Here is a 121,896-nt window from a genome sequence, read left to right as displayed (position 1 = left end):
CCACAACCTTTTTCCTCACCCCAGGAAGGAGCAGAGCTGCAATTCTCAGAGCAATGGAATGTCTTGCTTTCAGCTAAGTGCCGCAGGCCTTTCGGAGGCATGTCTCTTAGCACGTCAACAGGAACCTTCACGCATCGTTTCATATTTGTCCAAGAAAAGAAAGGCAGCAAGGTGAGAAGGTAGGAATGAAAACTTGATTTTACACAGTCTTTGCTTTTAGGAGGAAGAAAGGATGTTCCTCGATTTTGCAAAACCAACAACAAAGGCTCAGCTTGAGGGCATCCCAGGGAAGGGGAATGAGAAATAAGCTGAAACTTTTCTCTGTCCTGACCTTCCAGATTTTTGTTTTATTCTATGATGTTTTTGAGAGGAAACAGTCATTGAGAAAATATGAGAGCATTAGGACAATCCTTTCAACGTACTGAAGCTGAGGGAGTGAGGGAGGCCAATACTTCTTTTACAGTATTGACAAGACAATCACTACTGATGACAAAACTGTTTGAACTGGTAGCAGCAGTATTTTTTCAACATAAGGATCAAGCTCTAGCTTAATTCAAAATCCCATTATTGCAAAACTGTGAGCTAAGGCTTGTGACTCAATCGTCACAACTACTCAGGAATAAATTTACATAAATTACAGGGTAGGCTGTTCAGGATTCTTTTTAATAGGCATAAGCATGCTATGAGTCGAGTTCCTTAAGTGCAAAATTACAGTTCATTTGTGTCACACGAATGTTAGAACACGAGATCTAGCACTGAGGCTCCTCCACTTTTAAGAAAACAGAAAGCAAAAAAAGTATCATTCAGTATTTACTTTGTATCTGGGCTTCTCTGCTTTTTGTGGTTGTCTCTCATACCCATACTACCTAATGACATACACCTGAAGGCTTTTTGTTAAAAAGAAACCATTGCATTTCTTCACAGTTACAAGGTGACAATAAGACAGCTGATAGAAAGCATGGTCAGGCTTTTCTGGGGGACGGACTTCAGTTTTCGTAGGCTTCAAGGTAAATCCTGAACAGAATTTTCCGCACAATTTTGCTGTTCTGCCATTCCAAATGTTAGAAAATCCCCAAACAGAAGCAGCAGTACTTAAGAATTTCCCATTAATGGGAAAAACAATCCCTCCTGTACACCCCCAAAATAATTCCACACCACATTAATGGCCAAATACAGAAAAAAAATGCACTTATAGGCAAATGACAGCAATTGCAGAATTTTTCTCAAAGAAAACAAAAACATTCTTCTGTGTACAGAACTGAAACTGCAGAGTCAATGTTTAAAGTGGATTTTACACCCCTGAAAATAGGGGATTATTCTGAGGCAGTTTGGTTTACTGGCTGTAAGAGCTAGCCATTTCATACATGGGTGCCACATCCCTTGTCCACATTCTAAAATAGATATTCTCACTGGATGACACATAGGAAAAGGACAGCCCTTTTTCAGACTGCTACTGCTTGCACACTGATGAGCTCCAACAATTTCAGAATAGCAAACAGCCAATTATTTAACAATATAAATATTGATTACTAAAGTTTTAATCATAAGTATAAAATCTCTATGTAAAACCGCACGCTAAAGCCTCTCTGTACAAAGGCCAGGAAAAAAGGTTATTTTTTCTTATAACAAAGTGCTATGGCAGAACTGACTGATTTTTGTGAACATTTCTGAAGAAATGCAGATTGCTTGGCTCAGAGTGTTTCCCTACAGAGAATCTAAATTGTTCTCAGAAGATTACAAAGCGGTTAGTTTCAGGCTGCTCAATGAAAGAAAAAAATCTCTTGAGTTACAGCTATGCAACCAAACAAGTAGGAATGTTTTAATTTTCTACAAACCATCCTAGTTTTCACTGTTACTTCAAACGTTCCCACCTCCATGTAGCCTACACCAAGCACCATCAGACAGCACCCGTGCTACAGCTCCAGCAGTGTAAGAAGCTGGTGCCCCATCTGTGGAACCAGCCATTTGGACATTTCTGCTCCATTAGGCTTTAACTAATCTCATTTTCTATCACATGGGTTGGGAGCTAAAGGCCAGATATCTTCTCAGATGAGAGCCCCAACAGCTTGTTAACTGACTCCAGCTGTGAAGCAGCACTTGTCTATGGCCTCCTAGGAAGCCCTGATTTAAATATACTAATCCTGTCCTCTTTTTCCTCTGGCAGAGGCATGGGACGGAGTGAAAGGGGAACTTATAAGGCAAGAGTCCAAGAGGTGCTTAACTCCGACACGAGCTTTAAAATACCTCTTCCTCTATATTGTAAGGCTACCATGTCAGATTGTTCCCAGACATCCTTTTTTACACCTAGACACATTCAAGTAGAAAGAAGAGAACTTTTCCATTTATTTGGGATTTCCAGGTCTCAGACAGTCCAGAAGAGCAGTATCTGACCACCCGACGTACCTGGAAGCCCAGAGTGAGCACTCAGACCAACAAGGTGTTCAGTGTATCCCTGTAGACTAGCACATCCAAAATGTGTTGGCTTTGCAGCAGACACGCTGCAGCCTGTGTTCCAGACACGAGGAGGGCAGGGCAGAGTAAAAAGAGAGCTGTCCGACTTCTGGACCCTGCACAACAAACGACCACTGTAACAACGCCTGCACAGCCTGGACACACGTGCCCATGCTACATGTAGACACACCCACACTGTCATATGAAATAGGAGAGCCTTATGTACAAAGTTACGGCTGGGGAAAGATAGTGACACCAGGAACGTTCCTAAATACGCCTCTGTATGTTCCAGGTCAAGCTCCGATATTCTGCATTAATACATGGTAAGTATGGCATTCACTTTACACCTTACATTTTCCCATACAAAAATCGGGTGTTCCTATTTGTATGGCAAAGACAGTATTTTTGAACTGGTCCACAACACCAAAGTGCATCAAAATCAGATTTTAAGCATTTGTTCAGCAGCTGCTAAATGAAAAAGGAAGTTTTCTGTAGCTGGTGGAAATCGCTTTTGTTTCAGGGCCTCAGAGTTAAGGGTTGGTTTTTCATTGCCATCAGAAACTTCAGTGAGGGAAGCTAAAGTAGCCAAGATTTCTTTTGTCTTCAGAGAAATATCCTTGAAGAACAAAGAAACAAGCAACCATGAATATGGCATTAGGTATTATATGGTTTTAACACGTATTAAAACAAAACAAACAAAACAATAAGAAACAAAAAGAAAATGGGAAGTAAATGGTTAATTTTGAACAAAAACCCCATACGTTTTATGGCAAGTTAGCAACAGCTCTTCAGTCTACTCTTGGGCAATGCTGAAGAAAGTTGCATCTGACTGAACACAGCTACTCCACAGGCCTCTCTCACTGGCTAAACTGAGCTTTTCTGACTAAGCTGTTTGTTGTGAAACACGTAATGATCTATTTGATGGAAGAGGAAGTGAAAAAAGCATCGTCCTTAAAAACATAAATAGATCAGTCTTTTATAGTGGAGAATCCATATCTCAGTGGGACTTTTTCCAAAGGTACTGACAGTACTATTGACAAAGGATCGAGCAAAATGCATGCTCTGTAGAAAACAATTGGGAAATCAATTTTAGCAGAATTCTTCTATTCAATGCAAATTCTGAAGTCTCTTCAGCAATGTGGTTACCCAAGAGATAATACAAATCAAATAGGTCACCCTTAGAACCATATGAAGAATAAAAATGCTCATTTGTAAAAAGGTAGAGAGTATAATACATCGACTCGGCTCCAGTGATAATCTTCTTCCTGCTCCCCCCACCCACGTGAGATTTTAGCTGATAGAAGTAATTCAGAGAGATTTAAAAGTAAAAATAAAAATTAAATTCACCTTAATGACTTGGCTGTCTGATTTATCTGGATCTTCTGCAGACTGAACAATTAGTTGTCCGATTTCTTTGTGAAGTTTTCCCATTGTCATTGCCTCTGAGTAAGAAAAAAACGTAGATTCATGTAAAATGACCATTCCCACGTTATCTAGAAATGCATATGAATAGCAAGCCAAAACAAAGCATCCTCTCTATGACTGCCATTTGGTATCTGTCAGTAACCTGACAGAGCAGCAGCCGTGCTGTCACAGGCCGGTGATCTACCTCTAAAGCAGCCCTAAGCAGATACCAAGGAACAGCAAGAAGACAAGCACATAAAAGCTTTTCTTTTACGCAGTCTCCAAGTATTTCATGCAATGTTCTTCTAAAGATTCCTGTGGTATCTCTGCATCCAGTAACCCTCAGCTGAATGTCTCCCCCACCTAACTGTTGAACATGAATGTTCTGAAATCTCAACAGTGCATTTGTTGGAAGTGGAATTATGTCTCTCCCAATTCCAAGTTTCACCAGTCTTTCCAGGTCTCAGTAAAACAGGAAGACAGAAGCTTCCATATTGCCTTTTCAGAACCAGGATGGAAAAAGGACCAAGATTGTCTGACCTGCAGCAAGGTTCAGCAGTTACTGCCAACTCTGAAATAAACAGCCCCCAGATCCGAAACATGAAAAGCAACCAACCTTTTACAAGAGGGGAAATGGTGATCTCACTGTCTGCCAAATTCACATACACATCGTAGAGGTCCGGTCGGCTGTTCACTTCAGAATCTGTAAATCCAGCAATGTAACCTGGAAAGCAGAATTTTGAGAGGATTATCAGACAAGAGTAAAATCTTCATAAAGACAAAAGCAAGATACTGTGGAGAATCACATTCCTGAAGTCTGTTCAAAGAGTGTCTGACTCATTGGATCCAAAAGGTTGCTCTCTTGTTACTGTTAGTCATTCAATTAACATTTCCAACAGAACTCTTTACTTCTGAGGAGCTTAAAAATCAACTTCCAAAATTGCCTTGAACGTAAAGTCTACAGGTGATTAGGAGCCAGAGACTACACTGGCAGCAGTCAGAATAGAAATTTAGAACTTTAGAGTTAGGAAATGAAAAAAAAAAAAGAAAAAAGGGGAAAAAAAAAAAAAAAGAAAATCCTAAAAATGAAGTACCAGCTGTGTGTAAAAGTCTGGAAACAAACAGCTTATCTAAAGTGAGTTGCTTCTGTATAACACCAATGTTTTTATTCTCTCTGATCAAGACATCAAAAAAGTTCCAAAGTTTCTTTACACCTGCAGTTAGACTGATGAGGATCCACCCAGAAACACCAGATTAAATAGTTATCTTCTAACATATTTATTATTGGCTTTTTCTAAACAAAATTATGTGGTTTGACTTGGCACAATAGCATTAATAGCAAAATAACCACTTGTGCCACAAAGAGCACTGGTGGAAGACATTCGAACAATTAAAAATGAAATTACATTTTGATTGTGTTTTGATTAATAAATCATCACTACCTGTGCAGGCTTTTAAGGCTTCCACTTCCTCTTCATTTAGATGTACGTACGAATGAAGAATTGACCAGTCTTGTCGATGCCACACTAAAGCAGGCAAAGTCCTAGGGAAATGCAACCAGTACTTTACACACAGCAGACTCTTATCTGCGCTAATTCAAGTTTCACAATATTAAATGCAATTTATAAGGAAGAATTAATAATGATTAGGTCTCACTCAGCATGTGTACCCACAAACTACAGAGATTTTTGCTATTAGTGCAGGAATTTATCACTCATGCTACAGTTAATTTCTCTCAGTTGATGTAGCACAACAGCTAAACTCAAAAGAGGGACTTAACAGGATTTCAGTAACAATAGTATATATTTTTTTTTTCAACAAAATATGAGCACTTGGACTTTTGGGAGTAGGTAAGGAAGGTGGGATTGACAAAGTCATGCTCTACCTGGTAAATTCCTGGATGGCTTCTATTCTAGGATGATATACCACAATTCTCTTCTTTAACATCAGTGCTGTATATAAGATAACTGTTTCCATTCCAAACTGAGATACTATATCTAAAAAAAGAGGGGAAAATTATTTTATAGAAAATAAACATGCTGATATTTTTTTTTGAAGAAGAAGCTTAACAGCAACACAGATTAAATGCTATTTACTTGAAGAATACATGAAAAATTGATTATAATTTCCATAGTACAAAAGAAATCAGAACGGAGACTTCTGGTACTAACCTTTAATGGACCCAGCAAGGTAAGCCTTCCGAGCATCAAAGTCTTTGCTGAGGAAAGATCCATTTTCTTCACTTTGGCAGACCCCCTTTGTAAGGACTGCAATGTAACTCTCCATCATTTTAACTGGACTCCCATGCTTCAAGTAGATTCTGTGTGAAAAGAAAGAGTCTGTTTTTTTTTTATTGTAACCAGAACCAGCAGGCACATGAAAAAAAAAATAAAAGGTATCACAAATAGAATCTCTTTGGCAAGCACTCTTATTTTGGACTCCTGGTTGAGGTTTTAAATACTAAAATGGGAGTCTTCAGACATGCACACAAAAACTTGTCTTTTAGAATGAACACCTAACCTGTATTTTTATTTGAGCATCTTATTTTACAAAGGAATGAATGTTTACTGTAACAAAAGCATTATAACACAAAGGTGTAAGCAGGTGCCCAGACTAAGAATTCTTTGCAGACTTGGAAGGTATCTGCTTTACAAAAAACTACTACAGAAACTCCTGTTAATACACACAGACCATGGGAATAGTTTTTCACTTATTATTCAAGTACCATTAGGCATCCTTCTGTACTGTTTGCTAAATGATGAAAGAAACATATGCCTTTAACACTCACTAAAAACAATCAAAAAACATACTTTTAGCTATCTTCTAGACAGCAGAGAGAGATCACAGCCTATTTTACAGGTTACCATACTTTAGGAAGCACTCAGCTCTCAACTATCTGCTTTCCATTTTAGCCAGATACAAAGTTACGTCATATTTGAAACTCGTTTGCCATTTTTGATTGAGGAATCCATCCTGGACTTGAAAAGAAGCATTAGCTTATAAATCAATACCAAAGTGATACACAGCTAGTCTAAATATTTCTGGTATCAGAACCAACCTCTTCCCAAACATTTCTACCTTTTAAAGACAGTTTCAAAGAAAATGAGCATGTTTGTGTGTATGGTCAGAAGCCTCTGTTGGTAAAACACACTGGGCACACAGCATTCTTCCAACACATGAGCTCATGATAACAAGTTCAAATCAATCACAAATCTAGGGTTTATACAATCTGATTCAGTATGTAGGGCTGAATTTCCAACAGATTGTTAGACAAAATGCAAACACAACACAATGACATTTAATCTTTTGCCTTGGTAAGATCAGAATGTGTACACAGCACCCAAAGAAGGCTTTTATACAGACCTACAGAGTATCCTAGAGAAGGCTGCGTATTTCTCCGGGTTGAAGTCTTTGGCTGTCAGAACAATGGAGAAGTGGGTCACCTGGGCAAGACACACACAGAAAAACACAGCTTCTTTACTAACCCCATAAGGACAGTGCTTGTTACATTACTGAACTTACTGCAGCACCCAGACCAGATGCTTCAATACAAAGAAAGTGAGTTGCAGCAGGTCTGAGTTACTAACTGCAGAAAAATTCTGGCTAATGGATTTCTGATGCAACTCACTTCCATTGAGTCAGATCTAGTATGTATTGTCCTTCGCTTAATGCAGTATATACACGTTGCTTTCCTTTAATGTCATGAGATCACTTTAAAGGAGAGAAAATCATTTTTCTTCCCCACAGTGGGTAACCAACTTCCAGAATTTATTGTCAAAGGAGGCTGTACAGGCAGACAGCATCAACATGTTCAGAGAGAAACTGGAAACAATTCAAGGACAACAGGCACACAAACAGAAATATTCTTTAACTTCCTGAATTAAATGATGGCTGGGACAGTGTGAGGCTAACAGTCTGCAGACTATGACCAAGCTCACGTGTCTTCCTTAAATAGCATCTCCTACTGTCGCTGAGACAGAACTGGACACATTTTTTTTACACCTTAAAGATTCAAAGGAGATACGATCTTGGAGCAAGGAAAGGCAAGCAATATTCTTTTGTGGGTACGCAAAATTACCACATAATTCTACTGCTTAACAATGCAATAAAATACAAAAAAATGTATGAACAGAACAGACAACTTAATGAGCGTTATAACAGGGCAGGAAAGTAAAAGGTAAAAACGTATATGTGGTCTTTCAGTCATCAATGCAGTGGAAATGAAAGTGCCTCTGCAATTCAACTCTTTGGAAAAAAAACATTTGCTTCCATATGAAGAAGATTTGAACCATATGAAAGGCCCTTTGTAAAGCTTTTTTGATCAGAAAAAGAAAGTGAACTTGAAATGCAAAATAAGTAGACATAATGGTGTGAAATAGGGTCTCCATTTTAATACTCATTACCCAGTTTGGATTCTGTGTATCTCAATGCCTTTCCCGCAAACATAACTGATAGACATCATGGTGAAAACTAAAACACTGGAATCTGTTAGGCATCTGGGTAGAAGTTACACATGTATTCTCAAATCCCTTCCCTTTATCACGGCACATAATGGCAAAATGCCATTTAAAGCCAAACAAATGCCAGAGGATGCTCCCCAAAAGTCTTCCTTAGGCTCTGCTGGAAAGGAAAGGGGCCAGGTCCTACCTTTTTCAAGACCGGCGATTCTTGAACTTCCACAGTTGTGATGTAGAACCACGACCTTTTGTACTGGCCGAACACGAAGGTATGAAGCAGTTTGTTCTCGTCCGTGAGGCAGCTTTTCCGCAGCAACAGATCCCGCAGCTCCGCTGTCACGGACGGATAGCACCAGACCCACAGCACATCGCCACTCGTGTCTTTCTCTGTGGTGGAAAGATGTTCACCGTGAGCATGCCGAACAGCAGCAAGGGAATAAATGGAGTGGTAAATCAGGCCGGTTTTGCTGCAATCTGATTCCAATTCCACCTCACACTGACCAGCCCAAACGCTGCATGGCACCACTTGTGCTGCAGTTGTGTTTTTTTTTGGTAAATGTTAATAAATCCCCGCTCCTCCTGAGGTCGGGAGAGCAGGAAGGCACGACACACGACATATTCGCGAGGTTTCTTGGTTTTCGCCTCAAATCTCCTCCCCCAATCCCTCTCCCCCCGCGGCCCCGGCCCTCACCGATCAGCCCCACGGCCAGCAGCAGCTGCGCCTCCGGCTCGGCCATCTTCCGGCCCCAGCGCCCTTCCGCCCGCCGCCTCCACCCCACGCTCCGCCCCGGCAGAGCCTGAGGGGCTCCGGGGGCTGCGGGGGGTTCCTGGCCCGGCACGGCTCGGTTCGGTGCCACATAGCCCGGCACGGCTCGGCCCGGGGGTACCGAGGGCGCTGAGGGCAGCGGGGGCCGCTCCGCCGCGCCCCGCCGGCCGCCATTTGCTGCGTGTGCGCCCCTCAGGGGCCTCTGCCCCGGCACCCGCTTCCCGGCCTCGTTTCCAGCGGCTGCTGGCAAAAATTAGCCCTGGCCGTTGCCATGTTCGGTTCCTTAAATATATTTCTTTTCTTTTCCGTGTCTTTGTAAGGCACAGGATGTAGTTTATGCTGAACGCGATGCAAAACGAGGCTGCGTTGCCCACAGACTCACCTTTAGAAATTGCACCCAACACCTACTGCTGAGCAGAGCACAAAACGGCCTCACAAGTTACCGAGCTAAATAAAATAAATAAAAGCTTGCTTCTGCCTAGAGACAGACTGATTAGGGCAGGGCATTTTCATAAAGCGTTAACAGCTGTCCCTGAATAACCCTGAGTAACTTCATTTGGGAACAGAACCATCTTGTTTCATAGTTTGGATTAACAAATAAACCTGAATGCTGTATATGGAGGCCACAAATATCACTAAAAGTGCAGAGCAGCAACAGATTAGGAAGAATAGTTTGCCAAACTTCTGACATGCCTGGGATAACTCCAGGAGTGTCAGAAGCTGCTGAAGAAAATGTGTAGGCCTGGCAGAGGCCAGGTCTGTCAGGAATCATGCCTGGCTACAGTGAGCGCTTCAGGGGGTTAATAATGGCACAAAGTTAACGTATGTGTGTTTAAAAAGGCATGAGAAGTCAGATGGTAAGGCCTTCTGATGTCAAACTGTCTGAGTGAAGCCTTGAGGGCCTTCAGGAACTTTGGAGAGATTTAAAAAAGTGCAATGGGTTTCTGAATAACAAATACTGCGATTAAATAGAAATAATCAAATGGTAGCCCACTGCTAGGGTGCAGGCTCTCTGCGGAGCAGGCTGTGAAGCCTTAGGGTAAGCAGCAGCTGCGGTGGCACAGGCACTGGTGGCCTTCAGCTGCCAGGAGGCTGCCACTCGACCTAGGCGGTGCCTGACACCCATCTGACAGACCGATATATTAATTTAATGAATGCAAGAGAGGGACTTTCTGGGTGTCTGTTTAGCAATAAACCATACTTGCAGGCCAACATGAGAAGTAAAATTTTAAACATAGTGCATAATGGTTATGAAGCTTGCAGCGGCTGCTGTTGGGTTGGTATCAGTGACCTCTGCAGAGGTGCGTGCTTCCGGAGACTAAAAAGCACAGCATGCTCAATGCCTTAAACTAATCCATGAACATCAACTAATCTAAAATATCCCGTTAGTCATAGATTTGATTATTGCTGTCCTATTTGTTACACACATTGTGGGACTTTTGGGTGCAATTTGTGTATTTTTGTGCTACTTCCAAGTCAAAAGAGAGCTTTTCAGCGGGGAAATACACAGGTAGCCTAGAAAACTCACCCTAACAACAAGCATTTATTACAGAATAACCAAGGCTGGCAGGCACCCCCACAACCCACCCAGCCCCTTTTAACTACGCCGCTCCCCACCCCCGTGCGCGCTCCCGCCCGCTTGCGCGGCCCCGCGCGCCTCTCCCCTCCCCTCCCCGCCCCTCCCCTTCCGGCGCCGCGTGCCGCCCGCCCGAGCCCGGAGCGCGCCGCCGCCCTGTGAGGAGAGGCCGCCGCCATCATGCCGGTGTACTTCCAGCGGCCCGAGAACGCCCTGAAGCGGGCGAACGGTCAGTGCCGGCCCCCCCCCGCTCCCTCTAGGATCCCCCTCAGCTCCCTTGGGGTCGCGGCCGGGTCTCGCTGTCCCCGCCGGGCCCCGCTCTGCCCCCGTTTGGCGGCGCTGAGGGGAGGCGGCGGGGCCCGGCCGCATGGCGCCGGGTGAGGCCTCGGTGTGGAGTGGGGCCCGGCCGGGCGGGTGCCCCCCCCCACTCCTCCTCCAGCAGCCGGGCGGGCCCCGTGAGGAGCCGGGGGGCAGCGGGGGGGCTCCGGGAAGCCGAGGCCGGGCTCCTGAAGCCGCCTGGCCTGGGCCCTGTGGGGCCGGCCCAGTCCTGGCCCGGCTTTTCCGTGCTCGGGAGGCGCCTCCGGCCCCGGGGAGTGGAGGGAAGGGGAGGGCAAGGAGGCCCCGAGTGCGCCGCCGGGATGAGGGGAGCTGTGGGGACGGCGCTGCCGCCTGCCTCGTGCCTCGGCCCTGCACAAAGCCGGGCTGAGCGTGCTTATCGGCTGGCGCCTTTCCGCCTAAATACATGGCTCGCGCGGTTTTTTTATATAGCGTCCTATTCTGAGCGCTTAGGAGAAGCATTTCGGCTTGTCGTTGGTACGGGGCTGCTTGCAGGCTGCACGCCTAGACAGCCAAAAATTACAGAGGTTGTATGGTAAGATGTAGGGTAGTCTAGGGATTACACGTGATTCAGTGACTATCTTAAAAACCATTCAATATAGAATATTACATCTCAAGATTCCTAGAATTCATTGTATAACCATTCCTACAAACATCAAAGATAAAAATATAAAAAAGGCATATCACATGCAGTGCTTCCAAAAATAAAGTTGTGCTTTCGCAGTCCTTTTACTATAAAAAATGCGTATACAATAGTACGCAACCATCCGTTCAACTAAAGAATTCCTGGGCAGGGAAGGTTCCTGCTTGCTGAGGAAGTCACAGCGTTGGAGTGGCTTTAAATTGCCCTTTAAATCTGCTGTTACATTTCTGATTTCCTGGTACTGAAGAGCAGTGTTAAATTCACATCTTTTGTGCTGCTGCACATCTGTTAAACCTGAATGAATTGAAGGAGTGGGCTTCAAGGAGTGGAAGTGAAGGAAATGTTTTCCAGACAAGCGCTGATGATCCCACGCCGCAGTAGACTGAATGGAAAACACGGCAAGCTGGGTCAAGTCTCTGTGGCCTGCAGGGGCTCAGCCTTGTTGCTGATTTAGATACCTTTTTGCATTTAAAATGGTATAAAGTAAAAATGAGAAAAAATGTCATTGACAGCTATTCCAGGGTTAATGCTCTTACAATTCTGTTACAATTCTTTGGTTCCATAGCCTACGCATCCCTGTGCCTTACGGAAGGAGACACAGTGCTGTGTTTGACTCTTCAGGTTCCCTTTGTGCGTGCTTTTACTACAGTGTCTGTTAAATTAGCCGTAATTATTTGATGTTCTGGCAAGAACTTGCTTGGCCAGAGTTAATTAAAAGTTTCAGCCCAGTATGAATTAATGTTGTGCTTTGTCCAGTTAGTTATCGACCACTGCGAGCTGCGGTGCTTGGAAGGGCCTGGCATTGTTGCAAGATTCAACTTGCCTTTCAGGTTCATTTTCATAAATAAAACCCGGTAAAGCTCAGCAGTAATTGCCTCAAAAGCAGCACTGAGATAGAATAGCAATTTACATCATAGGATGGAGGATAGCTTTATTAAAACTCCCTTGGCGAGTTTAAAACAGTGCCAAATGCTGTCACGTTGCAGGCTTATTTATCTTTATATGTGACTGTATTTTTTCTTTAAAGGAACTTGCTCATCTTACGCAAGCTCATTATTTACTTAAAGTAGGCCCCGAACACTTGATAGTGTGGTCCTTAAATTACATTACTGCTGTTTTCAAAATGCAGCATTTAGCCATGTTTAACTTCAGTTCTGACATTCTAAAATTTAAAACATTTGTTACAGTTTTTTTTATTATTTTTGTGGAGTATGACGAGGACAGTACAAAAAGCTCCTTGTGGTCTTTGAAGTTCATCTGTGTGCCTGAGCACCTTCAGCAGGCTCCGACTTTCTCCTATCCTGCCGCTGTTTCTTGAGGAATGCAGGCACTTCCAAAATACTTTGTAGAAAGTGCGAACTCCATTCCTCGTTAAGAATAAGCTTACCTTTCTTTTTAGTTGTACGCAACTTTATTTCCTCCCCCCTTCCACCTCCCTCCCTCCTCTCTCTCTATCTGTAACCTGTTTGTTTCCCATTCTCAGCATTCTTCTGTCTTGCTTTTTGTGGCGAATGCCTTTAATGTAGGCGTTCAGCGTGTGTGTTGGTAGGTGGCTGTGCTGCTTCACGACGTGATGTGCTTGTGGGTGGTTTGCTCTATTTTGTACGGAGCAGAACATGCGGTGTGTCACACAATCACAGAGCGGCTTGGGTTGGTGGGGACCTCAAAGCCCACCCAGTTCCACCCCCCTGCCATGACAGGGACCCCTGCCCCCAGTCCAGGCTGCCCAAAGCCCCATCCAGCCTGGCCTTGCACACCTCCAGGGCTGGGGCAGCCGCAGCTTCTTGGGGCAGCCTGTTCAGTGCCTCACTGCCCCCATAGACAGGAGCTGCTGTGATGCTGACAGATCCTGTTGGATCTGTACTGCGAGGCTCGTGGTGGGTGTTTGTTGTCCTTCATGATGAAACTGGCTTTAAAACTGGATGCACGTATTTTATTAATATGTATGAAGTGCCTAGTCATGCCTTGATGGATGGAGAGACACCTCTGCCACCCCAAAACTTGTATGCTGATGGAGAGGTCTGTGTTTGTTTGGCAGTTACACTGTTGAAAAACTGCCCCTGCAGTTGCATCTGCCAACTTTTTGGTATAGCTAGGTAAATCAAACCATCAATGGAATTTGATTAGAGCTGATGAAATTCTAAAAGGTTGCAGTATTAATCATAATAGCATGTATCTCCTAGTTTGCGACTCCTCTGCTAATTAGATTTTACTTTCAGAATTCCTTGAGGTTGGCAAAAAGCAGCCTGCCCTTGATGTTCTCTATGATGTTATGAAAAGTAAGAAACACCGAACATGGCAGAAAATCCACGAGCCGATTATGCTGAAGTACCTGGAACTCTGTGTGGATCTCCGCAAGAGTCATCTGGCAAAGGAAGGGCTGTACCAGTACAAGAACATCTGCCAGCAGGTAGGGCTTCTGAATCCTTTCTTTGTTGTTTGTAGCAAGCCTGGTTTGTGTCAGCTGATGTGATCTAAATGTAACTGATCAGGCTTGACTCAGAATTAATCTGCTCTTTAGATGTTCCTGTTTTTTTTAGCGTTTACATCATTAGTATTTGCTGCCTGTCCAGGGGGGAGATAACTTCACATGTTCTGCCTTTGGCGTAGGTGAACATCAAATCTTTGGAAGATGTTGTTCGAGCCTATTTAAAGTTAGCTGAAGAAAAAACGGAAGCAGCTAAGGAAGAATCCCAGCAGATGGTACTGGACATAGAAGACTTAGATAACATTCAAACTCCAGAGAGGTAGGAGGCCTGGCTTTACACTGTAAGCACTTGACAGCAAAGTATCCTTATTTTTGTGTTTATAGAGCACTGACTGTATGATTTCTAGATTTTTGATGAATGTTCTGAGTGTATATATATGAATATATATATATATATATATATACACGCACACATAAAGACAACAAGACTACATTTTGACATTCTTCAATTGAGACTTTATGTGGTTTTTGTGAGTAGTACACCTGAACAGCAATTTCCCAACTTAGTTATTAAACTATAGCTTTTGTGTTGATTTACGAGGTGCATGGTGCAGTTAAATGACTAATATCATGCTGTCAGATTATCTAAATTTTCAACCCATGTTTTTATTTTTATGCACTTACTTTCCGTGTATTTTAATGGCATTATGGAAGTGGGTTTTTTTAAATGCCTTGATGTCAGCAGAAGAGATGATGTTGGAATTTGCAAACAGATAGGGAACTTCCTGAAGTAATTGGGAACGAAAAAATAAATAGAAGTGGAAGCTGACTAAGGGAGTAAAGGAGAAGATTCACTGTAATGACAAGTCAAGTACCTGTGTAAAGAAAACGCAGACTGGATGTTTTACTGGCAAGGGTACGTAATAGGTGTTACGTGGATACAAAGTGCTTTCTGGTGGAGCACGCAGGAGACTTGTAATCTAAAAACACAGCTGGAAATGACCATGGGTATGAGGGATATAACGGAAGAGAAGAACTAAATGTGTAATTTCAGTGTTACATGCTGTGCTAAAGGAACGTTACGAGGGTGAGACATATTTCTATCTGGGTGCTGGAAGAAGGCAGAAGAGTCAAGCTACTGGAGAAGACCTAGAGCCGAGGAACAGGTTTGCTTCACACAAAACAGAAAATCTGAGAGGGGAAATTAGCAAAAAAGAGGTGAAGGAAAAAATCAGAGAAATGCATCTACCAAAGAAGAGAGAGGGAGAAGGTGATGAAGCAAGCCAGGTGTCAGTGTCCGAGGAATACTGATGATGATGCAGGAAGGAACTGAGGGGAGAACACGAGGTAATTGAGCAGTCTCTTCCTAGCTTTCGCTGTATGAGTGGGGGCATCTCTTTCAGGAGGCCAGATCCAGAAGTGGATAAAATGAATACCTCTAAGTAGAAGAATAGGCAGCAGAAGAAGGGGAATGTGAATTTATGTGTTCAAGCGTAAGAATAATAAAAATGCGGTAGAACAGGAGTTGCAGTTTGAATTCATCTGATGGAAGATATTCAGGAAACTGAGAAATAAAGATGATGGCTTGAAAATGGAATACTAAGGATGTCCTAGTGGTAGCAATAGGAATAGGAAGGGTCACCTCATTGCACAAAATGCTTGCATCTGTAGTAAAGGACATAAAATGAGCAGTAAAGAGAAGAAAAAGGAGATGCATTTCTGAGAGTTGGGTGACAACTTTCTGCAGAAATCAGCATCTATAATGGTATTGGTGATTTTATTATTGAAAGCTGCTCATTATCAGTTGGGAAACAAACACTATCAATGGTATTAGGCCTGTTTAATTCTCTCACATGGTAACCTTCAAACTTCTTCATCACATTGTGCGTCTGCAGACAAAAGGAAATGTTACTTTATACTTGCTTAGGTAGTTGATGAGGTAGTAGCAGTAAAGGTGTAACAAATTTGTTCTGTGTGTCATAATTAATTGGATAGAAAATGAGAATTTAGGAATAATGGAAAAAAGGATCAGTCAGTATATGGGCTTTAGTTTCTTTGTCGACCTTCAGTTAGCAGACAGCTTAAGCAATAGTGCCACGTTGGATGAGCCATTCTCTGGCTTTTGGTTTCTTTTGCCTCTGCAAGAAGTCAGCGTTCTGTTGTCAGAACAGTTTGTGGTAGAATTTCCTAATGTGCTTCAGGCAAAGTGAGGCTAGCTCATACTGTGTATTTATGTTCTTCAGATGCATCTGTTAATTTTAGGGAGAGGTCACATGAACACTGCTACTACAGCTGGGTATGTGGTGATACTTTTGGATGAGAAATGGCAAGGTGGGGTAATATCATGAGTTTGGGAGAGGATAATTGTCCATATCTTTAAAAAAAAAAAAAAAAAAAAAAAGATGCATAGGTAATAAATTAAGAACTCCTATAAGTCAAATCAAATTGAACTTTGCAGAAGTTAAGAGAAACAATAAAAGAATGTTTAGCCATAAGTGGAGAATTCTAGGAAAAAGGGTGGTGGAAGTCTGATAGGTTGAGGTTGGCCATCCTGGGTGTGGTCTAAGTACCAAAGCAACACTTTACTGCTGCTTTTTTTCAAGCATATGGATGGTGGAGTCAATGAAACGTTTTTTAGGGGCTTGGAAATTGCTTAGCCTAAGACAGATGGAAAAGTCAGTTTCATTGTGTTGGATGACAGCATAATTTCCATTGCGGAGTTCTAAAAGTATCAGCTGGTACTTCAGGTACTAAAGCTCTGCAGATAGCCATCTGAGCAGGCAGTGTGGTTTCTCATCATTCACAGGTAGGCCTGAGGAGCAGCCTGAACAGCTGCTGATCTGCTGTTATCTTGCCTTGATCATTATAACATTCAGGTCGTTAGTGTGTGTTCTGAAGAAGTAGTACGTGGGGTTAAAAACACAAAAACAACTCGGCACAGGCCTGCTGAAGGGTGAATGACGTTGGGTAACTTCAGAATCTTTTTTTGGTGGTTACATTTTTTAAATTGAAGAAATGCCAGAGGTGTAACGAGGAGAAAAGCAAAGCTGTTGATACTGTACCGGATGGGGGTGTTCTTCTTCAAGTTGGAAGGTGACAGAGGCATTGCCCAGGGAGAGACAGACTACATGTTATAGTGTGAGGAGGTGGAAATCGAGAGTTAGGGTGAAGTCTTTCAATTAAAGTCTTGGAAAGTAACTAGAAAAGTCAGTCCTGTTTACTGATGGTACAAAGCTGAAAGAAATTAACGTTGTAGGTAGTGGTGAGGAATGGAGTTAGACAAGTCAAATAAAATTCACAGGGACTTGGAGTGGAAGGCTGTGGATTTGCACGTTAACAGCAAGGCTCATTGGTTGCAAAAACTGAAAAGGTTAAAGTTCTGTCCTCAGTAGTTGTTCCAGGATGGCAGTGCAATCAGTGACATTTGACCACAAAAAAAGCAATTGCAAACTAACATTTCTTAGGCACTATGCTCTGGTGAAGACCAAAATTTTTTTAAAAGTAATAATTGAGAAGGATCTGAAGAGACTATTGAATCTTTCCTTTTACACTGAGTCATAATAAATTATAAAATATTCCTTAAATATGCTTCTCTCATCTGTCCTTCAGTAACAGGAAATCCTTAGCTTTCCTTATAATTCCACATTATTTTCAGTGCCTGAAACATTCCTTGTTACAGAGGAATCCCACTGACAGTTAGACACTGAAACTGACTGCTCTTTTCTAGTATTCTGTATTCTAGCTTTTAGTGTCAAAGCATTGATTAGAAAAATAGTATGCTTGTGTTGGCTGGAGAGATCTTTGGTTGAGAGAAATTGCAGGATACTTTTAAAAATAATAAAATATACTTGGTTATGTATGCTGAGATACTTCTGTGAGTATCCTTGACGAAATGTGTTGGTTGGTAAATTCAGACTCAAGTTTTGCTATAATGCTCCTGGGTTGTATCCTTTATTGATGTCCGGTTTGCTTGCTGACAAAATTAAAGACAGAAAAAGGTGAACTGATTCGAGGTTACAAGTAAAAGTAGAGGAAGAGAACGTATCGAGCTTGTTTGTTTCTCTGTGTGACACTGTAAGAGTCGTCAGTGGCGAAAATGCAATTCATAAGGCACACATTTCTCCTGTGTCAAGTATCAACAAGAAGTGAGCTCTTTCTGGCAGCATTGCCGGTGACTAAAAAGGAAGTGTCAGCAAGTAGCAAAGTATCTGAGGAGCCACTGGGGTCAGACAGAAGTAACAGTGTGCTGCTCCCTGATAGAATGGGGAAGGTGAAGATCCTAGAGCTAGTTTTCTTGTGTGAAGGGCACACAACCTACAGAAGTCTTTACCCATGGGACTTGTACATATCAGTGATATGTGCAGGGGCCAAGATTGGAAACTTAAGATCAAGAAAAGATAGATAAATCCTTTAAAGGAAAACTTTGAGAGATCAATTTGAAACTAAAGTATAGCTAATTCAGCAGCACGTAGCTGTTTGGATTCCTACAGTCTTGTCTTAGATCTTGATAAGAAAAATCAATGAGAACTGTGGGGAATAAACCACTTCTTTTTCTCCTTCTCTTCCCTTCTCTTCCGTTCCCAACTGTAGTGTTCTTTTGAGTGCTGTAAGTGGAGAAGACACTCAGGACCGTACTGACCGACTGCTTCTGACACCATGGGTTAAATTTCTGTGGGAGTCGTATCGGCAATGTTTGGATCTTCTCCGAAACAATTCTAGAGTGGAACGTTTGTACCATGATATTGCACAGCAAGGTGAGTTGAAAAGATGGAAACTTAAAGCATAACGAGACTCAGGACTTCTGTGTTAGGTACTGCAAAACTAGAAAATGAGAGGTTATTCCTATTTGGCTATTGCATTAGAGTTGAAAATACGTTGATCTCTTATGCATATGTATGCACACACACACATTTCTTAAAATTACAGAGTTTCCTCATAGAGCTTTCCGTACATCCGTACACTAATCTTTTCTTGCAACAGAATATGCAAGGAAAAGGTTATTTTTTCCTGAACGTACGGAGAACATGACCACAACTGGTGCTGTGTCCTTTTTTTTTTTTTTTTTAATTTGCTGATGAAAGTTAGTCACGTCTTTACTTCTTTGTTAATCTATAATGGCAAATGTATCCTATGTCAATAAACTTGAAGCAGTGTACACAAAAAGGTACTATAAAATTATGATCTGCTATCAATTTGGACAAAGAAGTAACCTAGTAAAATATTACTCAGAAGTTAATAGGAAAAGGGCTTTTCTGATTCTTTCTGGCATTATTCTGAAAAAAAAAATATTCTAAGAATGAGTACTTGTGCACTCATCTTTTTTGCTTAAGGGAGAATGAGAAGTGGAAAAATACGTTCCATCTTTGTGTAACTTGAGGCTCTGTATTTTTTGAAAAAAAGCGGCTAGGTTTTTACCTCTAGGCCCAAATTGTGAAAATACATTAGGAAAAATGACGATCAGGTGTGTTCGAGGTGCCTTAGTGTGTATTTAAGTCTGCAACACTGTCTAAAGCTCCTATTTTGACTGATCTTGGTAGAGATACTTCAGGATTTTCAGTGGCAATGGCCCAACACAATCAGGTTTTTGAAAGGAGCTGTAGGATCAAAGACAATTGTTTCCTGTTATCTTCAGCCTTTTGAAAGCTTCATTTAACTTTACCATACTAGATGGCTTGAGATTTTTTTCCCACATTTTATGAAGGCGAAGCTTTAATTCATGCTCTTCTCAGAATTGTATTTGCACATAGTTCAAAATAAAATCTAGAATCACTGCTTAAATCAGAATGTTCTCATTTGATTCAAAGCATTCCCTCTGCTCCTTAAGCTTAATTGCATAGAAACAGCTTAATTTTTTGAGGTCAAGCTGGTAGTGCTCTGCATTGTAACTTATTATGCGTGACTGATTAGATCTTGTTTGCTGTGTCTTTGGACTGTAAATGAAGATTCTTTAAACGCATCGATTTACATATTTGAATCCCATTTAGGACTACAATGAAATCACCATTAGCAAACATTCTTAATTTGTGTTTTTGCAGCTTTTAAGTTCTGCCTGCAGTACACGCGTAAAGCAGAGTTCCGTAAGCTCTGCGATAACCTGAGAATGCATCTGGGGCAGATCCAGCGTCATCATAACCAAAGCACAGCAATCAACCTCAACAACCCTGACAGCCAGTCCATGCACCTGGAGACCAGGCTTGTGCAGCTTGACAGCGCCATTAGCATGGAGCTGTGGCAGGTATGCAGCAGGCCTCCTCTAATCACACGGTAGCCTCCAACCTTTCCAGAATCTCTTCCACGCAGGTCATGTTTCATGGTGTATGCTCCAAGGTAAAAGCAGGAGAATAATTGAAGAATAAAGTTTTTAGTGTCTTGAATGCAGTGTTATTATTTTTGTGTTGGATACTTCATCTGATGTTTCTGGAACTGCTGTTTCTGCATAGTGCTTCAAACCAAGCTTGTGCTTGTAGTTAGTGGTGAAGTGGTTGGAGTTGCTTTGAGTTGGGGAAGGGAGAAGTTGACTGATGTCTTCATCTCTTATATGTTGTGTTCTTGTGGACTAGATCACTGGGAAGTGGTTGGCAAGTATCAACAGCCTGTTGGTGGGTTGGGGTCCCAGCACTTCCAACTGAAGTACATCAGTGTCTAGTCAGTGAGGGCACTTTGAGAGTAAATATTTCAGAAACGTGCTATGCTTTTTGGATCTTTCTAATGTCAAATTATATAAGGTGTTTCCAAGATACATTTTTTTTTGAGGGAAGCTGTAACATTTTTGATCACAGATGTAATTTGTATGAAAAAAGTAAAAAGGGTAAATAGTAGAATTGGTAGAATGATAAAAAATATTTTTTTCTTGGTTTGTAGATTGAAAATCTGGAAAAAAAAAAAGTAACCTTTAATTTCTAATTTGTAGCAGATAAGAGTTAATGGGTTTGCAGTATGTCCAAATAATTTCTTTATTGTGAAAGAAGTCTTTAATTACATGTAGCTGGCAGAACTGGAGATAACTTAACTTAAATACAGGTAGTCTTTGTGGAATCACAAAATGACTTCAATTGGAAGGGACCTCGAAGAGCACCCAGTTCCAACCCTTGTGATAACACCCACTGGATCAGGTTGTCCAGGGCCCCCCCACCTTGGCCTTGAACACCTCTAGGGATGGAGCATCCACAATGTATGATTTATTGGTCATAATTTTATGGTCATTAGTGAAATTTCATTTTTTCCCCTTTTTTGCAGGAATGCAGAAACTTCCTAAAAGTAGTGTGTTTGTTTTTTAGGAAGCTTTCAAAGCAGTGGAGGATATTCATGGGCTGTTTGCCTTGTCTAAGAAACCACCCAAACCACAGCTGATGGCAAATTACTATCACAAAGTTTCAACTGTCTTTTGGAAATCAGGAAATGCTCTTTTTCATGCATCCACACTTCACCGACTGTATCACTTATCGAGAGAAATGCGAAAGAATCTCACGCAAGAGGAGATGCAGAGGTGGGCAAATATGTTTAATATGATTTTAGGTCGTTTCCAACCTTGTAGGTTCAAAAATAAGCTAAATTGTACCCCAAAAGAAGCAGATAAAGTGTATGGCTATGAGCAGCTTTGCCTGAAGTGGCCAGTACTAATGGCACCCCAAAAAATAGAGGAAGAAGGAAAGCTACAGTGTAAGTAATGTGAACATCAGGATCACCTTATTTAAGCTTCCTTCTTTGTTACTGACAAAGAATCTAAGCAAATTTAATAAGTATCTTGTTTTTCTTTCAGTTTCTGTTCTGAGTGGTGATGCCTATACCAGTAATAGGGAATTCTTGGGAAGTAAACTTTTCCTTAATATCTGCAAGTGTGTGTAGCCAAATGACCTTTAATTTTTTTGGTGATAAATTCTGGTATCTGGCAAGGGTTTTGAAGCATGCAGAATCACTGGCTGCATTAAACTCTGAAACTCATTTACAGGTATTTATAGAATCAGTCTGGTGGAAATAAATACTGTAGGGAATTCTTTCATTCCTGTTCATCTAGTACTAAGGTCAACATTTAAATAATGTTAACTTGCATTGTACCATCAGAAGGCACCTCTAGCAATAATTTCTTAAAAAGCAATGCAAACAAAATGACTTGTACGGATTTGGAGTAAAGTAAGTTTGGAAAGGTGCTGCTTTCTACTGTTTTCATTATTTTATACTGTCGATATTTTACAGAGACAGCTCAAATTTATTTTGCCTTTATGTATATATACGTATATATACACATGTATAAGTAATGAAAACGTTATCAAAATCTTTCCTGTGATTACTGAAGAACACTGTGTACTGTATTTACTGCACAGTTGCCATCTTTTCTGTAATTGCTGTTTATTTTCCTGTTCTGCATTATGAATGCTAGGCATTCCTACTCTTGAATTGGCATGTATATGAAAATGAAGTAAGTAGTATTGTCTTGCAGTTCATCTTTTGTGGTTATACTTCGTCAACAGGATGTCCACTCGAGTCCTTTTGGCCACTCTGTCAATTCCTATAACTCCTGAGAGAACTGATATTGCCCGCCTGCTGGATATGGATGGTATCATTGTTGAAAAACAGCGGCGTCTGGCCACCCTGTTAGGTCTTCAGGCCCCGCCGACACGTGGCAGTCTTATTAATGATATGGTAGGTGGTGGTGTTTGCATCAGATCAGATCTCTTAAACTCAGTCATCTTTTTAGGCTTCTTTTTTCTTCTAGAAGCACTGCGCCTAGTTAAGGGATGGCAGTTTCAAAATTAAAACGGCTTTGTGGTTAATGGTTAACTGTAGCTTACGTTATAGCATGTTATAGTTAAAAATTGAGGTTCACAGGAAGGACTATTTGGAAATGGTGATAATGAGAGGCCTGAATCCTTGTGTGCAGTACAGAGCAGTGTTTCGTGTTGTCCTGTATGTCACCCAAGAAACAAATGTTGTCTTTCTGAAACTCTGAGGGGTCTGAAAAGTCTTGTAAACCATAACTTTTTTTTTTTTTTTTTCCCCTACCTCGGAGGAGAGGCCTATTTATTTATTAAATGTAGTTCCAATAAGCTCGGGGCAGATAAATAGTGGAGCATAAGGACTTAGCTTATTATGAAAACATCCTTTTGTTTCATTAGAAGAGAGGCCAGATCTATCTGTCTTCAGACCCTTCTGGGTATTCACGAACAAATTAGGCATTCAGTCATAGATCTGTTCAGAGGATGCTTGAATTTCTTGCAGTCATTTGCATACATACCTAAAACTTACATTCAAGGTTCATTTTACTGTTTATGTTGATTTTTCTTCTGGAACTTCTCTAGTTTGCTTTAAAAATACAATTTAAAATGTTAGTTATTTACTTATAAACTGAATCATACGGTTTTTAGTTTGGATGTGGGCCTACATCTGTGTAGTGGGACTGTAGGACTCTTAATATGTTGAGGGTGGCACTCAACTCTTAATAATCACTTTTCTATTATGTTTTATCTAGTTTCCCATTGTTAAATACGGTTCACTGGTATAGTGTACAATTAGTCACTATAATTAGAAATATTTTAATTAAAAAGTCCATGACCTGTATTAAGAGGTACGTGTGGTGCCTATTCAACTTCTGAAATACAAAATTCTTAAAGAATAACTATTTGTTAATACTGCATTTATTTTGAGATATTTATGTGTGTTTTTTTTGGTTGATGGTAGGTGAGGTTCAACGTAGTGCAGTATGTTGTTCCCGAAGTGAAGGAACTTTATAATTGGCTTGAAGTTGACTTTCACCCACTCAAGTTATGTAGCCGTGTCAGCAAGGTAAGTTTTGTAGTAACAGTAAATAGTAACTGTTCTTGACTAACAGTCTGTTACTTAAATACCAAATTATGGTAAATATCAGCTCTCTTTTTCTGTTGCCAGAATTTTCAGTAGGAGGCTTTGTTAGGTCAAATTCCATTAAAATTGTACGTGTATAGTAGCTGGCATATGTAGCACACTAGCTTATTGAAGTAGCATAAAAATTCATTCAGACCTCTAGGGTGCTCTGTAAGGGCACAGAATTTTAGAAAATATATCTGAAGGTCTTGAGTGTGGAAATGCTACTGAGGTAAATGTTACTTAAATATAAAGGAATGAGAAAACTGTGTGAAGATGCAGGTTGTGCATACCAGTGGCTTGTGTAAGAAGTGGAAAAAATATACCATAGGCTTACCATCTGAACTATAAAAACTGTACTATAGTTTTTGCTACCTAAATTTAGTATATTGGGAATTACGAGATCTTGTTGACTGTGTTAATGTAAATTCTGCAATTAATGAAGCACTTCACGTTCTTTTTCTTTGATAGTGGGAACAAAGATACTTGAGGTGCTAAAAAGAACTTGAAGGTAAATTAGCAGTGTGGTTAATGTTGCCAGTACTGTCAGTCACCTTCATACAAAAAGTGCTAGCTATCATAAAAGTGTTCTGATAAAAAGATTGACTTTGGTAAAACAACCTAGTATCTGGACACAAATGCTGCCATTACATGAGCTGTAGAATGGGAGTATTTAAGGCTTAGTACTTTAATGTTAAAGTTTTAAGTGTTGGTGCAGATTAAGTAACTTTTTAGGATTTTGGTAGGTTCTCAACTGGGTGAAAGACCAAGCTGAAAAGGAACCTGAACTGCAGCTGTATGTTCCTCACCTGCAAAACAATACCATTCTTCGCCTTCTGCAACAGGTATGAATCAGGAAAATGTGCGTTCCTAAGTGTGCGCAAGTTAGAAAATGCTTTGGAAGAACACTAAACTGGAAACTTCCACGCTGAACTAAATTGCTTCTGTCAACTAGAAGACCATTAATATTTCTAAATGCTTTTTCCAGTATGTAACCCATATCTTCAGGTTTGTACATCATTTAGGTACAGCCAAAGTAACTGTACGCAATAGTGGTTGAATACAGTGATGCAGTTTTTTGCCTAGATTTTCTTCGTGACAGATCTATGAAGTTTTATTTAAGGTAATTCATCATGTCTTAAAACGTTTTGCAATAAGGTTTGGGTGTGGAATAAGTTTTTTTTGGTCTGTGTTCTATGAAATGCACATTTCATTGACCTGCTTTCTTTATAAGTGATGAGCAGTGTTATTTCTGGTGTGCTAAAGAAATCTTTAAAGGCTAATTAGCAGCATAGCTGTGTGTAGCTACTGCTGCCAGTCTCCTTTATACAAAGAAACCATGTGGGAATGGCTTTTAATCTTAGGTTACATTTGAATACAGTACTGAAAGAAAATCCTAATGTTTCTTTTCATATATAGGTGGCCCAGATTTATCAAAGCATTGAATTTTCTCGTCTGGCTACCCTGGTTCCTTTTGTTGATGCTTTCCAGCTGGAACGGTGTATTGTCGATGCAGCCAGACACTGTGATTTGCAGGTAAGTGCTGTCAAAGTGCTTCTGTGAAGTGGTGTGTGGATTCATGGGTATTATGTTGAATGACAACTAGCTGGTAGACATCAAACACAAGGAAGATAGTGACTTTTAAAAAATAAAACATGGAAATTAAGCAGAATTTTATTCAGTGCTATTTTTCTTCTACTAATTTGGCATTTCCCTTAGTTTGAGAAATGTTTTTTAATTTAATTTCTGCTTTGTTGACCTCCATTGGTCAAAGGCGGAGCAACAACAGAAAGCATTTACAAGCAATAAATAATACAGTCATATTTTTCACACCTTGTTTGTTTTTTTTTTTTTGCAAAGGTTCGCCTCGACCATACTACCCGGACACTGAGTTTTGGCTCGGATTTGAATTACTGTACCAGAGAAGATGCTCCACTGGGCCCTCAGCTACAAAGCATGCCTTCTGAGCAAATTAGAAATCAATTGACTGCGATGTCCTCAGCTCTGGCTAAGGCTCTTGCAGTCATTAAGCCTCCTCACTTGCTGGTAAGTAATCCTAAATCTTCTGAAAACATTGACGAATGCTGACATTCCCCCAAGTGTGTTGTGTGATGTTTACCAGTTGCCCTTATGCAGCCTTTTATTAGTTTTGGCTTGTCTGATCTGCTGCTAATTCCAGTAATCTGCTTTCTGTGCAATTGTTACTGGTGTCCCCTCTCTTCAGAACAAATACTTTCTCCTTGAGGTGTTAATATAGACAAATGCAGCATAGCATTAATACATGTGTTAATGACCAGATATCCTTCTGCATCTGTTGCATAACTGTTCTAATTAAAGTTTTCTGCTGTAGTAAGATAAATTGGTTTTGAAGTTGTGAGATCATACTTGAATATTACACCAAGAAGTTGCTTGGTTTGCTTTTCTGTGACATAGGAAAGGCACTGAGCTCTCTAATGATTAATTTAATGGGACGCTGCAAGGATCTGAGTAGATGGGTTGGTGCTTTGGTATATTTGCTTATTTTCAGAAGTGTGCTGCTTCCTTTTCAGAGCACTGTGATAATGATCTCTGATACAGTTTGTATTAAATGGAGCTCATTATCGACATTGTGCATTAGGTAGAAATGTAAGCCAAGAACTTGACACTTTTTAATAGCTTATTTTCATGAGTGTGCTCTCTCGCATTAGATGTCTCCCCCTTTTTTTTTTTTTGACATTTTTTCTTCTAGAAGTGCTTTTATGCTTCTGAAGAGCAAAGAATGATTCCTAAATGCACCCAGCTAGTTAGTATTTGGTCATAACTAAAATAATGTCAAAATGTACACCAGAGGCATGAATTTAAATTGCTGGTTTTGCATCTCAAGTTTAGAATATACCATGCAATAACTTAGCCATAGCTGGGTCTACAGAGCTAAGGCTTGTTTAAAATTTTGCATGCGTTTTTTGAAAATCCAGAGCCTGCTGCCTGTTTTCTTCCTGGAGAAATTGGTGTTTTAAAGAACCTGTAATGTGACTTCATAGTGGAATCTAAAAACATGAACCAAAGATCCCACAGCTGAAGAACTGACTTGTCTTTCTCTCACTGGGGCTGTTGGACTCAAGGTCGGACTCACTGATGAGCTCACGTTTCAGGTCCTACAGAGCCCTGTAGGAGCGAGGTGTAAGTCACGCTGGGATTGCCAGCGTGCTTTGGTTGTGGCAAGTTTAAACCTTCACTTCCCTTTAAAGAGCAGGGGTAATTTATTTCCTTTGCTGCATGCTTATGAAAGAAAGATTGTTCAGCAAATATAGAGAACAATTTTTCCTTATTGGAAAAAAGGCTGACAGCAAGATGTCCATATAGGATGCTCTATCCAAGTGGAAACAGTAAGTTATATTGCTAAAATAAAAGCACACAGAATAGGACTGTATCAAGACACCAAATATTAGCTTGCTTGTGTTAGCTTGAATGTACGTCAGCTGTTTGTAGTGTTTAAGATCAGAATATTTCACGTAGGTTTTCCCCTAAAAAGAGTTTTATTCATATGAATTATTGGTTTAAATAAAATACGAATAAAGCATATTTTATCTTTAATAGATAGAAATGACAGGTAGTCTTTTACCTGACATGTCAGTGAGATTAGCTGAATAAGACATAAACTTGATAATGTGCTTGATAGTGCTAGTATAATTACTAGTATTTAATATTGATCTATGTGATTGGAGATCCTTTAGAACAAATGGATGTCTGTGTTGTTCAGTATTCAGATAAAAACTTGAATTTTCAAGTGGATAAAAACTCCTACATTTTTGTCAAATTTATCACAATTTGCTAAGTCATTAATTTCATCTGAGGCTTTTTATTTTAGCGTGTCTGGCACCCTCATTTATCTTTAAGTGCTTGCAGATCTGCAACAAAGTAGGGATGTTGCAGTGTTTTTGTTTAATGCCCTGGAAGGGGCAGATTACTAAAAATACCTCTGAGCTAACTCACATTTCACGACCAGCACGACTGAGTGCTTGCTGTGAGCTAATTATGCTGCAGTGTTTGGTGCTTGGTGGAGTGGTTAAAATGGGCAGCACCCTCCGTTAGCAGTTAGACCTCGCCAAGTGCAGAGTAGGAATCTCTACAAAAAGCATACAGGCAACTCTGGAGCAGAATTGTGGAGCGGTCAGAAGGACACTTAAAGAATGGTCTATATGCAGTCAGGTGCTTTTCATAACTTAATTAAAATGGATTTACAATCCAATGCTTATGCCTAAATTTCTTACTTATCAATGTAGCATCTCATAGATAGCGCTTTGTTTCAATTAGGATATTTTTCTCTTATGCTAGTATGTTTAAAACAAAACCAAAACACGTTAAAAACAAAGGAGGTTATGGTGGTTAATGATCTGAAGAGTCTCTTCCAACTAAAATGATTCCCAGAATCTATGAAATAAACTACATGCAATGCTCTATATTACATATGTAGAGAGAAACAAGATGGGTCGTCCCCCCCTTTCAGGTATAGAGTCTTACCTACCACTAGCATATATGAGTGCAGTATTTCTGAACAAAGAGTGAAAATACCACACCTAAAATAGGTACTGTGCAGGACATTGCCTGATACAGACAGCTTTTGACTCCGTTTGCACATGGTTTTGTTGAGTTGACACTACCTTGTTTGCCATGTGGGTGAATGATTAGATCTGCCATTACAGTTGCATATCAATTGAGTTGGCAAGGTTGGGGAATAAAATTAATTTTGAGATTTCTTTGAGAAGCATTTGCTATGCTTTCTGCCTTTTTAAAGAGATGCTACATTCATCATTGTCTTATTCATAATTTAAATTCAGCAAGAGAAGGAGGAACAGCATCAGCTGGCAGTCACTGCCTTCTTAAAGAATTCGAGGAAGGAGCATCAGCGAATTCTTGCACGTCGTCAAACTATAGAGGAAAGAAAAGAGCGTCTTGAGAGTTTAAACATTCAGCGCGAAAAAGAAGAATTGGAACAGCGTGAAGCAGAATTACAGAAAGTCCGGAAAGCTGAGGAAGAGAGACTGCGCCAGGAGGCAAAGGAGAGAGAAAAGGAACGTATCCTGCAAGAACATGAACAAATCAAAAAGAAGACTGTTCGGGAGCGCTTGGAGCAGATTAAGAAGACTGAACTGGGAGCCAAAGCATTTAAAGATATTGATATTGAGGTAGGCAACTTGTTATGGAAGTATTGAGTAATTTTGTATTTATTTTTTTTTTGCTAGGCTGATTGAATTTCATATTTTTTACCAGTTTAATACTGTAATTGGTCTTACAAACAGTCACCAAGAATTAAGAATGCCAGTTTGGCACTTAAATGTTTAAGTTGCTGAGCAATTTAAATTGAGCCTTAATACTGAATTTGGATGGGATCTATTTTACCTGGAGGAATGAAATCCAGCTGGTTTTATACCTCCCTCCCTCTTCCTCTCTGTGTTGTTGTAACAGTGTCTGATAGATGAAAGAGACCTTCAGATCCCATTTTATTGTGCCTGGATTTTGTCTCAATTAAAAATCAGGATACGAATGCTTTATAGAGCTTTAAAAATGAAATAAAAGTTACCCAGAAGAGAGGAAAAGAGATTGAGAATGCTTCTGATGCAATCTTTTTCAAACTTACGGGGAGAAGTGCAGAGGCTTAAATAAATAGCTAAACCTGCATTTGTGACAAAAAATGTTGGTTTTATTTTGTATTAATAACTTTACTTGGCTGTAGGATCTTGAAGAATTGGATCCTGACTTCATTATGGCTAAACAAGTTGAACAGCTGGAGAAAGAAAAGAAGGAACTCCAGGAACGTCTGAAGAATCAGGAGAAAAAGGTATGAACTACACAGAATCACAGAATTTCTAGATTGGAAGAGACCTCAAGATCATCGAGTCCAACCTCTAACCTAACACAAACAGTCCCCACTAAACCATATTCCTAAGCTAGGGTACAAAGGGTACAAAGCTGTGTATGCAACATTTTAGTTAGTGGTTGTGAACTTGAGTTTGTATTGTATGTATGAACATTTTGAATACCATTTTTAAAATGTATGAAGCTAAAAAGTAAGTGCATTGCAAACCAGCTGAGTTTCTAGGATCAATGCACAAACTTACTGTACTTCGTGGAGTTGATTTGAAATTGGACCCTTAAGCTGTGTGAGAACTGGGTCATATTTGGGAAAACTTGTAATTGGAAAGTCTTCAGAAAAGATGAAATGCCAGGAGAAGTTGAGTCCATTAGAGGAGCTAAATTAATTGTATTACTCCTTACTGAAGCAGAAGAAAATCCCTTGATAGAGTCCTAGCTTGCAGAAGAGGATCTGCCTGTAACTTGTATAATTCTAAGTGTGAGGAGTGTCCTGCCAGAGTAAATAAAAATGCACAACCTGTGTGAGGTGAAACTAACCCAGGGCTTCCAGATGTTTTCAAGAATGAACCAGAGGTTATGTGACACTGTTAGTAATTCCGTACATGGGAAACTGACTTGATGCGAGGAAGTTGTGAGTGTGATGCCAGTTAATTCTTCCTGAGAGGGAGCTGAAAATTGGTGATGCTGAAAGACTACTGGGAGGCGTATGGTTAGACATACCTGCTTCTACTGCATCCTTTCCTAGGAATGTGCTTAGTTGCCTGTGCTCGAGCCAAGTGTTAAATGCAGCTTTGAGCTGGTCCAGTGTGGTTATGTAACAAAGATTTATTGGAGAACTTTCCAGATACTGTTCTTTTTAGGAGATGTTGATGGTTGTGTTGCACGTTTCTTTGCATTATGACATTCTAAAGGTATGTTATCTTTATTCAGATTGACTATTTTGAACGAGCAAAGCGCTTAGAAGAAATTCCTTTAATAAAGACTGCCTATGAGGAACAGAGAGTACGTGATATGGAGCTGTGGGAGCAGCAGGAAGAGGAAAGGGTAAGAATTTTTATTCATGTGATAAAATCTGTTAGCTGTGAATGAAAAATAGAAGTTTGGCACTGTCTTTTTCCTGGCTCAACCCAAGAGAAGAAGGGAAAAGTTGGTATGAAAAATTAAGAGTTAGCTTTCCCATTTTATTGTGACAGTGGGCAGCAGCCTCCTTTGGGTTGGGTCTAAAAGATAATTTGAGTAGTGACTGAGGTAGACCGAATGCAAATATCTGAAGTAAAATCTTACTACGTAACTTTTTCTTATCTATTTTAGATCACCACTTTGCAGTTGGAGCGTGAGAAAGCCCTTGAGCATAAGAACAGACTCTCGAGGATGTTGGAGGATAGAGATTTATTTGAAGCCAGGCTCAAAGCCTCACGACGAACAGTTTATGAGGTACGTGGCAAATGGTATTGTAATCAAATGTTGCTGTAAAGCAAGGAGCTCAGCTTATGACTCAGTGATTCTTCATGAAAATCACAAACAAATTAGAATCTACAATGGCTCAGAATTATAAAATAACTTAATGCTTTGACTAAAATATCTGTTCTTGCACCCATTCCTAGGTATTACAACTAAAAATTTACGGCAACTTCTGAAACAGCTTATGTGGAAAAGGAGTACCTAAAAGATAGCCTTCGTTTCTTGCTCTGCTTTTCAAAAAGTCTGCATTTTCTGAGAGTGGTAGCTTTGATTATTTTGTTATGTTGCAGTAAGAACTGGTTGGAAAAAAGAAATCTGTGTATAAGTAACTGCATGTGATTCTCTGCTATAGGTATAGGTAACTTACTGAGGTCAGTAACCAGGTCATGTATTTACTTCCCTTAAATGCAAATACAGGACTGAAGTTGTACATACTCTGTCTTATAAGTAGGAGTACATTCCCTTATACCAAATTTGCTGCAGAAGAAGCTTAACATGGTAAACAGAAATACATAGCAGTTAGTTTATTTTTCTCTACAACTTTATTTAACAATTTGTATAATTGTCCACCTCTTAAACATTACAGTTCTTGTGGTTTCAAGTGTGTTTTTTGTATTTCAGGATAAACTCAAACAGTTCCAGGAAAGGCTAGCAGAAGAGAGGCGTAATCGTTTGGAGGAACGCAAGAAACAACGTAAAGAAGAAAGACGCATCACTTATTACAGAGAAAAGGAGGAAGAAGAGCAAAGATTACGAGAAGAACAGCTGCTTAAAGGTATGATTTGAGGATATTATTTTCTTTTCTGATTTCCCTGTTTCCACAGTATTGGAGGAAGTCTTCTAATCTTCAGTCAGTGGTAAAGGCTCTGTTAGTTGCTGTTACTTTACCTTTGCATTTTACCTGAATGCATGCTTGTACAGCACAGAGGTAAAGGTAGAGCTTCAGAGGGGAAAGGAAAAATGAAAGCAAATGAGTGCTTCCTGCCCTCACATTCCCTCAAACATGAAGAAAGGAGGAGATAAAGTAAAAGGGAGGCTAATGGAAAATCAAGTTTTTGATTTTACTCATTTAACTTGTGTTCTGACGCCTTTTATGAACACATCTGAAAGAGCAGAAGAGGAATATTGGTGGCAGATCAAGAATTCAAGACTTGTAAACAACTCATGCAAATTGCTTTGTGAACTGTTTTCTCTGGTAGACGATTTCAAAGCTTTCAGAAGAGGTGATAAGTAACCTGAGGTAAATTTCTGTCCTGCTTATAACTTGGATTGCAACGAAGATTTTTTCAGTGCGTATTCATGATCACCCAATATTTAAAAATGAGGAAATAAATCCATGGGTCCTGCATATCAAACTTAAGATCATAGTAGCTGACTTTTTCTTTGCCCTCTTCTAAAAAAGAAGACTATACTTGATGTAGTTACTGATACTTTAGGTGGCACGTTTGTGGTCCGTACATCTAAGTAACATGTGGATATTGGAATGTTTTTCTTCATATCCTAGCTAGTAGCTGTTGTTCAACGTGTCAGGGTCATGAATGTATTAAGGGTTCTTTTCCTATTGTGTTGGAATTAGGATACTTCCAGAAAAGATTATATGGTTAAACACGTCTTGTGTAATGCTTATTGGATTTTTATTTTTTATTTTTAAAAGGAAATGAGTCAAATGGAAGGGATTGTTTTTTGTAACCTGTCTTTGGATATAGCAAAGTAACGTAATTTGTAATGCATTCTTCTTATTTTTCCAACTCTGCAGAGCGTGAGGAGAAGGAACGCATAGAGCGGGAGAAACGTGAGCAGGAACAGCGTGAATACCAAGAGCGTGTCAAAAAACTGGAAGAACTAGAGAAGAAGAAACGTCAAAGAGAAATGGAGATAGAAGAAAGAGAGCGTCGTCGAGAAGAAGAACGAAGAGGTCTGGATGACCCATTTTCGAGAAAGGTAGGTAAATACTTGCAGGTGTGTTTTGACTCCTTTTTCTGTGGATTATTTGGAAAAAGTTGGAAATGCTAAAATAAGAGGTTAACAAAAATAGGTTGTGACACAAGCGACTAATAGTTAAATTATCAGTGTTCGTTTCAGCTCCTTACTGGGATCTGTAATAAAGTAAAGCAAAGAAACTACCAAATCACCAGGTTGTTCAAAAACTAAATAAAGAATAAAGACCTGATGAATGAATAAAGAATTATGCAATAAAATTAAAAAAAAAAAAAGTTACTTCCCTTTTAGAAGTATAAGTATTGGGGAATGTCATTATCTCAATCCAATGGGAGACAAAGATAAAGTTATTTTGCAGATAAAATCTTTAATGATTTTAGAAATGGAACTGTACTGCAAGCCTTCTAAACTCCCACTTTTTTGATCCTTATCAATAAGAGAGCCAGCTTTAAATTTCACCCACCATAGCCATTGTCCGTGTTCAATGAATGCCTCATTGAGTAACGTTGTGAAAACAAGCAGTCAGAGCTTGTAGAAATTGTTTTGATGATTGTTTACCCGATGGGCTGTATTGTCACTGGTATTTTTCCACAGAAGAGGTATTCTTAGCCATGGGCACTTGACTATATGGAAGAGCTGACTCAAGTTCTGAGAAAGATATCTGTACCACTTGAAAAATGCCACTTGCAGTTTTGGAATTCTTTGTTCTCCCGTGTTTGTTGGGATCATTTACACAAGAAGATAATCAAAACATTTAGATACATGCTCAGAGTAGTGGATGTGAGATCTTGCCTTAATTCTGTTTTTCCCCGTGTTGAAGCATAAACTTCATCAAATTAAAACATTTTACGAAGAGCAGTTGCAAACTGGAATACATTGTTTTAAATGTGTGATTATTTGAAATGTTAGTTTGTGTGGTTTACCTAGCTTGCTGCTTAGAGTGGAATTTAGGAATAAATATCTCCATAAGAAGTAATTTAAATTCTCTTAAATCAGTGATGGGCAGAGGTGTGCTCTACCTTTAATAAATAAATAAAATTATTGCTCTGCCTTGTATCTAAGCATTTGCGTGAAAGCCTTGAGGCCCCATGTTCAGTGCTATATAAAGCCAGAATAAAACGGTCTCTGCTGCATATTGCTTACAGTTTATTCAGTCACATTTTCTGATGTGATTAGAAAGCACAAAACAAAAATTAAAAAAAAAAAATCATTTCTACTGCTGTAACTCAGCAGGAAAGTGAAATTGTTACATCTTTGTGTCATCAGCTCGTAGCTATGGCTCACTGAAGCTGTCATTCGTAGGTCTGTTCATAAACTTTTCAGTGTATTAACTTTACACACATCCTACCCTGTTAGTAAAATGTGTGGCACAAAGGGATCATGTTTTTAAACAGCCATAAACAACATAGTTGGTTAAGACCATACTGCAGTTGCTCAACCTGCTGATAGTTTAGTATTCCCTACAGCGTAACAGCTGAGTTTTTAATGGCACGGCATGCTCTGAACGGTGTAACATATATGCTGAAAATCTTTATTCTAAAGTATATAAGATGATATTCCTAATTTTCTTTGATATATACAGGAATCTCGTTGGGGTGATAGAGGAGAGTCTGAAAGCTCCTGGAGAAGAGGTGGTGAGACAGAATCTGAATGGCGACGAGCTCCAGTGGAAAGGTAATTAGTGGGCTCCTTTTGTTGGTACTACTAACGCTGCACTAGCTGAATGCCTTTACATTTCTGCAAGTTACCCTCTGATTGCTTTGTAAGAATGTTGAAATGGGAGATTTTATCTTGGAACTGATTCAGATAACATTCCTCTTTTGCTTAGGTTAGATATCTGGAGGCTGGCTGAAGGCCTTCTGCACCTGATAAACTTGCTTACTTGTTTTCTTTTTTAATTTAAAATGTGGCGTCCCACTCAGATATTGGTGTCAGTTGTACAAGTACAGATCAGGGTAGGATAACGAACAGGTACAGAGCTCCTGGATGATGGAACTGTTTGAGATTTTTCCATTTAGAAAGCTGATGAAAATATTTTAAGAAAGGTAAAAGTCAAAATTCAGTGTCTTGAAAACCATTCAAGTCCCAGAATGGCTCACAGAGCAAAAAAAGTGCCATAAACTGAAACTAAGTCCTGAAAGACTGTGTTGAACAGAGAAGGAAGGTTTTCTGAAGAAAGAATATTCTGAAAGTACTTTGCACCTTTTTTTTAGGTGTTTGTTCACATCCATGCTTTTTAGGTGTTTTAGATATATTTAGTGATAATGAAGACTGTTTATATGGTTTTAGAAGAAAGAGTCTTTAAAATTTGTTCATCATTCTGCTCCGCAAGAGGATGAATTGTGCGTGAACTATTTCTGATGATGCACAGCTAATTGTTTTTAAAAGCCTGTGCAGATGAAAATACCACTGCTCTGATTGGCAGTATGTTTTATTGCTTAATTAGCCTTACAGATTAGATATTTATAAATGTCTAACCTTAAGTTCTGGTGCAGCAGTTTCAATCCATTGCAGCTTACCCTGAGTGCAGTGGAAGGAAACCAATTTACTGTTTCCCTCTCCAGTAATTTATTTTAACGTATTGGAAGAGTATGATCTTTTGATAACCAAGATAGTGTTTCATGCTTTCTTTAAAAGCTGTGCTGCCCTTCTTGGTAGCAGTTCCCTTTTTCTCCAATCACAAAATCAAAAATGGGATGAAACTCTAAGGTGAAGCATTTAACTACTTGCATAAGGGTTTAATGCATCTGTTTATATGCTTCAGTGTGATACGTTTTTTTCACAACAGAACGATGCTGGTGACACGTTCATTTTCCAATCATATATTCAGGTTTTTCTGAAGAAGTGTTATCTTTATTAGTACTTAGCTTCCACCTAAATTGAGCTGAGTGGCTGCTGAGGAGGAAGAATTAGGCATACTATGGGTTTCCTTTTGCCTTTTACTAAAATACTGAAAAGAATTTAAATCATCTCTATGGAATTTTAAGTAAAATGGAACGTTTCTCAGTTATTTCCTTTTTCCCAGCTTAGAAAGCTAACAAAAATAAATGGCAATACTCAGGCATAACTGCAGGTGTAATTCTGCATTCTTTAGAAGCCCCTCAAAGAACTTCAGTTGGAGTTTAGCCCTAAAAGGAAAACGTGTTGGATACAAACATAGGACAAACCTAGCTGTAATTGAATAAAGTAATTCCAAAATATATTTATATATCAAGTGATGAAGGCAGAGGCATAGAGGACAGGGAATGAGATTTAATCTGCAGCTAAAAGTTGTCTGCAAAATGAGCACAGAGGTCCTGGCAGTCGAGCAGCCAGCTGCCCTCTGCAGCCACCTCCAGAGCGCTGCATTCCAGGTGATGGGTGTGTTTCAGTGCTCTTGGTCTTTTCCAAACCATGACTCTGGTTACAAGCAAAACCAGATGACAGAAATAGAGAAGAGGTCAGCAAGGACTGGCTGTCTCAGACAACTAGCGGCTGTGTTGTGATATATGACGCTGTCTGTCTCTGGGACAGCACTGGCTTCTTCACAACTAGACTGGAAGTAGTGACTTTGATCTGTCAGTGTACAAGAACGGTAGGTAGCTGTAAGAAGCAAGAGAGGGAAATAAAATTACTGGTCTTGCTGTGGTAGATACAAAGTTTTGTAAGGGAGAGAAGAAAGTCATTGCCAATATAAAAATATTCCTAATGTTGTAGTTGGGAAAGATGATGTTAACGTTTCCTATGTAGGAGTTAAAGTACTATGTAGGAGTTAACTAAAATCTGGTTGTTTTAGCAAAAAAAGTCACAGTAGGGTGGTGCCTCGTTTTTTCTCTAGATCGCAGAAAATCCTTGCAGTGCTCTGAGGAACTGGGCATTTGCTGAAACAATGAACTGGCAGCTAATGCAGATGTAATGTACATGGAGCTAACGGAGGCACTGCGAGGGGCAGGGCAGTGCTGCTGGCTGCCAGACCACAGCACAACTCCTTGAGTTACTTCTTGTCTAGAAGCACGTAAGCATTTGCTGATAGTGGTATTAAGCCAAAGTACATAGAGAAGAAGAGCTGACCTCATGGCTCTGCTGTTTGTGGCTGACTTAAGAGAAGCAACAACAACAAGAAGTTAGGAACCTGTACCAGCGGTAGGCACTCTGGTGTGAACTTTCCCAGTTCACACCAGAAATTTCTGTCTAATTTGGAAAAGCTGTCGGCATGCCCCCAGCTCAGGAAGATCTCTGCGTATAGCACTTCCGCAGGCTGCTGGAACACAGCGTATATGGTGGAAACTAGATTGCATTGCTACCAGTGCCATTCCGTTACGTTCTTTATATTAATGCATCCCTGGTTGTTGTTTCTCTGAGATGTCTCCGATGGAGTATCGTGCAGGCAGGTTTCACACGTTCTGTGTTTTGCTTATCCGACGCTGTTTGGCTCAGTTTCAGTAAACTTTGCAAGTGGGAGTTGTGAAAGTTCCAAGCAGGAAAGGATGGAAGCTGAAATAGGAACTCTAAAATTGTCACATGAGGGGAAAAATCTAAAAACAGAGGAGTCATTCCACTGGCAAATGATAGTTCAAAAATGAGATTATCAAAGAATCCTGGAATGGTTTGGGTTGGAAGGGACCTCAAAGCCCACCCAGTTCCATCCCCTGCTGTGGCAGGGACACCTCCCACAGCCCAGGCTGCCCAAAGCCCCATGCAGCCTGGCCTTGGGCACCTCCAGGGATGGGGCAGCTTGTGCCAGTGCCTCACCAGCCTCTGAGGGAAAATTAGTAATAGTTTAAAAGTCATAGGATTTAAAAATTGTTTTTTATTTTAAATTAAAACCCTGAAACAGAACCTAGGTATGAATGAATTAAATATTTGTTCATAGGAACTTTATAAACATTTCTCTACATATCTGTTACTTCAAAATAATCCGCAGATTTTTTAGAGGAGGAAATTATCCAATATGAGTCTAAATGGAAATTAATACTTTCTTGTTTTTATCTCACAGCTCAATAATAGTTGTATCCTCCTTTATTCTTCCAAAACTTAAAACCGTCTTCTAGATGTCACTTTCTACTTGCTTATCCCTTGTGTTTTTGTAGAGATTGGCGTCGAGGAGAAGCGAGAGATGATGACAGACCTTTCCGACGGGGGGACGACCTGCCCCGGCGGGGGGATGACTTGCCCCGACGAGGGGATGATCTGCCCCGGCGAGGAGCTGCAGAAGAGAAGGACCGTCCTTCGGTGGAGCCGAGCGAGGACAGGCCGCCTCGGCGCGAGGGGGATGAAGAGAGGCCACCTCGGCGCGAAGGGGACGAGGACAGGCCGCCCCGGCGCGGTTTGGATGAGGACAGGCCACCTAGGCGTGCTCTGGATGATGACAGACCGCCCCGACGCGCTTTGGATGATGATAGAGGCAGCTGGCGAGCCGCAGATGATGACAGGGGTCCCAGGCGCGGGATGGACGACGACCGGCCTCCCCGGCGTGCTCTGGATGACGACCGGCCGCCCAGGCGTGGGCTGGACGACGACAGGCCGCCGCGACGCGCTCTGGATGATGACCGGCCGCCCCGGCGTGGCCTGGATGACGACAGAGGCAGCTGGCGTGCCGCGGACGACGACAGAGGACCCAGGCGCGGGCTGGATGATGACCGGCCACCCCGGAGGGCGCTGGATGATGACCGGCCACCCAGGCGTGGGCTGGACGACGACAGGGGCAGCTGGAGGGCTGCGGATGATGACCGGGGTCCCAGGCGCGGGCTAGATGATGACCGGGGTCCCCGGCGTGGGCTGGATGATGACAGGGGGCCGTGGCGCAGCACAGATGATGACAGGCTCTCCAGGAGAGATGATGACCGGGGGCCGTGGCGCAGCAGCGAGGATTCCAGACCAGGTCCCTGGAGGCCATTTGGGAAACCAGGTAAAATAGCCTCATAAGATAATCTTTCTGCCAAAGCACGCGCTAAGCCAGCCGATAGCGGGGGTGCCAGAGGGGAAACGTCTCTGAAAACATCTGTAGTAATTGCACTAATATGAATGCTCCTTCACTTGGTGTAATCAATCCTTTTCGTTCGGCTGAATTAAGCAAACAAACAAAGCACACACAGCAAAATGCAGCAGTGTTTATTGCTCACCTCAAAGATAACTTAAGGTCACATAGTAATGCTGGTATTTACCGTATGCAGAAACAAAACACACAAGTTTAATGCTTTGATGGGAGAGAAACATCACTAGGTGGGCACGCCTTGGTCTCTTTCCCTACCCTGGCTGAAAATAACCTGCTAGGAAGGGTTTTGATGCATCATTCCAGTGGGTCTGGGTTTGATAAGGTTGTTATTTTTTAGTGTACAAAACTATTCCAGTTCCTACCATTCCTTTATTTTTTGCTTTTGTGTATACTTTTTTTGAAAATCCCTCTCTGAGCAGCAGTTCTGACTAGCTGACCTTCTGAGGCCCCTTCATTACCCTGCTGTCCTGTTCTTGGATGATTTACTTCTAGTCCGAAGTCTTGCGGGTGGTGACTGTGACACCTCCTTCCTGATTCTGTTCAGAACTGTTGATGATGGTTGAATGTGATTTTTTGACTGATTTCCTGGTTCTTTTTAATCAGACTTAAATATTTACAGCTGCCACATCAACTCTCTAAAGCAGGCATTAATTCTGTAATTCAAGCTAGTAGCAAAATTAGCATAAGTTGTGATATTTGCACTCCAGTAGCTTTCTCCTTCTTCCCATTTTTTTAAAGAAGGCTGTGTAATAAAGTACTCCCATTCATGAGTAACTGAACAGTAGTTCAGGGTGCACTGTGTAGGTACGTAGCGAATGACAGTCATTTTAAAGGAGTGCTTTAAAAAGCAGTAAGTTCTTACAGATTGTTTGCCTAAAATCATCTCAGCTGTGCATTTTGAGGAAGCAGCCTGCAGTCCGAACCACCCCATTTCCTTCTTCCTCTACTTGCTTTGCACAGGACCTTTGAGGGGATGGCATTTCTCAGCCAGAAAACAGAGGGTGTGTTCAGCTCTGTGTTAAACTTGACACAGGCAGTCCTGGTGTGAGGTATTTGTTGGTGTCTTTAAATAAAGCAGTTTCTACGCTGCTTTGTCAGCGCTTCCTACTCAGAAGTGCGTGCTTCTGACAAGCATCTTGAGTAGGATGCTCAGGTGATCAAAACTTGATCAGCAGTTTCTGTGTGGGAAGTAAACAATTCTTTGCCTATGGTCAGGGACCAGAAGTCGGTCACTCACAATTCCTCTGACTTGCCTACAGGGGGATGGAGAGAGCGCGAAAAGGCGCGTGAGGACAGCTGGGGGCCTCCCCGAGACTCCAGGCCCCCCGGAGACCGCGAGTGGGACAGAGACAAGGACCGCGATGAAAACGAGAAGGACCGTGAATTCGACAGAGAGAGGGATTTTGATCGAGATGATCGTTTCAGGCGTCCCAGGTTTGACTCCTTTGTTTAAACACTTGTTGAATGATTTTCTTTTTTATAAAAAAAAAAAAAAAAAAAAAAAGCCTTTCTGTTTAAGAAATAATGGGGTATCATGTAATGAGAGGAGCAGTGGCTAGGTTGTATGAAATGAAGTGCTTTAAGGCAATAAATGGATAGTGGCATTCTGGGGTCTTTTGGTTCTTAAGATGCTAACAGTTTACAGGATGAATCCCAGATGCGTCACTGCTTTCAAATATTTTTCCCCCTGTACATTAAGACAATTTCATGCTAGGCTCCAGAAAAAGAGAAAAGATTTTGGAAGTCAGTATATTAAATAGAGACCCGCAGGCCTGAAAATGCGTTGTGATTTATTATCGCTTCTTTCTGCAGCAAAGGTAAAATGTTAATGGTTAGTCATATGTTTTGAATGGCAACAGGGATGACGCTGGTTGGAGAAGAGGACCAGCTGAGGAGAACTCTAGCTGGAGGGATTCAAGTCGTCGTGAAGAATGGGACAGAGGTGGCCGTGACATGCGAGATCGCCGTGCTGATGACAGAGATCTACCCCCCAGAAGAGGACCACCACTCAGATCTGACCGTGAAGAACGTACGTTCGCTTTATCATTCTAAAGGCTCACATTTATTACAGGTCCTTCACGTTACTCTGGCAGTGCTAGGACGTGGGAAAATAGGAGTAAGTTTTATTTTCAGCCACTTAAACTCTCTTTACATAAAAAGGTAATGGAAAGAAGCTTTAGTTTGTTGAGAACTTTTCTGTGAATCTTAACGTTTCTTACTTCCTGCTCTCTGCTATCATAGTAGCAGTTTGCATCTGCAGTAGAAGGATAAGAGTGTCTGAAGTTTGCAGTTAGCAGAGCAGCGTTATGTTAGGGGTGAATTAAATCCTTGTAGTTTAACTGTCAAGATAGATGTCCCAGAAAACATTCCTGGCTCCTTTCTCAAAACTGAGGAAAATATTTGCAAATAAGGCCTTATGGGTTTCACACCATTAATGATATTTATTTTTTATGAATAACCTATTTTAATTATGTACATTAACCAGGTTTAATTATATATGTTCATTTATACTTTGCTGCTGCCTGGAAGAAAAAAAAGAGTAACAGCAAAGACATTTAGCCTGATAAACCACATCTTCCAGTGCTGGACTTGTCCCGTTCAGAAGCTCGTTTGGTTTCCGCCCTGAGTGTTGGTGCTCCCCGGACACAGGCACTGTCGTGCAGCCGATCTCAGAGAGCAAACTGGAGCACAACATGTACGGGGCTGCCAGCTGGCGGAAGGGCTGAGGGCTCTCAGGGAGAAGATACTTCATTTAAAAAATATATCAAGAACTGTTTCATTGTTGGAATGTCTGGTTTGGTATTTGACAGCTTTGTTCGTACGTAGCTGGGTTAGAATTTTGAAACTCCTTTTGGTGGAAGTGAAGAATTCTTCATGTAGTGAAGAACGCTGAAGGCCATTGTCAGTGGGGTTGTGTAATCAATCCAGTGTCGTATCTACCTCTGGTTTCAGTAGGCAGAACAGCAAGGTGCTGTCTTCGGAGACACCTACAGATTTCCACAACTGTTTTCAGTCAGGAATTTTCTGTTTGCAGGTTTCAGTCATTTCTAAGGAGATGCTTTTGTGCTTTTAATTCTGATAATATAAGGATGTATTTTTTACATGATAAAACCACATCCATCAATAGAACATTCTTATTGCAGTTAGTGTTTTAAAGATGACACTTCGGTTGCTCACAGCAATCCTGAATCGGGAAAGAGGCTTGAGTAGTTCTGGGCCGTTACTTCACTATAAAATTAAGCTGTGCATTTGGCTGTCATCTTCATATTAGCTCTTGGCAAGATTGAGAATCAGTAAATCAGACTGTCAGTGTGAGGCTTGTTTGTTTAAACTCTTGGAGGCTGCTGGTTGAATGTGACAAAGGTTGTTTTATTGTCTCTTGTACTTGCAGCAAGCTCATGGCGGCGTGCTGATGATAGGAGAGAAGAACGTGGAGAAGAACGTGAACCAGTTCGGCGATCAGCTCCTGCTCCTGCTGCTGCTCCAGCTGCTGCTTCCCCAGCAGCATCAAAAGATCGAGAAAGAGATGGGGAGAAGGAGAAGGGCTCCTGGAAAACAGAAAAGGAGCGTGAGCCTGTTCGTCGTACTAAAAATGAGACAGACGAAGAAGGGTGGACCACTGTACGACGTTAAGTGGATATCAAAACAGTTTAACCAATGTTTTAGCTTTGATTTGATTGAATCCACAGATTATATTTGTGCTTATAAACATTCTGAATTGGAATTCTTTAACAAATGTTTTGAGGTAACATGAAAGCATGAGCTTGAATTACTTACTCATATAGATTGATCATGCACAAAACTCACAGCAGAAGGTTGGAAATTGAATGCCAGTTTTTGAAATTTCAAATGATGCTTATTTCATGGATCATTTGTTGCTAAAATAAAAAGAAGCAAGCCCAACAGCTGTCTTGAGTACTGCTTCTATCTTGCACCAAAACAAGCTGACCTTTTTATTTTTAGTCTTTCTTAATTCGGAATGGGGTATTGTCATCACCAAACATGCATATGAAACCACCTCTGTTCACACAGTGCAATTACTGAAAAAGCAGAGCTAGATCAATTGCCATAATTAGAAAAAAAAACAAGGGGGGGGGGGAAGTACAACCCCCCTCTTCTTACAATAGGGATCTTTGAGGGCAGGCAGTGTGAGAGTCACATTTTATTACCTAAATTCAGTATGTTCAAATTGGAATTAAATACAACAAACATGAGCATTAGCTACACTGGGATATTTTCTGTAGATTTACTTGAATACATTACATGAAGCCACGTTGCAGTCATTGTTCCAGTACCATATACTGCTGCAGTGTACAACCACAGAACTTAAAGCTTCTACGATTTAAGTGTTTTGGTAAGCATATTGCGATGTATTTTCTGTTGCCAATAGCACAACTGCTTTTCCATTACTGGATAACTCATGCCTTTCAAGGATTTATAAATATTGTCATATTTAAAATGTGTGGTTTTGGAGAAGTTGTTGAATTTTTCCCCAATTCTTTGTCTTCAGGGTAAATTCTTTCCCTTTCAAAAGAAGTGATTTGTAGTAATGGCTGTGTTGACTTCAATTTTGGGATGCAGATCAACAGTTACTATCTGGTCATACTGAAGCCAGCACAGAACTTGCTGCTGTGTGTTTCTTCGATGATAAATAAACAACTTATGGAATTAGCTTCTACAGTGTCTTGACTTTTTAGTAACTTCCCACATTGTATTTTAATGCCAAACAGCAGTTTAACTTTTTTTTTTTGTATCTGGTTTGTATATGGTTTTGTATGGTCTGAAGGAGAAAGTGAGAGGACCTGGGCTAGTTAAACCTTATTTAATTGTAGTATGTGTGAACAAAAGTTATAATGTTTCTCTTCTTATCCTTTTCCCACCCTTTTCAGACTTTCCAGCTCCCATTTACTGCTCAGGACAAACTTATTCTCATTGTCACCTAGTCTGAGGGCCAGCTGCTTGTGCTGCCAGGATTCCTTCAGAGCTGTGATGTTTTCTAAACTTTTTTGTGTGCTGCATGCAGTTAAGGGGTCCCAGGGCTGCTGTTGAGCTACCTGTTGCTGTACTTGCACTGGGACAAGAATTGCAGTGACAGCTGTTAAAAGGGACTCCAGGAGGGACCACCCTCTTGCAGTGAGGTCAGATTGCATTAGGCAGAACCATGTTTGGCCAGGCCTGGAAAGCTCCCAGGATGGAGCCTGCACAACCTTTCAGGGCAACCTCTTCACAGGGCATGACTGTTCTCACAGTGAAAAAGCTTTTTTTTTTTTTGTCCAGCTTCTGCCTGATGCCTCTCACCTTCCTCTCCTACACTGCAGTGAAAAGCCTGATGGGAAAACTGCCTAATGGGTACTGGCAGGCCCCTGGAAAGGTTCCCCAAAACTTTCCAGTCTCCAGCCTGCCCCAGCCCCTCGTGCTGTTGTTGCCCTCAGCTGCATGTGCTCCAGTTTGGCCTCATCTTCCTTGTGTGCACACCAACTGGAGGCAGCAGTCACGCTGAGGAGTGCTGAGTAGGGGGGCGCAGCTCTCAGCCTGCCAGCAGAGCCCAAGGCTGGAACACCCCAGCATCACATGGGAGTGATGAAAACCTTGCTAGGCCAGCCCAAACAACATCCTCTGCACTTCCCCTTGTCCACAAAACCAGATGTTTTATTGCAGAAAGCAGCCAAGTTGGGCATTGGGTTAAGTCCTTGCTGACTCCTAGTCACTTCATCCTTCACGTGCCCCAAAAGCAGCTCTGAGATTACTTCAGGAGTTTTCCAACGAACTGAAGCCACGTCACCTGGCCAACAGCATCTCTGATGGTCCCTTTGGCCTTTTTTGAACACGAATGCAATGTTTGCCTCCAGTCATCAGAGTTAAAAAGAGTGGTTCCACCTCCAGTTGTATGTTTGTAATTGTATCCCAACAGCCATATTTTGCATGGGCATGAATGTCATCAATGGCCACTGCACCAGAGAAATTTCCAGGATCTGTGTTCTTAACCTCCTTGAGCATGTAAGAATTCTAGGTATGTGCTGGCAAGACTGGGCAGCTCAAGAGATCTCCAGGATGTGAGCTACACAGCCATGTCTGTGCATTTATTTCACTGCTTGATCATTTCAGAACACCAACTGCTGTGGCAGAAGTTTGCCAGGACTGGCCCAGCCCTAACCAAAAGGCTCTGCACAGTTACCACTCCTGCTCTTCACAAGTCAAAGCATTTAGTTGCAGCAGGATGGGGATTCTGCAAGCCGTTCCACTTCTTGCTAATCCAGTCCCTTGCTGCAATTTCAGCTTTGTTGGTTTTCCACCATTGGCCCAGAGGACAATTCACTGGGTTTTCTGCCTCTGCACTTGCAGATTTAGCACCCTGCTCTTCAGAAAAATAATTCGACAATTATTTTTCTCCTCGTGACTGTTAGCAGACTACCTCAGGATGTATTCATCTATGTATTGGGTGGGCCAAGCTGGCACACCTAAGGGAAGTGAATGCATTTCACAGCCATCAGAGCTTGGTCCTGTGGCACAGAAGCACCCTGAGGCACTGGGCAGCAGCAAGCCAGAGACACCCCCTGCCAAACAGGGCTTTCAGTAAAGCTGTGCGCTCACCTGGCTGCAGCTGAACTGAACCATCTGCACACCTGAAGGCAGCACTGCCTTACAACCAGCCTGCTTTTTGCCAAGGCTCACAGCAGCTGAGGGCCATTATGGGCTGCCTGGTGCTCTGCTCTTTCCTCTCACCACAGTATGACCATGGAAAAGGTGCCATTGCTTACAGAATTTGGAATATTTCCCTGGATAAGAATTTGGGTTGAGCCAACAGACATAACTCTGACATGCAGATGCCTCTAGGGTAAGAGACAGCACCAGGATTTTCTTAGACCTCTTTGATGGAGCCTAAAGTAGCTTCCAACCCAGGCTGCTTTTAGAGTAAGCTGTATGCTGTTCCTAGGATTTAAGTTACTAACCTAAGTTGTTTTCAGTAACTTAAGGAATCAAAATAAAGCTATATGTAAGCAGTATCTTCTGTAATTAAGAGTGACAACAAACAGGCATGTTTTTGCTCATTGTGCTGCAGTGTGCTGGGGAAATGGCTCCAGAAATTTACTTAAGAAACAACTCTTGAGAATTTCAATCTAGGACAGGGGCTTGTAAAGCTTTAAAGGGCAACTCAACCCAAAGAATGGGCTCCTGCTGGACAACCACGTCATTTCAGGACCTTGCTCTCAGGTTTTTGCTCTGAGTGCTGTGACCTCCCCACTGGAGCACGCTGCCTTTCCCCTCCCAGCCCAGCTGGTCTTCCCAAGCGCCTGTTCTGCTGCCTTACCTGCTGGGGCCTGGATCCCACACCCAGCGCCACGCAGCCTGCCACAGGCAGCTCCTGGCCCTTCCACAACGGGCCCGCCCGGGGAGCACGAGGAGACTCGGAGTCGTAGGCAGCAGAAGCCACTGGCACAAGGGCAGCTTTCTTCTGACACAGGTCGAGGGAAGGAGCAGGTGCTGCACGAGGCCAGCGCCACCATCCGAGGCAGGGTGAGGTTCTGGTGTCTTGGCAAACTCCCAGGCACTGCAATGGGTCAGTCCCTATGGGGTAGCTTAACCTATAGAGCAGGGGAGGCAGGGGGGTGTTGCAGACAGACCTCCCACACAGCCCCCTCAGAAAACACCTGAGAGCGCTTTTCTTAGGTCTTTCTTGCTTTTATGTCCGTAAACAGTCAACTGGATTAAAATGCATATACTCATCTTCAAAGTTTCCACAAGAAGCTAACAGAAATACAAAACAGAATTCTTCCCATAGCGTTACACTTGAGCTCATTTCCAATCTGTGGTGGATACAGATTAAACATATGTGGAACAGACATCACAAAATCAAACATACCTAAATTCTACCAGCTTACAGGAGCCTGTAGTGCAAGCCCCCCCCCCCCGAACGAGCGGCGGTGCGCAGCTGAGACCTCGCGCAACGGGAAGGCAGCTGCCCTACAGCGAGCTGTCGCCACAGTGAAGTGTTATTTAATGCAAGTCCCTTTGCAGCCGATAATTAGCCCTACTGCTATCTTTGGAGCCATCCGATGAAGATTTAAGAGACCACTTCCATAGCGAGCCCTTTCCTCCCTGCTCACAGCTGTGCCAGTGATGTCTCTCGGGCCCCTCCCCAGCCCCTCCTGCTTCCCCCTCCCCAGTGCCCGTCCTCCCACCCTGCTGAGCAGCTTTCCAAGAGGAATTCACACAAACACCCGAGCTCCCCTTTCTGCCAGGACCCGTCGCCTTCCTCAGCTTCCAGGTGATTCCCTAGGTAAGGCCAACCACAGCGTGACCCCTCCGTGCTGTGAACGCACACATCTGCTCCAGAGGACCCCAAGCCAACTACAAGCCGTGCTGCTCCTCCTCCTGCCTCCGACTCGCACTAAACGCAGTCGTCACATTCCCAAGCAAGCCCTTTGCTTCCTCCTCCTCCTCCTCTCAGACCCTCCCTAAAGCTGCACGCTGCCCACGGTCACGGGTGGCCGCGGGCCAGTGCCCCCACCAGCAGGGCGCTGGGATGGAGGGGAGGAGGCGCTGCCTGCCGCACCGGGAACCGAGCAGGGGTTCGCTGGCAACTTCCCTCCCGGCTGTAGGATGGGTGTAGGAAACAGCTCAGCTGCTTAAAGACTCGACAAGCCGGGGGCTGGATCCTGACGAAGCCCAGCGCTGCCGACGGGCACCCTGCAGGAGCAGCAGCCGGGCACAGGGGGGCAAGGAGGGGGCCGGCGGCCGCTTCCCCACCCGGGGCGATGCGGGCAGCAAGGGGGGGACCCCACAGCGGGCGGAGGAGCAAAACCGGGCCGCCCCCTCCTCAGATCCACCAGGGGACCCTCTTTTCTCCCCGACCACCCGCAGCGGCTCCCACGGAGCCCAAGCGGGGCGCCCACCCCGCGCTGCAGCCGCCCGGCGCCCCGCAGCCTAGCGGCCCTTCCTGCCCAGCGCCGCCCGGGCGTGCCGCAGCTGCTTGGCCGCCTGCATTTTGGACAGCGGGCAGTACTTGATGGTGTGGGCATTGTCCCCGCTGGCCCCGCACAGGGGGCAGGTGTAGCGCCGCAGCACCGGGCACAGGACGCGGCCGTCGGGTCCCTTGAGGATGTGCGTGGTGTAGAGGGCCACCGCCTCCTTGTTGTTCCTGCAGAAGACGCACACCTGCAGCTCGGGCTTCAGCAGCCTCCCGGCCGCCCTCGGGTGTGCCGGCAGCCGCCCCGCAGCCACCACCACGCCGCCCCAGGCTCGGGGCGAGCCGGCCCCGGCCCCCTCCGGCCCGGGGCACTCCAGCAGCACCGCGGCGGGGCCGCCGCGGCCCGGGAAGGGGCTGAGGTCGGCGAAGCGCTCCTCCAGCAGCCCCTCGCCGTGGTGGTGGTGGTGGTGGCCGCACAGCTCCAGGTCGTGCAGGTCCAGCGCGCCCTCGAAGTACGGCCCCGCCGCCTCTTCCTCCTCCTCCTCTTCCTCCTCCTCCTCCTCGGCCGGCGCCGCCGCCACCACCACGGCGGGGGGCTCGGCAGCGAAGCCCTTGCCGGGCCGCACGGCTTTGGTGATGAGCGTGGCCAGCCCCAGGTAGTCGTTCCACGAGTTGAACACGTTCCCGCAGGCGCTGTGGCTCCGGCCGCCGTAGCGGGAACCCGGCAGGCGCTCCACGGCCGGGAGGTGCCGGTGCTGCTCCAGCGCGCCGCCGGGGAACGCCTCCATGGGGCACGGGGGGCGCCGCCGCCCGCCCCCGCGGCCCCAGCCCCGCCGCAGCTCCGCACCCGCCGCCGCCGCCTCCTCCTCTGGGAGCGCGCGGCCGCGCGACGCCCTTTAAATAGGGGCGGCGGGGGCGGGAGGGGGCGCGCGCCGCTCTCCCATTGGCCGCCGGGCTGAGCCCCCTCCCGCTCATTGGCTGAGGGGGCGGCGTGGGGGGGGTGGGTGAGGGGAGGGGGGCGCGCAGGTGGCGCGGCACGTGCGCGCGGAGGGGGGCGGGGCCGCGCGTGGCAGGGGTCGGACCCCCCCGGTGGGGTGGGGGCGGGTCTGTGCCGGGCACCTGCGGCAGTGGGCGGTGGTGTTATGGCCCCAAAAACTGCTATTAGTGTCCCAAAAACTACTGCTACTGCCCCAAAAGCAGTTATTAGTACCCAAAAACTTACTCTTAGTACCCAAAAATTACTGTTGGTACTGCAAAAACTACTGTTAGTACCCCAAACAATTACTGTTAGTACCCAAAAGGCTACTATTAGTGTTCAAAAATACTATTAGAGCCCAGAAAGCTGCTGTTAGTACCCAAAAAGCACTTATTAGTACCCCAAAACCAACTGTTTGTACACAAAAACTACTGTTGGTACCCAAAAAAACTATTATTAGTACCCCAAAACTACTGTTGGTACCTCAAAAACTACTGCTAGTACCCAAAAAACAGTTGTTAGTTACTGAAACTTACTGTTAGTACCTAAAAAGCTATTGTTAATATCAAAAAATAATATTAGAACCCAGAAAATTACTGTTAGTACCCAAAAATCAATAGTTAGTACCCACAAAATTACCATTAGTATCCAAAAACAACTGTAAGTACCCAAAAAGCTATTGTTAGTACCCAAAATTACCGCTAGTATCTAAAAACACCTGCTAGTACCCAAAAAACTTCTGTTAATACCCAAAAAGCTATTGCTAGTATCCCCAGACTACTGTCAGTACCCCAAAATGAATTGTCAGTGTCCCCAAAATTACTGCTAGTACCCCAAAACCTGACAAAGATTTGGGATGTGCTCAGGAGAGGCTTGAGGACGCCTCCCGTGCGTGAGGCCGGGTTCAGCCCTGAAACCACGGGGCTGAGGCCTCGTGCCCGGATAGCCCAAAGTGTCCCGTCCTTGTGCTTCCCCACGGGATGTAGGGGGTAAAGGCACGGCTGTAATTAAAAACCCGGTTAATTGCCAGCCGTGGTGAGGTGAGGGCACCGTGCTGCCACCGCCCATGGCAGCGAGAGAGCCGCCGCATGCGAGGAGGCCGCGGCCTGCTCCTTGGCGTCCTTCAAAGGCGGCTTGGGTTTGCCCAAACTTTTCTTTCCAACCCCTGTGGACACTGAAGTGGCGGCCATTTAACGTGGGAGATGTCCACAAGCTGCCCCGGGAGGCTGGGGAGGTCCCAAAAACGCCTTTAATGATGAGATGCCCTGTGCTGCTGGTGCTCCCAGGCTGGCGCTACCAGCGATCCCGTCTGAGGCTTTTGGCTTAGCAGCTGATGCTTTTGTTTGGAAAGCCGAAGTTTGTAGCACAGAGCTGTCCTTCTGGTCGGGAGATTGAAAGCAGCTGGTGGGACTAACGCGAGCGAGCTAGGTTTTAATGAGATACAAACACGAGTCAGGAAAGCAAAGCTTCAGCCCCGGGCCTCGGAGGCTCCAGCTGTGGGGTGGGAGCACCCCCAGGCCGAACGCCGTGGGCATTCAGGGTGAGGGGCGCAGGGATGGTGCTGGAGGGGCTGGGGGGCTCCGGGGGGCCACCAAGGCTTGCCCTTGTGTGAGGTTTCAGGGGGAAATGTGATGAATCCACTCCAGCCCTTTTTACTGGCAAAGCCTGGTGGGTTAGGGAAGTAAAAGCCAACCCTGAAAGACAGCTTGGGCTCCGGGACTCTTGCTCTGAAGACGTGCTCGTGCTTTTGCTGTGTGGAAATGGTTGCAAACCTCCAGCGTGCCAGCCCCATACAAATGGGCACCTGATGGGTTCTGGAGCAGGGTGCCAAACGTCTCCGTGAGGCAGGCCACAGCCCTGCTTTGGAGGCACGAATGGCAACATCCATCATCTCCATAGATTTTGGAGTTGCACGACAGTCCTCAGGCAACTGCAGCAAATGTTTACACAGGCAAACCGAGCTGGTGGGGGGTGTCGTGTATTTTTAGCTGACTTTTAATTCGATTCAGTCATCGAAAACCCAGAGCAATGCACAGAGCGGCGGTAGCCAGCTCTCTAAGAAATGCTGCTCCACCTCTTTGCACGCAACTGGAAAGAGCCAAGGGAAACTAATAAGGTGCTTCCAAGAATACATCATTGCCAGGTGAAGGGTCACCAGCAATTGGAAAAGAAATTAAGGAATCACGTTTTCATTTGTATTGTTATCTCTGTAGGAGTGTCAAATGTGTGAAGGAGAAGCCCAAATTTGGGATGCCTGTGCAGTAGATACGTGCAGTGTGATCCTGCCTTTGGTTGTGCCATCATGTACTCTTTTCTCATGCTATTGCTGCCATATATTTTGAGCTCTGACTTTCCTGGATATTCAGCCACAGCAAAAGTGTTCGTGGTTGTAAAGCTGGAGGAGGCAGCTGTAGGTCCCCAGGGTAGCAGAATTAGGTGGTGGCTCCCAGGTCTCAGCACTCACCAAATCCCCCAAGCACTGCCGTTGTGTCTGTTCTGGGCTCACATGAGGAGCTGGGCTGCAAGAGCTGCATCTGTCATCTCAGACCAGCCTCACGAACATACAAGAATGAACAATCCTGAACAACCACACACCACGACAAGTGCCACCAGCTGAAGGACCTGGAGGAGAACCCCAAAGACCTGGCTCGTCGCCTGGGGACTACACCAGCTGGGAGCTGAGCAGGGTGGCGAACCCAAGCGGTATGCAGAAAATTACACAGACACAAAAAATACGGCTCTGACTGACTGACTTTGGAGTGCTTGGCTTTCCAGCAAAATGGCATCCTTTTCCCTGCTTCAAGCAGATCATTTTACAGCAGCTTCTGCCTCCTGTACGGCTGAACCTGAACCGTCAGCAGACGGCTGCGGTTGCAGCAGCAGGTGTGCAGAGCTCACGCTTCTCACCCTTGTCTTCAGTAATTCTTCAATACATAAAAACGGGCTTTTGGATGAGCTGAGAGGCAGGAAGAGAGCTGAGGTTTTTGCCATTTTGGGTTCCTCAGGCTCTGCAGAATCTGGCTCTTCCTGGTACTCCCAGCTCTTAGCCCCAACAGCAAATAAGAGGAGAACAAACTTGCTCATGTTTTGGGGGCTGCCAGTGCAGAGTGGGGAGAAACTGATTTTCCTCTCCCTACAGTTTGCCAGATGAAGCTGAATTTGTTTTCAGGGGGCAAAATGTTTCTGGACTCAGACCATTTTGTATCCTCAAATTGAAAGCACCGCTGAAAGTGTTGGAAACATTCGCTCTTTGTAAAAACATCAATCCATTGCAAGACTGTTTTTACAATCGAAAATGCATCCACTTGGATTACAGTGGCTGATAAACACTAGAAGCTATCAGCTCTTCTGTTCTCTCTTTCAAATGCGATGAATTTAAAGAATGTAAAAGTCCCAGACCACTAGCCAGGGTTTTGACTTGTCCATTCAAACTGCTGCAGAACACAAACACAGGCCAAGAATCAAATGTTTATCAGCAGAAGCATATTTTTCCTGGGGATACAGTAACTCACATTCCCGTCTCATGGAGAAGAATGTCAAAGGAGCATGGAAAATTATGGATCCTGTTTATTAGAAAATCAAATGGTTTATGAAAACTGAAAGGTCTTTTTTTTTTTTTTTTTTTTCAATTTCTACATTTTATGAAAACATTGGGGCAGTGTAATAAATGCTGTAAGCATTCAGGTTTCTAAAGGCAGAACGAGGTTTCCCTCTTACAGCAAATCAAGTTCCCCTCTGTAAAGATCCTGCAAACTTGACACAGCACAGCAAACTTGTTCGTTTTACGGTTCTATAGTGAATTGAATTGAATGCTACATTATTGGACTTTACTGTTGGGTATTTCTGCTAGATGTATTAGATCACCAAAAGATAGAGCTGCATCACTTTGTTACGTGCTGTAACTGCGGCTCTGTTCATTGCTGTCTCTGGGGCGAGGGCTCCATTCCTTGTCTCCGGCAGGGAGATGCTCAGACTGCTGCATGCACCGAGGTCTGTTGTGCTCAGAGGAGATGCCCACAACCACACGCTGCTGTACGTGACATGCTCGGGAGAGAAAGCTGGTGCCAAACTCAGCCAGAAACAAGCAGGTCTGCTTGGGTGCCTGGTGCCTCCACTGGAGCTGGTCGTGGCTGCGGGTTGTTATCAGCCCCTCTGCCAGTCTGCCCCGACAGTGGTACATTGGTGGTGCCTGCTGCTGGAGCCTCCTGGAGAGCCTTGATTTTCATGATTTTCTACACTGCTTCCACCACGTGCGCGCCTGCACTTTGTTGTGTCCCGTGCAAGGTAATGGAAATCGGAGGCTGGACGAAGGCAGATAGGAAACAGCAGAGGCTTTCAGTTTTGGAAAAGTCTTTAAATTCATTGAGAAGAGTATTTCAAATAAAACTTTGGCTAGACACCCTACATTCCTTTGTGTATTCCTGCTCTCCAAAAATTACTGCTCCAAGATATGCTTGATAGGGCTTGACACTTGCACGAGGATTTATTGCTCTGAGTTTCTGAATTGGTTCTGAACCTGAATTAGCAAATGTTGGTGTATATTTCTAATAGTGACAAGGATTCCAGCAGAATTCCTGAGGTCTGCCTGGCTGATTAAATCCAGCGAAGGCTCCCGCTAAGCTCCTAGCCAGAGCCAGCCAGAGCCCGGGCTTTAGGATCACCACAGATTCATTCGTGAAGCCTTTTTTATTGTGTGAAATGTTACCAAGCAGAAGACGTATATACTAGCTGTTCCATATAAGTGTCATATACACACATAATACAGTCGATAAATTCCTGATATATTAATTTCACATGGTGAGGATAATAGGATTTCTTCTGACAACTTGATTAAATTTGTAAGAAAAGTCCTAGTGAAAAAAAGTTATTGCATTTTTGTCAGGCTGATAAGTATGATTTAACTGCAAGAGAAAGGCAACCAAAAAATCAGGCTTGCATTTGGAAGCTCCCACTCTTGTCTTCTGTTTTGTTATTTCGCAAAAAGAGTAAACACAGAGTTTCCCATCATTTTGTTTGCCTGGTGGTGCTTGTTTGCTTAATCTGAGATTGAAATTGTCTTTATCGTGAAGAGCAGTGATGGGCAAGAAAATAGTGAAATCTCTAAAGAATGCTGAAGTTGAGAAAACAATTTTTAATCAGTCCAAATGTTTTAAAATTCTGATATCTTTGGGATATTTTTGTCAGTAAACTTCAAGATCTAAGATTTTGGGGGAAGGGAGCCTTCAGCAAAGGCTCAGCAGCCTGAGATTTTTGGCAGATGTGGCAGGGGTGCATCCCTCGCCCCATGGTGCCCATGCAGCCGGCCAGAGCAGGAGCACAGGAGCTGTCATCCACCTCTCACTGCTCTCCTCGACCCAGCTGCAGGGCTGAGTTGTCTTCTCCTGGCCCATGTGCTGGCCCCACTGCCTCTGACACCACTGGTGCCTCTGCCACAGAGGGAGAAGCTTCAGCAGTGTGTGCTCCTGCACACACAGCTCTGTGCACAGCCATGGATCAGGGGACTGCAGTTTGCATTTAGGCATTTCACATCCCCCGGGAGCCTGCACTGAGTTTCCAAACTCCTGTGCTCCTGTGCTCTCACAAATCCAGAGCCTGACCCTGAGAGCACAACGTCCTTCCCGTTTTCAGCAAGAACTGTTTTGTTCAAGCCTTTGGGTGCTTTTGAGTTTTTTTCTTCCTGAAGGGATAAACTACTAATTATACATGGAAATTGTACCTCAAAGATCCATCTTAATAATATAATTGTAGTAGCAAAGCAACTGGTATGATTATGTGCATCATTGCACTTTTCAGCCATTAACCAGCTTTTCTTGGTTAATGAAGTTAGTAAAACCTAGAATGTGCTGCGCTGGAATATATCCAGTGGAATCTCATTATCACCTACAAGCCTTTGTAATTGGGGTGATAATGTGTAAAACGTTATATTGCTGATAAACGAGACACGATTAAGGGAGGGCAGAGTTCTGCTCTCAGGCACACGTGACGGATCCTGGGGTGCTGCTGTGTGTTTGTGGAGTGCCTGCAGCCCCGTGTCCACCTCGGTGGTCGCATTTCGAGGCAGATGAGGTGCACTTGGAGCAAGTCCAGCAGCGAGACTAATGAGAGCTGTGACCTCTCAGGAAAGGTGCAAAGGATCGGTGCCGCCGAGGCAGGAGGAGGCTGCAGCGAGGCATGATAATGGTCTTAAATGCCTTCAAAGAAGGGAATAATCTGTTCTCCATGATCCTGTTGGACAGGACACAGAGGAATGGGCTGGAAGCACAGTGGAGGCAGTTTACGGTGGTTATTAGGGAAACCCAGAAAGGATAATTAAGAACTGGTTTAGATTCCTTGGACTGGGATGCGTCAAAGGAGCGTTCAGCATTTGCAGGAGCCAGGAGGAGGTGAGGGAGTTGTGTTCAGCGAGGACCAATCTCAACATTATCCTCTCCCTGTAAACACTGGTAGTCTTTAGCCAAGTCATCCCTTAACCTTCTGTCTTCGTAAGCTAAACAGATTTTGCTGCTGGATCTGGGACTGTAGTGGCTGTTCTCCCATCCTTATATTCCTTTCTGAACTCTCCAGCAGAAGTGACACCAGGAATGCCAGGGGCAGGGGATGTCTGCTTTGTTTTGCTGTGGTAGTGTGCTCAAATATCGTGTATGACTGAGTAGGAACATAAAAATAGGTTCAGACCAAGAGTTCATCTGGCTCGTAATCTTGTTTCTGACAGTAACTTGTAGTAGGTGGATACTGAAGGGTGATATTTCCCTGCCTAGCCCCCTCCTTATCTTTTGCCAGCTTTTAAAAATAAAGGTGCAATCTGAAATTCCATGCGAAGCCTTTGGCATTTATATGTTTCTGCTGTCTAAATGGTGCCTTACGCCTGCAGCTTTCCAGCATTTGTGTCGTGTGCTGCCCAAGGATTTAAACTGCGAACCAGAAGATCTGTATCTCTGGTAAGGTTCTGGGAAGGGATATTTTTAACTCACAGCAGGGCCCCAAGAAGGCAGGGTGAGAGCTGCAGCCCTGTGCTCTGGGGAAGGGGCTCAGCTGCAAGGCAAGGAGCTGGCCGAGGTTGCCACACACCCCAAAACGGCAGCAGGAGCGAACATGGGGCCCTGCCAGGTGCTGCCAGAGCTTGGGCTGTTAATACAGCATCCTTAACACTGGCTCTGCTTCTGTGATGGTCAAATTGCTGGCAGTACCATCAGCAATGCCCACACCAAAACCCTGCCTCCAGCATGTGGAGCTGGGTGGCTCAATGTGGCTGCTCCGAGGCTGATGTTGCTGGTCCCATGGCAGTGACAAACCCTGTCCCTTGGTTATCACTCCCTGGTGCTGTGTCACCTGCAGCTTTGTTAGAGCATGATCTCACGTTGTCTTCCAGTAAAGATGTCACAGCTCTGAGCTCAGAACAGATCACCACAGAGCCTCCGGGAAGCTACAGAGGGATGGTTCCTTGTTTACACTTGTATTTTGAGGTTTGTCAACTGGTTTGGGGGTTACTTGGGGTATGCTGGGTTAGTTTTGCACTGCTCTAGTTTCTCAGTCAATGAAGCATATTAGTTTCAGTGCCTTCATTACATTGAGGTTAACACACATCAATGCACTTCATCATCTTGCAGTTAAAGGACACTGAGCTAGTTCAGTAGGGCGAACTTTCTGTAAACACATGCCAGAGTTTATGCACTGCTGTCTTACTGCAGCTGTTGGGCTGCTGGGAGGATGAGTGGGTGGGTGTTTTAGACCATTCCAGTAGCAGACCAACTAAAATAAGATAGCACTGCATGTCACAGATTTTTTTAATTATTATTCTTAATGGAACTTCCATGGAAAAAGCAAGATTTTCAAAAGTAGAGTCAGTGCTAGTAGGATAAATGGATATGTTTAAGTTTCAAGCCAGTGCTGGCATCCTGATAGCCAAAAACATGCTTGCAATGTGGCATGGTGGGCAAGGCTGGTGGTGAGGAAACTTTTAACTGCTACCGAAAGAGGTGAGGAAAACCTTTGCTTTAAGGACCTGAGAGCAAAAACAGAGCAAGGGGAGGACAGTAAAAAAGTAGAGATAAAAAGGAGAAAAACCACACAAATGTAAATGCAGATTTCCAGAATGTCCTTGGACACTGATCCTTTCAAAGGCCAAGTTCATGAAATTTTGATCCCACTGAAATTAATGGGGAAATTCCTGCTAACTTTATTCTTATTTATCCATTTATTTTTATCATATTATTAAGGTAATTGGGACATGAAGAGCCATACTGACAAAGTATTTAACTTTTTTGTCTCATTATATAGGTAAAAAGAGCAAAGGATCAAAATCAGTCATAATTTCTGACTGCTAAAGAAGGGTAAGAGCCGTGTGCTCTGGTCCTGTGTTTTTTTTTTTTTTTTTTTTTTTTTTCTTAGTATAAGGAAAGGAGGGAGGGAAAAACCCAGGGTGGGGTCCCTCTCTTGGCATTTAACTGTGTAATTTTTTTTTCTTTTAATTTTTTATATATTTTGTATAAATATCCTTTTTTTTTTTTTTCCCCCCAACAATTTGTCAGTTTTGGGCACCTAAAATTTTGTATGTAAGAGCAGGAAAGCAAAAATACTTGTCCACAAGTATGTTTAATTGTGTGAAGATTCCTCTACCATGCAGATTTCTGGTGGGGGTCACCATTATTTTCTTGTCAGCTTTGTCTTGGTACCAAATGATTATAGCTTTTGAGATTAATATGAATGCTCTTCCCGTTAGAAAAAAAAAAAAAAAGAGAGAGAGAGAGAAAATGTGAATAAACACCATTGTTTCCTAAACTAATAAACAACTTTCCTCTAAATTTAACACCCAAATGTTATAAAAATTGAAGCTGAATGCTACTGAAAGCCGATATTGTTGAAATGATCTTGTGCAAGGTTATAAAATAGCAATGAGTGGCACAGAGATTTGGTTGGATTTGTCTTTAAGTTTACGATGCTCCTGAGAGCCAGGTACATATTACATGTGTATCAGAACCTAACTGTATCCCTTTGAAAACAATATACTTGTAAGCTTTTACTGAAATTGAAGGGTTTCACACATGTGGTACTCATCAGCATTCGAACAACAGTTTTAAAATCTTATGGTTAGTTCAAAATGTTTCTTAGTGTTGTTCCAGCAACCATAGCTGTCAGAACTGTAAAGCTGGAGTGTCTCAGCCTTCCTGAGATGAACCAATTCAAAACTCTCCTTTTAACATTTCTGATATTGTTCAGGAAATGTGAAAAAAATTTTAAATGACACAGTTTTTTTTACTGAGACTTGCCAGGTTGTAATGAGCTCTAGAGATGTGCTGTTTGTCATGAAAACATCACAACATACACTCACCAGCTCAGAGCCCAGATGGTTTTATTTAGGTAGTCACTTCGATGGTGGCCATTGTCATTGTGGTGTGGAGGAATGGTAGCGAAATGGCAAGCCTGAAAGAGAGGGAATGGGAATGAAAGAGGTTTCATTCATCTGGAAATGAAAAGAGAAGTGAAACCCCTTTTAGGACAGATTTGCTTCTTGTTAGTGGAGTTTTATCACCTACCAGGAACCTTTCTTTTTTCTGTTATCAGCGTGGATGGCTGACAAAGTAGCTGTGTTGTTACTTTCAGCAGTGTCACAAAGCATCACAACACTGGCATGCCAACACGTTCAATGTGCTTTCAAACATAATAATATACGAGGATCCAAGTTTCAATGGAATGAAACAAATAGGAATTTAGTGAATTGCTCTTAAATTCTATCCTGTGGCCAGGACTCTTGTGAATGTAGTTACAGAGTCTTTGACTTACATTCAGCCAGCTTAGCTAGCAAGATCCAAGGACAGCTACTAATGTTTTAATATCTGGAGGATCTGTATAAAGTCCAGAATTGAACTATATAGTCTGTGCAGGATTGTGTAGGTGGTGGTTGTTTTCCTCTGCAGCCGAATCTTTGGACATTTATTAAATGCTGCCTGAAATGTCATCTGAGGGCAGGCTTTGTACCTCTTGCTTGCTAGCAGTGGTGCCCTGCTGCAGATAGCTGCATCTACTTGAATGAGATTGTATGCTTCATAAAATATTCTTCATGGTGAGAGAAGATATTGTGTGCTGGGTGTTTATGGGATGTTTAATACAGTTATTCTTATATTACTGACTTTTATGTCTTCGCAAACAGCTACAATATCTTCTCGATGGGCTTCTGTTGTTTTCCTTCACGGCTTGCTGACACGCTGAGAAGAGATCAGACACATTTTTATGTTATTGTAACAAAAAGAGTTCCATGGAAATGACAGTGGGTGCTCCGTGGAAGCCCCCCAGGAGGTCAGAAACCATCCCACAGATGAAGGAAGGCAGCGCAGGCGGGACCCGCTCCTAGGCCACTGCTGCGGCCCAGCGTCCCCTCGCTGTCTGGTGGTGGCCATCTCGTGCCAACCTGCGGTGGGATGTCTTTAGGCAAACGTCCCGCAAACTGTGTGTGACATTAAGCCATGGCAGCTGTAGAACGCTCACAGGGAGGCCTCCTGTGTGTGTTATGCATGGCTGGACGTGTGGCTGTGGTGCAGTAGGAAAGCTGGCATGGCTGCAGCCTCCGCCTTTGCTCCTTGTAGTGCCAAAACACGATGGCTTTCATCCATCGGCTGAAGGCAGGGGTTCTACCCCAGTGATGAAGGCAGGCAAATTTGGGGAAAAAAAAGCACTCAGCAGTGTTTTACCTACTGCTGTCTGAGGTGCGCCCCTCCACCAGCGTGAGGGAAAGAGATAAAAAACAACAAACTCTTCACCACCCTGCAGCCACCATTTCCTCCTCAGCCTGATTGCTTTATTGGTTTTACTGATTTCTACTTAGTTATTTGCTTTCTCTTCTTGTTTATTTGTGACTTTCTCCTGGCAACAGTGGAGAGAAAATGTTATTTCATTGTTTCTTTCAGAGGCAAATCTGATAACGGCGACACAAACTGTCAGGAGAATTGGTGGGCCAGAGGAATACCTGCCACTACTCATTTGGCTGAAGAGGAAGAGCTTGCAAGCTCCCTGGTGCTGTCAGGGACTGTGGAAATCCCTGTGGCCATGGGGGCTGCTTCTTTGGGTGGTTCAGCATTTGTAAGTGCAACTGCAGCGCCCTGTGGCATATGTTTGTAAGGTGTGAAGAAAAATAGAGAAAAGACACTTGTGTCAGTATCCAAAGCATCTCAGACCCTTTAGTACTGTTTGTCCTTGTGCCTAAAGGGTCCAATAAAAGCAAACATTTGCAAAAGGTCCAGTAGGAATCCCGTAGGAGGGAGGAATTAAAACCTGGTCTTGTCTGCCCGACCTGGGGCGAGTCCCTGGAGCACGTCCCTGGAGCACCAGGCATTTCCTACACATAAATCGCTTGGGCTCTGGGTGAGCACAAAATGCTTATTGCCATCCAGCCCACACTGTGTCTGTAGCAGCTGCTGTACTTGCTGGCTCTGCCTGCCTGATGTTTTCCAGGCAGGCTGCTGTTGGGCTGGATGGCAGAGTGCAGGGAAACAATGGCACTACATTTGCTGCAGGTGCTGCAGGGAGACCCAAAAGACCTTTGTGATCCAGCTATTACATGCAGGCTTTTAAAGCTGGCACAGCAGGGCTTTCTCCATTTTAGTCTTTACATTTCACAAGCATTACTGCGACATTCATCCCACTAATACCTGAACCTATTGCATCCTCCTGTGAGAAAGGACATTTTCTATCTCCTTTTTATGGTAGCGGACTCCTAAGAAAGAAAATGGTTACAGAATTTGTCCACAGTCACCTACTAGGGCTGTGAAAGAGCCGAGAATAGGTTTGTTTCCCCATCTGGGCTTTAATAACACAAAAAATATCCTTCCACTATAGTGAAGCAAGTCACAGTGGGCAGCGGCTTTTGTGACTCCGTGCATTAGCGCTGCAGCTCACAGACTGCCCTCATTAAGCGGTCACATGCTGCAGACCGAATGCCAGGCCAACCTGCCAGCCTCTGCTTGCGGGCTGGAGAGGCAAATGTTGGCACTGAAGAGCTCAGCTTTCATTAGGCACCGTCTGAAATCAGCTAATCTTTTTTGACTGAGCATAGAAGCAGCGATACTGTAGGCAGAGGGGTTTGGTGCTTGGGGTACGCCTGGGGGTACATCAGAGACTGTCCCAGCTCAAAGCAGAAAGCTCCCACTGGCTCTGCTTTTGGGAAACTATTTCAGCAAAGCCAAGAGAGAGCTGAAGCTGTTGAGCACACAGCTACTGACAGCTGGTAAATAACAATCCAATTTGGAAACAGCAAATGAACAGATTACATTTAACCTTTGGTATCTTCAGGGAACTTTGCAGTCCCCAGGTAGCAGGAGTTCAGGTGTCAGCTGCCAAAGCTGGGAGGTTATAGTAAGTGATGAGCTGCTCTGGAAAAATGTCTTCTCACATTAGTAAATTCCTTTCAGTAGCAAGTGAGCAGTGTGTATTTCCTCTCTCTGGTTCCCCGAGCACGTCTTCGCGATGTGGCTTGTTTTCTTCTGACTCCCTTTTCAAGACCAGCTGTGTGGACCTGCCTTTTCACTGCTTTGGGAACCATGCCCATGGCTGTGTCTGTATATTTCCTCATGCCAGCAACTGTCTTTCCGCTTGGTTTATCAGCAGCACCTAGCTCCGTGGGGCCTCCTCCCTGCTCAGGAGTTGTCACCAGCGGAGTGACAAGCAGCGATAGCAATCTCTGCCACTGTCGAATAGTTGCAAGGAGGCTGCTTCCCATCGGCCCAGGAGTTCTCCACAGCCCTTGTGTCCACCTGTGATCACAGGATACATGACAGAGGGCCAGCATCGTCTCAGTATCTCAAGTCTGCCATCATCTGCACAGCAGCAATAACGGAACGGTGCTCATTAACATCGGGTCATTTACAGTCAGATTCAGGCCTCACTGCAATGAAGGGTGTTTGTATAGAAGCTTCACTGCTTCCCAGCACGTTGCTAGAGATAATCTTGGTCACTGCCTGCTCTCTCACAGCACTGGGTCAGGATGTGTAGCCCGGGGTCCTGCCTGTTTGTTGGTGTGCCTGGAGAGGGTGAAGGAGGATGGGCAGAGAGGGCTGGGGCAGCACAGACGTGTGCAGTGCCATGGATGCAGGACCGATATGTCACTAGGATCCTAATTAACTTTGGGGTGCAGAGGAAAATAACTCAAGTGTGAAAGGAACATGTCTTAAAATGAGCATTTTGCTAAATGGATTTTCTCCTCTGGTTCACTGTTCCAGTGCAGGCTTTCAGCCTCCCCAGAGTAGCTCATTGTTCACTCATTTTTTCCCTCTATTAATAAACATGCACAAGCACTTAAATGGAATAATGTGCCTTGTGAAAAGATAAAAAAAAAATAAAAAAGCAACACAACATCTTGATGTCCCAATGGGGAGAAAAAGCTGCGTAGAGAAAAACAGTGCCATTCTGGCAGATTTTTGTTTACTGAAATAAATTGCTTGCTTACATTTAGCTCTTTGGGCTTTGCTGTGCGGGGCAAGGGAAATTTAACTGCTCCTCTTGTTTAAGGTACATACTGTCATTTTTCCAGAGACCTTTCTTTTCTTTCCTTTATTTATTTATTTATTTATTTTCCCTCTCCTTTCCACCCGTCATTATCTTTTATATCTGAGTCAAATCCAGTATTAATTTTCTGGGGTTGTGTTTGAACTGAGGTTCTACCAGTATTTAGCAGGGGAGCTGGGTCAGGATCAGACTTGCAACATGCATCGTGAACAGGGAAAGATAAAATCATGTTGGAACAGATTGCAGTTTGGAATTAAAACAACAGGGAACGTGACATTGTGAAAAATGATTATTTCTGAGGTGGATGTGACTTGGGGGTTCCCTCCCCTTTTCTCTTCTCCCCCCATCACTCCTTGGACATTGCATGTTTGCTGGGATTTTTCCATCATGCTGGAAGAAATCTCACCTTATCTCTGAGATTCCCTCATGCTGGGGAGTCATTGCAGGAGGCTTTCACCTGGGCAGACAGCAGGGCTCAGAGGAATCATCTCAGAGCTCCGGGGTGGAGGTCATATTTTGTACTAATACTGGATTATGGTAACGATGCTGCTTTTGAGGATTTTTTCCTGTTAAGCTGTGCTCTGTTTCCAGGTGTGTGCATGTGTCTGTCTGTCCTTCCTTGGCACCAGGCAGAGGCACTGAGGTCCTGGCTGCCTCACCAGGCTGCTCCCATGGGTGCTGCAGGGTGGAGGGCACACGTGGCTTCTCTTCTCCCCCTAGAGACTCCACACTGTCCTCCACCCCACAGCCCTCACTGATGGGGGTCTCCCATGCCAAGAAAGGTTGCCCCCTCCTCTTCCTTCCCATCGGCAGCTCTTTTACCTGTCTTGTCCTGTTTCCTCCTGCTGCCTTCCCAGGGATGTGCTCAGGAGGCTTTGGCCATCAGGGTGAGCAGGCTCACCCTCTTTTCTGGGCTCCCCTTGCAAGGGGGGAAGCAAAGGGTGTTTAGACAAGCCCAGCGCATTAACCAGCCATGCTGCCCCACATAGCAGGAACGAAAGTGGGACAGTCTGCTCACTGCTAATTTTACACAGGCCCAGGGGGATTTTTTTCCTTTTTCCAGGAAGGGTGTTATCATTAGTTTCTGTCCTAAAGGGCCTAAAATTAGTGCTTGTGAGAAGCAAGCCACTACTGGAGGCTTCATCCCAGCCAGCCCAGGCCTGGCGAGAGCTGGTCTCCAGTGCTGCCTCTCTGTATCCTCTGCCACAAGAGCATTTGGGCACCCTCCAGGCAGGGAACAGGGGATCCATCGGTGGTTCCCAGTTCTTCTGGGGCTCCTGGCTCACCCACTGCAATGCTCCATCTGCTGGGTGAGCTCCAGGGAAGTCCCAGTGTGCCCAGTGCACCCAGCACCTGTCCCCACCCCAAGATACGTTACCACCAATATCTGTGCCTTCAAGGGTCCATCCTGCAAGGGACTGAGCACTCGAGGCCAAGCAATGCAGCCTTTAGTCAATGGGCTCATTCACACGCTTAAACACTTCGTTAAGTGGTTTGTTTAATTAGGCCAGACCACGCTGCTCCTTGTGGGATCGAGTGCAAAGCAAGGCGCGCTGGATGAGACCTAACATTTTGAAGCAAAAAGCTAAAAATGAAGCAGCCCCCAGCTCGGCAAATAATTAAGCACATGGGTAATTACTGATTTCACTCCATTCACCAGTTGTGTTGATTTCAGGGGGGGCATGTGCTGCTGCTAGCTGTGTGAGCATATGCAAGGTCGGGCCCCCGGGTTAAAAGAGCGCAGAGGCTGGGGAGCCAGATATTTGCACTGCAGCCAGCACATGGGGTCTGGGGGCCTGTCACACGTCCCTGGGTGGTTCAGTAAGAATAATAATGCCATATTTAAGTACTACTGACTTTTAGCGATGCTAAGCACTAGCCTTCCCAATGGCCTGGGCTTTCTGCATCAAGCAACGAGCTATCACGAGCCTCATCATTAATGGGGCAAAGGAAAGAGCTTACAGTATCTGGACAAGAAAACCTGTAGCCTCTTGTCCACCTGGGCTATTCTTTTCCTAAATGTCAACGTTAAAATGCTGTCTAGGATACTGTAGCCCCTAATCCAGAAGGAACAAAGAGAAAACGGAGCTGCAGCAGGTTTGGTCTCAACAAGTTGGAGAGAAACACTTTTGCTGCTATTCTTTTGTCTGTTTGCTTTTCCCTGGGTATGTTTTGTTCTGTTCTGATTTTTTTTTCCCTTTTAAAAACAGACAGAGCCCTTATCTGCTAGCAAAGGCTTAATTCCCGATATCTTTTTGTTCCCCTGCAGATGATTTGACAGTGATGTTTACAGAACCCGCGATTTAGAAAAAACAAAAAGGGAGCAGAGAATGGAAAGGCAATGAAGTGAGCTCACCCAGGAGAGCCTCCTGCCACTGCACGAAGCAGCTGTTAATGATGCCTTTGATAATGTGCCATGCTGACGGGGCCGGTACATGATTTCTTTTCTGTACCCAGACGGCAGTGGTTTTAAGCTGATTGTGTGTGCCCTCGGGGGGGTTGCGATACCATGTTTTCAAACACAGCCACCACGAAGCACCTTGTGTCACAAACAAGGCTCATTAGCATAGCTCAGCAATTAAAACCCAGCTCGGTCTGCTGTCCTGAGATAAAGAACTCCCAATTTACGGCCCGGTTGACTTTCGCTGGAGATGAATTGGCTGACAGCTTGGAGTGGTGACGTTTTGTCTCACGAGTACAGCTGTTCGCAAGGGTGATCTCTCAGAATGTGACTTTTCCACAGCCTAACCCAGGGTATTAGCACTCACTAATTACAGGGGAAAGCCAGGGGCGATGCTTTCCTGAGAGTGGGAACATGGCAGGCCCCAAACAGCTGGGGAGTGCGAGCGCTTCTCTGCCTCCGAAAACAACAACCCTGCTGGAGGAGAGCTCCCCATCTGGCAAGCCCTTCTAATTCGTATAATACATGCAAATGGTTTTTATCTTATTTATTTTTGACTACTCTTTAATGGAGTTTAGAAGGAGCTGGATGCATGCAGCAAGACGTGTGAGCCTTCTCTTCGGAACAAATGTGTGTTGTAGCATTTGATTAGTGATATTGTGTTACAGGAGCTGTTCCCATCTCAGTCTGTTTTCAATTTCGTGTATGTTGTTTTTAGGAAAGAAATTTTCTTGTGTTTACTTCTCAGCCCAGGGACTTTTTGATGTTTGATTTTGGTTCTTTTGGGTTGCGCTTACATAGGATTTTTTTTTTCCTTTTTAAACACTGTTCATCTTTGTACAATATTATGTTTGCCACTCATACAAACAATGAATAAAGAGGATTGATTCCTAGAGCATCTTTAACGTAGTGAATCTTCATGTAAGAGAGATGATCGAACGTGCTCTCCAGGACCCATCAGAAGGAAACAAGGAGGAAGAGTCACTGGTGAAGCAGTGGGAAATCCAGCAATCCAGGAGCTCAGGGAAGAAAAAGCACAGCACCTGCCAGAGATCGGGTCCTCAGGTGGGAATTTGGGTTGTCTTCTGTTTAGACAAATGCAGTAGCAAATCCGAACTGAAGGCTTGCCATCAGCATCTACAACCACAGATCTATGGGGACTGCTTACATTCATGATGGTCAAAAGTACAAGAGAATTGCACCTTATAGATCTTTTAGGGTTTGGTCTGCTAGTAATAACAGCATTGGATTGCCACAGGGGTGGCCTGGGTGACTGTGTGAGTGTTTGGGTACAAGTGAGCTTGGATGTATGTCCCACAGCTTGTCCCAGCAGACTGTGGTTGGGATTGGGGACTTCTAAAATCTTTACAAGGCATTTTTTGACATGTGTACCACCTGCATGGCAGTTGTGCTGCTTGCAGGGGTGAGGGCCAAAAATGTCTCTCCAGCTGGCTGCTGTTCATCTCGGAAAAGGAACTCTTTTTATCTACATTTTTTTTTTTCTTGCTGTGAATGTCTGCAGAAAACTTCATTTCTTATTAAAAATGACTTTTCATTGAGCTTGTGAATCTCTGTAGAGCTAATTTAAGCCCATTAACAATAGACTTGCTTTACTTAATTACCCTTTGCATAATCATTTTAGGATTCCCAGGTGTCCTTGGGCCACAGGTTGAAGACTATCTGCACGTTAAAGGACAAGGTGTCTAAAGGTGGTGGTTAGGAATATGGAGCACAATTTCTGAGTTAAGGAGGACCTCCTGTTGTTTTTGTTGTTGTAGTTATGATGTAATCCTTCTCATTTACCCCAACTTGTAACTCTTCAGGGAAAATATCACTGTGGTTTTCCCACCCAGGAGCAGGGAAGCCTTGGTGAAAGGAGGGAGAAAAAAGATGGGAAATAAGAGAAGATGCCGGTATTTTTTGTGATTCTCGTGCTGGCAGTTTGGCCAAGCCTTAGGATTATTAATTCATTTGTGTGATTAGCAGTGACTGTTTCTTACAGCTTCTTAGTGACTTATTTGTGCCATTTAGGGGGAGGCATTTAGTGATGTTAAAATTATTTTGGGTAAATCTGTGAGAAAGAAGTAGAGGTACAGTGCTAAGCATGCACACAGGTCTACAGAGAGCCCAGACCTCCTGAAGGAATTCTTGGTGTGGAAATCTGTGGTGTGTGCTTGCTGTGCTACCAGCGTGGGCCTAGGGGCACCACGCCACGTACAGGAGGCGAGATCAGTTGCACTCTGCCAGCCTCCTGGAGCTGTGAGGGGTGGGCTGAGGCCAGGCAGGGTCAGGATCAAACCCATCTGACCCTAAACCTCAGCAACCAAACCTTGAGAGGAGGGAAGGATGCTCTCTGCAGTTCCCAGCTCTCTGTACTGCTTCTCGTGGGTCCTTAACGTCTCAGCAAACAGCCACAGCAAGAATTTCTCTCCCACAGAACTTGCAAAGCACAAAAGAAGTGAGGAAAATCTCAGTGCTTGTTTTGCCAAGGGAAATGTGGGTAACCTCAAATCAGGTGGGGGAAGATATTTGTCATCGCAAGGCAGAGGAGGGGAACAGTGTTTTTCTCACAGGGAATCCAGGTAGTGTTTGTTGATGTTCCTTCATGCTGCAGAGCAGGCAATGCCTGGCAGAAATGTTTCAGGAAATAGCAAAAAGCAAAATGGAGACAAGCAAGGCAAGTATTCTCAGCAGATTCTATTGGAATGTGCATTTTTCTTCATTATTTTCTCACTGAAGCGTGATGATATCCGATAGAGCATTATGGATGGGGAGAAGGAAGAGTTAGCAGAGCCTGAAAACAACAAGCTACTGCTCTGGCTAAGGAAGCAAAATGGAAACTCTGGCTGTGGCAGCAGTGAAACCCTAGGAGGGAGAACTGGGCTTAAACCTGGATGAGTGGAGCTTGCGGAAAGACTCTTTCTGGGTCAAACATATAAAATCTTTCACTTTACAGCCTTTCTTCACCTTAATTATGTAGAAAATGAGCATTCGGATGGACACAGCTCCCACCCACCTGCTATCATTTGTGGTGGTTTTCATCCATGGGTTTTCCTAGGCTTTGTAAGAGGAGGAGGGCTAGGAACCAGCCTCGTGTAGTACATCTTGTGGACACCTGGCAGGAGCTGGAGACGGGCCTGTCAGCCCACACACCAGATGGAAATATTTAATTTTTTACTCAAGCCAGTTTTGTGAAGAGGTCTAGACCATTTCTATGGGGTGGGTGCAGTAAGACAAAAATTACTCTTTCTGGTGGTTTTGCTTTACAGAAAACACAGAGAGTGATAGAGAGAGATTTTGGGATCCCCCACATGAACATGGCCATGAAAAGGTAGGCACCAGCGGGGTGTCGTGTGAAGGGAAGGGAGCTTAGTGCAGTGTGACAGCCCATGGATATTAACAACAGTCCTGAATTTCATATTCCTTTGGAATGAGAAGATCAAAGAGCTGTGATTCGGAAACAGCTAGCAGCCTGTCACGGGTCATTAGGAGTGAACAACAACTCTGTTTCCAGGTGAAAATGGCTTTTGTGCTGATTTGGTATGTGGTTTTAGGGTGGGAATCCCCACATGCCCAAGGATTAGGCGCACAATGCACAAGTCCTTTGTGAGTCTGACTAAACCCAAACTCTGCTGCCTGGTGGGATTTGGCACTCTGGGTTACATTCCCCAACAGGGAATGAGTAGAAATGTGTTCTTGGGATGACACAGGCTGGATGGGGATGGCTGAAGAAGTTGGCATCTCCAGCTCCGAGGTGGGTGCTTAGTTTGGGATCACATCTGCTTGAGTCTCTTCCAATTTCTACATGTATATGCAGTCACTTTTTGAACCTGTACACACTCTTAGTGTTCACATCCATGGGATTATAAATGTGCTGAAATCTGTTACAGACACCAACTTGGAATGCCAGGCTTTCTGGGAGATTTCTGTGCTTAAGATACCTCTGGCAGGATGCTAAAAAGTGCTTACTACAAAGTCTGAGCTCTGCTTTTATTAGATCTGCAGGTGCTGATATGGCCATTTAATGGGAGCAAAAATAACTTAAGCAAAAGGTGTCCTTTTACCAACCATCACTACGTCTTAGGTGATGCTCTTATTCTATAAATAGATGTCATTTTGCCCTAGGAATAGTCTGGTATTTCATAAACATTTTTTCTTTATCAACACCTACTATCTATTCTGTAGTACTAATCTTTGGAAAGCTCAAACTTTTATATCAGCTTTCAAATGCCCATAAGAACATCGCATTTGGTGTAAGGTCCAGTTATGATTTTTTTTAATGGATATTTTTTGGTTTCATTTTGACTTTTTTTTTTTTTTTCCCCTCCATTGGCTTGCACTGGTACAGAAAATAACCACTGAATTGCATTTGGCTTCCCCTGCTTCCTTTCTCTGCGAGATGAGGTTACAACGACCTCATCTACCTAAATCAATAATCTGCACCCAAATCTAATAAAGATCTAGCAGGGCCTGTAAAATAGCATGCAGCCCAGATGGAAAGGGAGGTCCTAATGTCCAATCCATTCATTAGCTATTTATCAACCATTAATGATGAGAGTAGGAGTGGTGTGGGGGGAAAGGGGCGCAAAAGCAAGACAGCAGAGAACCTGCCTGAACATGAGGAGGAGAAAAAGACTTTAAAGCAGCATGACTCTGGCTGGGGAGAGGAAGGTACCTAAAAAGGGGAAATATCATGGGCATTTGCTTGCAGAACCCCATATTTTCCTATACAAAAGCTGAGTGTTTCTTCGAGCTGCTGTATGAGAGAACACAATGAAAAGCTAAAATACCTTTGGCTTCCCACCAGCTGACCCTGCATCCCTTTACAGATCTGAAAGCATTAAACTAAAAGGCAGGATTTCCTGAAACTGGATATTAGATCCTTTTTTTTTTTTTTTTTTTCTTTTTTTCCCTGTAAGAGAAGAATTGCTCATCTCATCACAGACCAATGCTATTTCCAATTATTTTATTTAAGGCCAAGACTTCTCTTTTACTTGAAGAAAATAACTGTATGAACTGGCCATCTAGGATTTGTTGTTGTTTTTTTCCACCAAATTGCTGAAGCACGGAATTAGCCAGGCAGCTAGAGTGAGTGGAGAAAAATAATTTTTCATCACTGTTTTTTGAGCAGAAACTGGCTCTCTGACAAAACAGTACTTTTTCATACTGTCAACAACATGTTATTTTGTATTTGAAAACTAAAGTCACTCTTATTTTTTATTTTTTTTCTTTTCCTTTAAATGGCAACAGTGTTTCAGTGGTTAAGAATTTTTATACAGGTGTGAAACTTTCACACTTTTTTTGGGGAGGAGTGTTAAAATTTGTTGGAGATGGGATTTTTTTTTTTTTTTTTTTTTTTTCCCCCAAAGCTGGAGCAGTAGAACAAAAGGAATTCAGCATCTCTCGAGTCTGTGGTATGCATAAATACAGCAACGTTCCATGAAACAATATTTCAGATTCCAGCAATGCAGAACATAGTAACAATTCCAAAGAAAACAGGAAGCAGAAATAATTAGCTGAACACGAGGAAGAATCCCAAACATTGCTAAGATACCAAATGCTTTATGAAATGGTAGCCAAAAACCTGTCTCTAAGTCTTCATTGAATGTTCTTTGGATCTTGCTCTGCAGATGAAAAGTCAAAACCAGTTGTCGGAAGTTTGTATTCTCTGTAATGAATGCTGACTTCAACTTCATCAATTAAATAGTTGCAATCAGGTTTTCCTGTGCTGTGGAAAAAACTATTCCCTGCTCCATACATCTCATCTGGGTAGTGGACACCAACGGGAGCCTGGCTGCACCAGGGCAGGTTTGCAGGACAGGGGTTTTGGGGGCCAAGTTTTTTCCCCTTTCACATCTCCAGCTCATGCTCTGCTGTGTGTGCAGGGAAGGTGTGAGCAGTGCTGGCCCGTGCTGTGAATGGAGGCAGCTGTGCAGCATTTTTCGAATTGGTGTGAGGAATCTGCTGCAACCTCTGCCAGTTCACTCTTGCTGTTTAAAACCTGAGCCATATTTTCTATTTGAAGTCCTCCGGCCGTAGCTCCCAGCCCTGGGTTCTTGTTAAGCCTTTCTCTGCTAGATTAAAGAGACCTTTATGACTGGTATTTTCTCTCCATGGAGGTGCTTAATACCCCGTAATCAAGTCACCCTTGGTCTTCTCTTTGATAAGCTAAACAAATCCTGCCCGTCCAATTTCTCACTGGAAGCAGCTCCTCCTCACCAGCCTTTCAATCACTTTGGTGGTGGTTTTCTTCACAGGCTCAAATTTTTCAATCTCTTCTGAGACAAAGCTGTTCCCACAGATGTGCATGGGCTCTCTGCATCAGTCCCATGAAGTAAAACCAAAACTGCTGCCCCACAGCACGTGCTGAGCTGCCCGAGGTGCTATGAGAGGCACTGGGTTCCTGCATGGAGCTGCCAGGCTGTAGGCATCACCTGCATTCCTCGTCCCTCACTGTATTGCTGTAATAAAAGCACTTTTTTCAATGTGCCTGGCTTACCAGATGAATGGTTTAACTGTAACATTTCCTGTCCTTTTCCAGGGCAGCAAACTGTCCTGACCAGCCATTAGGTTTCATTCCTGCTCCTCTGATTTCTTTTCCTGTTGTGTTTCCTTATGTTTGTCTCCCCCAGTGCCAGTCCTGGGTTTAGATTCTCTAGAAAGAAGCTCGTGAAGAAGGGATGCTTCTGGTCACACTCCTGGGAGGGCCATGGAGCAACTTTTAGGGAGAGACTTCAGGAAGGGAGAGATCTCCACGAGCATGGCTGGATATGGTATGGCAGAGAAGGACGTTGGATGCTTGGCAGAGTCCCACAACACATCCACCTTTCCTCTGTATTAGTTAAACTCTCTTGAAGATCTACTTGCAGAAGTTCTCCTGGTGGTGCTTGGTGAAGAAGGAGCCCATGGTGTGCCCTGCAAATCCTGCACCTGTGTCCTGGCGAAACACGTCTTCTTTTTTTCACTTAGTGAAGCTCACCCTGCTGGTGGTTGCTCTGTACCCAGCAGGGTTTGCACTCCTCATAGAAAAAGTTTGGGATGAAATACATTCATTTCCTTCCATGAATGCGTTCGTGTTTGCATGATAATTTTTCTTCAGCTGTCTTTTTCCATCAGGTCTGCATTTTTTTTTTCTTTTCCCAGGGCAGTAAATCAACAGGCTGTGATTAAAGATTTAAGAAGCTCCATCATTTGCCAGTCCAAAATTTAATTTACTGAAACATCTCTAACTAGCAGGCAGCTGAGTCACGTTTTGTATTTCTCTTCTCCTGTATGGAGAGGGACAGAAGACCAGGGACAGCATGTTTAAAGGCTTCCAGCGCTGCTGAGTTTATATAGCAGCCAAAGACGTTGTAGTTGTTCCCCCTCCCTCTTTCAGAGGAAGATCCTTTTCACTACACAGCTCTAGACCTGTACTTTTCCATTCACTAGTTGCTACTGTTGTTCTCCTTTTGTTTCCCAAAAGGAAAAAAAAAAAAAAGAAGAAGAAAAAAACAGATGGCTTTGGTGTTGTTTACCCTAGGAAACATTTTGAGCATTCAGTAATAAAACTGGAGGAAATCCTTCACTTCCTTTATGCCTCCTAGCAAGTAACCACATCAATATGAAGTGAGGATGTTTTTGGGTACTGACCCAGTGTCACCGATGGAAACACAGCCATAAATACTTTCAAGATGCAGTCTTGAATCAGGCTGGTAGATGAAGAAAAGCCACTTCTGTTTTGGAAAGGAATTCTTTCCTCCTGCAACCACTTTCTAAATTGCATTGACATTTAGCAATTAACATACAAAAGCTTTTGTATCCGCAGGATCATTTTTCATGTCAATAAACACATTCCTTTGCTTTTTGGTGCAATGTTTAATAATTCTCATTTCCTATAGTGGAAAAGAGCCCTTGTACTTTATTTGTATTACACAAATTACATGGAAGAAACAAAGCCATATCTGATCGTGGTTATTAAATTAAGAACATTTGCATAAATCCCCCCTTTTTTCCGTAATCTTGTTTGCTGTCAGTAAACAGCGCGCTATCTAGGTTTAGCAAAGCATTTGGTTTCTAGCCAGGCTTTTGCTTTCCCCCTGTCCTTTTTGAAGCTCTCTTGGCAGGCAAGGTCTGCTTCTCCTAAGCTACCTGTCACCACACAAGGCGGCTTCCAGCTCAGACAACGATCAGTTGTTGTTCCCAGTTCAGGGGCTGAGCTGTCAGTAAGTTGCTCTGGGATTCGGGACCTGTCGCTGTTCCAGCTGGGGCTGGGGGCTGGCAGCTCCTGCTGGGGGCTCTTCTTACACTGCAGAGCCAAGCAGAAAGTCCTCTGCTCAGTGTCTCCATGCAGGGAGCGTGAGGGGACAGCCACGGGGTGGGACGGCAGCTTAGCACTGTCCAAATGGGATAATGATGGGCTTGTCTCCGTGGGGGCCCCTTGTTTCCAACTGCTGTGGTTAGGACTGAAGAGAGGAGGGTAGAGAAAACAAATGAGGAATGAACTATAACTTTTTATTTTTGCCTGGAAGGGGGTGTGTGTGTTGAGAGAAATGATCTTCAAGGATGTGGAGGCCTGGTCTTACAGAGCTGCAGATAAGTTGATGAAATACCCCTGAAATTTGCATGCCTGGTGTATGACTTGTTCCCTACACACTCCGTGACTCCTCCTAAGTCTTTTCACACAACAAGCAGCCTGTGGTGGCACGGTGCAGTTTAAGCAGTGAGCATTGGTGCCTGCTCACCCTTCTGCCTGGAACCTGTGGGTGCACACCAGGCATTGGTGGGGGTCTCCCATCAGAGCAACGGGAGGTGAAGGGGACAAAAATACCCTAAAAACAAAGTCAGGCACTGAAGCAGGCACCTGGTGTGTTGGTGATTTCATGCCCTCTGATATCAGTGCATGGCTGAAGGTAGGGTATTTCCTTGCCCAGCACATTGCCAGACTGCTCTGGGCTGGCTCAGGGTTGGAGAGGGTCAGGGGAGAGGTGTCAAGGGTGTCAAGGCTTGGGGTGCTGGGGGGATGTAGCTTTTGTTTGGCCCTCAGTAAATGAGATTATGAAACTCCTCTTTTATCCCCCTTTAATCAAACATGAGGCAGAACTGGAGCCTTTGTTTGTTTGCCATCGTAGAGAGTAACCAGTGGGAGGATCCTGGGGACAGAGAGCCAGGCACTTAACTCGAAAATCAGTTTAGTGCAGTAATGTCGTTACGTTTTATTGACCAAGCGTTTCCACGAGTGCTGAAAGGGGGTCATTGGGAAACCGGGATGAAGGAGCATGATGTCAGTTGTGAATCACATCCTGTGTGCGTGGACCACGCCAGCCCCAGCTACCAGCCCCACCAGGCAGAGGGGTCTGTTTGCAGCGTCTGTCCTACGGCATGCATGGGAGCTGAGGCTGCTGTGATGAAAAGTTTTAGTGGGAAACTACAAAACCATGTTAGAGAAAATGCTTTCAACGTATCTAAATCATGTATGGGGTTTTATTTCTGCCTGTTACAGACCCCTGAGCTCTTTTGGGCAAACTGATAGTCATTAGACCAAGCTGTATTGCTCTGCAGTTTACTTATTGCAGGCTTGTGACTTAACTGTTAACAGAATAATATTTTCCCTCACACGTAACTTATAATTTGGTGGATGTGCATTCAGCTCCTGTCATGAATTAAGCTCCCAAAGAGGTGTGCCACTGCTTTCCAGGCACTTACAGCCTTCAGCTGGCTGTTGAACACAGCCAGATGCAAAGCGTTAGCACAATTGCTTGCAAAGTCCTTTTCTCTCACATCCACACTCAGTTAAGAAGTGAAATACAAGATCACTGTGACACCAATAAAGCATGCTGTCAGCAAGACGTGTAAGTTACCTGGAAGCTGAATTCCATTTGCAGGTGTCAGGGAGTTTGCTTTATGCATTTTTTCCTCAAGGATCAGCCCCTGTGATTGATTGCATTTGCATCACATGAATCTCGTTTCCATTTCTGGCATTTTTATGAAGCTTATGAAGGTGAGAGATATAGAACTGGGAGGTTTAGTAGAATGGTTTTCAGGCAGGAAGAGTAAGACTGGAAAAGATTTCCTGTGTTTGTTAATATTCAGCTGGGCCCGAATCTTTAGGTCCCGGTACTTTGCACTGGAGGTAATTCCAGAGCTTGTTACTCATAGGAAACTATTTTGGTTTATGTGTCAGAAGACACCAAAATATTTCTCAACAAAACCACCTAGATGACTTTTCCCACACTTTTGTAATTTTGGTTGCGCTGAACGTGCACAACGTCAGTGATCTTTGTGCACAGGAATTCCTGGTGCGGTCATCGTAAGCCGTGTGTCCTCATCCCCCAGGGCTGGAGAAATGGCCAGGGTGAGGATCTAAGCCAGAGCTCGGGGCCAGAGAGCTGGGGAGGAATCACCTTTCAGTAAATAATACTGGATTTCTCATTTAAACAACATTTCTCATTCAGTGCTAGAAGTGATTCTCTTGGATGTTGTCCTTGCAGTAGTCACATACCCTCATTTTCATTTAAAGTGAGTAAATCACTGACTTTTCTGGGGAGAAGAGAAAGGAGCACGTCTAAAAATCAAGTCACTTTTACTCACATTTCTAGAATAGATGCGAAATGCTAAGCTCTAGGTAGTGCAAATAGAGCTGAGGGTCGTTGAGATGAGTTTATTTTTTTTGTCCTCACAAATCATAATTAATGAACAGCATTTATGCTCCCATTTTTCCTGCACTCGGTCTCCTCCCCAAGGCCAGCAGTGACCTTCTCCCCTGAGGGACCCTCGCCATCCCCACACGGGGTGAGATGGGGCTCCTTCCCCATGTTTGCTGTCCACTGCTTGTGTTAGCACTGTTGAATCCTGACCATGCCTCTCCCACAGTGACACTGCTCCTCGTCCATATCTGCCTTTAAGCAGACTATCATTTTCTCTCACTGTTTCTGTTTTCGGAGAAATAAAAGAAGATTCTTGGAGGGGGTTGCTGCTAAAATTTGTGTGCGTGCGCATATTGGGGATTTATTTATTGTACTTCTAGCCACAAACAGTTTCATGTTTTTGAATTACTGCTCAGTCTCGTTTAGTTTGGTTGTGACCTTGAGCCATACATTTCCAGGACTCTTGCTAATAGACCTTTTAAATGATGGCAATGAAATGCACCAGGCCCTTTGATAAGGGGACCGTTGCTACGTTGCGTATTATTTTAATGTTATTCTACAAAATAACCATTATAATATCGTTATTTTATTTTTTTTTAACTCTGGTTTTATTTTGTCACACCAACATTTCAACAATCTACATTTAAAATATTTCCTCATTTGTGCAAAGCACATTTCTCTGCCAGGGGTAATGAAATGACCAAGCAGTGACCCTCATTTTTATGTTTCTCCTACTGTGAAGAGGAATTGAAGATGAAATGTAGAAGCTAATAGCTGTGCAGCCCCAGTGAATCTAGCAAATCTAAAGAGCCCAGCCATGGGATACATTTAAATATTAAAGCAGTTTTTATGTGCTCTAAACAATATTTGATGCAGCTCTCAGTATGCTTTAATCTGGCTAAATGGTTATTGTGTTATGTGTCCTAGCTGTAAAAACTGTCGAGCTCTTTTGTGGTCAGGGTACCTGTCCCCAGTGCAATCTTGGTTGTACATGGGCAAACATTAAGGATCAATCTGCAAAACAGATCTCAGACAGGTTCATGCTGGATGGAGCAGGCTGCTTATAAGCCATTCACATTTATTTAATATTTTCTTCCTGATGTGTATCGCGTGGCAATTGCATATAGGGTGGGGATAGTGGTGGGTTTTTTAAGGGAAAAAATGGATGCAACTTGAGCCAGCTCAGTCCTGGAAGGAGAGCAGCATCTGGCAAGAGGCTTGCTCCTTTACCTCCACCTGCCTACAGCATGTTTTTGTGTGTTTGCATGGTTGAGATGTCTTCTTGTCAGCCTCATTGCTGAAAAAAATAAAAAAACAAAAACAGAAACACAGAAAATGCCTTTTTTTGAGTAGGATTCCTCTGCTTCCCATGCACAATTTCTGATGTTCTGCCTGGGGGCCAGACCCTGCCTCGCATCAGCATGCCTGGGGCTGTGGCAGAGCAGTGAGGACGTGGCTCCCTTGGTGTGCCAGGGGCTGCAGCTGGAAAACCTCAACTTGAGGCTTTGGCTTGGTTGCTGGCTTGTGCATAAAGCTGAACATCTTCATTTCCTTGGTCTGTTTTGGCTGGCACCTTTGCTTCAGAAAGCAAAATTTTTGCTGGAGGCTGCCTGCTTCAGCTGGTGGGGTGTCTCCTGGTAGGGACAGAGAGTTGTCCACATGCAGCAGGACGGGCACAAAAAGCACACGTGGAGGTTTTCTTGGTTTTGCAGCCTTTCTGACAGAGCTTTCTGGTGTCCGTTCATGACTAAGCTCAGGTTGTATTGTTTCCCTGAGGGGCAGAAATAATTTCTTGCCTCTTTTCTAACTGCCTCATTCATGAGAAACCCTATGCTGTTGCTCTTGCTGTCACAAATTTGTTGAAATATGCCAGTGACCTCAAAAGTGAGAAGGATGCATATAAAACATTATTACACTCTATTTCTGTAGGAAACCAGACTAAATATGGAAAACATACACATTCAGCTTTTTTTTTTTTCCCCTAATTGTTCTAATAAAACCCTACCACCACATCCCCTCCTCTCCCTCCTACCCCTCAAGGAAATTGCAGCCCACCACGCAGAGTGGTTGCAATCGTGCTAAGGGGACAGAGCACTTAGCCTCTGGGAATGAGGTTTCTGAATTATCTCGAAGTCTTAGCTGAAATTACTTTAGTGATCTCCTTCTAATCCCAAGCGGGCAGTGATCCATATTATAAACCCTTTACACATAATTTGACACAATTAGCAGATTCTGCTTCTGAGACCATCTTGTGACTGGGAGGGAGAAAGCGAGGGCTGAAAACGTTACCTGCAGAGAATATGTTACCTGCAGAGATGTTACCTGCAGGGAAGAGAAGGCATCATGGGCATCCCAGGGCTGGGATAACTGAATCAGCCATGTGGGGAAGCTGTTGGTGTCCAGCTTAGCCCAGGCCAGGCCTATACTGATTAAAGAAAGCCTAGTTTATCCACCATCAAAGAGAATATTTCCCTGTTTGTATTCCCAAAATAAAGCAGAGCAATGCACACAACTCCTGTGCAGGTCTCTTATGGGCTCTGTTACCTTTGGTCTGTCCCGTTTTCTTTAAACAAAGCCATTTCCCAATTCTTGTAACCGGCCCTCCTATTAGTAAGTCAAATGGAATGATCTTTGTGGGTATGACTCTTTTATGATCTTGCTAATGAACTTTCTGTTTTATGCTTCTTGTCTGATTAGTAATGCCAGAGATTTAACCAAGCAGAGATAATTCATTAGTCTGAGCCGTGGCTCCGAGGGCACGGTGTCACACCCGCCCTTCCCGCTCCTTGTGCTCCATTAGCTCTCTGGGCTCTGACATCTCCTCCGTTTCTTTCTTTTCTGAGGGCAAATGCAGAAGTCTTCTGCCTCCTGCATGCATTGGTCATTCTTGACTCATCAGCAGTGAAATTCATAGGATCATTTTGGAAACTCTTTTTTTTAAGTCTGTATGAAGTTTTATGCAGAGCAGTGGAAAGAGAAGAAGCTTTTCATGGGCTCTGAGCTGCAGTGTAAAAAAAAAAATAAATGACTAATTGCAGCTTGTGGATGCAACTGTGATTATTTATGCTACAGTTCCTTTCCTTTTTTTGATGCTGTATTGATTTTCAGCCCTTACACTTCATAAATTAAATATCATTTAACTGTCACTTAGGCAGTTATTGAAGTCAGTGTATTGCAAAGAAGAAATGAGATTTCCTCATTGTTTCTATGAGAATGAATCTATACATGGCTCAGTGTGTTGGCTTGATCTTGTGCTCCCTGTGTGCTGGTTTCGGGGTTTATTCCTAGAGCTGCTTTCTGGGGCTGGGAAGCAGATGCTCAGTGCTGGTGTATGGCTTAGCAGACCACAGCCTGGCTGCACTTTGTCATGTTGTACCAATTCTGAGTTAGAACCTGGTGCTGCCCAGTAGGTTGGTGAATAGGCAGCAGCTTGTGTGGCGGGCATTCACCTGACAGAGCACCAAAACCATGGAAAGAACAGGTCTCCTTCCATCTGGTGCTAGGGTGAAACTGGTACAGTAGGGAGGGGAGCTGAGGGAAATGAGGGGGGCTCCCAGAGAAAACATTCGTGTGCAGGGAGAGGGGACTTGCAGGGGTGAGAGAAAGGCCTGAAACCATCACTGTTAGCATGGCACAGACCATAAGCAGTGGGTGCAAATCTGTATTCCCTGTGTACTCACAGCCACCACTGCCAGTCTGTCATTGACACGGCCAATGCAGCAGGTGAAGACTTGGGGGATTCTGTGCCACCCCCCCATGCTTATTAGCCCCACAAAAGTCATCCATTTTGCAGAATGGACACCAGTAATTGTCTCGTGCTGTGGGTTTTCCTCCCCGTGTATAGCGTGCAGGTGTTAACGGGACATGCCAGACAGAAGATGTCAGGATCTCTTTGTGATTATTTCCCCGCTGGCTAACATGTGCCCTTCTCCCTTCAACTGCTGTTGCTACAGAGGGTAGGCAAGATCTAATTAAAGACAAGGAGGGATGGATCTGCATATGTTGCACGTGTTTGGGGACTGTCTGGCTCGGAGGAGTAATAATTGGTTACAGGGCCTTTCACCTCTGTGGCATGGCTCTGAATGCAGATCAGCCCAGACAGTGACTTTTAATGTCATTACCATGTGACAGCTGTTTTCCGTGTGAAATTAGCTGGTAGCCTTAATGCTCTTCCTACAGGAAACCAATATCGATAATTACCACAACAAATGGTGCTATTAGCACCCTTTAAAAATATATATAATTTAAAGTTTAATGAACATGCTTCAAGTATAGATATTGACATGTGTTGTAACAACACTGAAATCAATATCACTCCACTTAGCTCCATAGCCAAGACCGTGTATATAAATATGTGCTGGAAGTAAGTACTGGGGGTACGGTAAGATGTAGTAGTAGCTTCTAACTGCAGGACTCTAACTTAGCTCACGGAAACTCCTTTTGGGGTCCCATCCATTATACTGGCCATGCGAGCTTGTAATGCACTTGAAGTTGCTGTGTGACTATCCCCTAAACATGTAAAAATCACAGTGAAGAAACATCAACAAAAAAAGGTCAAGGTATTCAGGGAATAGTCCTTCTTGATAAATGACTCCCATTTCCATGGTCAGAGCTGTAAGGAGAGATATCTCTTATTAGACCAGCTGATAGAGCTGAATGAAACAGATAAGCTTTTGGGCACATGGACTCTTTTTTTTTTTTTTTTCTTTCCCCTGTGTCAGCTCTAGATTAACTCAGCAGCCCAGCTCTTATTAACAGCTTTTGCACTTTGCCAGCTGTACCTGCTTTGTCTCAAGAGGCATGGTACACGTCCTCCTGATTCACACCATCCGTGCTGGTGGCTGTGGTCTGAACTGCAGACCCTTGCAGAAGGAAGTTTTGGCCACTTGCTCTGTGGGGATAAAACAACTCCGTAAGAGACACCAGGGAAAAGAGCTGTGGTGGAAAGTTGACCTCAGATTCTTCACTTGTGCCCTCTGATGCCTCTCAGAGCTGTGTTCATCGCAACCCTGACCACAGCACTGGTACAGCTGTGAAGTGTCACCTCTTTCTCCCACCTGAGGGGGAAGCTAAACTAGAGGTTGGGAGTTTTAACTAAATGTGTCACTGCTGGAGAGCAATGCCACCGAAGCTAAAAGCTATGGAAATTTGTTTTTTTAAAAATAGCTTTTTGCCACACGTCCCTCCAGGACCAGTGAGAAAAACACCTCCGACAGGAGAGCCCATCTGTTTGCTGGTCACTGGCAGGCTGGGAAACCTGAGACTGTGCTACTGCTCTTTCTTGCTTGGTATCATCATATGTTTCTGTAAAGAACAACTCCAGCACAAGAGGCTTGCTGAGAAAGGCACTGCCTCACCTCACTCTGAGGGGTGAAAAAAATACCTGACCTCTTGGCATTTTCCATAACAAGGAATTCTTTTCTCCCAGCAAAGCCTTTCAAGGTGACCAGGGGAAATGTTCTCAGCCTGACTGTTCCTTGCTTATGGGCTATGTAGATTTTTGACTTGTTTGATTCTGTAGATTTGGATGCTCCTCCTACTAGGTAATAAAACCATTATTCACTAACAAATTGAACATGCAAGACCGTGACTTTTATAAACAGGTAGGGTGTTATCTGTTAGGGAAGAGAGCCTCCAGGCTATCACAGAAGTGCATAATTTACATGAAGTGAAGGATGTTCCTGAGATCCTGGAATGACATGGTGGCAGAGGTTATCTTTCATTGCAAGGACAAGAAGAGTGGCTTCTCAGGCTCACCTTCCTGGGGGTCTCCGGAGTGTTTTTAAAATAGGTTAGAGAAGTATCTGTCAGGAGTGATATAGACAGAGTTCCTGTTCTTCACCCACTGTCTGGGTGGGAAGAAGACCTCCTGGAGACTGCCCCAGATCTCTCTTGTATGATTCAGTGATACGTTCCTGCCTGGACAAGCACAGGAACCAGTCTCAGACAAAGAAGGTGGAAAAGTTGCCTAACACGGGATTATACAACTAGGATAACTCATGGGCTAACTTGTGGCCGTGCACCTCCTAGCAGCAGACCATAGAGCAGACTGCAGGCAGCTTTTACTGAGCAAAACCACTGTATTACTAAGGGACCTTCTTCTGCCACCCTGCAGTCCTTGCTCCTGGAGATCTTTCTGCACTGTGACACAACCTGCATGCTAGGAAGTAAAAGTTTCAGCAACGTGTGTGGCAGCACTTCTGTGTTGGGACTCCTTGGTTAGCCCTTCGTGCCGCCCTCTGCTGTGACCCCTGTGCTGCCATGCACTTGAACCTTGTGTCTTTTATGAGGCCTGGCTGACAGGGCCCCAAAACACAGGCACGGAGGAGGCGTGGTAGGTTGAGAAATACTGAGCTGTAGTGTTGACCTGGGCTTTAAAATGTCTGATTTTACAGGTGAAGTGCATGGCATGGGGCTTGGGAGTAGAGGAGTGGTGGTTGTTTAGCAATTGGGAATGGAAACAGTGTCTTGTGTAGGGGAAAATTTAGTGACAGGAATGAGAAGAAGAAACCCAGGGACATGTGCTACTTGCAGAAGGTCTCTGTGTCTCAGCAGGACAGGGGCCTTTTCATTGCTGCCTCGTGAAGGAAGCAGCCTGTCCTGCTCCAGATGTGTTTTATACCTCCATCACACGCTTCTTGCTGCGTGAAAAGCAATTCCCTCACAAATGGCCCTTCATTAGCTGTGGGGTCATGTCAGAAACAATCACTGGTGTATCGCTGATGTGGCCAACGTGTCTTGTGAACTCTCTGACCCTAGCAGTCAGCAGGATTTCTTTATGAGAAGCACTAATACGAAAAGCATTAGCATTAATGAAAGAGCTCTCGACCTGCTTGGTGAGAGGGGTCAGCAGAAGTTTACAGACACCTTTGCCTAACATTCCTATCATGTCTTGGGTCTTGTCTTGTTTTTCATAGGCTCTGATTAATAATATAATTCTCAAGTTCTGCTACGGTCTTTCAAGCCAGCAGGAATCTAGAAAATATGGAGGCCACCCTAACTGCCTGCCATCACCCATTTGATGTTGAGAAACCTTACCCTCATGCTTCTCCTGACCAGGTTAGGAACATCTTTAATGAACAGAACAGCAGTTTTCCAACATCTCTCAATCCAAAACTTTCTTCCTAGAGGATGCAGTGATACATATTGGAGGACCTGAACAGTCCTTAGCAGCTACAAAGAATATTTGAGAGGAAGACAGCAGATGACAGAAACAGGGGCCCTTGTGCTCTTCCCTGTGCTCCCGGGGTGCTGAAGGGGGCTCAGCTGCCATGGCCCCAGGCTGGGAGCTGAAGGCTTGGTGGCTCAGGGGTCTCTTGGCATGCTGAGCAGGGGAGAGCACTGGAGATCTTTCTAAGTGAATGGCAAACCACTTTCACCTGCAGGATGGGCTTCCTGTGTCTATAAAGATGTGGGCAAACGCAGATTAGAATCTTGCATATATTTGGGATTCCTGGTTCTGTTCTTTGCAGCACCAACTGCTGTATTATGTTTAATTTCTGCCCCTTGCCTCATGCCAACTGCAGCACTGATTTACAGCCGTGCTGAGCAGCTGGGAGTGGAGCTATCAGTAACTGTTTGGTCAGCCTTACAGAAGTGGTAGGATGTGCACAGGTAGGAGCAACGACTGTGGCAATCTCAAGACAATGGCATCTTTTTGTTTCTCGTCTGGAGTGCTCTCCTGGCTGTCTGGCATCTCACGGAGCTGGTTACATTTCAGAGAAGAAATATGTGGATGCTTGCCCGAGCTATGGGGCTAAAAGTTCACTTAAAAACAAATGGCATTTCATCCGTCTGACTCTTTGTAGGAGATGTTTACTTACCCCAGGAAGGTGATTGTATCAGCTAGCTTGAATCTTAAGTGTCCTTACCGGCATGCTTTACTTTGATGGGAATAATATACTCACTGTGATCTCTCAGTTAACTTTCCTTGCCCGATTGAAATTTTCATTCGCTAGGATGGGGTAACCAAGCCTCAGCTTTGCTGAAGACATGGGACAATAAAGAGAGGTGGCGATTTTGGGTAGACCTGTGCGGTGTCAAGAGTTGGACTTGATGATCCTTAAGGGTCCCTTCCAACTCAGGATATTCTATGATTCTATGATTCTGGCTCACAGGTCAGCCTTGTGGTGAGGCTGCCAGTGACTTCCCGGAGCACAGAGCCTTCTGTGTGACGAGTGTGGGGCTGACACATGCACCGTCCTCTCAAAGTCCATATCTACATTCAGCCTCCAGGAGCTGCAGCTCTTCCAGGACCACTTACAGCAGGCCAGGAGGGTTGAACGACTAAGGGTGGAAAGTGGGAGTGCTGCAATGCCAGGGATTTCAGCTCTTTGATCCTTGTTACCCAGTGTCACCAGATCTCACCTCAGAGAAAGAGAAGAGGCTGCCCGGGGAGAGGTGTGGAATATTTCATACCCCTGTTAGGGTAAACATTAGCTTCTGTGGGAGTAGCTTTATTTCTGGATTTGTTATGCTTGGTTTGTCTCGCTGGCTTTAAATATTTGTACAAGCGACTAGAGCTATGCAAACTGTGCCTAAAGGAAATGTGAAACAGAGGACAAGAACTAACTGGAGGTACCAAAATTTGTCAGTGTCCTAACTGAAAATATTATGATGGAAACTGAAGAAATATGGGAGAAGCACAGGGAAGAAATTACTTTCCTCCAACCTGAGGAAGTGAAGGTCCAGGGAATATGACAGAGAAGCTAGAGGTGAAAGCGTCTGTTTAAACAGGTTTATAATTTACAGTGTCTTTGAAAGCACTCATTTATTTGTGTTTAGACAAACCAGTAGGCTGGGAGAATGCTTGTAAAGTTACCGCTCAGACACGTTGGCTTCTGCTGCGGTGTTTATTGTCAATGTTTACCTTGATTTTTTGGTAAAGATTTACAAAAAGTACAGTAGCATTTTAACAACTGTGCAGATCTGGTCAATATAGCCTCTGTCCCATAACCCAGGCCCTGAGTGGTGTTACAAATGCTCATTGCCATTCACACGAGGCAGGGCCGTTCACCACTCCTACAGGGAGCGAGTTTGGGCAACAGTGCTGGGATTAGAAATTGCTAAGCCTGGGACACGCCACCCTACCGACACACAGCCTCCTGCCTCACATATCAGGTCACAGGACTACGTTCACAAGTGTCGTAACTCTAGCTGAAAACAAGTAGGTGTTTTTTAAATGAATCGATTCTTTCCTGCCAGCTGCTGTAGTTGAAGACAATGCTTACTAAGAAAAATACAGTACTGCCAAATGGGAAACCCTGAGGAGCAGAGATCTCTTGATATGCAGGGAATGGCAGTGGTGGGGAATAGTTGCTTGGAGTGCAAGTATACTGGGGTCTGCCTGTGCTAAAGAAATGTTTCATTCCTGCTGCCTCCTTAACTGCTGCTTAAAAACAACTCAGCTGACAGTACTAATGGCGTAAGCTCATTAGAGTGAGAGAGAAATGAGGGAATGGGTTTCCTCTAATGGCATTGTTCTGTAGGCCGGTACCTGAAAATCATTTCTAGCTCCAGTTTTCTGAATGGGGAGGGGTGGGGGGACCACTCACTTTGACATGATGTTAATGAGACCTAGCTGCTGAGTTCATCCCCTGGAAGAAAGAGGGGAGGTAGCTGAGTGCCAGGATTTTCGTGTTTGTGACTTGGCTTGGACACCTTAAGACTTCCCTCTACTCAATGGAGAGCTGCTTTTGTCTTCTTCCCCAAAGCCAGTCACTCACTAGAAACATAGCCAGTGCCACATCTGAAAATCATCTTTCCAACATAAGAGAGGGGATAGCAGTCAACCAGGCACTGTTTTGGGGCAGTGCAGAAATCAAACTCCCCCTGCCTCATTCCAGTTCCTTGGGCCATCAGTTCTACTGCATGAAACTCTGTTTTGATATTACTCATGGTTTCGGCTGGTTGGTTGCCTCCAGACTGTTCACTCATTCCTTTGATTGCAAGCAAGCAGAAATCTCATTCAGAAATTGGAAATGTTTCCTATTGTTTCATGAATGCTTAAAGGAAATAAAAGTTAAAATATTCTGCAGAGCGAGGGAAAGACTTAACAGCCTGCCAGCCCCTTGGAGCGGCATGTGGCTCGTTCAGCTCCGGGAGGAGCCTCAATTCATGCCCCCAGCTCCCTGAAGTATTCACGTGTTGTAAACTGCTGCAGACACTTCTGCGAGCTGGCAAAAAAAAAAAAAACCTGCTGAAACTTGCTGCATATGAGGGTAAGATATTTTCCATCCCTGCTCTTGCAGAGCAGCATGTCTCGGTGGATGGGCTTCATTCACTACTGTACGTGCAAATACTCCTCCTAGGAAAACATGCAGGCTTCGGAAGACAGCACCCGACAGAAAGGACTATGTCTTTTGCCTCTCTTTTCCAAATGAATTTGTGAGCACAAGGAAAAAATGCCTTCAGGAGGTTTAAAAATAGTTCTCATAGCTGGAATATTTTTGCCATATTTTCTACATAACCTTATCCACTCTTACTCCCCTGTTAAAAAGTGCAGCTGGAGAAAAATAACAGAAGCAGCAAGTGCTATCTGAGAACTATTTAACGTGGTAGCGTTGTTATCTAACAGGATTTGAAAGCGATATCTTGGAAAATCTTAATTTTTAAAGCTTCATGTTCTGGCAAACGGTGTGCTAGAGATTAGCACCGCAGTTATGATTAGAGCACAATGTGCGTTATCCCCCGATTTTCCCTTTCATATAGCACATTATGCTAATCGCACTGTACTCCATTTTTCAATAAAAGGTCAACAGTGCACTGTTTGTGCAGAATGTGCAATTTAAACTTCATGTCTGTCATTAGAGATAATCTAGGTTTGCTGTATCAAGTGAGGTTGTCATAGAAACTAGACCTGAGATCTCTGTTTACAGCCTTTGGAGAATAAACACTTTGCATTTATTTCACTGAAAAATAGGCGAACAATTAAATAAGGTTTGAAAACAAAACCATAATGGCCCAGAGAGAGATGTCATTCATCAAAAATCAATATATGTTATGCAGCTGGTAAACTCAAAGCATTCAAGCAGTTGACTGACAGCAATAGTGAAATATTTCCCAGGGGGAGTAAGAGAGTAACTGATAGTGTATCATAATGCCTGGAGCAGAATTAATTTAAATTTGCTAATAAGTTTTGTTCCAGGAATTACGGAACTGAAGAATATTTGTTTAAATTGTGCTTTATGTCAGGTAAGGCTTTTTTTTTTTTTTTTTTTGTGTGTGTGAGTGTGTGTGTGCTGGCTCTGTGGATGCTTTTCATAGCGTTAAGAGGTATATTAGTGTTGTGTTTTTTTTTTTCCTATGACATTCCTTATCTTTCTATCATAACTAAGCTTTTCACTGTGGATTGTAGCAAGGTTTACGGGCATCCTAAAAATATCTCTGGTATCTGCAGCTTCATTAGTGAGCAAAAGGCCTCCAAGCTTACACCAGGGCTTTAACTTGCTCTTTCTGTGACATGCCATTAACTTGTAGAGCTCACCTTTGCCAGGCAATGGTATTTAGCAATGTTTCAGAAAAGGATTGGGGAAGTATGTGGACAAAGATGGCTTCTGTTTGTATAGTACAGTAAAATCACAAAGTCTATCAATCTCTGCTCCTCAGGGCATAATCACATTGCCAGCTGGGTGTTTATGGAGGGCTTTTGTCAATGGCATAGCATTACTCTACTGACAAGATGAATTATGTGGATTGTTTGTCTTCCGAAGCATCTAAATATTGCCTGATGTCCACACACACACAGTCTCTTAAAAGCATGAATGGACGGTTTGTTTACCACAGCCTTAGCCACAAAGGCATAGCCCAAATGGGAGGCCTTGCCAGCTTTTGAAAAGAAGGTGAAACAGGAAAATGAAGCAAATCTGGACACAAGACAGAATAGCTGGCAAAACCCACAGCTAAGACAAGCTGAACAAAAAGCTTTTAATATTTTTCTGTGTCAAAGTAAGCACTTCCCTCCCAGCAGACCAGTCAACTGGATTCTTCCAGGTGGGACATGGCCACGTTCTGCTTTTGTGGTGTGGAGCAAGAGGCTGAAGCCTGGTGCTTTCTGTGGGTGGGAGCTGTGCACAGCTCTGTTTGCTGGGGGGGACTTCTCCCCCTTTCTGCCAGCAGTGAATGTGATCTGTTAGTCCCTAAGGGTTGTCCCCATTATCACATTCTCCTGGGAAACAAGAGGGCAATTTTGCAAAGGGTCACCTTTGTTGTGTTATGCCACTGGTGAATTCGGTCTTTCAGGGCTACAGAGTGCCCTGTGTCCAAACCCTGAAATGACAATTGCACCAAATACAGGCTGATGTTCTGCCATTTGTAAGGCATCAGCTCTGAGAAGCAGCCCTTGTTTTTTGTGGAAGTGTTCTCTTACCAACACAAAAGTGCTTGCGCAGTAATCTGTAAATGCAGTTTTTCTACCTTTTCAGAGCAGAAAAATCTTCCCATACTTGATGTGTTTGCTCAGCAGCACAAACTTCCCTTCTAATTATCTGCTCTATTTGTGGTTCTTGACCTCAGCTGCATCAGTAACGTGGAAGGTCTGCGAATCAAGTCCTGGCTTGTTGAACCGCCATTTGGACAATTTTCATGATTCAATATAAAGTGAACCTGTGCTAGCGGGAAGCTGGGCCTTGAAAAACATTTTCTGTTATGCCTGTGCTGATGTTGGGTGACTGGCATTGCACTGGATGGAATAACGAGAAACCCATCGACTGTAATAAGTTGTTTATTCAGGTCTCAACTTCCCTCAGAGTTTTTCCTGTAACTGTGCCGTGTTAGCACAGGGGCCCCGAGTCTATGGACACCTTCAAATAGAGAAACACAAGCAATGACGGGCTCATAGGCAGCATCTACACTTGACTGAACAGCCTCAAAGGCGTGGATAACCCTGGGGGACATCTGCCAGTGTGCCTGCAGGCTGGGAGCACGGCCGTGTTGGGGAGCAGCATGGGTGTATTCCTGGAGCTGTGGGTGCTGGGGGCTCCCTGACCTTTATTGCACCAGGTTTTAATGCACTCTGCTGGTAATGCTTTCATTTCCACGTCACAAAAGCGTAGGTTGGTGGGCACACCATACCCAGATACCCCTTCCAAATGAAGAGATGCTGGCATCCTGGCTAGCTCCTTGGTCTAAGCATGGTGAACTGAAATGCATTTTATGTGCCCTGGAGGGAAATCTGTACTCTGACATTGTCTGTGACAAAAGTCCCACTGATTTTGGAGAAGAACAGAATTCACCTCTGTATAAATAATGCCTAGTGTGGCATCAGTCTTCGGGATGGAGAAATGACTGCCAAGTGGGAGGGAGTGTTCTCACACAACCCTCTGTTTTAGGTTTCATTTTTACGTATATGGCAAAAACAAACAAACAAACAAAAAACTTGGCCTGGCAAGTTGTTAGCTGGGGGCGTGCTTTCCAAAAGCTTACTAGGACTCATGTTTTAAGCTATGCTGCAGTAAGTTTTTGGTTATGTATGAATCCCTTTGTCCTTTATAGGAGGATGAGTGGATATCCAAGTGTACCCCAAACACCATTACTGTGTTTCCCTGCTGGCATCATTTCATTTTCTTTTGAGTATCTACAGTCATGTTCCCCAGATAAATGATTTTCCTTGCAATTCTTTGCATGATAAGAGCTCCATTGTGCTCAGCTGAGATTTTTCCTTTTCCAGTTTCAGGTGGAGGGAGGAGGGACGAGCACAGGTTTCTCAGCTTGTCCTGGTCTTGTTACACAGCGGAGCAGCTGTCTCTTTTCAAGAGGTTTTCTCTGCTTCCACATTTGCACTCGGCTTGTGCTGGACTGGAGTATGTTAAGTGAATTCTATCTGGGGCCATAGATTTTGTTGATGTGGCAGTTATGAACTCTGAGGTACTTTCTGCAGTTGTTTTTTTAAATCCCAGAGCAAGCTTTCTTTCACAGGCTGAATGAAAAATGGAGACAGGCGATAGCTGCTTCATTTGCACACTTCTCCAGGCCTTTTGAGTGTGCTCTGCTTAAGGGATTTTCTGACCTTATCCTCTTAGTGGGAACATTTTGGCATGGGTGCTGATAAGAACAGGGACTGCAGTGCCTCGAACCTCACACAGGAGGCATGTCGGGGGCAGCATGAATCTCAGCTTCTGTCCTTGTGTTAGCAGTGCCAGATATCACTGCCTTGCTGCTGGTTCAGATCACTGGTGTGCATGGAAACACCAGTTGGGATCAACATTTCTTGAAGCGTTTTTTGCTCTTGGTTCTGTCCTGGTGGCCTAGCCACCTTCTTAGAGAAGACAAACATGTATGTGCATGTAAACATGCGTGCAAGAGCATCCTCCCTGAAGACAGAGCTGCTACCTTTGGTGATAAGCCTCGTGTGAATATTTCTGTCTCCTTGGCAGGTGAGGAAGAGCAGAAATGGGCAATGGGTTGGTTTGGCTGGAGATGCCTCTCAGAGGGCAATTGCCACACCAGCAGAGCTTCACCACGCCGTGCCCACAGCCCTGCCCGCGAAAGTCGAGGCTGTAGCTGTGACAGCCTCATGATGGAGCTTAATTCCCATCACTGTCCAAAGCTTTCCAGAAGGCTGTGAAGGGAAGGGGATGATTATAATGGCTCTTCTATGAGGAGTCAAGGTTAATCTACAGAGATCGTACACTCGCACATGATGATGCGGTATTTGTCACGTTCACTGTGCCCATTCCTCCGTGACCTCCCATCCTGTGTTCGTCTTTGTCTGTCTGTGTATGTGCTGGGGAGAGGTGGCTTTTTTTCTTTTTTTTTTTTTTTTCTTTTTTTTTTTTTTTTCACATAGCACCTGCCCCTGCCTCCACTCCCGGGTGCTATGGAGAATAATAAAAATAAAAACTCGGTGCCTCCTGACTGTTTCCCCCAGTTTTTGGGCAGTAGATTCTGTTGCTCCAAAGCATAGTAAGAACATTTGGGTCCTGTTGTACAATGCTTTTGTAAAACTGCTGGCTGCAAAGGGCACATCCTGAATGCCTGCGATGAAGCTGATTTTGAAGGGATTGAAGTCAAAAAGTAAAATGGCAGCTGAAAATTATGACCCAAATCTACCAGAATTTTTTTGTCAGTTCAGAGAAAATCTGTCTACAGGTTCTGCTTTGGAAGGGCCAGGATACACTGCTACAGCTTACTGCTGCCTGCCTCAAGCTCAAAGGTTCTAATGAGTTTTAATTTCTGAATGTCTCTGTTTCTTCTTTTTTTTTTTTTTTTCCCACATTTTGAATTTAAAATCCCCCCTCCCCCCCCCCCCCCCAAAAAAAAAAAAAAAATCCTTATAAATCATTGGAAAGAATTTTAGTTTGTCAATGGAGTTATTTTCCAAGAGAAAATAATTCAGGATAGTCAATAGTCAGTGCTTTGGCAAAACTGGCATCTATGAACAGAGCACACCACAGAGCTCGTACGTGACCCTGGAGCCCAGCAGTTAAATGGCTCAGTCTCCAGCTTAGGCCAGCATATTTTGTACTGACACTGCATGGAGAGAGCTATGGGGGAGGAGAGGGCAGAAGCTGCTTGCTAATGTTTTTAATTCCTCATTTACTATCAGGCAGCACCATATGGAGCAGAGTGGGGCATATAGAGAAAAGAGGGATGGATGGCATTTTTCCCTTGAGCTTCTCGTAGAAGACAAGGAAAGTGAATTCTCTGCAGGTAGCTTGAGCCTTGCCAGGAAAGTGGCTTTTATGATTGCTGATGGTGGGGAAGACTTTTTTTTAATCAAATGTGTGGGCTTTGGGATTTTTTGTTGTTGTTCTTAATAGGATGAGTGGGATTGACTTATGCCACTGTAATATTTTTGTAATGCCAGTGCATTATTTCCTTACAGCACTCAGAAGTACACCAGGCAGTTGTCACAATCAAATATTATTTATTTGGAGACTCTGTAGGATGCCCAGGCATCTGAATGGCTCTAAAAGAAACACTGCTGCTTTGACTGATTGTGCAATGGCACTTTTCCTCCCAGCTGCATCTCATAATCTCCGACTGCCAGCAGACCTGTGGTGAACAGAGACACTTCCCCTGCTCAACTGCTTCTCCTCTGACATCTCTTCCTCCCTCAGGTTGCATCATCTTTCTTCCAACGACTGCTCAAAGACAAAAAGCTTTGCACAGGCTCAAAAGCCAAAGGTTTGGAGAATGGGGGGAGGTGGAGAGGGGCCTGCCAGAAAAGTGATGCCCTTGAGGAGGGCTTCGTGCTCTAACTTCTGCTCAGATGGTGCTGGAGAGCTGCTGTGAGCCCTGAAGTGCTGGGAAGACACAAAAGAAGTGTGAGTGGAGGCTTGGGACCAGCTTTTTAATGAACTTTGGAACTGTGACATCCTGAACCTGATGCTGTGACTGGTCTGTGTGAGCCAGGCTGCTTTGTGTTAGCAGAGAGGCCACAGCACAGAGCCCCTCTAGTGCCTGGGCAACGAGACCAAAAATTGTGTGTGCAGACACGGTGCTCCTCTGGCTCCCAGCTCCTCTGCTCGCAGGGTGCCTCTCCAGCCCTGGGGAGCAGATAAAGCTCTTGGCACGGCTGCTTCAGCTCCCCTCCAGCCTCACACACCCTCAGCTCAGCGTGCTGCAAATTTAAATGATTTGAAAATCATTATTTGCCAGCTTCCCCCTTAAATAGGGATTAGTCTATCTTCTATCTTATTCCTTGCGCTGAGGTCATTGTTTCATAGCTGCCAGGCTGCGACCTCAGGACTCCAACTCTTAATTAGATTTTAGGACTGCTTTCCTTATCCATAATGGATTTGCAATGAAGTCAGAAATGAAAAGTGAGGTCTGTAAAAGACTGGGTTGAGGGTAGCTCAAAAAAAAACAACCCTCAACTCTCTCTCATAAGCCTGATATATATCTCCCTTGGCAAAAGATGTGCATACGCATGTCAAAAATGGTATATACACATCATCTTGGTATGGTTTGGAAATAGGGAGGTACTTGGTGTCCAGCTACTGATCTTCCTTTAGAAGCGGGTTTTGCCTTCTCTAATCCATTCTCAAAAACCTCAGCACGCACTCCACAAAGGTAATTAGATGTTTGAAACAGGTCAGTGTGTGCTGGGGGTCTTGTCTGTCCTGCCTGTTCAGGTCCTGTGAGCAGCAGCATCTACCCACAGATGTTTGGAAAAACCTCTTAGTGGAGAGGGTGAGGAAGGGTGGTGTAGGGTTTCATGCTTCTGCTCCCCCCATCTAACCCCATGTAACAGGTCTGCAACCTGAAAGAAGCTTACACAATCCCCAGTGAGAGGTAGTGGAGGAAGGTCTGGTGCTCCTCACAGGTATGGGCTGGGGGAAATGGGCACAGGAAGGGTTGGACGTGGTGCTTGGGGACAAGGTTTAGTGGCTGACATTGGTGTTAGGGGGATGGTTGGGCCAGGTGATCTTGGAGGTCTTGGTAGGTGGTATGACTGGATGTTCAACACGCTGCTGCTGCTGTCAGCCTGCCTGCCTCTTTGTGTTTGTGTTAGGGCCTGGAGTAGTTATGAAGGAACTCTGCTAGGAGAAGTGTGTACAGAAGTGTCTCCTGATCAAAGCAGAAGATGAGGATTCAGGGTTTCTGATCTGCCTCCCCTTTGATTTGACTAGTCAGTACTTTATTCTTTTAAAGCCCACGCTGCAAAGTGGATGCAGTGCGGTGAGTGGTGGTGTTTGCAGCACTGAGGGACACGCTGAGGTGTCACACCGGGACACCTGACGTGCCTGCTGCTGAGGGTGAGGGAGATCTGTGCTGAATCTCCCAGTATCTGCCAATGCCAATCTGTTAGATCTGCTGGGAAGTGTTTAGCACACATGCTCCGACTCTCAAACTTCCAAATTTGTGCAGAAGAAAGGCCTGCTTAGGCTGTTGCTAATCCCTGAGAGGTGCCGGCTCCCCCTGTCCGGCTGGCAGCCTTCCCAGCCCGAGCCTCCATGGCCCGAGGCAGCAGAGAGGCTTTCAAGGAATGGATGAGCAAGGAGATAGGTGACCTTGAACTTAAGGGGTCTTCATCCTATTTCTAACCTGAACCCCGCTGGATTGGGACTGGCTGCAAGTGGTTCTCCTCCACCAGTTGCTCGGTGGCCTGTATGAAATGCAGGCAGCAGATTTAGCCACGATGTTGCCAAGTCTCCAGGCTCCCCGTGAGCAACACACTTCTGGCCCTTGCTGTGCAGAGCTTCTCCAGCTGTAGTGTGAGGGGTTGCTTGCTCTCCATGATATTTCTGGGGAGGGAGATGGTTTTCTACCCCACACAGTGACTCACAGCCGAGAGAAACACAAAGCCACAAGCTCACAGGCTAAGTTTAGCCCGGCGTTTGGCTTGCTGTGTGCGTCTCATGAGACCTCTTTCATGCAATTTGTATTAACTCTCATTCTTCATTAAGATAGCATTGTGTTTTGTGGCAAAATGTAATGCTGGGCCAGATAACATGAGGAATAATCTGCAAGAGCTGGAATCACCCCACCTACCTGTGGAACCCAGCTGGGGTGGCTCTCTCTAAAGGTCCCTTGTAGTCAGGGACCTTGCTTTGTGATGGTGGCAGCTCTGGGGGCTGCAGCAGGACATCTGCTCCTCCACTGCCAACAGGAGGAGAGGAAGGTGATGAGGATCCTAAATCAGGCAGCTCGGTGGTGAACCTGTGCTTGAACTTGGTGAACTTTCCCTAGAAATGATGTTGACAGAAAAAATTCAAATAATTCCATGCTTCAGGCTCACAGTTTGCTGGTAAAACACATTTGCAGTGTATTTTACAGAGTATAAAGGACTGTGGTGGCATCGCTGCTGGGATGCCCATACAGGAGCACAGGGCAGGAAGGGAGCAATGAAAACCTTGCCCCCCCTCAGGTGTTATCACAGGGAGTGTCCTGCTGAGATAGGACTCTGGGTATTGTGCCAGTGTCAGTTTTACTGCAGTGCTTTCCATATTTCACATGCCTAAATTAGATGGTCTCTTTAGGAGTGTCTCTGTAGGAAAGATGCTTCTTGTGTGCCTCAGAGCTGCTGAGCTCTGCTTGGGCAAGACCTGAAAGGGTAAGTCTAGAAAATAAACTTTATTTATTTATTTATTTATTTATTTTTGAGACAGCAAGATGCTTTCTGCCAGTTACAAAGTTTATGCTTGGAAACAGGGCACAAGCCATGCCTTAGGCATTGCCAAGGATCCTCTGTAGTGTTCGGGGCTGGCTTTCTGCTCTGAGCCTCAGCTGGTTCAGTTGCATTTAGAAGTTCCCATTCAGTGGGTGTTTACCCTGATACAAAGTGAATTTGCATCTCATTTCCAATTCTTTCTTCCCGTGCTACTGCCTGTTTCATTCCCCTGAGACATTTACATGGCCTCTGATTTGATCCAGTCTTTGTCAGGAGGTGAGCCCTTGCTGTATTTCACTACAGATCAAGTAGGCCAGCACTTTCCCAGGGGTTAAGCATTCACCGCTGCTGAGACATATGATACGAGCTAAGGTTTTATCAGAGGGTGTGAAAACTGCTTTCCTGCTCCTGCCTGCAGGAGCATTGACTGGGCATGGCTTGCTCCCCGCACCGAGTTTCAAACCAGCAATGCACAAACATAGCACAGGTGGCAAACAGAAAGAAGCAGCAACAGGGTAATGAGAGGTTAAGCAGCACGTTGGCTTTGCAACATCTAGAAAGGTCTTTGGATGCCATAAGAAGTGCCTGAGGAGGTACAACGATCCTGAAGGGCAGAAAGTCAGCCCCACAGAGCACTGCAGGCTCTTGATGAAGCCCCACGTTGCCACCTGCTCGCTGACATCTTCCTCTTCCTCCTCTCCCCAAGGCAGCTGACACGAAGCAAAGGAAGGACAGCGTTTGTCCACAGATGTGCCGTGCTGACTGCTTAATTTAGCAGTCACTTTGGCAATTCCTCCGTGCCCAAAGCTGTCAAGAGAAGCTTCCGCGTGGTGAGGGAAAAAATAAACAAGTCAAAGGCTTCATTAGGGAACAAGTCCATCGGTCGTGACTGCGGGGGGAAGATGAAGCCCTCTGCTTTCCTGGGGCTCCGTAGCAGGTTTTCCTGTCTCGTATCCTTTGCATTCGCTTCACCTTGGAGTTGTTGCTGGTGACCCCAGCGTAGCTGTCACACAAGCATAAATTGGACGAGAGCTAATTAACTGTCAAAACCCAGGGCAAAAGACAATAAACCCCTGCTTCACCTCCTGGTGGGTTTTAGTCTTTTCTCTTTGATGTGACAGCTTGTCCTCCATTCCTTTTGCAAACAACTCACCATTGCAGAGGAAATGCAATACAGCAAGGCAATCACTTATCGCCAGTGACAGCGAATAAACATGAAAAATGAGCTTTGAAACACTAAAGGACAATGATCAGAAAGGTTTCTTCTTTCATCCTAAATCATGATGTTTAGCACTCAGCTGTAGTATTATAAGTTATTTATAAACGTCTCGGCTTGTTAGGAAATATGTGCTTTTATATAAAGATAAATAATGTTTTTAATCAGATGATGAATGTACATGCTCTGTGTGGGGAGGGAAAATGGGGGAAAACCAACGTGGCCTCAGTGCAATGTATGGATATTTATGGGGAGGCACCTTACCAATGAAAATATTACCAGCTGACATTTGCTTCCAGGCATGTATGAAACTAACTTGTTTATATTACAGGAAAGCTAATCAAAATTTCTGATGGAACAATTTTCTGTCAGGAAATGCAGTTTCATCAAAATCAGAATGGCTTCTCGGGAGGTGTCAATCGCACACACATTTTCAGCTGAGGAACATTTTTGTCTTGCTTTGCCACGGTACAATCCTTGTTTCAGTATTTGTTTAGATTCTTCCTAAAATGTTGATGTACTTTAAGAGGGTTTAATTTGTTATATTGCTTTGACATTCTCAAAACAAAATCTTTAAATGTATCAATATGGATGGGTTCAGAACAGGATTTTTTTGGATTGTTGCTTCACAAGAAATTTTAGATTTTTTTTTTTTTTTTTTTTTTTGGTTCTGATTCAGTGTAAAAAACATGCCAAAATGTCAGTTTTTCATATGACAGAAATTATGTTTTTTTACTCTGCTCCAATTATAGCATTTGAATTTTGAAATTCAAAGAAGCAGAGAGGAACAGGAGGCAGGAGCAAGATGTGTTAAAACCACATTCCCCCCCCCTTCCCCTCCATGTATACATGAATCAGCTTTGGAAAACTCAGCATTTTCCAGTGTTGTTATTGGACTTGGAAAGCTGGCAGGTTATCATTTCCATGCTATTGTAGGCATATTCCTGGGCCCTCTGGGGACACGTTTCATCTGTAAATCTCAGTCCCTACACCTGGGCACTGGATACAAACGCCCCATCCCACTGAAGCCGTTTTTTTTTAATTCTCATTTCTGCAGCTCACGAAGGTCCTGGGTCATTTTAGGTGATTGAGTGGTTAGAAGTAATGGAAGCTGCTGTTCTCTGCAGGCTCTGGAGTGTCATTGGGGACTATGCTATGGTGTTTGAGGGTCCTCTGTGCCATAAAACAGGTGTTCAGAGGTGCTCCTGTCAAACCAAAACCCAGGAAGGAACAATCCAACAACTGCATTTGTGAAAGCAACCCCATTTAGGTTAAATAAGCTAAACAGCAGAAAAATGAAGAGGTCTGAACACCCTCTCCCAAACAGAGTAATGGTGCATCTGCTGTTCTAGCAGCTTTTATTTAAAAAATATTCCCAAGTCTTCCACATCCTGCTTAAGGGTGTAAACATGCTTGTGTGTGATTTGTTTTCTTTACAAATAAGTTGTAGCATACTTTGAAGCAGTCTGTGAGCAGTTACGAGCTCATATATTCAAGGTTTGGTTTATCTTGCTCTATGGCTAATAGGTATAATACCTTTGAAAGTTTTTTTTTTTCCTTTTTTTTTTTTTTTTTCCTGAAATATAAAGCTTTACCTTTCTGCAAACACAGGCAAAATTGAAGTGCAGAAAAAGCCACATTGAAAATGAGGTTACAATATTGCCTCAGCATCCCCTTGCCACAGCACATTCTTTGGGTTCTTTGGGTTATTTAATCTGCTTCAAGGTTAGGGCAACCTGGCTTAGAAAGTCCTTAAGGGGGGTGTAAATCATATGAAAATTAGGCTTTTAACGAGTATGATGAACACAGATTTACTCTATCTAAAACTGAAACTAAAATTATGTGTAACAATAAACAATGGTATTCTCTTATTTAATTACAAGGCTATGGCAGCAGTTTTTATTCCAAGAGTACATGTCACCATACACGTTACCAATAATGTCACCACTTGTTTCAAGCCAGCCTGAATAGGTTCATACTTTTCTTTTCTTCTTCCACACTTTGTTTTGCTTGAGTAAATTTGGGGTGGCTCTAGAGTTCACTGGGAAGTGACTTTGGACTTACAGAGGTGGTATTAAAAGTGATTATTTGGCCAGTTGTGTCTGGATTTGTGGCTGATTTTAGCACCTGTCAGGGTAGCTGGTTATAACACTATTTGCTGATCCATGGGTCATTTGCTCATGAACTTGGGTTACAAATGATTCACATGGGGGTAAACCGGCTTACTGGGAACCCCTCCTGAAATAATCCCTCCAACCTGGGACAGCTTCCTATGGAGCATGTGTTCAGGGATGGGGAAGTAATCCTGTGGCAGCAAAAAGCTCTGCAACCAAAGCACTGCCCCACAAGGAATGGGGTCTCTGTGGCACCGTAGGAAACCCAGGCACTGATGGAGGGTTGGTGGGGTGTGCAGGCTGTAGGATGAGCCTTGAAGACTGAAGTCCTCTTTCAGGGAGCTGCAGTTGTTAGAAAATAGGCCTGTCTGGATTTTATTGGCTCTGTTGGCTCTTTTGGGGTGACTTTCATTAACACACAGCCATTAAATGCACAGAGTGACTGATTCCCAAACTGAAAAGTAAAGAGGAGGCACAGCAGCAGCCCAGGAGTGCGGGCAAAGATGTGCATCTGTGCGATTCCTGTAGCTGAACCCGAGCTGTGTTAGGTTCTTCCCTGAGGGCAAATACTTTTTTATTTATGGATCCTGAGCTGGGAGAAAGCCTTCATTTTTGAGAGGTTTCAGAGTTATTTCTCTTCTCTCTCCCACTTGTTTTATTTAACTAGCTGTGGCGCTGCCTATCAGTTCACATGATAAAAACACTCTCTTATAGAAATCAGAAAAGAAATCAACCTCATAATAAACTAAACTCTCCTCCCTTTTCTTGGTTTCCAAATGAGGTAGCTGTGGAAATGTTCATACCTCAGGCACGTTTAAATTCCCTGCTCTCTAGAATTCCCTTCTGCATAGCTCATATGCTAGACACAAACCTTTTAAAATATTTTATTTTCTGAACGTAACCAAAGAGATTTCTGTGCCCCAAAGCTTCACAATCCAACACTGCTCACACCTTCAACAACGCCATAACCCTGGCAAGCAAAATTGCCCTGTAGGACTAACTTTGGGAAGGGCTTTAGTCTTAAATGAGTAGAAAAGCTGCTTTGTTCCAGTTATTGTTGAGAAATCTTGGGCCTTGTTCCCTATAACACAGGAGCTGGCGCAGGAGAACCGCTGGGTGATGCTGGCTGCAGAAGGCGGTCCGTGATGCTTCCAGCCTTAGCAGAGCTGGAAGCCAGCATGCTCCTTGTCTCCCTCTGCCCACAAAAGGTCTGGACTGGTGCCACTGGGCTGCGTAAGGACTTGATCTTTTTATTGTTAAAATCAAAGGTTGACTGGGGGGTAGAGTACCAAGTCCTGCACCCCTTTATTGCCTTTGGTACCACGGTAGTGTCAGAAATCACAGGAGACATTCCACAGTGACTTGAAGCTGCTGTCCAGCTGGAGGGAATAGGGTTAATATATATATATATATATGTTTGGTATCAGGGTTGCTTAAGGTACCCAGGTTAAGCCCTGAAGCCAAAGCTGCTGCTGCAGATGTGACACCCTGTCACTGCTACGTGCTCTGCTGCCTCTCGTCATGCTGCTGCCTCCTCCTACTGCTGACGGGCTCCTCTTTCCAGCACTGACCTCTGCCTTTGTGTGTGCTAATCCAAAGTGGGCATGAGGACCAGGCAAGACAATGGTGATAAATAACACTGTAAATAGAAAAAAAAAAATAAATGAGGTAGCTGTTTAAAAAAGGGGGGTTGAGTCCTTTATGGCAGTCAGACAAGCTGGTGGTCAAGTGCACCTGACAAAACTGAGCAGGGGAAGTCTCCTGTTCCTCGCAGTTCCTGGGCTTTGTGTAAGGACTGCTTTTGGCCTCGTTTCAACTCAGTGCCTGTGTGCACCTGCCAGCAGCTTCTGTTCTTGTTCCACATGTGAAGTATTTTGCCTTGGACATCCCAGTGCAGCCTGCCTCATCAAGGCAGGGTCACCCAATTAACTGTTTCTAGCCCTGTTGAAATGCAGAATATTTAAACTTGTCCCTTCTTTCTCCTGCCAGCTTCCACCTCCCCACTGACCCTCCTGGTTGTTTTCTGTTGAGAGCAAATCAGCAGGATGATCCTATCCTTGATTAATGAGTTCTACCCCTGAATAGCGCACCAGCGAGTCACGTCTGTGCTTAGGAAGGAGAACAGAAAATTTCAATTGAGCATAACATAGGTGAGGGCAGAGCCTGAGAAACTCGGTCTGAAGGTCTTCCCTTCCCCCTCACCAGCATCCGTAATATGAGGAGCCCAAGAGAGTGAGCTGCTGGACAGGTTTTGCTTTTCCCCCATCCACAAAGCAGCCTTTTAGAGCCCAGAGAGGTGTTGTCAAGACACTGATTTGTGCTGAATTTTGTCAGATCACCACAGACGGTTCCTCTGACCCAAGCCTGCTCTGTACATCTGCCAGGGGCACAGCAGGAACCAGGGAGCATTGGTTCTCTGTCTGACAGCAATCCGCCTGCCTGGCTGCCCCTTTGGACCCTTCTCCTTTCTCAGAGCCGCGGTGTGGAGCTGGAAGGGCTGGTGGGCTGGTGTGCTGTGTGGGGCAGGCTGCAGAGGTCCCAAGACTTCTGTCATCCCCTGGGAAATTGTTCTTTTTGTCTCTCTTCAAGCTCATCCCTGAACTGATCTTCTCCACTGTCGAAAGTTTAGCTATCTACACCATTTATTTGTTGTCTGTTCCCACTTAAATTGCCAGTCTTGATGCCATATGGTGCCCTTAATAGATAAATAAGCCAGTGTATGTGGTGTAAATATTTCCTTACAAGTGAGATTGCAAATGAGAGACTCATTATTTCATCAGAAGAAACTGAGTATTTAAAGTGGGATTTACAAAAAGGAGGTCTAGCTGAATCCTTCTCTAAAGATCCTCACCCCAAAGCTTTGAATGCCTGATATGTCTTTCTTTTTATTCTTTTAAGAAAAAAAGCTGACTTGATTTTTACCTGCCATAGCAAATTTTAAGCCTGCCCTTTGGTAAGATCCTCTAAGAACTACTGGGATGCTATAAATTGCTGCAAGAGACACAGCTTTTTCTTTGGGGAGTGGATATAGCATAAGAAATGTCAGGTTTAAGAGCACTAAGATTATGTGATATGAATGGCATAATGGAAAGTTCTAGGCAACTTGCAGAGCACTTACTGCTGTACAGCCTCATGCCCTCAGCTCAAAGCTTAGCAAAGCCATAAAGGCTAAAACAACACCAGCCCCGCTCTCCCATGAAAGCACTCAGAACAGCATGTAGCTTATTAAATTATTACAGATCCTATAAAAGGAGGTATCTCAAAGCTCCTATCTCAGATGTGCTTGCCTGCCTGCGTATATTGAGTTAACTTGCTGCCGGGTTTGCCAAGAAACGCATATGGGAAGGAGGGGAGGGTCCTGCTATTTACTGCCCTTAAAACAATTTGAGGGTTATGTGGCCCCCTGTGTTTCTTAAACACTGCCCTTTCCACAGACTGCTTTAACCTGACTCTACAAAACAGTTGTAAAAGCAGAGGTGTTCAGCTGGTGCAAAGGAGCCAGTGGGAAATAAAAAATAAAGAGGGAGCGCATGGGTTGCAAACTTGTGCTCTTTGCAGAAATCTGGAGTAAGGCTGGTCCGAGATCCAGGTCAGAGACACGCACATGGTTTCAATGGTGTTTTTAAAGCATGCATTTAATGCTCTGGAATCTTCCAGAGCTTAGTTTTAAACGGTGTTTTGCTTTTAAGAAAAGTTCCCAGATATTCAGGACTGAGCCTAATTCTGATGTGGTCTGGAGGTATGTTGGGGCGTCCAGTCCATCTTAGAGAAGCCAGGTGATGGCCACCTGGGCTGCTGCACACCCCTTTGGTGTTTGCTCTTGGAAGCAATAGCAGCTGCATCCCTCGGGGATGCAGCCATGTGCTGCTGGGATGGAGCCTCTAGCTTGGTTTTACCTTGTGGCTGGGGCTGTGTTTGCAGCTGAGTTACTGACCTGGTAGCGTCTTTGCCCTGTCTGGTGTTGGACAGGCTGAAATTAATGCCAGTTTTATTATCTTTTGTTCTTTCCCCTGGGCACAGATGGTTTCCAAGCACCGCTGATGCAAGTCACACGGGTTTGGAAAGCAAATGCCCCAGAGGCTGCCCTGCCCCTGCTGGGGAGCCAGGGCTGGGCAAGCTGGGAGCGTGCACCCGATGCCCAATTGCTGGCCCGATGGTTTCAGCTCCAGAACTATGCTGTTAACCAAAAGAGAGCGTGGGGGTCCCAGGAGGGTCTCTGTCACCTGGTAGTGAAGAGAACAGGGAAATATCTTGTCAGAAATCCCAGCACTGTTTTTTCCAAACTGGCTGCCTTTTCTCCTCCTTCTCCTTGACTATTTCAGCTGCAGTATTTCGCTGTTGCAGTTGGTGTGCCATGCAAGGCTGGTCCAGCACCTTCTCTCTAACCTTCAGTCTCTGTGGGATTTTCACTTTCTTTAACAATCCGATTTACTTTGCCACCAGAGATTTTCCCATGTCATTGTATGCAATAATTTTGGACACTAAAAACATTGGCCAAATATTTGTACAATCCCCCTAGAGCCCGGGGGCTATTGCACAGCCTCTACTGGGAGCTGGAGCCTCGGTGCTCCCGCTGCACTTCCAGCAGCCCAGAGTGTCTGCAGGTTGGATAAAGTAGGTAAAGAAACCAGTACTTTAGTTCTCAATGTCATATGTGCTTGGAATGATCTGCTGGCAGAAATTTAATTTTGTTTCCAGTAATTTGGGGTTACAGATAGGATTACATCTCCCAGTCAGAGAGAGACATTAATCAAGAAGTAGGCCTCTTAATCCTCCTTTCAATGTTAATGAAACACTGTAAAAATGCCTTTCACCGGGGGATGTCAAGTATCAGTTGTGCTTTGATTAACATGCTTTTGTGACAGGTTTACTGTTGTTCTATGTACCGAGTTATTCAGCAACCTAATTTAAGCTGTCTGTCAAGAGAAAACAGGTACAAAGAGAGCATTATTTTCTCATTGGAGTTGCAATAGCAGACTTGTGTATCTACAAACATTTCTTTTTTTCTTTTAAATGCTGGTTACTCTGCACCCATTGTGACATTTTAACCTTCAGAGTAAATGGGGAAAGGCTGGACGTGACACAAATCACACTGTCCTCTGAATGGCAATTAGGAAAGAGATAAGAAATCGGAAATGTTGTTGCAGCTGATAGGAGCTGAGCACTCGCCTTGCTTCCAGCAAAGTGGAACTGGGACCAACTCTGCTGGAGTGTAAATGGTGTAAATCTGGGGCAACTGAGAGGAGAATTGGGCCCTGAATCTGAAATCCTCTCTTCGTTTTCCTCTCCCTCTTCTGAAGTCAAAACACATTTTCAATGGAGGCTTTGTGGTTTGGGTTGCATTTGGCTTCTTATCTGCTCAGTTGTTTCCAGTGTGGCCTGATTATATTAGATATGAACTTCCTCGTGGCTGAGAGCCAACGCCAGGCAGACCGTTCTCTCTCCTGGCTGCTGAAACCTGACAGGGGGACGCCAAGCCTCTTCAGGGGAGCTGGTTTATTTTTAGAGGATTTTTATTCCGCTTCATTTTAAAAATTGAATTCTTGAAAAATAGCACCTCCAAATCATCTGAAAGCAGGAAATAGCTGGAGTCTGGAGTCTTCCATGCAAACAGAGCTTCTTCCAGCTAATGTGACAAAAGCCCCCCAGCCTGCCCTCACCAACCTGGCACCCACCAGGTATCACTGGTGTCATTAACTGAGAGAAGATTTCCATGGGATTGGGTGAAATTGTACTTACCAGCTGCGAAATATGGATTAAGGGCACCACATTGCACTGTCTTGTATGTTGGCTGCTCTGTGGACAGAAGAAATCAATGACAGGATGATCTTTTCCCTTTGCAAAGTCTATAAATGAACTCTCAGTCCTGTTCTGAGGGTAACTGTGCTCATGGGCCTGAGCCCCATGCCACTTGGCTTGCTAGAGGGAAGGGCTGCTGGAGGTGCAGCATCTTGAAGATGGTCTGGGAGGTCTCACAGGCAAGATCTGTCAGGATGGGGACATTTCTGTCTGCAGGGAAAAGACAACTTGCTGAGGTACACCTGGGTTTCATGTCAGCTTGGCCATCCAGTGAGGATTTTGCAGAAAGGCTGCGGCATGTTTTCCTGTGGCACTGAGACCTGCGCAGGTCCCCAGCCTCTTCCTCCCTTTTCTAATCTGCTGGGGTGCTCAGTACATCATGGTGACCTGAGAGGATGTTCAGGAGCCATTTGTAATGTCTTAATGACTGTATTAGCACCTCTAATTGTAAGTGACGGGGCAATTAGTCTCAGCATAGCAGCTTGAACAATTATGCCTGCCCTACTAAAGTGACAGAATATTCATTAATGTAATAGGGAAAAAAAATCATCTCCTTGGGATTTGTCCCTCTAAGGAGACTGTCCCGGCTGTTGCTTCTTGTAGAAGAAGTTCCTTCAGTTCACTTCAGTGTCCCTATTTTCAGTTTCTTAAAAAAAATAACACAAAACCCAACAAGTTTGAGTGTAGCTCTTGCCAGAAATAGTCATTTGTCAAACCTATTTATTCCGTGAAAAACACCTACAGCAAGTGTGTGCCTCTGGCTTGATTCACAGAGGAGACCTCTACGAGTAAGAAAGAAATTCAGTTGCTCATTTTTTTCTGGATTTCACTGCTATTAGGCAAATAAAAGCACGTACAGATTCATTCTGTCCATTAGAGAGTGTTAGTCCCTGCAGAAGAAGCTGCAAAATAGAGATCTTCCTTCAACCACTTGCAAGGATTGGGTCTGAAATGCCGCAACAAGCTTTCATTGACAAGTTGGTTCGGTTACCTGCTCACTTGCTGTCTCTTTTCAAGCTGACATGGAGCAAGCAGTAATTTTCCAAGCGTGTCTCACCTGGTGTTTCTGTCACAGATCTGAGGGACTCCATGGGGCCTACTTGGAGCTCGGGGCTGCTCAAGGGATCACAGTGGGACCAAGGTGAGGGGCAGCCCTATGGCAGCCTCATTTTCCAGCCACCTTCCTGTGGTATTGCTGTCAGACAAGGTGCATGGGGATCTCTTTAAACAAGGTTTCTTTATTTTTTTTTTTTTCCTTTTCTTTTAATCAATGAATGTCCTGGTGACTTGCATGTGGTGGCACTGGATTTTTTTTTTTGGTCCATGCATCTGAAATCAGACTGGTAAGGTTGTCATTGTTTCAAAAATAGCTTCACTCCTAAGAGAAAGCTGTCACTGCAGATGTGTTTTAGCTCAGTGGAAACATCAGGACTGTGTTTGGGACGGCAGGATCGTGACATCGTTTTAAGCACAGTGGGAGACAGATGGGTGAGCTGCCAACTTGATGCAAAAACAATAAGAACAAATGAGCTTTTTTAAAAATAGAACAATTGCATTTGGAAAAAAGGGTTGGAGGGGGGCGAAGTTAAGAGGAAAATAATTCTCCCATGATCCTATCCTGGTTTTTATATTAAACAAAACATGTTGCAACATTGTCTTCATTAGCAGTGAAGTGACAAACTGGAGCACTTCCAAAATGGCTGGCTCCAAACTGCTTTCATATTGACCTGAAATGTCAGCTGCTATTATGTTCTGCTGACCACTGATTGCTTCCAGAGTAGCGTTTTCTTGTGTGAAACGAAAGAAGTTTCATTTCAGTGTCTCCTGGTGTTTGTGAAGTATGATAGTCATGGGAAATGATAGTGCCTTTATTTCTAACCACTTCTTAGTTCAAGTGAAATGAATTGTTAATCTCAAAGCTTTTTATGCCGTGATAGTGTATTTTGTGGAAGCGCATTGTATTTACTCATTTAGAATATCCTACACTGCATCTTCCTACAGCCAGCAAACACTGGTAGTAAGTACCTCTAATTCATTTCCCTACCCTCACGTATGTGTACACAGAGCTGGGCTTTGACATAACACTGATATCACACTCTGCAATCAGACTGTTCATTTTTCCACATAGCTATGCTAAAAACGTGAATTTGGAGAGGTGGCACTTCTGGCAACAGTAGTCTAAGTTCTGTGATCAGGTCAATGGAAAGGTTTTTGTTTATTTTTAATCCTTTTTACAAGACAGGAGAATGTTCAAGTAATATTTAATTTCATATCGTAGGTTTATATTACATGAAAACCTCTTGGTCTTTTATCATCAGGGAAATGAACTGGGTGATCTGTAAGTTTTTTTCAATTATTCTGTTCTGAAAAGCTGCGTAATAATTTATTCATATTTCTATACCATAGTTTTGTGTAGTTATCCTCTGAAAACAACTCTTCTGAGGAAAAGTGGAGGTACTAGGTCTACCTTTTTGGGAAAGATAAGCAATTATATGCTAAAGACCAGAATAAAATATACTGACCAAATAAACCTACTAGATTTACTCTTGTAAAGTAACAGCAACTGAATTATCTGTAAAATGTAGGAAAAGTCTTAGGGATTTTGGATACAGATATTTCCTCTGCTGGGAAAATCCCAGCAGTTGGGTTGGGCAGAATTTGATTGCCTTACTTGGTTTCTGTGATAATTGGGCGCCAAGAGGAAATGTGCTTGAAAGTGTAGGAAGTGTGCAACCTTAGTAAGGTATTTCTTGGGCAAATGAGAAAATAGCCCTTACATCTTTACTAATCAGTATCTCTGTTTTTATTTTTTTTCCACATTTTTTCTGAGACCTTTCCTTCCAAGGGAGTGACCATGAGCTAAGTGCTGCTAAGTCGGTCTGCAAGCTTTTCCCATATCTGGGTGGCAGACAGATAGACTCTGAGGAGATGGCTTTGGGCTCACGCCAGTACCTGCTCATTTAACATTTTTCTTCTTCTCTTTGAAGTCCTACTCAACACTTTAATTCCTTCATTTGTGAAAGAACTAGAGACATTAGGGTTCCCAACAGGAGGAAGAAGAGAAATGTAAAGGACAATGGTCATGTTTTTGTAAGAGGCCTTGACTTTCCTCTGCTTTGTGTCTATTAAGAATTTAAATTAAAAGATAAGGCTGCAGAACTTTGGCTACAACATTGTATAGTGAAGTATCTGACAGTTTTGTCCACTAAGAGCCATTATCTCTTTCCCTGTTGTCTCCCAATTAAAAGTAAGCTTGTGTAAAAGTAAACTCAGCTTTTATGGCCATTAGGCTATTATTTTGTTTTGCCTTTTTATTAATTTTATTTTTGTATATTTTTAGAGAGAGTTAGTTCTGCTCTATCCAATCAATTATTAGGAAGTTAATAAAACCACTTGTTATTTTCTGCAGTATTTCTATCAGCTCTTAGAGGAATGCTGAAGTATCCCAAGTAAACAGAAAAACAGCTCCTTACTGGAGGAGTAGTTGGAGAGTTGAATATAGCAAAACAAGAAAAATGTTGTTTCATACTTGCTGTGTGTGATATTTCTGAATGCTGAGTGGGGATTAGGTAAATAGTTGAGGGCAGTGCTTTAAAGATGAAAGCCATAACATGAAACACAAAAACAAATCATCCTCTGAAAGTTCTGACAGTCACCTGTATGGAGAAAATAATGCCTGAACTGTGAGGTGATTCCAGCAAAAGGGAATAAATGGAGTCTGCAGGTCTGTGAGTCCACCCAGAATTGCATTCTTCCTAATAGAAACAAACCAAGTGGTTAACTGCTGTCCCCAGGATCAGCCAGGCAACCCCCTGTTCTCACGGAGAGGCTGGGGTCCTGCCCTGGGCTTGCAAAATGAATGGCCTGGGCTGGGATTTTCATTAACTGCAAAGTTACCTCGGGGGCCTCCTGTAATACCAGGTATTGTAGCTGCAGCTTCAAGGTATTTGGGATAGTCAGGGTGTAGACAGAGAATTTTTAGAGGTCTTATTCATTTTTTTTTTCCAGTTAACTGTTCCCTGGCAATTACTTAAAGGCACACCCATGTTAGTACTAATAATATTTTGGGTCAGAAGCAGCACTTGAATTTTTTTTTTGTTTGTTTGTTTCAAGTCACTTGGTTGGAAGAGAATGGGTGCAGCTTTTCTTGTCACTCGCCAGACTCAGGTGGCAGAGGAGGCTTGGCTATTTTTCACCTCTCTGCTGAGAAGAAATTTGTTTCAGCAGCCACTGCCTTTATTGTTGTAATAATCCATGGAGAGCACAAAGGTGCTGCACTGGGGGCTGGATCCTGTGTGCGGGGTTTTAGGAGATGTTTTGCTTCGTCTCCTTGAAGGAGCAGCCACAGCTGCCACACAAAGGAGGAACAGCGAGGTGAGATGGTCTCTAAGATGAAGGGGCTCCTGGTGGAGGAAGCCAGGACTAACTGCGGCCTGTGGAGAAGGAGACCAGTGTTTCCAAAGCATCCCAGAATAGCTCTGTTTATAAAACTTGCAAGTAATTGAAATATTCGCAGTGCGACTGAGTCATAGAGAGATGAAACGGTTTTACAGCTGCTGTGATGATTCGTGTGAATCCACAGGAGTCTGCTCATGGGGAATTTCATTCCTAACAGCAGAAATAGTGACTTTTATTATGAATCAGGCCTCGCTTTTAGCAAAAACAATTAGGGCTTTGGCAGCTTTATTTAACCGGAGTCGGTAGGAGGGCAGGAGTAGACCCCAGGGGTCCTGCAGCAGCCCAGGTGGGCGCCCAGCAGCGAGCGCACCTGCTGGAGTGCATGCCCTGTGTTCCTTCTGTCTGGACACTCACAGGCGTGCTCTTGAGATGCCTTGGGTTTCCCTTTCAGTTGGACTCCAGAGGACTCCAAAACAAACAAACAGCCCTCACACTTCTTCCCAGGAAATGGTGGTTGCATCAGCTGTCTTTACTGATGCTCTCCTGATATGTCTGCTCTACAAACCATGCATGAAGGGCACCAGGAAGACCCATCCTGATATTCTGGGAACAAGGGATGTTTGTACAGCAAAACGAGGCTTCATAGAGGTTTTTCTGCTCCCTCTTCAGTTCAAGATAGTGGCCCTTTTGTTCAAATGCAATACAGGTGAACTGATTCCCCAGGGTGAGTCTGTCCCATCCTGGGTTTTATCACAGTCTACAGAGCTGGAAAGAATTTTGTTGGATCCTCTTGTTAAAACATTAGCTGCACTTCACTGAAAAACCTAATGCTTTAAATTCCGCTTTAATGGCCTCCCACCCCCTGCAACTGTACAGGGAAATATTCTGGCCAAATAAAGGAACCATTAAAAGAAACATCTCTTTTTATATGACACCCTGTTAGCCCTAATGACAGTTTTCTCTCTGTAAATGCAGTAAAGTATGGAAATATTGCTGTGCTCCATGGTGCAATTTTCTGACTGTGATTTTCGTTGATAAAAGCCTTCAGAGAGTGCATTTCCCTTCCCACTTATCTGCCATCAAAAGACAGCAAATACATGAAAAATTCAGCTGTCACTCTAAACAAAATATACAATTATTCTGGGTTGACGTTTTAAGCAGAAATAAAATCCATGGAAAAAACCTGGAGCTATTTTCTAAATGCTGTGATGTTTACTTCTATCTTTTTGCATTATGCATGTATCACCTGTTTTAGATATTTGAATGTAAAGATGAGATATCACAAGTTAAAACTTAGCACTTGCCAAATTAAATATTTGCTGGGATGAGCCCTAAGTTCATTACTTGGCTACTATTTTGGACTGGAGAATGAAAAATCTTTTCTAACCTGAGGCAGCTAACCAAATAACCAAATGTAGATATTTTAGGAAGCTGAGGAAGAAGGCAGATGTTATTCAAGTGGTTGGATAAGAAAAGGAAATAGTACATGTGAGCTCTTCTGGAATAACCAGATAGATGAACAAAAGTGGAAACATTCCTGAAATGTGCTAATTTGTTTGGACAAATCTAAGCAGATGAAATAGGATGGAAATTTAATATTTCAATTCATCTTTCAAAACTTGAAATAATAGATTGGGGTTTTTCATGCTCCCAGTTAGTTGGAATTACTTCCAAAATCCAGAACTGTGTGGTTTGGTTCCATTTTTTTTTTTTTTTTTCATCATGCAATTGACTTTAGAAATCAAGAAAATTGTAACCTTAACATAATTGTATTTAGAAATAGAAATGGAAAAAAAGATTTTCTTTTTTTTTTTTTTTTTTCCTTTCCAAGGGTGAGTCTTAAAATTCTCTCTTCTCACTCTCCCACCTCAAAAAACAAAACAAAACAACAACAACAACAACAAAAAAATGGGTCAAAACCATATTTTCTTATCTTAGCAAAACAAAAAACCTTTAGGAAAATAAACAAACAAAAAACTTTTTCCTTTTGGCTCAGACTGAAAGACCTTTATTTTGTAAGTTGCTTAGTCTTTCCCTCCCCACAACTTAAAAAAAAAAAAAAAAAAAAAAGTAGCTTATCTTCTCAACCTGAAATGTAAATCCATATCTCAGTTTAAGACTTCAGAAATATATTAGCACTTCTAGAGTCATTGAGTTTGGAAGAGAAATCTTTAGTTGAACTCTCTCCTGCTTGAAGCAGAAATGCTGAAATACTTTGAAAATATAACGACAATATATTTTGATACTTTCAGTGCAACAGAATCATAGAATAGGTTGGAAGGGACCCTGAGATCATCTCATCCACCCCCCCCTGCTCTAGCAGTCTCAGTTGGAGCAGGTTGCCCAGGACCGTGTCTAGTCTCCATAGATGGAGATGACCTCTCATTTTTACTGAAAATATTAGCTAGCTTCAATGTTAATTTACTAATGATTTCTGTTTTCTCCTATATTCCATCTCTGCAAATGCCTTCAAAAAAGAAAATCTCTTAGCTCACCATGTTACTCATTTCTCAGAAATTTCCCATTTGCACAAGCTTGGTTTTTGTTATTGTTTATGACGTATGTAACATTCTCCTGAGAGCACTACAGCCTCTTCTGCTTTCGTACAAAGAACGCTAATTCAGTCTCTTTGTGAACATTTTTGTTTTATAATTAAACTTGGCTTCAGTTCAGAGGCTTTGCACTGAAGATTCATATGTGCTGTTGAGGTCATGTCATCATTTAAAGATCGTGCAACGAAAGAAAGAGGAAGTCATGGCATTCAGTTAAATTATTCTAATTCAGTTTGAAAAAAATGAGTATTTACCATTCCATTGCGTGTAAAGGTATGGTTATTTCATAATGGCAGAAAAAGTTATTGACCTCCACATGCCAGTGGTAGAACTACTGACCAGAACTAATCTTGCTCTCAAAATGGCAATGGTGGGCCCTCCTTGTTGAAGGAATCATGGACATCCATTTCTCTCAAGGTCATGTCTAAGATGTAGTGCTTGATCAGTGTTTCTAGGTTTGGTCACCCATGCCCATTTGCCTTCAACCTCATCCAGTCACTGGAGCTTGTTCCTCAGCTCCCCTTCACCACTTTGACATCCAGACCTTTCTTGCCTCAGTATATACATGGCTGTGGTAGCTTTAGTGTCTTAGTTGTATCCTACATGGTGATGGTACAAGGGAATTTCATAAAGACTTATGACTTTCTCTCTTCCTGGGGTACAAGAACAGGAGAAAGAGGGACAACCATGGTGCCTCCAAATCAAGTTCCTTCCAGCCATCTCACCACAGGTACATGCTCCATCTATGAGATCAGGTGTTCTCAACAGGTTTCTAATGCTGATTTAAGGACTGAACCTTGCTGCGTGCAGCCTGAGTAGGGTGTTTTCATTAATAGTAGCATGGAAATATGCTGAAGTATGTGAAGTTTCAAGTTCAGAAAGTTTCTTGCTAACTTCACTGAGTTTGAGAAATTACCACAATGTAGGCTTCATTAGGAGTTCCTTTTTTTATGCATATGACAGAGAGAAATTGCAGCCAGTGGTGCCTTTGCTGAAAAGACTCCAAAAGATTGCCATTAGTTTCTAATAATATATCATAATTATTTTTATAGGGTTAAGCTTGTCTCTTTCCTCATCCACCTGCCTTGCAGAGATAACCTCTACGAATACCCTGAAGGACTGTCAGACTCCAATTCAAAAGCTTTTCCTTAGCTAAATTTTCTAAACAATTCATTACCTACAAAAGATTGTTGAGAATGCAGAGATATGGACCTTTTCTCTCCAATTTATATTCTCATACAACTGCACTCAATGCCTAACTATACTCTGGAATAATTTGATTTTTCTTCCATTATTACTATGCAAAGATATTCTGTATATTAGAGCAAAATCCATTCATTCTTCAGAACACATCTCATTTGCTGTTAGCTACACAAACACTTGACTGTACTTAAAGAATTGCTATTCACAGTAGTGTCACATATCTCATTTAAAATATCAATTTTACTTAGTGCGTGTGGCATGGTTTTCAAAAGGTTGAGCCTCAGCAGTGCATATTTCTACTAAAAATGAAGAAATAAACTTACTGCTAAGATGTATGCTTGTGTATGCACACGTGTTGTTGGAAATACTAAACACTGATGGTTTGTTTTCTTCTCATAAGCTTTGCTTGGAAGTGAAGTTTGTCAGTGAGTCTGTCAGGTCTAGTGGCAGCATCTGCTGCCTGACCTTTATGAAAGTGCGTTAGATGATTTTAATTCTAGAGTTGAGCACCACTGCTGTGTAAATATGAACAGCAGAGCAGCTGACTTGACTAAGTCTCACCAAGAGACTTACTTTTTACCTCTGCTTCAAATCCTGGCTCTGTAGGCTAAGTCCTCCTATGTATTGCGCTTTTTTAAGGAAGGAGTTTTTTTTTTTTTTTTTTTTCTGGAGTGACAAAAGCAGATTCATGCCCAAGGATTTTATCCAAACTTCTAAAAAAGAATGTTATGAAGAAAATTGTGGAAAAGTTTTCATTTCAGACATTTATTTTTGACATGAAGGAAAATGACCTTACTGATAGTATCAGAACCCATTGGATGGTTTCATTTCACAAAGGCATAAAAAGTGCTCTAGATAATTGTGTCCATACAGGCTTTGTGAAAAGAGAAAGATGGATAGAGGGCCGAGACCCTATAAATACCCCCGTTAAAAAAAAAAAAAAAAGTGAAAAAAAAAGAATCACTAGAAGAGTGGAACTTGGGGAACTGTGATCAACAAACCAAAGACCTCATGCATGAAGTCTCACTCCGCAGTCCATTGCCCATTGCCTAAAAAGATGTAGTTAACAGTTGGAGAAGGGACAAAGAGGGGGGAGAAGAGGACAAGGACAACATTAGCAAAAGTCAGGGTACATTACGTAGTCAACCAGTAATTGCTGCAATTGGAGCTCATCATCTGCTTAGTGCTTAATGTCTCGGCCTTCAGAATGAATTTTATTAATACTAATGTCTTAAGAAAACTGTAGTAGTCATTATCTTTGTTGATTCTCATGATGTTAAATAGTGAAGCTGAGCTGTTCTCTTCTTGCTGTTGATTACTAGTCTGTCTATGAAGCAAAAATGCAGGATACGTGGGCGACTTGGTTGAAGTCACAAATCCTATACCAAATCCTTCATGTTGCCAAGGGCTGTCACTTAAAAGATGTCCCTGGGCTCTCCGAGAGGGGCCAGTGCCAGGGCTATCCCTGGAGCCCCATTGCCTGGTGTCTGAATGGACATGGGCTGAATGTTATGCTGAATTCCAAGCAGTCCAGACACACTGCCCTCTGTAGTGCCTGCTTGCTTCTGTCCCAGCCCTGGCTGTGCTGCAGCTTCTTCACCAGCATCTTTTGCTAGATGCAGCTCTACGAGGATGTGTTTGGCCTGTTTGAAAGCTGCATGTGATCTGCATTGGGTGTGATGAGCCACAGAATGGCTGAGGCTGGGAGAGAGGAGTGACGCTTACTTTCTTCCAGTCCTCAGGAACCTCTCCTGATCACCATGATCTTCGAGAGATAACCAGGAGTGGCTTTGCAGTGAAGTCAGCCAGCTCCCTCAGCACTCATGATTTCATCCCCTGGACTTGTGTTGTATGTCCAGTTTGTTTAAATGTTCTCTAACATGATCACAGGTGCCTTCTCCACCAAAATAGGTCATCCTTGCTCCTGCTTTTGCTCCAGGTCTTGGGCTATGAAGCTGCCGTTATCTCTGCTTGTAGGGAAAGTTTGTTACAACCCATCATCTCTCCAGCAGAGTTTTCACAGATGCAGCTGAGAATACCTCACTGATGAAGGATGGTTTGTGCTCATACCCTTTGCTTTAGAAAACAGAGTAAGGGTTTCTTGTATGAATTCTGCTATTTTCCTTTTATTTCTCCTCTTTTTCTCTGTTTGTTTCCATCAGTTTCCCCAATTAAGCGTAACAATTTGTGCTGTACTGGGCCTTTGCAGCAGGAGCAAAACATTTCCAACCCCGCAGAAAGATTTTTTTTTTTTTTAACATTTCTTCTCAAACTGCAAGGCAAAAATGATTCTTGTGCTCTGCAAGTCTGAAAGTAAGGGTAGAGCAGAGACCTTGGAGTGATAATGCTGCAAAGACCTTATTCTTTGTCTTTTTCAAAACATTGATTTCTTGAGAAAGGGAGATCATCAACAAAAGAAAAAGAAAACCTCACATGCTGGGGTGGGCCCATTAGAGGAATGCAGGCTCATTAGTCTTGCTAAATATGATACTGCATGTAAAGTCAAAAAAGCAAAGTGAGGTCTGGGGAACTTGGCAGGAAATCAGCCAAGATCCATTATATTATCTTTCACAAGCCTTGTTAGTGGTGACACTAATTGAAGGCTGGGCCCTCTTTTTTGCTGACTGTCTAACACTGGGCCATTTTAATTTCACCTGATTATGTTGCCCTATTGTGAGAAGTCTGACAAAAACAAGATTTGTGGAAACTCCTACCAATGAGTCCTTGGCTGCCCAAAAGCTCTCTTGGCAGCTAGAAGGTTTCTGTTAATAAGGGGACTGACCCATTTTTCACTTCTAAAGATCCCAAATAAATTGGTCATAGTACTGCTGCGTTTCAGTTAAGGCTGACCAGGTTCCTGTAGCTTATAAATCTCTATATACTAGGTGTGTTAAGCTTGTTTAAATATTAAAAATTCTACAACTCCTACCCTTCCCCATAAGAAAATGACCTGAGCAAGACTGTGCCCACCTGAGGCTTGCCAAAGAGTGGGAGAAGATGAAGTGCTGTTGTAGGGCTAAGGCCGTAGAAAGGTGGAATTACTCCAGGAAAACACTTGGATAAGAAGTGTGATTCTTTCCCTGGTTTTATCAACATTATTTATAATTTCCTTGCTCTTTCTTTGCACTTCTTTTGGCAGACAAACTCAGTACTCAGTTGTATAATAAGGAACTGAGTTTTGCCTCCTTTGTACGTAAATCTAAAGTGACTCTTCGGAAGTCAGAAAAATCTGATGTTAGTTAGGGGAGAAGTGGTCCCACTAAAGAGCTTTCTAAAGAGAAAAAATTCCCTCTCCAATTGTGAAACAAATTAACTATTAGAAGCAGCCGGCTGGATGCACCTCTCTGGGGCTGATGACCAGGGAGACTTAAAAGCCCATTAAGCTAATGCTTAAATTCATTCTCTGCACGTAGTGGGCACAGAGGAACTGTCCTCGCAAGCTGGGCTGTGGCAAGGTCCTGGGTTTCCAATGGGGAAGGGATTTACATCACTGAGAAAACATTTGGTGATTATGACTACCAACTGTGTTAATCTTCAGCTAGAATTAAAAGTCACTGACAAGTTGCTTTGGGATTTGTGTGGCTGTGCAAGGGAATAGAGCCAGAATGAGAATTTCTGAGCTATGTACTTGTGCCAGTGAGGGATCATCCTTTTCCTCTATTGACTGATGATGCATTGCACAGAAATGGGGCTTTGCTAGAACAGGGCAGGCCTTTTATGAAGCAAAATCTGCCCTTTTGCTTCTTGAGGCATGGGGTATGAGTGGTGTGTGTGCTCAGCAGAGAGATGGGGCAGGTTCCTGCTAATTTGTCCGCTGGTGTGGTTGACAGTGTCTTGTGCAGGTGCAAAGGTCCCCACTGTGTTCATGGGGACATGTTTGCAAAGGAATGGCACTTAAGGAGATGCTCCTTTTACCTAAAGTCTGCCACTTGAAGGCTGGGGTCTGCTCTGTGCAAGATGCCTGCACCTCCACACCACTGTGGGTGCCACTGGGACCACTGGGACCTTGCTGCTGGACGTCTGTCCCAAACAGGAAAAAGCTGAGTCCTTCTTTCTGCTGCCTGAACAGCTCCTCCATGGCCTAAGATTTCTTGGGGGACCACCACCAAGTGCCTTGTCTGGAGACCTGCTGAAGTAGATGCAGCCTACCAGTCCCTTGAGCCATCTAGTGGTGCCTTCCTTGACTACTGGATGGAAACGTCGCCGAAAAATACTAACAGCATCTGGTTAATCCAAAAAGGGCTATGGGTAACTCACGCCAGAAGCAGACCAGCTACAATGAAAATAAGACTGTTGGTGTTTCAGTAAGTTACCAAAGCAACAAAAAATCCCCCCTGGAAATGGCAGATGAGACACAGAGGTAGATGCCAACATAGGATGTTAGAGGCTAAGGAATTTGGTCTGGAGTTGTCGCTTTGTCGTAGTGTTTGCAGCACTTTATGGTTCCTCATCGAGTCAAGCTGGGATTTTAAAAGGAAAGCTGAACCTCCTAACCTGAAACCTCAAATCCTTTTCTGATGATTTTTGTAACTGAAAAGCGGAAATAGAGTCTTCAGTAATTCAAAAAAGATTTAATGATCAAAGCTGCAATTAAAAGCATGGTGAGTCATCTTGCAATTGTCCGTGTGCTAAAAAGTACAGGCTGTGCAAGAGATCATGTTGTCATGACTGGTTTTGCTCAAAGAGGATATGGGAGCTGCTATTACTTCCAGCTACGGAAGCAATCTATGTTCTGCAGACCTATGTTTACAGAGCAGAAGAAAAGGCAACAGTCCCAGCTGCCCCGTTTGTGTATTTTATTTAGTAGCTCTGTCTGCAACATCTGAATTCATGATGGTGCTTTATTACTTTCTGCCTTCTTCCAGAGTGTCTGCTCTCAGTAGGAGCCTTGATTTTTTTAATTATTTTTTTTCTGCTAACAAATTACCCACCAAAAAAAACCAAACAAACAACAAAACAAACACCACACCATAAGAACTGATCTTTAGGGTAGCATTATTATTATTATTTTTCTTCCTGGAGCATGCACTAACAATGGAATATTTAAGTAAACATTTCACAGTGTATGCGCTTTCCCAAATTAAAATTGCAAAAGGCAAGGAAACAAAGATGAGCAAAGATGAAAATACCCAACCATGCTATTTCTCAGAAGCTCTCACAAGTAAATGGTATTTCCCTTTAAATCCTGTTGTTTTATTCTACTTGATACAAAAAAAAAAAAGAACAACCAAATAAACAAACAACAAAAAAACATAACTTGGTTTATGTATAGGAGAAAATTACTATAGAGAAAAGTTCCTAAAATGTTCAGGTTGTCATACAGAGAAACAGCTAAAAAGAAGCAAGAGGATTTGTAACTCTCTACCACAGAAATCTTATAAAAGATTTGGATATTCTGCTACAAGTCTTGCTTTCCCACTTCCCCTATTCTCTTCCTAGTAGAAGTGAGATATATTCATTTTTTTTTTAATTTTCAGACCCTCATTACAGCTGCGATAATCAGGCTCTAACATACTAGAATGAGATTGCCTACTTTACAAAAATCATTGTTGTAGCTTCTCTTTATTTGATTTATTTGTATAACAAGCTTTTTTATCTTGCCATTTATGACATCAAGTGCCTTGAGTCATTGACTGATAGCTTTAAATCAATGCCAGCTTTTATAAGGATCCCAAAAGGATCATCTAATGTAAAATATAATGCAATCAAATCAATTGGTCCTTTTTTTTTCTTTTTTTTTTTTTTTTTTTCCCAGCTTTATCTGAAGAGACCTGCTCTCTGTGCTGAAAGACAAGTCAGGTTATCTGATCTAGCAAGTCTTGCAAACAAACAAATTCAGATATCTTATCATGAATCAAATCTGTTGTGGTCACTTAGTTCATTCAAGTGACATAATGTACCTACAGAAAATGCTCTTAAATTCTTGCATAATTTTATAAATGTAGTCATCGAGCAGATGAGAAGTAATATCACTGTCTCTACATTTGCAGTGTATTAGGATGGCCTTTATCTAATTCAGCTAAAGAGGTTTAACAGGAAAATAGAAGAAAACCATGGAACTTACACTGAAGGATTTAATGGGCTTTTTTTTTTTTTTTTTTAAAAGGTGGTCCAGGCTAGGACACAGTTGGTATCTTTTAAAATGAGAGGGGCAAGTTGCTCATTTGCAAAACTCAGCAGTCAGGTGATGGTGTCAGCATAGCTCAATAGCTCATACCTCACCTTGCAAAGAAGGAATGCTTACTAGAAGTGGTGGGAATGTTTCCAGAACTTGTGTGCAGCTGTTCATACGGTTCTGATAAAATCTGCAAAAGCCCTGTTGGTGTGTGAAGTTGCTTGTACCTCTACATAGAGTGAAAGAGCTGCAATTGTCCTGCTTGGTCAAAGCAATACCTTTGTCTTGATGGTAAGAGCCAGAGCAAACCCTTGCAAGGGAAAGCTGAGCAATTAAGGAATTCCCATGGGAGGGTTTTCTCTACCCCCACAAGTAGTCAGTGGTTGGCTGATGCTCTGGGCCAGCAATGCTTTTATTTCTTAGAGATCATTCATCCTCAGCAGCAACATAGCGGTATTCTTTCTCATTATCCATGCCAATAGGATACAATCTTTTGAAGTCGGATGACATGGAACCTCCATATCTCATAGCAGTGAGCCCCCCAGCTTCATTATATGCCTCATAAAATAATTTGTTTTATTAACTCTAAACTTTTCTCTTTTTGACCTTTCAAATTTCACTGTGTAGCCCCTGCCGTTCTACAAAATGAAGGCTATAGCAATTGTCTGATGTTAAAGAAGTTGATGAGAAGATCTGAAAAATCCTCATTTATTTCTGTGTGAATCTCTGCCAAATTCTATGTTGTTGGTCCCTTCTCTGTATGTAGCCACCTCAGACATCCCAAAATCTCTTCATAAATTTCCTTTGATAGCTGCGTCTCAGCCACTCATCCATGCAAGCGGGGATGCCTGTGCTACCCGATACAATTGTTGGTGGAGAACTTTAATGTCGATGAGAATTCAATACTTGACAATGAGGAGCAGGACCTTTCAAGACTCAGGTGCTGAAAGGAGTGAAAAAAATTTGGCTCCATTGTATTTGCTTTTTATGTGTGTTCAAAAGAGGAAAAATACTTGCATTTTAATATCAAATCCAGCAATCTAAGTTGAGAGGGAAGTAATTATACATGAAAGGAATGTAGCCTTTTGTAACAAGGTTTTTAAAGTATCAGTTTCATTCTATCATAATATTTTTATGATTGAATTTACCTTTTAATATTTTAATAACTTTAGTATGAGGTAAGGAAGTCCTTTGTAGCTTATCTCACAAGCCTGTCTAGGACATTGCACTTAATGAGGTTTATAATTCAATATAACCACATCTGCATCTTTAATAATGCCTAACATTTAATCTTCATTGCACCACTTGAATCAAAAGATCTAAAATTAAACCTGCTGCAGCTTAATCTCATAATAAACATGCATGACATTTTGTGCAAAACTTGTGCCTTATCAGTGTGGTGCACTCTTACAATTGTATCAGATGTAGCAAAACGTAGTTTAATCAGCCAAAGGTAGTTGGTGACATTTAACTCCCATTGATACATCTGCTTTCAGGAAACACCAAGATCCTCCCCTTGCAAAAAAAAAAAATAAAGAAAAATAAAAAAAAAAATTGTGATAGTGTTAGCAAGCATGGGTCTAAATCCCATTAGTTAGAGCAGCATTTACACAGACCCTTACTGGTAATGATCAGTCTTCAAACAGGTGAAGAACCTGACCTGAACCTCTAAAATGAGGTGAAGAACCATGAACCTGACCTCTGAAAGCACCTGAACATTATTCGACTCGTCAATACTGCAGTGCAAGTGCAATAACAGTTTTGATGGTGGTAGAAAACCAGACTTGATGTGTGTCCTGCTTTCCTCATGCCCTCGTGGGTGGTTATAAGCTTGCTGAGACCACCCCACCACACTCTCAAGAGGGAAGATAAATCAGTTTGGATCATAAAGGCAGTCTTTCAGCCATGGATGGCTACAGCCATGATGTTTGGTGGTTTTGGATGGTCTACAGTAGCACTATCCACCTCCACTGAAGGATGAGGGGGCTATGGATGAGACATAGCCTTCATCTATGTGCCCTGAAGGAACATTGCATGAGAAAGTCCTTCTGAATTGATGGGACTTTGCACCAGTGGCCAGAATAAGGGGTTACTCCTGCAGAGCTCTTAGTAGGCTCAGGGTTTTGCTTGGGACCTATGGATTGGTGGTACTTCTTTTCAAAGGTGTGAATATTGTGTTGTAATCAGGTGTGAGGTTTTTGTGGGTTACAGCAGTTCAGTCACTGTGACATCAAAATTTCCCTCTGATGAAAATGAGGTTAAAAAAAAACACAACAGGAAAGAAGATGTAACTTGCAGAGATGACATTTTTGGAGAACAGGCAGTTTTAGAATCATCTTTAACATGTTCAGGTGAAATGATGAATTTGCGAAAGCTGAGCTCAATTGTTTAATAAGAAGCTAAATCAGACCACTTACCCTCAGGCCAGCTATGCTCAAAATCATTGTTTTAATTCCTTACAGGTGCAAAAATTAGCAACAAAATCTGTGAAAAATAGAAGCCTATATTAGACCTTAATTCAAGATATATGTAATTCTCCCTGCATTTAAAGGACTCTGGCTGCGTTCCTTACTTGCAGAGCAGTCAAGCTCTGTTTTCTTTTATATGCATTTTGGAACAAACATGGTAAACAACAGTGCATCTCCTCCATGTGAGATGCCTTTGTGATATTCACAGGAAGCCCCAGTTGCAAATAAGAGACAGTTCTTCACTGGGATTGAATCAGAATAATTTGACATCAGCTGGGTCAGGATAAGGTGCTTTGATCGGAGGAGATGAAAGACTGGTGAAAACTCTGCTGGGCCATAGAGTCCCCTGCTGAAGCTGAAACTTCGTGTTTCAACCGGGTTTCATCTGAGTTTAATTAAATAAGGGAAGATCAAAGCCTACAAATCTCCCTGATCTATATCAGCATGGCAAATTAAAGGTAAAATTTCTCTGTATCTTTCTGTTCCTTTGAAGTCAGTAGCGAACTTTGTGTCATGCACTAGGACACAACGAATGCAGTTTGGGTAGGGGCAGGTTTGCAGTATTTTGACGTCATGTTCATGTAAGGGAGGGAAGGAAGCTGCTTCTTGAAATGATGCCTTCACAGCTGTGGGTCCCCACTCCTCCCCCAGATTGATTTTATCTCTGGGATTTGCTTTGTCTTACAACGATGCTAGAAGCACAATTACATCTAATAAATCAGGATAACTACTGTCTTTGTTTTCCTTCAGCTATCAATCACAAACTATTCCATTCTTGAACAAGCACTTTCCCTCCTGCCTTCCTTGCACAGTAGTGAGGTGAGCTGGAGACTCAGTTGATAAAAACATCCTGACCTAAACCAGCTGGAAATAGACAGTATAATAATGCAAGTCCACTGTCAGCACTCATCTATTTTTATTTGATTGGTATCTGATTGTGATTGAAAGGCTCACTCCCCTAGTTAGTTACCTTGAGGCCAACCTTGAAAACGTGTCACATTTGGCTACTCGATAGCATCTCAAGCGTAACGCTAGATCCAGAGTGCACACAGCGCGAAAAATAGAAAGCTGGAGAAATCTTGCTACAGTGCACAGCAAAGGAAAAGCAACATGGAAAGAATCTGACAGACATGCAAAGAGATGGAAGTGCTGCAAGGCAGAGAGAGGAGCTAGTGCACATGCATTAGCAGCTCTGGGCAGGACAAAACAGCAACTTCCCCAGGGTCCAGACTGGTCCCACATCAAACTGTTGTTGCAATCTACAATATCTCTCGTCTGCAGTGAGGGTCTATGTGAGGATGGCTCTGCCTGTGTATGGCTCAGGAGGGTGGAAATCAGAGCAGTTCCCAGAATTAACAGGGGTTTATTTGCTGGGGCTGGGATTAAGGTTGTGTGGGGGATGGAGAGTGTGTTTGTTTGTGATGCAGCTGTGCCAGAGCTGCACAGGAT

The 121,896-nt window shown here is 43.5% G+C and overlaps 3 protein-coding genes and 2 non-coding genes across 7 annotated transcripts; 3 read left to right on the top strand and 2 right to left on the bottom strand.

The window, feature by feature from the left end:
- Window positions 1-642: 642 nt before the first annotated feature.
- DENND10 (DENN domain containing 10) lies at window positions 643-9,606 on the bottom strand. 2 transcript variants are annotated; one of them, XM_072039843.1, is made up of 9 exons: window positions 9,461-9,606; window positions 8,503-8,699; window positions 7,219-7,298; window positions 6,027-6,175; window positions 5,741-5,852; window positions 5,298-5,398; window positions 4,472-4,579; window positions 3,799-3,893; window positions 643-3,067 (listed from the first exon to the last, which is right to left on the bottom strand). In XM_072039843.1, the coding sequence occupies exons 4-9, from the start codon at window positions 6,142-6,144 to the stop codon at window positions 2,891-2,893; spliced, it is 711 nt and encodes a 236-aa protein (XP_071895944.1). In that variant the 5' UTR covers window positions 6,145-6,175; window positions 7,219-7,298; window positions 8,503-8,699; window positions 9,461-9,606; the 3' UTR covers window positions 643-2,890. The 2 variants fall into 2 exon arrangements, with proteins under 2 accessions (XP_071895944.1, XP_038036991.1); XM_038181063.2 differs by lacking the exon at window positions 9,461-9,606 and adding an exon at window positions 9,004-9,163.
- Window positions 9,607-10,729: 1,123 nt separating this feature from the next.
- EIF3A (eukaryotic translation initiation factor 3 subunit A) lies at window positions 10,730-43,796 on the top strand. The gene is made up of 22 exons (XM_027460714.3): window positions 10,730-10,883; window positions 13,853-14,043; window positions 14,244-14,380; window positions 18,652-18,815; window positions 20,097-20,296; window positions 21,339-21,547; window positions 22,530-22,701; window positions 23,737-23,841; window positions 24,645-24,743; window positions 25,318-25,434; window positions 25,759-25,944; window positions 28,716-29,063; window positions 29,612-29,716; window positions 30,682-30,795; window positions 31,063-31,185; window positions 31,834-31,987; window positions 32,969-33,153; window positions 34,733-34,824; window positions 38,220-39,037; window positions 40,384-40,558; window positions 40,984-41,153; window positions 42,516-43,796. The coding sequence occupies exons 1-22, from the start codon at window positions 10,835-10,837 to the stop codon at window positions 42,755-42,757; spliced, it is 4,155 nt and encodes a 1,384-aa protein (XP_027316515.1). The 5' UTR covers window positions 10,730-10,834; the 3' UTR covers window positions 42,758-43,796.
- On the top strand, window positions 24,341-24,464 carry LOC113844073 (small nucleolar RNA SNORA19). The gene has a single exon (XR_003498216.1). It is a non-coding gene; the product is annotated as a small nucleolar RNA SNORA19 (small nucleolar RNA).
- Window positions 25,100-25,232, top strand: LOC113844072 (small nucleolar RNA SNORA19). The gene has a single exon (XR_003498215.1). It is a non-coding gene; the product is annotated as a small nucleolar RNA SNORA19 (small nucleolar RNA).
- On the bottom strand, window positions 40,613-48,905 carry NANOS1 (nanos C2HC-type zinc finger 1). Of its 2 annotated transcripts, none has more exons than XM_027460717.3 (2): window positions 46,434-48,905; window positions 40,613-45,481 (listed from the first exon to the last, which is right to left on the bottom strand). In XM_027460717.3, the coding sequence occupies exon 1, from the start codon at window positions 48,818-48,820 to the stop codon at window positions 48,050-48,052; it is 771 nt and encodes a 256-aa protein (XP_027316518.1). In that variant the 5' UTR covers window positions 48,821-48,905; the 3' UTR covers window positions 40,613-45,481; window positions 46,434-48,049. The 2 variants fall into 2 exon arrangements, with proteins under 2 accessions (XP_027316518.1, XP_038036886.1); XM_038180958.2 differs by having other exon boundaries at window positions 40,613-42,672.
- Window positions 48,906-121,896: the final 72,991 nt, after the last annotated feature.

This window comes from Anas platyrhynchos, chromosome 6 (genome assembly GCF_047663525.1).
Source record: "Anas platyrhynchos isolate ZD024472 breed Pekin duck chromosome 6, IASCAAS_PekinDuck_T2T, whole genome shotgun sequence".
In the NCBI taxonomy this organism is placed as follows: domain Eukaryota; kingdom Metazoa; phylum Chordata; class Aves; order Anseriformes; family Anatidae; genus Anas; species Anas platyrhynchos.
The sequence above is the reverse complement of the archived record's forward strand: the minus strand, read 5'-3'. Positions and strand labels throughout refer to the sequence as shown.

Coding starts and splice junctions, on each gene's coding strand:
- DENND10 (XM_038181063.2), bottom strand. CDS start 9,049: ATGGCCGAGCCGGAGGCGCAGCTGCTGCTGGCCGTGGGGCTGATCG. Junction 7,299..8,502: donor AATCGCCGGTCTTGAAAAAG/GTAGGACCTGGC, acceptor TGTCTTGCCCAG/GTGACCCACTTCTCCATTGT. Junction 4,580..5,297: donor AGCCTTAAAAGCCTGCACAG/GTAGTGATGATT, acceptor TCTGCTTTCCAG/GTTACATTGCTGGATTTACA.
- EIF3A (XM_027460714.3), top strand. CDS start 10,835: ATGCCGGTGTACTTCCAGCGGCCCGAGAACGCCCTGAAGCGGGCGAAC. Junction 29,064..29,611: donor TTAAAGATATTGATATTGAG/GTAGGCAACTTG, acceptor ACTTGGCTGTAG/GATCTTGAAGAATTGGATCC. Junction 34,825..38,219: donor CGACGAGCTCCAGTGGAAAG/GTAATTAGTGGG, acceptor GTGTTTTTGTAG/AGATTGGCGTCGAGGAGAAG.
- NANOS1 (XM_027460717.3), bottom strand. CDS start 48,820: ATGGAGGCGTTCCCCGGCGGCGCGCTGGAGCAGCACCGGCACCTCCCG.